Genomic DNA, 116,626 nt, shown 5'->3' with positions numbered 1-116,626 from the left:
CAAGGCAATGGCAGCAGCACTGCAAAGCCCCTCAGAAACAGCACAGGGATGCTAAAAGATTTCTGATCCCTTGGTGGCTTTGGAGAAAGGAGGGCTGGAAACCCCAGAGGGACTTGTCAGAGCAGGTTTCCTCATCTCCCTGTGTTCCACCCCGTGCCTCCAGCCCCAGCTCTGCAGCACAGCCCAGACAGTGCAGGGATCACAGTGCTGAGCTGGGCTGAGCTTCTGCTCCCCACCCCAGGCCCTGCCTGCAGCTCTCAGTGCCTGGCACACCCTCGCCTCAGGCCAGGCCCTTCCTGGGCAGCGTTTTCATGTTTTTATTGAGTCTCCCTCAACCTTTCCTGGCCCGGATCAGGTGAGCACAGGTCACCCCTCTCCTCCTTCTCCTCAGCCCTTTCCCAACCCTCTCTCCACAACGTTTTGCCACAGGAAAACTTGACTCTAGTCAAGCACGTGGAGAAGGGAGGGTGAGGATTTTGCACAGAATGACTGAGCAGAACCCAGAGTCACTGAGGCTGGAAAAGCCCTCCAAGATCTCAGAGCCCAGGCTGAGCTGGGAGCCAAGGCTGGGGATGGCTCCAGATGGTTCCAGCTCCTCTGGATGCACTGAGAGCAGCTGGAGCTGGAAGCCCAGCCCAGCCCAGCATGAATTCCCCAGGCTGGTGCTGCCCACAGGCTCCTCCATGGGGCAGGGCTGAGCATCCCTGGAGGATCCCACACTGCTGGGGATCCATCCTGAGCCTGTGCCTGGTCACAGGGACATGGACAGAAGGTGAGGATCCATCCTGAGCCTGTGCACTCACAGGGACATGGACAGAAGGCTGAGGATCCATCCTGAGCTGTGCACACTCACAAGGACATGGACAGAAGGTGGGGATCCATCCTGAGCTGTGCACACTCACAGGGACATGGACAGAAGGCTGAGGATCCATCCTGAGCTGTGCACACTCACAAGGACATGGACAGAAGGTGAGGATCCATCCTGAGCTGTGCACACTCACAGGGACATGGACAGAAGGTGGGGATCCATCCTGTGCCCAGTCCCTCCTGTGCCCCACACGGACACAGCCCAGAGGGGCTCGGGGTGTTCCTGCCCGTGTCTGCCTGTGCAGAGCCAGGGGATGTCCCCCTGCAGGGCAGCGGGGTGGACAGGATGGGACTTGTCCCAGTTTCCACCCATTTTTACCAGCCCAGAACAGTGGGTAATGCACAGAGTGGATCAATCCAGCTGCTGGTTTCTGTGGGGTGTTACAGAGGATGAGGATGAACTGCATGTCTGAGTTTGCTCGCTCAGATTCCAGTGCTCACATCTGTATTTTCTGTTGGAGGGCGTTGCAGCACGCTCAGGTTCCAGTGCTCACATCTGTATTTTCTGTTGGAGGGCATTGGAGCACGCTCAGATTCCAGTGCTCACATCTGTATTTTCTGTTGGAGGGCGTTGCAGCACGCTGAGAGCTGCTGCTGATCTCGGTTATCCAGCTAATTTCTGAGCTGCTGAGGTGAGGAGCAGAGGCACAGGTGTCTTGGAGCTCTGTCTCAGACGTGGGGCAGAGGAAAAGCCACGAATTCCATTTCTCAGGGCTTGCTGATGAGTTCAGCCTTCAGTCAAACAATGCCAATTCCCTGTTTACACAGACAGATTGTGAATTCCTTGAATGCTGGGGGCTGGGAAAGTTTCACTTCTCCCACACCAGCCCCTGAAAAGAGCAGTGGGCAAGTCAGGCACTCAATAGTGTCAGCTTGAGGGGCAATTTATTACTTGCTTTTAATTTTATTTTTTTTACAACCCAAAGGCAGCGTTGTGCATTCAAAGCTTGAGCCCTTCCAGCATCTCTTTTCTGTTCTGATTTGTATTCCACAGAGCATTTCCCTCAGGCTCTGTGGGCTGGGCTGGGAGCCCTGAGCTGACAGTTCTGTAGGAGACGAGCGCTGGCTTTGTGCACGTTGCCTAATTTTCCTCCCAGCTGTAGCTGCAATAACAATATTCCTGATAACAATTACAGCTGCTGTGTGTTTTCCTAACAAATATCGACTGAAATTCCTGGCTCTGGGAGCAGCCAGGGCTGCAGCAATGGCAGCAGCAACTGGAATAGTGAATGAACTCGGAAATGAGGGGAAACAAAAAGTTCTGGGTTTGCCAGAGCCTTAGAGCGAGCTGTGCCCTCGGGGCCAGCGGGGGTGACAGGGACATTCCGGTAATTGCTGCTGTTTCTGTGGCTGCGGGGGGCCCAGCCCAGCCCCAGGTGCTGCACGGACACGGGACACAGCGGCAGCCCTGCCCCGTCCTTGCACTGAGGGGTGTGAGAGACAGAGACACAGGACCACAGAAATCACGGCATGGTTCGGGGTTTGGGCTGGGAGGGACCTTAAAGCTCTTGTTGCACCCCCTGCCACGGGAGGGACCTGTTCTGAGCACTGGGAGGGGGCTCCAGCTGGAGGGGCCCCCATAGCGTGGATGGCCCAAATCCCAAACCCCAAACCCCAAACCCCAAATCCCAAACCCCAAATCCCAAATCCCAAACCCCAAACCCCAAACCCCAAACCCCAAATCCCATAAATCCCAAACCCCAAACCCCAAATCCCATTAATCCCAAACTCCAAATCCCATGAACTCCAAACCCCATAAATCCCATAAATCCCAGATCCCATAAATCCCAAATCCCATAAACCCCAAATCCCATAAAGCCCAAATCCCATAAATCCCAAACCCCAAATCCCAGAAATCCCAAATCCCATAAACCCCAAATCCCATAAACCCCAAACCCTAAATCCCATAAATCCCAAATCCCATAAATCCCAAATCCCATAAACCCCAAACCCCAAATCCCATAAATCCCAAACCCCAAACCCCAAATCCCAAACCCCAAACCCCAAATCCCAAATCCCAAATCCCAAATCCCAGATCCCAAATCCCAAATCCCAAACCCCAAACCCCACATCCACAGCTCAGTGCTCCTGGTGAAATCCTTTCCAGAACCGGGCACCCCCGGGACAGCGAGTCCTGCACAGCCTCAGACAAGGGAGGTCAAGGAGCCCCTGTGTCCTCCAGCACTCGTGGGGACACATCTGGAGTGTGTGAGACACATCTGGAGTGTGTGTGACACATCTGGGGTGAGTGTGACACATCTGGGGGGTGTGACACATCTGGGGTGTGTGTGACACATCTGGGGTGTGTGTGAGACACATCTGGAGTGTGTGTGACACATCTGGGGTGAGTGTGACACATCTGGGGGGGGTGTGACACATCCGGAGTGTGTGTGACACATCTGGGGGTGTGTGAGACACATCTGGGGGTGTGTGACACATCTGGGGTGAGTGTGACACATCTGGAGTGTGTGTGACACATCTGGGGGTGTGTGAGACACATCTGGGGTGTGGATGGAGGATGGATGGGAAGGGAAGTTTCAGGGAAGTTTCAGGGAAGTTTCAGGGAAGTTTCAGGGAAGTTTCAGGGAAGTTTCAGGGAAGGGAAGTTTCAGGGAAGTTTCAGGGAAGTTTCAGGGAAGTTTCAGGGAAGGGAAGGGAAGGGAAGGGAAGGGAAGGGAAGGGAAGGGAAGGGAAGGGAAGGGAAGGGAAGGGAAGGGAAGGGAAGGGAAGGGAAGGGAAGGGAAGGGAAGGGAAGGGAAGGGAAGGGAAGGGAAGGGAAGGGAAGGGAAGGGAAGGGAAGGGAAGGGAAGGGAAGGGAAGGGAAGGGAAGGGAAGTTTCAGGGAAGTTTCAGGGAAGGGAAGGGAAGTTTCAGGGAAGTTTCAGGGAAGTTTCAGGGAAGTTTCAGGGAAGTTTCAGGGAAGTTTCAGGGAAGGGAAGGGAAGTTTCAGGGAAGGGAAGTTTCAGGGAAGGGAAGTTTCAGGGAAGGGAAGGGAAGGGAAGGGAAGGGAAGGGAAGGGAAGGGAAGGGAAGGGAAGGGAAGGGAAGGGAAGGGAAGGGAAGGGAAGGGAAGGGAAGGGAAGGGAAGGGAAGGGAAGGGAAGGGAAGGGAAGGGAAGGGAAGGGAAGGGAAGGGAAGGGAAGGGAAGGGAAGGGAAGGGAAGGGAAGGGAAGGGAAGGGAAGGGAAGGGAAGGGAAGGGAAGGGAAGGGAAGGGAAGGGAAGGGAAGGGAAGTTTCAGGGAAGGGAAGGGAAGGGAAGTTTCAGGGAAGGGAAGGGAAGTTTCAGGGAAGGGAAGGGAAGGGAAGTTTCAGGGAAGGGAAGGGAAGGGAAGGGAAGGGAAGGGAAGGGAAGGGAAGGGAAGGGAAGGGAAGGGAAGGGAAGGGAAGGGAAGGGAAGGGAAGGGAAGGGAAGGGAAGGGAAGGGAAGGGAAGGGAAGGGAAGGGAAGGGAAGGGAAGGGAAGGGAAGGGAAGGGAAGGGAAGGGAAGGGAAGGGAAGGGAAGGGAAGGGAAGGGAAGGGAAGGGAAGGGAGGGAAGGGAAGGGAAGGGAAGGGAAGGGAAGGGAAGGGAAGGGAAGTTTCAGGGAAGGGAAGGGAAGGGAAGGGAAGGGAAGGGAAGGGAAGGGAAGGGAAGGGAAGTTTCAGGGAAGGGAAGGGAAGTTTCAGGGAAGGGAAGGGAAGTTTCAGGGAAGGGAAGGGAAGTTTCAGGGAAGGGAAGTTTCAGGGAAGGGAAGGGAAGGGAAGGGAAGGGAAGGGAAGGGAAGGGAAGGGAAGGGAAGGGAAGGGAAGGGAAGGGAAGGGAAGGGAAGGGAAGGGAAGGGAAGGGAAGGGAAGGGAAGGGAAGGGAAGGGAAGGGAAGGGAAGGGAAGGGAAGGGAAGGGAAGGGAAGGGAAGGGAAGGGAAGGGAAGGGAAGGGAAGGGAAGGGAAGGGAAGGGAAGGGAAGGGAAGGGAAGGGAAGGGAAGGGAAGGGAAGGGAAGGGAAGGGAAGGGAAGGGAAGGGAAGGGAAGGGAAGGGAAGGGAAGGGAAGGGAAGGGAAGGGAAGGGAAGGGAAATACTTTGAGGTCGTCTCCAGGAGATCTCAGGCACTCCAACTGCTGCAGCCCCAGGGTGTCCTTGTTGCTCTCCTGCCACCTCCAGGCTCCTGTGACTCCCAGTCCTCCTCCCCCTCTCCCAGCTGGGCTGGACCATCCCCTCTGTCCCTGCTCATGCAGATGTGGGCTGGTCCCCGTGGTCTGGTGGAGGTTTTCCTGCTGCAGGAGAGCTGGCCTGGCCATTCCAGAAGAAAAGTGGTTCCCATGTTCTTTGTGCTGTGTACAGCGTGTCCTGCTCCCCCACACAGCCACTCCCCATGGCCAAACTTTGCAAAACAGGATGTGAGTGAGGGAGGGAGGGAGGGAGTTTTTACCTGCACCCGGGAGAAATCCATCATGCCTTCTGTGCCGAGGCTCTATTAACTCTCTGAGAAATAAATGAGTGAGAAATACAATACAGCATTCCAGGGTGGTTCATTCATTTTTCTTTATTAATTTTTTTTTCTCAGCACAAGAGGAAATAAAGGAACATATGGGGAATGAGCAGGAGCCATTTTTCAGTGCCATGGCCACCTGAAAAGGGTTTAGACTCACAATGCCTCCAAAAAATTCATTCACATTTCCAAAATTACATTAGGCAGGTACAGATTGTTTTCATTTTTATGATTTTTTTTACCTTTCTAAGCTCTATTAAACCAGAACATGCCAGAAATGACAGGAAACAGAATTGCCTTGAAGTCCCAGATGAGAGCCACTTGTAACTCACCTAAATGAAACTATTTATTTCAAAATAAATTGGGGTTGAATTTAGCAGAGAAGGTTACACCCAGACTGAAGCTGTACCAGCACAGACTGCAAAAACGAGGCCTGTTTTACTCTCAGTGTTTGTTTGCACTGGGAAGAAACTGCACCAAATATTGCAGCAGTGGAGAGGCTGGGACAGAACCTTTGGGGAGATCCCATCTAAAATCAAGGACAGGAGCCCGGACACTCAGACCTGGAGAGTCCAGGAGGGGCTGAGGGAGCTGGGATGGGGCTGGAAGAATTCCTGAGGAGCTGGGAAAGGCTGGAGAATTCCTGAGGAGCTGGGAAAGGGTTTGGAGAATTCCTGGGGGAGCTGGGAAAGGGCTGGAGAATTCCTGGGGGAGCTGGGAAGGGGCTGGAGAATTCCTGAGGAGCTGGGAAAGGGTTTGGAGAATTCCTGGGGGAGCTGGGAAAGGGCTGGAGAATTCCTGGGGGAGCTGGGAAGGGGCTGGAGAATTCCTGAGGAGCTGGGAAAGGGTTTGGAGAATTCCTGGGGGAGCTGGGAAGGGGCTGGAGAATTCCTGGGGGAGCTGGGAAAGGGTTTGGAGAATTCCTGGGGGAGCTGGGAAAGGGCTGGAGAATTCCTGGGGGAGCTGGGAAAGGGTTTGGAGAATTCCTGAGGGAGCTGGGAAAGGGTTTGGAGAATTCCTGAGGGAGCTGGGAAGGGGCTGGAGAATTCCTGAGGGAGCTGGGAAGGGGCTCAGCCTGGAGAAAAGGAGGCTCAGGGTGACAGCAGCAGGAATTTCCCCATGGAAAGGGAGCTCAGGGGTTGGAACTGCCCAGGGGGGTTTGGGGTCCCCATCCCTGCAGGTGGCACCTGGAGGTGGCACTCAGGGTGACAAGGTGGGGACAGGGCACAGCTGGCACTGCAGGGGCTGGGAGGGATTTTCCAGCCCCAGATTTGGGATTGTGTGACACTGATGGAGACACTGGGGTTTGAGAACTCCTGGCAGTGCAGATCCCCAGGAAAGGCTCAGGCAGGACCTTGTGCCACCCCTGGTGCAGCAAAACCCAAAATCCCACCGTGAACAAACAGGAGCTCAGCCCAGCACCCTCCTGAGGCATCTCGGGGTCTGCAGGGGGAACTGCAAACACATCTCTGACTTCACCTCGAGTGAAACCACAGCTCCTGTGAAACCACAATTCCTGTAAAAACAGAACTCCTGTGAAGCCACAGCTCATGGTAAGGAGAACACTGAGAGGGGCTCCCACCCACCCACCCAAATCTCCCCAAGGGTGCCAGACCCTGTTCAGTGGTGCCAGTGACAGAATTTTTAGGAATTCCCAGTGTGGAACACCTTTGGCTTGGAAATGAGATTTCCTTCAGTTTGGAATCATCACTAACGTTTATAACTTCCTTATTTCTTTCCCTTGAGATGTTTTCATTTTATTGAATGCAATTATTAATTTAAATTATTTTTACAACTGCTACCAGTAACTCTGACTCTGAAGCTTTTCCACAGCACCTGCTACGAGGAGGTTGAGGGGTCTTGACAGAGCACACAGCAGGTCAGAACAAGACACAGAGGCAGATGTTATTTTCCTGAAATGCTTTTCTGCATCTGTAATATCACTCTGGACAGGTGTCCTGTAATTATTTCACTTTATTATTGTTTATTTTATTATTTACTTTATTTATTTAATTATTGATTTATCTATCTATCTATCTATCTATCTATCTATCTATCTATCCATCTATTTATTTATTTATTTTTGTTTGTTTGTTTGTTTGTTTGTTTGTTTGTTTATTGTGTGTTATTTTACTGAGAGAATGATGCTACATGCAAATTTTCTGGTAAAACTTTTGGAATGTGGTTCTGCCCCAGGTGAAAACAGTGAATTAAGGAAATCATCCCAAACCATCCAGCATGGTTAGAGGCAGGAGAGGAGCCAAGATGTGCAATGCTGGGACACCTGTGTGAGTTTGCTGAGTCACCTGTGGAGCTGCCAGGTCAGGCCTGGTGCAGATCACTGCAGTCTGGTGAGGGCAGGCGCTCTGGAAGGGGTTTGCATCGGCTCTTCCCTCTGGCACACGCAGAGCACATCCCAGACCGCAGGCTCTGAGCGCAAACCCATGAGCCAGGCCAGGCCCTGGCAGGAGCCGAGCCCGGGTCACCGGGGAGCTCTGCCAGCCGCGCGGATCAGGCTCAGGATCCTCCTCTGGATCTGCTTGGTCCTCACCCCGCAGACGACGGGGTTGGGCACGGCGGGCGCCAGGATGCAGACATTGCCCATGGCGATGTGCGCCGGCGGGGCCAGGCCCTTCCCGAGCCTGTGCAGCAGCGAGAGCCCGACCAGCGGCACGTGGAAGGCCAGCGTGGCGCAGACGTGGGTGGCGCGGGTGCCCAACGCCTGAGGCGCTCCTGCCAGGCCGCCAGGCGCAGCACGGCCGGAGCATGAGCAGGTACGAGAGGCAGATGAGCACGGCGTCCAGCCCCATGACCAGCAGGATGGCCGTCAGCCTGCACGCCACGCTGGGGGTGGTGTTGGCGCACGCCGGGTTCCTCACGTCCTGGTACAGGCAGAAGGAGTGCGACAGCACCCGCGGGCCGCAGAAGGGCAGCGGCAGCAGCAGCGGCGGCAGGGGCAGGAAGAACAGCCCCCCCCCGGCCGGGGCCAGCAGCCCCAGCTTGGCCGCGCTGGTCAGCAGGGCGGCGTGGCCAGCGGGTGGCAGATGGCCACGTAGCGGTCCGTGGCCATGGCCAGCAGCGCGGCCGAGAGCGCGTGGATCAGGAACATCGGCAGCAGCCAGGCCCCGAAGCCGATCCGGCGGCTGCCCAGCCAGCAGAAGCAGAGGGTGTGCGGCACGGTGGCCGTGGCCAGCGCCAGGCCGACGGTGGGCGGCACGCCGAGCAGCAGGCCCGTGGCCAGCGCCAGGCCGATGGCGGGCGGCACGCCGAGCAGCAGGCCCATGGCCAGCACGAGGCCGATGGTGGCCGGCATGCCGAGCAGCAGGCCCGTGGCCAGCGCCAGGCCGATGGCGGGCAGCATGCCGAGCAGCAGGCCCGTGGCCAGCACGAGGCCGATGGCGGGCGACATGCCGAGCAGCAGGCCCGTGGCCTGCACAGGCCGATGGTGGCCGGCATGCCGAGCAGCAGGCCCGCAGGCCGAGCAGGCCGATGGCGGGCGGCATGCCGAGCAGCAGGCCCGTGGCCCGCGGGCCGCGCTCCAGCCACGCCGCCAGCAGCACGGCGCCGTTGCCCAGCAGGGCCAGGCCTAGGCCGAGCACAGCGGGACGGGCAGCCAGGCCTGGGCCGCCTCCAGCCCCGCGACGCTGGCCAGCAGGAAGGACGGGCCGAGCCCAGAGCTGTTGGACGGGCCGTGGCCTGCAGTGCCGGCGCCGCTCATGTCCTGCCAGGCCAGTGCTGGCTGCATGGAGCACAAACCTCCGTCAGCCGTTCCCAGCCCGTCCCTGCCATCCCCACAGCTCCTCGCCCGGATTTTTACCCTGTGCAACAACCCACACACTGACAAAACGCTGACATCTGGGTTGCCTGAATTCTCTAAAAGGCACAACAACCTTTTCAATAAAAAACCCCCTCAGCTGAACTTGTTTGCTTTTCTATTTTAAAAATAGCAACAAAGATTTTCCGTGCTTTCTGTCATGCTTCAGTGCTGCTTGATTTTCCCATCTGTGCCGGGTGCCCTGTCAGAAATGTGAGGCTGGCAGTGCTGCTCCCACCTCTCCACAGCGGCTCTCAGGCACGGGCAGGCAGCAGCTTTCACCTTTTTTTGCACATACAAATTGGATTTTCATCCTACGAAAAACACGTAGGGAAAAAACAGAATGCCTGCAGGAAAGAAATAATCAGATTATTCACCTTATTCTGCATCCATGGATTTTCCAGGAGTGCTGTGATCCAAGGATGATGCCTGTAGGTACATAAAAGGCTTTGCTTTGGGAACTTTTCTGTTTTCAGGCCCAAGGCAGTGCCTGTGCTGGAATAAACCCACCACCCTCCTGCCCTGGGTGGACAGCACCAGCTCAAGCACTGCCTGAGCTTTCTTTAATCCTCTCATGCCCAAATCAAGGATGCAAAGTGGATTTATGGCAAGCTCTGCAGTTTATTAATGCAGTTATTTTATAAATAATGTTGGGTGTGAAACGTGGGGGTTTTATTGCACACCTGTGCTGAGGCCTGGAGCAGCATCAGGCTTTACCCTCCTGGTGTCAGAGGCTTTTTCATCTCAGTGCAGGTGGAGCAGGGCTCACACTGCAGCTTCACACCCAATTTACACACGAGCAGGGCTCACACTGCAGCTGCACACCCAATTTACACAGAGCAGGGCTCTCACTGCAGCTGTACACCCAATTTACACACGAGCAGGGCTCTCACTGCAGCTGCACACCCAATTTACACACGAGCAGGGCTCTCATTGCAGCTTCACACCCAATTTACACAGAGCAGGGCTCACACTGCAGCTGCACACCCAATTTACACACTGGCAGGGCTCACACTGCAGCTGCACACCCAATTTACACACGAGCAGGGCTCACACTGCAGCTTCACACCCAATTTACACAGAGCAGGGCTCACACTGCAGCTTCACACCCAATTTACACACGAGCAGGGCTCACACTGCAGCTGCACACCCAATTTACACACGAGCAGGGCTCTCATTGCAGCTTCACACCCAATTTACACAGAGCAGGGCTCACACTGCAGCTGTACACCCAATTTACACACGAGCAGGGCTCTCACTGCAGCTGCACACCCAATTTACACACTGGCAGGGCTCTCATTGCAGCTTCACACCCAATTTACACAGAGCAGGGCTCACACTGCAGCTGTACACCCAATTTACACACGAGCAGGGCTCTCACTGCAGCTGTACACCCAATTTACACACCAGCAGGGCTCACACTGCAGCTGTACACCCAATTTACACAGAGCAGGGCTCACACTGCAGCTGCACACCCAATTTACACAGAGCAGGGCTCACACTGCAGCTGCACACCCAATTTACACACGAGCAGGGCTCTCATTGCAGCTTCACACCCAATTTACACAGAGCAGGGCTCACACTGCAGCTGCACACCCAATTTACACACTGGCAGGGCTCACACTGCAGCTGCACACCCAATTTACACACTGGCAGGGCTCACACTGCAGCTTCACACCCAATTTACACACGGGCAGGGCTCACACTGCAGCTGTACACCCAATTTACACACGAGCAGGGCTCACACTGCAGCTGCACACCCAATTTACACACCAGCAGGTCTCACACTGCAGCTTCACACCCAATTTACACACCAGCAGGGCTCACACTGCAGCTTCACACCCAATTTACACACCAGCAGGGCTCACACTGCAGCTGTACACCCAATTTACACAGAGCAGGGCTCACACTGCAGCTGTACACCCAATTTACACACTGGCAGGGCTCACACTGCAACTTCACACCCAATTTACACACGAGCAGGGCTCACACTGCAGCTTCACACCCAATTTACACACGAGCAGGGCTCTCACTGCAGCTGCACACCCAATTTACACAGAGCAGGGCTCACACTGCAGCTGCACACCCAATTTACACACGGGCAGGGCTCACACTGCAGCTGCACACCCAATTTACACACCAGCAGGTCTCACACTGCAGCTTCACACCCAATTTACACACCAGCAGGGCTCACACTGCAGCTGTACACCCAATTTACACAGAGCAGGGCTCACACTGCAGCTTCACACCCAATTTACACACCAGCAGGGCTCACACTGCAGCTGTACACCCAATTTACACAGAGCAGGGCTCACACTGCAGCTTCACACCCAATTTACACACCAGCAGGGCTCTCACTGCAGCTGTACACCCAATTTACACAGAGCAGGGCTCACACTGCAGCTGTACACCCAATTTACACAGAGCAGGGCTCTCATTGCAGCTACACACCCAATTTACACAGAGCAGGGCTCACGCTGCAGCTGCACACCCAATTTACACACTGGCAGGGCTCACACTGCAGCTGCACACCCAATTTACACACGAGCAGGGCTCACACTGCAGCTTCACACCCAATTTACACACGGTGTGGGAGGACTGCTGCTGTCACTGTGCCCAAAATCTGTTCCAGGGATGAGGCTGGCAGCCAAGCACTTGAATTAAGACACAAAGGGAGTGAAGGAGGAGCCTCAGCAGCTCAGCTCCAGCCCTGATGGAATTACCCGAGTCTCACTGGAACATTTCTGCCCCCTGACCATTGCCCTGAGGGATGGGCTGTGAGACAGGCACTGAAACAACCCCTGGTGCTCCAGCTCCTCTCGAATTCTCTGGCACTGATAAATGCACGCAGGTTTCCATCAGTGCCTCGGGATTTGGGATTTGGGATTTGGGATTTGGGATTTGGGTGGGCAGAGCAGGTGCTGTGAGGGCCTGGCTTTCTTCAGGGATGGAAACTGGACCCGTGTCTTTGAGACACCAGTAAATGCAGATTTATTCTCCTGGGGGGATCCAAGGAGCAGTCTCAGCAGTAAATCACTGAGACTGGAAATCCAGGATCACTGAGTCCAGGATTTGACCAATCCCCACCTCCACAAAGAACCTGGAATGGTTTGGCTTGGGAAGAGCCTTAAAGTTCATTTAATCCCACCCATTCCACCCTGCCATGGGGACACCTCCCACTGTCCCAAATCCCAGTGTCCAACTAGAACTGAACATTCCAGGGATCCAGGGGCAGCTGCTTCCTCATCATTTTTTCCTCTCCATTTTTTTTTCTCTCCATTTTTTATCTCCATTTTTTTTCTCTCCATTTTTTCTCTCAATTTTTTCTCTCCATTTTTTTTCTCTCCATTTTTTCTCTCCATTTTTTTCTATCCATTTTTTCTCTCCATTTTTTTCCCTCCATTTTTTCCCCTCTATTTTTTTCTCTCCAACCATACAGACAGCAGAAAAGGCTCCCTCAAATCCTACGGCCTTTCACAACAAATAGAAGGATTTTATTGAATACAGGACATTCAATGCAGAGCAATGCCTGGGACATTAATTACACTTAACAGGCTGGGAAGACTCAAAGACACCCAGAGGAGATGCACAAGCAGCTGGTTTCTCTCTGGGGGTAGTACCAGCCCCCTGGACATACAGAATGATGTTTTTCAGAAGGGCTGAGAGAGCTCTGGGCCTCACCAGGGCCTGATGAGAAATGATCTGAGCTCAGCTTGGATGTTCATTAATGCTGGGGTGTGGGCAGGAGGGAGGAGAGCACCGAGCTGGGACACAACAGGAAAGGTCAGCTCTGGGCTGGGGGGCAGCACCCAGGGGATCTGCTCTGCTTTCCTCTGGCAGGGACCTGCAGGGATGGAGTACCAAGGGAGCAGCAGCTCTGACTGGGAAACCAGTCCCAGAGCTCTGACAGTTCCCAGTCCCAGAGATGTGGCAGTTCCCAGTCCCAGAGCTCTGACAGCTCCCATCTGGGTGAGCACAGAGGGCTCAGGAATGGACAGGGTGACACAATCAGCGAGAAGTCTGCCAAGGTGGATTTGATGATCTCTATTTGCTCATCTGTAAATTCACAGTCTTGTGAAAATAAAATATCATCCATATAGTGGTAAATTACTGTCCGTGGCATTCTCTGTCTCAGTGGTTGCAGGGCAGCGTCTACATATAATTGACATAATGTGGGCGAATTACACATCCCCCGTTGCAAAACTGTCCATTCAAATCTCTTATCTGGTTCACCTCTGTTGATGGCTGGTAATGTAAATGCAAAACGCTTTGTGTGTAAGGCGATGGTAAAAAAGCAGTTCTTAAGATCAATAATCAAAAGGGCCAATTTTCTGGTATCATGGCTGGGTTAGGAAGGCCTGGCTGTAGGGCCCCCATCGGCTCCATTTGGTGGTTTACAGCTCTCAAATCATGTAACAGTTGGTATTTTCCTGATTTTTTCTTTATCACAAAAATGGGTGTATTCCAAGGGCTTGTGGATAGCTTTAAATGTCCTTGTTGAAACTGCTCACGTACCAATTGATGAGCCTGTTCAAGACTTTCCCTTTTTAGCGGCCATTGCTTAACCATCACTGTTTCTTCGGTGGTCCAAGTGAGTGGGAGAGGGAAAGTCCAAGCAATGGCAGTCACCCTAAAGGGTGCACATTTGTCAATACCACCCCTAACTGAGCTAGTACACCACGGCCAATTAAAAGCTTACCGAGGGGGCAAAGGCACGATAGAGAATACCGTATTAAGCTGTTGTCCATCAATGTGCAGTGTTACTGCTGGTGATTTTTTTGCCAAGGTATATCCCCCAACTCCAGTCACCGTTTGCGTAGATGCGTATGATGGCCAATGAGTTGGCCAAATTTCTGGGCTGACAATGCTTGTATCTGCTCCAGTGTCAAGTAATGCCAATGTGGAAATCTCTTTCCCATTGTAGGTAATTCTGATGGGCTTCTTTGGCCGATTCCTTAAATCCAAAGTCAATAGAGTTAATCCTGTTGACCCAAAACCCTTGGTATCCCGGGGATCTATAGCTTTTGGTACTAGTCCTGCGGTCAACTGTGGCAATGGTACTAGTTGAGCTATACGCTGACCTTTTTCAATTTTTAATGGTGGATAAGGGGTGTGACCCATAATTTGTATCTCTCCCGTGAAGTCTGCATCAATCATCCCCGGCAAAACAAATAATTCCATTAAGGAAGCAGACGACCGTCCTAATAGCAAAGCTCCAAATGTTTGTCCATTAATTATTACTGGGCCCTTAATTCTTGTAGGTATCTTTTCAGGTCGATCAGTGTATAGGGTAACATCCATTGCTGCTGCCAGGTTCAAGCCGAGGGACCCTGCTGTTGCTGGTTGGAGGCAGACAGTGGAGCTGTTGCTTTTCCTCTGGTCACTTGTGTCGTAGTGCGACCGGACGCGCCCTGCTTGCGGTTTCCCGACTTGCGGCGACAGGCAGTTGTGTTGTGCGTGTCAGATTGGCAAGTCTGGCACCAGACCCCTGTTGCGCGGCACACTCGGCGCAGATGTCCCCCTTTTCCGCATCGGTAACATTTTGCGGATGGGTTATTACGGAGAGGGTTGCTGCTGGTGGCTGCGGAGGCTTGGAGAGGAGCAAGAGCGGCTAACACCTGAGATTGCGTAGCTTCTGCCTGTTTCTTTAAGCCTACCCCTAGTTCCTTTATGGCATCTACCAAAAATGCCTGCAACCCTGTAGGCATCACTGCAGCCCGTTCCAAAAGTTCTTCTATTCCCCAGTCCCCAGGTAATGTTGCTATCAATCTCTGTATGGCGGCATTACTATTCTGTATTGCACATTGCCTCAATAATGCTCCCTTCGTCCAGCTTGGAAATCCAGCTTTTTCTATTGCTGCTGCGACCCTATCGATGAATGTGCCAAATGGTTCCTCTCTACCCTGTTTTATTCCCATATATGGTGGAACTCCTCCAGGCTCTTTTACCCTATCTAGAGCATTTCTAAACACAGGCTCTTTTACCCTATCTAGCGCATTTCTAAACACCCTCATTGCTTCTCTTGCTTTATCTGCTCCCATTAGCAATTGGGCTTCTCTTCTAAGAAAATTGCCTCGTCCCATCAGCTCATCTGCAGTGACCCCGTGCAATGGATCTCCTTGCTGTCTTTGAGTGGCTACTGATTCATTGACAAGAGCTTGCCAATGTGCTTCAAAGAGCCATAATTGATGTTCTGTGAGCATAAGTCGCGAGATTCCTTGCAAATCTTTTGGGAGAAGCACTTGAGTGTCAAAAAGATAATCAAGCATTTGTTTTACGGGCTCGCTTTTAAATCCAAATTGGCTTACTGTTTCTCGTAATTGTGCCAATAGTTTGCAATCTAATGGTTGGAATTCTGCCTGCATACCTGCGGCGTTACCTTGTTGGTCATACACAGGTGTATACGTGGCTGGAAACGGCATGTAACCAGAAGTTTGTAAGGCCGCACCATCCCCTTCTATGATTTCATGATAAGCCAAGCTTTTCCAAGCCTCTTTTCTCTGCCTTGCCATTCCCTCCATCAGGTCGCTTTCGGACCCTGGGATAGGGTCAGGCCTGCCATGAGGCTGGTTAGGTGTAGCTGGGGTTAGAGGAGTATCGGATGGGGGACGTGGCTTAACTATATCACCATCCCTGTCATCAACCTCCTTCTGTTCTCCACAGGGGGGTGCAGACGGACAAACATTTTCCCTTGTATTACAACCAGTACCTGGCAACTCCGCTGGCGGAATTCTTATACTTCTAATTGTGGGAGCTAAAGGCTGCCCTTCATCCTGCCCGTAATGCAAATTCTTTTTATGTGCTTCAATTGCCTGCTCAGCTGCCCTTTTTTCCGCCACCCGTTGCAGTAACGCACTGTGTACCACTCTCCATATTTTCCCCAATTTCTTTACTTCTTTGTCATCATCTAGCACCGCATCCCATAATTTATCACTGAGTTTATGCCACTCTGACAACTCATGTACTGTACGTGGTACAACAAAACAACCCTTCGCATACCCCCATGCCAATAACCCTGGTAAGTCTTTCTTTAAATCAATTCCCTGAACACCACACTGCTGCAAAGTATGAGTAAATAATTCATATTCCACTTGCCTATCCATCTCTGTCGTCAGCGCTGTTGCAGCTCTCCAGGCTCCGGTGGCACGTATGGCCCAAAACCACCTTTATGGTCTTCGGGGGTGCCGTCTGTCTGGCAGATTTTTGCACTGTCCCGGCTGCGATCAGGACCCAACTCCTACTTTCTCCACCGTGGCACGTCCTCCCCCCTTTTCCTTGTGGATCAGGAGGGCAACATTGGGGTCACCGTTTGTCGGAGAAAGGAAGACTGCGGACACCAGGTGGTCATCAGCAAGACTCGTTTATTGAAAAAAACAGTTCTGTTCTTATACACTTCTTAGTTAGCCTCATACATATTACAAAAGCCAAGCTTATTATTGGTTATCTTCATTTTACACAAATCAGCTCTTTCAACATCCTGGTTTTTAAGCACTTCTGCATTCTTGTGGTTTATCATCCGGTTTTATCTTGCTTAAGTGCATCTGCAGCAACTTCCTTGTCTCAACGACACTCCGTCCTTAGGTTAACTCTGTGCTCTACTTAGGCCATTTGCAGTAACTCTGCTCGACTATGCCCTTTCTCTATTAGCCAAGTTTGGACAATACTCTCCACAGACAAGCAATGGCAAAGCAAAGGCAAATGCAGTGGCAATAAGGGAATGGCTAGAAAAGGATTTTCCCCACAAGCTCAGACACAAACTCACACCACCACTCCTCAACCTGTTGGAATTCTGGTTTCTCAGCACCCCAGGTTAGTACAGAGCTGCACACACAACCTGTCTTGTTCTATGTGAGAAATGTCAGCAATATTCTCCCTGCAGCTCTGCTGTGTCTCAGTCCTGCCTACAGCTGTGGGCCTGGAGCCTCCCTGCAGATCTCAGTGTGTTCCAGCCCTCACTGGAACTCGCTCTGCTGCTCTGCACTGAAACCTTTCACTCACTAAAAGCACCAGAGCTCACCCTAAAATCACTGACTGACTTCTGCTTAACTGTTCACTTGATGTGTGAGTGGGTTAATGTGCTTCAGTCCACCCAAGGCTTTAATTCCTTCCCTTGTCGGAGAAAGTAAGATAGCGGACACCAGATGGTTATCAGCAAAACTCCGATTTATTGATAAAACAGTTCTGCTTTTATACACTTCTTAATTAGCTTCATACATATTACAAAAGCCAAGCTCATTATTGGTTATCTTTATCTTGCATAAGTTAGTTTTGCAATATTCTGTTTTTAACTGCTTCTACATTTCTGTGGTTTGCTGTTATATGTCTGCGGTTTTTAGTTCTGTTTTAGTTCTGTTTTTTCTTGCTGCGATAAGCATTGTCACCACAACCCCCTTGTCACAAGGACCTTTGTCCTTGGGCTAGCCTTTGCTCTACTTAGACCATCTGCAGTAACTCTGCTTGACTATGTCCTCTCTCAGCTAACCAAGTTTGAACAATACTCTCCACAATCCCTGCACTCTGATTTCTCCCTGAAGGATTCAGACCCCCCTGACTCACTGATCCCAGCAGACCTGAGCAGCCTCTGCAGCCCCAGGAGCAGCGGGATGGACCTGCAGGACCTGACCATGCCCAGAGCCCCCGAGCAGGAGGGATGGCACTGTGGGGCTGGGGAATGCTGAAAGAACACAGCAGCACAACTCCTTTTATAAGCAGCAAGAAGAAGTGATTTATTGAAAAGCCACGACATTTATATAAGGGAGATCATGAAAAACAAAGTAGAAAAGACTCATTGGTCAAAGAAGGCAACACCTCTTCCAAAATGTGCTCTCTGCAAAATATCACGAGACACTCACACGGCTCTGTGGTCAACACCAGGGGTCTGTCTGTGTTTTCTTTCCACCTTTCCTTGTTTTGTCTCAGAGAAAGATTTCCAGCCTGGGAAAGATTCTGTGTGGAGCTGAGAAAATACAACAATCTGGGAAAAAACCAGATTAGGTTCCCCAGGAGCCTGCAGCAGTGTCCAGAGGGAGGCAGAGCTCTGCCCAGAGAAAGAGCCTGAGGAGCTCAGTGGCCTCAGCAGCTCTGGGGTCAGGCTGCACCTGGTACCTTACAGGTCTTCCCTGCCCTGAAGAATCCTGTGGGTCTGGGACTGTGCCCCATTTCTGCCCGCTGAGAGTGGCAGTGCTGGCAGGGACAGCAGGGCAGGACAGCTGCTGCCAGCCTGGGGCAGGGATGGGCATGGAAAGGGACAGCTCTGATCCCTGCCCTGGCACAGGCACAGCTCCGATCTCTGCTCTGGCACAGGCACAGCTCTGATCCCTGCCCTGGCACAGGCACAGCTCTGATCCCTGCCCCGGCACAGGCACAGCTCTGATCTCCGCCCCTGGCACAGGCACAGCTCCGATCTCTGCTCTGGCACAGGCACAGCTCTGATCTCTGCCCTGGCACAGGCACAGCTCCGATCTGTGCCCCTGGCACAGGGACAGCTCTGATCTGTGCCCTGGCACAGGCACAGCTCTGATCTCTGCCCTGGCACAGGCACAGCTCTGATCTGTGCCCCTGGCACAGGGACAGCTCCGATCTGTGCCCCTGGCACAGGCACAGCTCCGATCTCTGCTCTGGCACAGGCACAGCTCTGATCCCTGCCCTGGCACAGGCACAGCTCTGATCTCCGCCCCTGGCACAGGCACAGCTCCGATCTCTGCTCTGGCACAGGCACAGCTCTGATCTCTGCCCTGGCACAGGCACAGCTCCGATCTGTGCCCCTGGCACAGGCACAGCTCCGATCTCCGCCCCTGGCACAGGCACAGCTCCGATCTCTGCCCTGGCACAGGCACAGCTCCGATCTGTGCCCCTGGCACAGGCACAGCTCCGATCTCTGCTCTGGCACAGGCACAGCTCCGATCTCTGCCCTGGCACAGGGACAGCTCCGATCTGTGCCCCGGCACAGGCACAGCTCCGATCTCTGCCCTGGCACAGGGACAGCTCCGATCTCTGCCCCGGCACAGGCACAGCTCTGATCTCTGCCCTGGCACAGGCACAGCTCCGATCTCTGCCCTGGCACAGGGACAGCTCCGATCTCCGCCCCTGGCACAGGCACAGCTCCGATCTCTGCTCTGGCACAGGCACAGCTCCGATCTCTGCTCTGGCACAGGCACAGCTCCGATCTCTGCTCTGGCACAGGCACAGCTCCGATCTCTGCCCCGGCACAGGCACAGCTCCGATCTCCGCCCCTGGCACAGGCACAGCTCCGATCCCTGCCGTGGCACAGGCACAGCTCCGATCTCCGCCCCTGGCACAGGCACAGCTCCGATCTCTGCCCTGGCACAGGCACAGCTCCAATCTGTGCCCCGGCACAGGAACAGCTCTGATCTCTGCCCCGGCACAGGCACAGCTCCGATCTCCGCCCCTGGCACAGGCACAGCTCCGATCTCTGCCCTGGCACAGGCACAGCTCCAATCTGTGCCCCGGCACAGGAACAGCTCTGATCTCTGCCCTGGCACAGGCACAGCTCCGATCTCTGCTCTGGCACAGGCACAGCTCCGATCTCTGCCCCTGGCACAGGCACAGCTCCGATCTCTGCCCCGGCACAGGCACAGCTCCGATCTCTGCCCCTGGCACAGGCACAGCTCCGATCCGTGCCCCTGGCACAGGCACAGCTCCGATCTCTGCCCCGGCACAGGCACAGCTCCGATCTCTGCCCCGGCACAGGAACAGCTCTGATCTCTGCCCTGGCACAGGCACAGCTCCGATCTGTGCCCCGGCACAGGCACAGCTCTGATCTCTGCCCTGGCACAGGCACAGCTCCGATCTCTGCCCTGGCACAGGGATGTGGAAGTCTAGAGTATTCCTCTGACTTTCCTGGAAGGTTTATGACCCCCCTGGCGGGGTCTCCAAAGACCCTCAAATGAGACCCAGGTGTCTCAGAGGCTGGATTTAGCTCCTTGGAACAATTTACCAACATTGAGAGAAGAAATGCAAGCCACAAAAATAAATAGAGTGTAAATTAGACTGTTAGAATGTAGAATTAGCAGATTTCTAGAATGTTTGTGATAAGAGACACGTGTCCAAGATGGAGAATTTGGGGTGTGGATACCTCTTCCTCCTTCTTCTCCGTGTCATCCATGCTGGGTGACACGCTGGCACTCTTAGATTGGATGAGAACAGAGCTGCACCATGTAACAAGATTGTATTGTATTGGGGGTCATTTGTAAATACCTAAATTATACCTAATTTAGACTATAAAAGATCAGTCCTGCCTCTGCCAGGCAGATTCTGCCCTGGACGTCCGGCGAGCAGACTGCTGTTGGCTGGACGAAGCATTCCTGAGATAAGGAAGAATAAACAACCATGAAAACCTCTAAGAACAGCCTCCTGCAGTCTCTCATCGGCGGGCATTGAAAAAAGCTGGGTTCCAGACCACCTGCATGTCCTCCAGAGGTGATCTCAGGTCTAAGGAGACACCTCAGGATGTGACACAGTGACAGCTCCGATCCCTGCCCTGGCACAGGCACAGCTCCGATCTGTGCCCCTGGCACAGGCACAGCTCTGATCTCTGCCCTGGCACAGGCACAGCTCCGATCTCTGCTCTGGCACAGTCTGAAAGTTTTTTTGCAGAATCAGATTTCCTGCCTTTGTGTGATCAATCACGAACTATCTTCCCACTTCTCCTGTTTTTTTTCTCCCAAGACCAGATGGTTACATGGCCAATTGTCCCAAGAGCTGTCCCACGAAGTTTGGAAGTTTCTCTGACCAGCACTGCTTACCTTGCAGAATTACTACAACAAAACAATAACAATTATTGATCACTACAAGGAAACCAGACTATAAAAAGGGAGCTGCAAACCAAGTTGGGTGGAACATGGAGTGGGCCGTGACCCCTCACGTTTTCCCCAGCACTGCCTGCTCTGTCTATATAAAATAAACCAATCGAAAATTTGCTGAATATTTATATATATAAATATATAAATACATAAATATGCAAATATGTATTTTTATATAAATATATACATACATAAATAAATAAATATATAAATAAAGATATAAATATGTAAATATGTATAATATAATATATAATAAACTTATATAATAAATGTACATAATATTATATATTTTATATAATATTATATAATATATATAACAAATATATTATAATATATATAATAAATATATATTAAAATAAAGTAATCAAAATTTTGCTGAATATATTATATATAAATGCATATTTATATTATAAAATAAATATATAATAAATATGCTTAATATTATATATTATATTATGCATTATATATTATAATATATAATATATAATATATAATATATAATATATAATATATAATATATAATATATAATATATAATATATAATATATAATATATAATATAACATATTATATATTATATATTATATATTATATATTATATATTATATATTATATATTATATATTATATATATATTAAAATAAAGTAATCAAAATTTTGCTGAATATATTATATATTAAATATAAATATAAATATAAATATAAATATAAATATAAATATAAATATAAATATAAATATAAATATAAATATAAATAAATATAACTATAAATATAACTATAACTATAACTATAAATATAAATATAAATATAAATATAAATATAAATATAAATAAATATAAACATATTAACTTTTGCTAAATATATTATTTATGACAATAGGCACAGGCGGTAGCGGAGATGTCCCCGTGCCCGAATCACCGGAGGTTCCTTTGGGTCCTGCGTCCCTACCATGGGCGATAGGGACAGTGCCAGCAGCGCTGATTGAAGTCCCCGGGGAGCAGGTCCGGTGACAGGGGCGTTAATTGGCCCCGTTAATTAATTGGCCCCGTTAATTGGCCCCGTTAATAACTGGCCTGGTTAATTAATTGGCCCCGTTAATAATTGGCCCCGTTAATTGGCCCCGTTTATTAATTGGCCCCGTTAATTAATTGTCCCCGTTAATTGTCCCCGTTAATAATTGGCCCCGTTAATTGGCCCCGTTAATTAATTGGCCCCGTTAATTAATTGGCCCCGTTAATTAATTGGCCCCGTTAATTGGCCCCGTTAATTAATTGGCCCCGTTAATTACTTGCCCCCCGGGCAGCCGCAGCGCCCGGCGCTCGCGGGGCCGGAGCTGCAATTAGCGGCCGCTGATTAGCGCTAATTGGACTGTCCAAGGGAACTTGGTGGGAAAAGCTTCGATAAACAAAGTTCGTCGCTGGTGACTCGGACGGGTTGGAAAGGCCGGGGGTGGTGAGGCAGGGAGGGAGGGAGGGGACACGGCTGTCCCCGCCAGCGCCACACGGCCCGGGGGACCACGGGGACAGGGGACATGGCACAGGTCTGGGGGCATGGCACGGGTCTGGGGGCATGGCACGGGGCAGGGGACAGGTCTGGGGACATGGCACAGGTCTGGGGACAGGGGACATGGCACAGGTCTGAGGACATGGCACAGGTCAGGGGACAGGTCTGGGGACATGGCACAGGTCTGGGGACATGGCACAGGTCTGGGGGCATGGCACGGGGCAGGGGACATGGCACAGGTCTGAGGACATGGCACGGGGCAGGGCACAGGTCTGGGGACATGGCACGGGTCCGGGGCCAGCAGCAGTCCCGGGGCCAGCTGAGCTCCGCTCGGGCCAGCATGGAGTGACCCCTGGCACGGATGGCACTGGCTGAGCTCCGAGCTCCAGCCCAAACATTCCCCAATTCCTGCCCCGCGGGTGCTGGTGATGATGATGGTAATGGTGATGATGGCTCTGAGAGGAATGTCGGATTTGTCTTTACAAACGAGCTGTGGATCTCCTGATGGATAAAACCAGCACTGAGAGATAAAAGAAATGGGAGGGATTCCACTGACTGGTGAATGGGAAAAGAGATTTGTCTTTACAAATAAACTGCAGGTTTGCTGATGAATAAAATTGGATATTGGAAGATGAAAGAAGCAATGGGGGAAAACCATAAATTCTATAAGAATTAAACATTAACAGGGAGGGTTGTACATGAGAGGGAATCTCAGGTATCAGGTGTTTGGGCAGTCTGTGCCTCTCAAGTGCCTCAGCAATGGGGACAGAGAGAGGGAAATTGGGATAAAAAGGGAGGTGAGTCCTCCAAATATTCGAGAGACCCCAGGGGATGCTCCATGGCCCCTCCCTTTATTGGAATAAAGCAAAATGACTCCTCTGTCTCCTTTTTGGACATAAACCTCTGGTGTTTGTGGATTAATTTTCCTGACAGTGATGATGGGGACGATGATGATGATGATGATGACGGTGATGATGACGATGCTCGCAAATCCAGGCTGGCTGCGAAGGGACAAAATAAACGGACGCCGCTCCCAAGCTCTGCCCTGAGCCGAGGGCGAGCAGAGCCGGGCCGGGGACACGGCGGGGACACGGCGGGGACACGGCGGGGACAGCGGGCACGGCACGGAGCGAGAATCGCAGGAGGCCCCTCCTGGGCAGAAGGCAGCGCTGCCAGTGTCCCCGCCTCACTGTCACCGCCACTGTCACTGCCACTGTCCCCGCCTCCTGCCGCCTCCCCGCAGCGCCAGCCCGTGTCCCTGCGCCACTCCTGTCACCGCCCTGAGCTGTCACCACGTCCCCTGGGTGACGGGCAGCGCCACCAGCGCCCAACGGGGGCTCCAGGCTGGGCTTTACAGCCAGGCCTGGGCTAGGACAGCCCTGGCACTGCTCTGGGAACAGCCCTGAGCGTGGCAGTGACCTCTGAGCCAAGTCAGAATCAGGAAATCACACAAGGTTTGGGTTGGGAGGGACCCCAAATCCCACCCCAGCCACGGCAGGGACACCTCCCACTGTCCCAAATCCCAGTGTCCAACCTGGAGCTGAACATTGCAGGGATCCAGGGGCAGCCACAGCTGCTCTGGGAATCCATCCCAGCCCCTCCCAGGGAACAGTTCCTAATTCCCAATATCCCACCAAACCCTACTCTGCAGCCATTCCCTGTGTCCTGTCCCTCCCTGCCTTGTCCCCAGCCCCTCTCCAGCTCTCCTGGATCCCTCCAGGCCCTGCCAGGGGCTCTGAGCTCTCCCTGCAGCTTCTCCTGCCCAGGTGTCACCCCCAGCCTCAGCTGATCCTCTGAGCTCTCTTGGCCTTCACTCAGGTGGGGCTGGGCTGTGGCTCACCTGTGCCCAGCTGGGCCTGGCTTAGGGACACTCACTGCTGGGAACAGCCAGGACCAGTGTCCAGCAGCCTTCAGGCTCCCTTTGCCCCAGCTGGTCACAGGTGTGGCCAGAGTGAGCCCCAGCACCTTTAGAGTGTTCCTCCCTCTGGGGACGACCCCGGGGACCCCAAGACCGGAGCCCAAGCTGGATAAATGCTCCCTGCTGTGCTCTTGCAGCTGCCTGGTGTCTGAGGCTCTGAGGGATCTGTGGCTCCTCGCACAGCACAGGAGGCAGTGGAGAGGCTGAGGAGCAGCCTCAGCTTCCATGGAAACCCGAGGAGCTGACAGGAATTCAGATGTGAGCTCAGGCAGCGTCACTCGGTGGGAGCTGGGGGTGCAGAGCTGCCCAGCCTGCTCTGAGGTGCTGGGGAGCAAAAGCAGAGGCATACTGTGGGGGAAACCAGTCTGGTGGAGGTGACAGGGTGTTAAAAGCACCCCAGCCTGGCACCCAGATCAGGAGATGCTGTCAAACCAGCACGAACCAGACAAGGGGACAAGGGACCTTGGAAAATCTCACCTGAGCATCCCTGGTGGTGGCAGAGCCCTGCAGGAGGATCCAGCCAGGGCACAGCCCCTGCTTGTTCTCTCTCTCAGGGGCTGACTGCAGCACTTGGTGACAAAGTGAGCTGGAGATCAAAGCAGAGGGACAAACCCCCAGAACTGGGGGCTGTGAATGGGGCTGAGACCCTCCCTGGGCTGCCAGGGCAGGTCCAGCTGACAGGGACCCTCCCTGTGCTGCACACCCAGACAGGCCCTGCCCCAAATCCCTGTCCTGGGTTTGTGTGGCAGCACACCCTGGCTGTCTGCAGGCTGACTGTCCCCAGTGTCCCTCTGTCCTGGGCACTGTGCCTCGGTGGCACTCGCTGCCACCCCAGTGCTGCACTGGCACATCCCAGCTCCCAGATTTTGTGTCAGCTCCTTCTCCAGCCCCAGCACTAGAGAAATGGCACGGCTGGTCCCAAGGCAGGGCTCTGAAGGTGCTTCTGCACGTGCTGTGGTGCTGGCATGTCACCCAGCCCCCTCCCTCCCTCCCTCTGCAGCACCTTCACCTCCTCCACCCCTTAATCAGGGTGTTTGCTGTGGTTTATGTCAATTTTTAAGTGTTTAATTACTTCAGCTGGGTTATCTTACTCGAGCCCTCCCTCTGCAGCCAGGAATGCTCCCTAGGGGCTTTGCTCTCTTGCTGTAATTATATTAATGTCATAATTAGCTCTCAGCCTGGCTAACCCTAAGCCCTCTCTGTGTGTAATGTGTGTCTGTGCCTGTAAACCCGCTGCCAGATTTGGGCTGGATTTGTCCCAAGCTCCTGTGTGACTCACCCAGTAAATCACAGAACTGCAGAAGGTTTGGGGTGCCAGGGGATGCACTGGGGTGCCCCAGGTTCCATCCTGCTCCGTTTTCTGCAGGTGCTGGATTCCAACCTGGCAATTCCCCCCATCCCACAGCTTTGGGGGACCCAAAGAGAGGAGGGGGATTCTCCTCCACCTGCTCAGACCACTGCACTCAAACTTTGGGGGGCCTGGGGAGACCTTGGCTGTGTCCCAGGTGCTGAAGCAATGGAAAGGTCAGAAATCCAGACCTTTATTGCTTACACAGCAGCCAGGTTTGCAGGGATATCCAGGGAGCAGCCCCTGGGCAGAGCAGCCTCAGCCCATCCAAACCACCCCAAACCTCCCAGCCCTTCATTCCTGCCAGGCTCTGAGCCTGGGCTGGAATTGATGAGCAGCTCCACGCCTGCGAGGTGCTGCTGTGCGTGGGGGCCAGGTTAGCAGGGAGGCAGGAGAGAGCAGAGCTGCCAGATGAATATTAAACCCACTGAGCTGCTCAGCAGTATTTTATGCTTTTACTGACTTTGACTTCAATGCTTGTGGGAAAAAAAAAAAAAAAATCCTGGGCAATGCAGGGACTCCAGGGAATGAGTATCTTCCCCTGGCATAAAAGCCTCATTTTTTTATGGAACACAAATGAGTTCTGTGCAGGCAGGGAGGTCTGGGAGCACCTTGCTGGATCTACCAGCTGATGTTTCTAAGTGTCTGCAGAAAGCTGGGAGGACCATGAGGTGATGCATAAAAACCTGTAATTTTTAAAATGGGAGAATAGATGGGCAAGGGCCCGGGAGAGGGGCAGAGCTCCTTGTTTTGCTGCTGCATTGCAGCTGCAGAGTTAAGGATCTCAGTTCGGCTTTGCTGCCGTAAATTAGGGAGCATCAAACACACAGAGACAAAAAAAACAAGGAAAAAACTCTGAGATCCTACAGCTCCTAGTCAGGGCTCTGAGAGGATTCCTGGGCAGGGCTTCAGTGGTGGGGTGAAACCTGGGAAGAAGAGCCTGGGAAGAAGGGTGGGCTGCTCCCACCCTGCAGCAGGAGGGGGTCAGGGGACCTTGGCAATGGGGCACAGCCCAAAATCCACCGTGGGAAACGCAGCCAGCAGCAGGGGAAGCTCCAAACTGGCTGGGGAAAAGCAGAGATTCCGAAGGGAGAAGCCCCAGGGCATCCCCCCCCAGAGGAAATGAGGAGCAGTTCCTGGCAGATCTTGGGATGTCACCTGGATGCTGGCGCCAGGAATTCCCGAGGCCAGAGGCTCCTGCCCGTGCCAGGTGTCCCTGGGGGTGCAGGGACAGGTCCCACCTGCCCTCACACCCCAGCCCCACCATCCCCAGCTCCCCCAGGGCTCTCTGCTCCCGCAGCCCGGATCCCCCAGCAGAGGATCCCACGGGGGCTGTGCTGTGGGCTGGGGAGGATGGATGCTGCAGGTACAGCCAGAGAGCTTCGTGTCCCAGGCAGCTCTCAGCTCTGGGGTCATTTCCCCAGGAAGGAGCTGAAGGCACCAGACTGAAGAGATGCAGGCTGGGGAACAGCAGAAAAACAGAAAAATGTGCACTGGGGATCCTTGGGGAGGCCAGGGCAGGTTTGGGGACATTTGTGGAGGTCAGGGAAGGTTTGGGGACACTCGGGGCGGTCAGGGCAGGTTGGGGACACTCGGGCAGGTTTGGGGACACTCGGGCAGGTTGGGGACACTCGGGCAGGTTTGGGGACACTCGGGGCGGTCAGGGCAGGTTGGGGACACTCGGGCAGGTTTGGGGACACACGGGCAGGTTTGGGGACACTCGGGCAGGTTTGGGGGGTAGGTCAGGGCAGGTTGGGGACACTCGGGCAGGTTTGGGGACACTCGGGGCGGTCAGGGCAGGTTGGGGACACTCGGGCAGGTCAGAGCAGGTTGGGGACACTCGGGGCGGTCAGGGCAGGTTGGGGACACTCGGGCAGGTTTGGGGACACACGGGCAGGTTTGGGGACACTCGGGCAGGTTTGGGGACACTCGGGGCGGTCAGGACAGGTTGGGGACACTCGGGCAGGTTGGGGACACACGGGCAGGTTTGGGAACACTCGGGCAGGTTTGGGGACACTCGGGGCGGTCAGGACAGGTTGGGGACACTCGGGCAGGTTGGGGACACTCGGGCAGGTTTGGGGACACTCGGGGCGGTCAGGGCAGGTTTGGGGACACTCGGGCAGGTCTGGGGACACTCGGGGCGGTCAGGGCAGGTTTGGGGACACTCGAGCAGGTTTGGGGACACTCGGGGCGGTCAGGGCAGGTTGGGGACACTCGGGTAGGTCAGGGCAGGTTTGGGGACACTCGGGTAGGTCAGGGCAGGTCTGGGGACACTCGGGCAGGTCTGGGGACACTCGGGCAGGTTGGGGACACTCGGGGCGGTCAGGGCAGGTTGGGGACACTCGGGCAGGTTTGGGGTCGCTCGGGCAGGTTTGGGGACACTCGGGGCGGTCAGGGCAGGTTGGGGACACTCGGGCAGGTTTGGGGACACTCGGGCAGGTTTGGGGTCGCTCGGGACAGCCCCGGCACACTCCGGGGGGGGGCGGGGCGCTCCCAACGCTCCCGGCCCCGCTGCGGCCGCGGCACCAGCGCCCCCCGGCGGCACCGCGGGGAACTGCAGGGACAGAACCGGGACAGAACCGGGACCGAGAGCGGGGACAGGACCGGGACTGGGGTTTGAGCGTGGGGACAGAACCAGGACCGGGACCGGAACTGAGAGCGGGGACAGAACTGGGACTGGGGTTCTAGAGCGGGGACAGAACCGGACAGAGGACAGAAAAGGGACATGGACCGGGACCGGGGTTCGAGAGCTGGGACAGAACCAGGACCGGGGTTCCCGTGTGGGGACGGAACCGGGACCGGGGTTCCCGTGTGGGGACAGAACTGGGACCGGGGTTCGAGAGCAGGGACAGAAGCTGGACCGGGGTTCCCGTGTGGGGACGGAACCGGGACCGGGGTTGCCGTGTCCCCCCGGGCCGGTGACCGGGCACAGGGACGTTCAGGTGTCGGTCCCTGCTGTCCCCGGTAGCGGGGGCTGCGGGAGGGAGGTTTTGGCAAAGCTCAGCTTGGGGCGCTCCCCCAGCCCCAGCTCTGCTCCTGCATCTGATTCGTTCAGATCCAAGACAAATCCCTCGCGCAGCGCTGGGAACCTCGGCCGGTGCCAGTTCCTTGCTGCTCCCCACAGATCCCGTCGTGGCCGCAGCATTTTCCTTTTCTCTGGTTTTCAGAGCCGGGGTGCGTGTCCGAGCCCTGAGGCACCCAAACCAACCCCAGCTACGGGTGGGCATTTGGCAGCTCCTTGTCCTCTGTCCTCCCCCTGCACAGGTGACACAGGGCCACTCTGCCACCCGAGGGGACACAGAGATTCACCTGCAGCGCCCGAGCTGCCCCTGCCCTGCCAGGACCTTTGGATTGACAGCACGAGCCGGCAGTCACTTCCCCAGGGGTCAGCCGGTTGGTGACCAGGGGATGTGGCTGTTATCAGCTGGATTTATTGCTGTAGGCTTCCCTCGGGCTGCCTGAGGGTGCTCCGTGTGTTAGAAAGGGAATAAAGAGGAAAAGTTGATGGGATGGAAATTCAGCCTCAATTGCACTGGCTCAGATCCATGGACCTGCCATGGTGGCATTTGGAAGGGGCCTGCAAGAGGGATGGAGATTTTGGATAAGGGATGGAGAGATGGGACACAGGGAATGGCTCCCAGTGCCAGAGAGCAGGGCTGGCTGGGATCCTGGGCAGGAATTGTTCCCTGGCAGGGTGGGCAGGGCTGGCACAGCTGTGGCTGCCCCTGGATCCCTGGCAGTGCCCAAGGCCAGGCTGGACACGGGCTGGAGCAGCCTGGGACAGGGGGAGGTGTCCCTGCCATGGCAGGAGTGGGATGGATTGACTTTAAAACTTCTTTCCAAGTCAAACAGTTCCATGATTCTGTGGCCAGTCTGGCCCCAGTCCCTCTCCTGCCCAGCAGATCAGCAGCTCCAGCTGGCAGGAGAGAGTTTCTTGCTCAAAGAACTCTGAGGAGCTGCCCTGCTGGCCTGGCATGCACAGAACCCCATGTTCTCCTCCAGGCACAGCACAGAACATCATCACTCTGGTTTTCTTCACCACCTTTCAGCTCTTGCACTCAGAGGTGGGGAGAGCTGGGTTTGCTGGGAATCTGTCCCTGCTCAGCTGCAGTGACATCCAGAGCGCCACGGTCAGCAGAGACCCGGGGCTGGTGCCTGACCCAGCCCTGATGCCCAGGACGGTGCCATGCAGTAGATCAGCTGCAGGTTTTAGTGCAGCTCTCACACAGGGCTCTGCACACCAGGGGCTGCAGCCCAAATTGTGGCACAGCTCCCTGGGGAGTGTCAGATGTGACCAACGCCCACCCAAGGGGAAGTCATGACACAGAGCTTCCAGCACCAGCAGTTTGGCATCACTGTGTAAGACAGAGTGCTTGGGCTTGGGAGGGACCTTAAAATTCATCTTGTTCCAATCCCCCTGCCAGGGGTGGGAGTGTTGCCATTTGATTCAATAAATTGTATCAAGATAGTAGTGAACCTTAATAGTTGACATTAATGGACATTAGTAGTAGTCATGCTAAGGCTTGGTAGGCCGCATGTAACCTGCAGATGAACTATTATAGCAGATTTTGTAATGTAAGCAGTGTAGTTAAGAGATAATCACTTATCTTAAGGAGTGTACCCATTTATCTAGGGAATGTACCTTTTGGCAGAAACTTAAATGTCAGAGAGATTATGGTACCAGGTATTGAGAATGAAGTAAGAATTTGTTATGATGAAGAAATCATGTAAAGAAACATATAAAAACCCTGTGAATTTTCTGTGAGATGGGGCTCTGTCTTTGGATGCTAGTCCACAGGCTCCCGGGCCCTCAATAAAGCACCGCATAAACGACTTTGGTTGTTTGTGTTTTCTTCGGATCGGGCAGCAGTTTTCTGGCGACCGCGGCAGGACTCCGGAGGTGGCTGGGGCGGTTCACGTTCTGATCCACTCCACGCCGGCACCGAGTGATTCTCGGGGAGTCATCGGTTCGTGCCCGACCCCTGCGCCTGGCGGACGACTGCGAAAGGTAAGCCCGAAGGTGCTTTATTTTCTGGTTCTGGTTTGGGTGCCTGCCCATCAGACGAGGCGGCGATCCTCGCAGGGCTGGGCTAAAACGTCTGGTTGGTCTGGTAAGCCTCGGCGCCGGCTGTCAGACGCGGCAAGTTGGATTGGTCTGGTATTGGTCTGGTATTTATTTATTTTTGTTGTGTGAGTATGAGTATGTGGTATGATTGATTCTGTTAAACTGTCAATATTGATTGTGGTTATTATTGTTTTGTACGTTGCTGCATATTGGTTGTTGCGTTGTTGTACAGTTGTAAGTGAAACCGGTTCAAAATGCCATTCAAGGCACTTAAGTCTATGGTTCAGTTCACTAAGGGTATACCCGAAAATACTCCGTTAGGATGTTTATTGAAGAGGTGGAAAAGTGAAGGGTTTTTCCAGGAGATGAGTAAGGATAAGATGATTGATTATTGTAATCATTGGTGGTCAGAATATGAGCGAGAAGGGCCGTCATGGCCAGAAAATGGTACTGTGGATTATGATACCCTGAATTCATTAATGCAGTATTTGAAGGAAAATGAAAAATGGGATGAGGTACAATATTTAGACTTGTTTTATTTACTGCGCCGTAAAAAGGAGTGGCAGACTGAATGTGGAATAATGGTATTGGAAATGAAAGAATCTGAGTGCGGGGGTTGTAAAGAGAAATCTAAATGCGTTAAGTGCTTAGCCTTAACCTCTCGACCAGAAGAGGATTTGTCTTTAGTAGTGTCACCCGGTGCGCCTCCCGCTTCACCCCCTCCTGCTGCCTCACCCCCTCCTGCTGTCTCACCCCTCCCCTCTGTCTCACCCCTCCCCTGTGTCTCACCCCATTCCTCTTTGTATCCACCGTTACCGGAAAGCAGTGCAGAGGAGGAGGAGGAGGAGGATGAGGAGGTGGCAAACATAACAGTAGTACCAGGGAATGCTAAAAAGGTTGTTATGCATCCTCCAACCCCTTCCCCTGTTTCTTCCCAAAATCGGCAAAATACTCCGCTCGCGGCACGAACTAGACAGGGACGTAAGAATCATGGGGAACCCCAGCTTACTGACCCTTTAAGGGAAGCTATGGGACCCCGAGGAGAGAGAGTTCTTGTGAAAGTGCCTTTCTCCCCAGGAGATTTGGTGATTTGGAAGCAGTCAGCAGGCAGCTACCGTGAGAATCCTGAAAGAGTGGCACGGGTGGTCAAAATGATTATTAAAACCCACAATCCAGATTGGAATGACATGCAGGTTTTGTTAGATATCTTAATGGATTCCACTGAAAAGGAGATGGTGTTGCGGGCAATGAAAGAGCGTGCTCGAGAAATGATTAGACTGCACTTAGCTGGAGGAACTGTGAATGACTTGGTACCGAGTGATGATCCGGGATGGGATCCGAACAGGGGTGAAGGAAGGGAATCTATCAGGGAATATCAGGAGTTATTAGTAGAAGGAATCAGGACTGGAATGCCTAAAACACTAAATTGGTCAAAATTGTATTCAGTTAGACAAGATAAGAATGAATCACCTTCGGCGTTTTTAGAGCGACTTAAGGAAACTGCTAGACGCTTCACTGATTTGGAAATTGACAGTGAAGCAGGAAAATTGCAGCTTGCTTTAATCTTTTTAGGTCAGACACAGGAAGACATACGTAAGAAACTGCAGAAATTAGAGGGACATGATACTCGAGATTTGGATAAAATGTTGGAAGTGGCTTGGAAAGTTTATAATAATAGAGAAAAAGAAACGGCCAAGAAACAGCAGGCGAATATATTAGCTATAATGCAGCAAGCCGGTTATAGAGGAAGAGGCAGAGGTGGTTTTGGGCGCGGTCGTGGCTTTGGACGTGGTAAGGCAGGATTCCAGAATGCTGGATTTGGAAAACGGGGAATGGCCCCTCCCGGTCCCCAGCAAGGAGGGATTGCTCCCAATCAGTGCGCGTTCTGTCGTCAGATAGGGCACTGGAAAAATGAGTGTCCAGTGAAAGCTGGACTGGGAGGAGTGCCAGGAGGAGTGCCGGGAAAAGTGCCAGTGAATAGTCCAGCAGGTTACCCCGTGAATCCAGAAGGTGTCGCCCAAGCATTAGTTTTGGGAAACTATCAAAGCTGAGTAGAACAGGACTTGAAAGTTAGAGTTGATATTGATGGGAAAGAACAAGAATTTACTGTGGATACGGGGGCAACGTATTCGGTTTTAAATAAAAGATTGGGACCTATTAGCAATACTACCATACAGGTAGTAGGGGCCACAGGACAATTGGAAGAAAGACCCTTCTTACAACCACTAAATTTGAAATTTGGAGGGAAGGAATTGGACCATCAGTTCTTGTATATGCCTAATTGCCCCAGGCCATTACTGGGCAGAGATCTATTGTCGTTATTGAATGTCAAAATTATATTTGAGCATGGAAGGGTAAAATTAGAAGTTCCAGGAGAAGAAATTGCTAAATTATTTGTAATAAAGGAAATTGATCCCTCTCCTATCCCCATCGAAGTGGATCAAGCTGTAGTACCTTGGGTATGGGAGACGGGGAACCCTGGAAAATCAAAGGCTGCCCAGCCAGTGGTAGTAGAATTAAAAGAAGGGGCTCAGCCAGTCAGAATAAAACAATACCCAATTAAATTAGAAGCTAAGAAGGGTGTTGCTCCTTTGATAACTCAGTTTCTGGCACAAGGGATCCTGCAGGAATGTGAATCAGAATTTAATACTCCTATTTTTCCAGTTAAGAAACCAAATGGTAAGTATCGGTTAGTGCAGGATCTAAGGGCAATTAATAATATTGTTAAAGACATTCACCCAGTGGTTGCCAATCCGTATACTCTATTAACATCTGTGTCAGAAAAATTTAAATGGTTTTCTGTTATTGATTTGAAAGATGCTTTCTTCTGCATCCCTCTGGCATTAGAAAGTAGAAAATATTTTGCATTCGAATGGGAAAGTCCTGACACTGGAAGAAAGAGACAGCTCACCTGGTCTCGGCTGCCTGAGGGTTTCAAAAACAGTCCTACGATATTTGGAAATCAATTGGCAAAGGAATTAGAAGAGTGGAAGACTGCTGAGGTAAGAGAGTCACCTTTCTCTTATGTCATTCTCCAGTACGTGGATGATATCTTTCTAGCAACAGAAGAAGAAGGAATGTGTCTGAAATTGACTATTGCTTTGTTAAATATGCTGGGTCAGGCTGGCTACCGAGTGTCAAAAGAGAAAGCACAGTTAATAAAAGAAAGTCCAATATATTTGGGATGTGAAATCGCCCAAGGCCAGAGACGGTTGGGAGTCAATCGAGTGGAAGCTATTTGTGCTATTCCCCTTCCCAGGAACCATCAGGAATTAAGGTCTTTTGTGGGAATGGTGGGATGGTGCAGGTTGTGGATTCTGAATTTTGGGCTTCTAGCTAAACCATTATATGAAGCTTTGAAAGAACCGCAGCTGAACTGGGATCGACAAAGGAAAAAGGCCTTTGAAGACTTGAAACAGGCCTTGAGAGAAGCTCCGGCATTAGGCCTTCCAGATTTAAATAAAGACTTTCAGTTATATGTGAATGAGAGACAGAAAATAGCACTGGGAGTGCTAGCCCAGAGACTTGGTTCATGGAAACGCCCGGTAGGGTATTTTTCGAAGCAACTAGATGCAGCAAGTGCTGGTTGGCCGTCATGCTTGCGGGCAGTTACGGCCACAGTGATCCTCATCCAGGAGGCCAGGAAATTAACTTTGGGGAGGAAAATAGAGGTATTTGTGCCTCACATGGTACTGGCAGTTTTGGAACAAAAGGGGGGCCACTGGCTTTCGTCCAGCAGGATGCTACAATACCAAGCAATTCTGAGAGAACAGGACGATGTGGATCTGAAAATGACTAATCACGTTAACCCAGCAGAATTTCTCCGCAGTGAGCAGGAAGAAGGAGAACTGGCACATGACTGCATGGAGGTGATTGAACAGGTGTATGCCAGCCGAATTGATTTGAAAGATGTCCCAATGGAAAACCCGGATTGGGAACTGTTTACTGACGGGTCCAGCTTTGTGGAAAATGGTACCAGGTATGCGGGATATGCAGTGGTAACAGTTACAACCGTAGTAGAGGCAAAGGCCCTGGAACTTCAGCTCAGCGAGCTGAAGTCATTGGACTCACTAGAGCCCTAATGCTAAGCTCAGGAAGGAAAGTAAATATATGGACTGATTCTAAATATGCCTTTGGGGTTGTGCACATTCATGGTGCCTTGTGGAAAGAACGAGGGTTGCTGAACTCTCAAGGAACTACTATCAAATATAGAACTGAAATTCTAGCCTTGCTAGATGCAGTACACCAACCTGAAAAGGTCGCAGTAATGCATGTGAGAGGTCATCAGAAGGAAGAAGGAAAAATATATCGAGGAAACAGACTGGCTGATATCACAGCACGAGAAGTGGCCAGAGAGGTATGGACCCAAATGGCTTTGATACCCACTAAGGTGAGTCCTGTAACTCCACATTTGATCCAGGAACCGAAGTATTCTCCAGATGATGAAAAACTAGCATCACTGCTGCAAGCGCAAAAGAACGCAACTGGATGGTATGTAACAGCCATGGGACAAGCTGTAGTTCCCGTCCGAATTATGAAAGCTGTCTTAGAAACTGAACATAATAAATGCCATTGGGGAGCAGAAGCATTGGTAAAATTTCTAAAAAGAGAAGTAATTTCTAACTAGATGTTAACATTGGCGAAACGGGTGAATGCCATGTGTCCAACTTGTTTGAAGAATAACCCAATAGTTAGGAAACAGATCCAGCTAGGGAAATTACAAGTGGGACCAGAACCAGGAGATTACTGGCAAGTAGATTTTTCAGAATTACCGAAAGCACAGAACTTTAAGTATCTTTTGGTGTATGTATGCACTTTTTCAGGCTGGCCTGAAGCCTTTCCTTGTTGAACAAATCAAGCGAAGGAAGTAGTCAAAACACTGTTGAAGGAAATCATTCCTAGATTTGGGGTGCCGTTGGGATTGTTATCAGATAGAGGCCCACACTTTATAGCAGGAATAGTACAAGAGGTGGCTAGGATGCTAGATATATCTTGGGACTTACACACCCCGTGTAATTGGAATTGTACTAAAGTTATTACATGTGATACCCCTGAAAGTCAGATCAGTCTAGCTCCTCTTAGAGTATTACTTAAGTGGGGATGTGAATGTAGGAAATTTAATCATACAATTATGGGAAAAGTAGCTGCACTGAGCAGAAGCAATGGATTTAAAAGAGTTGTAAGTTGTAGAGATACTACAATTAGAAGTCCAGGAAATCTAGTTTGGGTAATGGGACATGGACAATGGACCACACATATTCCTATAGATGGGCCTGTAACACAAATCACTCTAGGAGTCCCCACCCTTTGCCCTCTGTGGAAGCAATCAAAATTAAAATCCAACCGGAAGAAAAAAGAGGTAGATACATTCACTGAGTTAGAAAATGAATGGCACGAGCCTGATGGTGGAGTTAAATTTGGGTGGGCTTTGGAATCACTATTTGCACCTGTAGCCGCCTACAGGAACAGAGAAATGCTGTACAAATTGCTAGGGCAGACTGAGAGATTAGCAGCAGCCACTAAGAGAGGATTCAAAGATATGAATTTGCAATTGCAAGCCACATCCCGAATGACTTTGCAGAATAGGATGGCATTAGATATGCTCCTGTTAAAAGAGCATGGTGTGTGTCAGTATCTAAAAACGAAAATTGACCATTGCTGCATCCATATTCCAAACATGACCATTGAAGTGGAAAAAGATATCTCTCAATTAGAAACAATTGAATCCAAAACAAAAGACATTGAAAAGGAAGCACAACATAATTGGATCGGATAAATTTTTGAATCTTTAGGACTTCAGGTTTCTGGATGTAATACAGTACATTCTGTTGTTTGCAGTTCTATTACTAATTATTTGGCTAGTGTATAAGTGTGTTTTAGGAGTCATCGAAAAAGAAACAAAACGCACCAGAAGAGTGATGAAAGCCTTGACAAGAACTAACAAGATGCACCTGCCTCCTCCGAAGTATGAAGTTGCTATCGGGCAAGAAAATCCAGCATTTGAAAGACCCGATGATAACTGAGAGTTGAGCATCCTTGCAGAAGACTGAAGAATGCTCAAAAGGGGGGAATTGTTGCCATTTGATTCAATAAACTGTATTAAGATAGTAGTGAACCTTAATAGTTGACATTAATGGACATTAGTAGTAGTCATGCTAAGGCTTGGTAGGCCGCATTTAACCTGCAGATGAACTATTATAGCAGATTTTGTAATGTAAGCAGTGTAGTTAAGAGATAATCACTTATCTTAAGGAGTGTACCCATTTATCTAGGGAATGTACCTTTTGGCAGAAACTTAAATGTCAGAGAGATTATTGTACCAAGTATTGAGAATGAAGTAAGAATTTGTTATGATGAAGAAATCATATAAAGAAACATATAAAACCCCTGTGAATTTTCTGTGAGATGGGGCTCTGTCTTTGGACGCTAGTCCACAGGCTCCCGGGCCCTCAATAAAGCACCGCATAAACTACTTCGGTTGTTTGTGTCTTCTTCGGATCGGGCAACAGGAGCACCTTCCCACATCCCTGTAGGGATGGCGAGCAGGGGCAGAACTGAAGGGATACAAGCATTGAACAGTTTGGTTTGGATAATGTATTAATTAGAAATTAGTTCCAGGGCTCTGGGGAGGGGGACAGAACTGAAGGGGTACAGGTAAGAAACGATTGGGTTTGGATAATGTATTCATTAGAGATGAGTTCCAGGGCTCCGGGGGGGCTCAGAACTGAAAGGATCCAGGCAGGGAAGGCTGGGTTTGGATAATGTATTGATTAGAAATGAGTTGAGGCTCGGGGGCAGCAGCCCCTAGTCGATGTAGCGCACTGTCACCAGCGGGCTGGCGAAGCGCACGTGGCGGCTGCGGCGCCGCGGCACCAGCCGTGTCCAGCAGCCCGCCAGCAGCTCCCTCAGCGAGGAGCAGAGCTGCAGCAGCCCGCAGCCCGTCCTGCCGGCCTCGGGCTCCCCGGCCTCGGGCAGCTGCTGCGGGGGCCTGGGCAGGGACAGGGAGCCCCTGGGCAGGGACAGGGAGCCGCTGGCCTGGGCGGCGGCTGCGCTCCTGCCCGGGCCCAGGGAGCCGGCGCTGCTCCTGGGGGCCGCGGGGCCGGAGCTCTGCACCTCTCCGGGGGGCAGGAACCAGGCCATGGCCCTGCAGCGGCTGCCTTGCTCCAGCTCCAGGAAGATGCTGCTGCCTGCAGCCCCGGCCTTGCCGAGGGGCCTGGGGCCCGCTCTCCGGGCCTTGGCTCTGTCCCTCCTGCCCGCCTTCGGCCGCTGCCAGCCCTGCGGCCCCTCCTTGCCCCCCAGCAGCCCCACGGGCACCTCAGGCTGGGCTGCCCTGCAGCCCCTCTGCATCCACCGGGGCAGCTGTGCCTGCAGCTCCTTGCACTGCTCCTCCAAGAGCACCTGGGAGGTTGGGGTGAGCCTTGGCCAAAGGTCTTGGGGCACCCCATGATACCATCCCTGGAGCTCCAGGTTACCAGCACAGGCCGGTGGAGAGGTTCCCCAGAGACCTGCAGGGTTCCAGTGAGGGGAATCCAACCCTGGTGGGATGGCAGAGGCAGAGGCCGAGGCTGCTGTCTGCCAAGACACTGCCAGATTGTTGTGCCCAGCACTATCTGCTCCTCTGGGGCCCCTTTTATAGCCTGGCAGAGTCCCCTGTGTGACATCATGGGGCAGCCAGACCCCTCTTTGTGACAGTGTGGGGCAGTCAGAAATCCCTTTGTGACACCAGGAGCCCAGGGGAGAGTCCTCCCTGCCTCGGGTGCAGGGCTGTGAGAAAGAAACTTCTGAGATAACGGAAACAAATTAGAAAAAAAAAAGAAAAGCAAAATAGAGACTAGAAAAGAGAAGTGTTGTGATGGAGGAGCTGTCCTGGGCACAGTGACCACCAAAGGAGTTTTGGATTCCCAGGGAAGCAGGAGGGAGGCAGCAGGAATGCAGAGGGATGGCCTTTGGAAGAAGGGGCAGCAAAGCCCGAGGTGACAGGGATGTGCTGGGGTCCTGCAGGGGGAAAACGAGAAGGGCCAAAGCCCCACTAGAACTTCAAGTGGCTACTGCTGCGAAGGACAGTAAAATTTTACAACTAATACCTTCGGTTTGGTTTGGGTATATTTCTGTTCGCTTGTTTTTCACTGCTGAGAGGAAACACTGAGACAAAGGATGAGGCAGCCTGAGGGATCAGGCCTGCAGGGTTTGGTTTGGCAGAGCCAGACCCTGCCAGGCGAGCTGCAGCTCAGCCAGCACAGGGTGCCCGCTGCAGCCCAGGGCTGGGCTGTCTGTGGCTGGGCTCTGGTAGTCCTGGCGCTGGCCTGGCAGTGGCCGGGCTGGCAGTGCCCGCTGCAGCCCAGGCCGGGCTGGCAGAGGCTGGGCTAGCTGTAACCAGGCTGGCAGTGCCCGCTGCAGCCCAGGCCGGGCTGGCAGGGGCCGGGCTAGCCGTGGCCGGGCTGGCAGTGCCCGCTGCAGCCCAGGCCGGGCCGGCCGGGCCCCGGCGCTCAGCGGCGGCGGGAGCAGCACGGGGGCAGGCGGCGGCTGCACCAGGCCGCCAGGCACCCCCCGAGCCGCGCTCGCAGCTTGCCCAGGGCCCGGCCCGGCTCCCGGCCCCGCGGGCCCGGCGCGGGCAGCGGCTGCGGGCCGGGGGGCGGCGGCTGCGGGCCGGGGGGCAGCGCCGGGCCCCACCACGGGTCCGAGCCCGGCATGCTGAGCGCCAGCGCCAGCGAGCCGCCGCTGCTGCTGCTGCTGCTGCTGCCGCCCGCCGGGCCCGCGGCCTCGCCCACCAGCACGGCGCCGGGGATGAACCAGGCCATGGCCGCGCCGCCGCCGCCGCGCTCCGCCTCCGCCTCCGGGGAGCCGCCGCCGCCCCGGCCCGAGGCCTCGGCTCCGGCCCCCGCGCCCGGCCCGGGCCGCTGCTGCCCGCGGCCCTGCGGCCCCTCCCGGCCCCCCCTGAGCCCCGGCTCCGCCGGCGCCTCGGGCCGGGCCGCGCTGCCGCCCCTCGGCATCCTCGGGCGCTGGGCCGGCCGGGCCCGCAGCTCCTGGCGCTGCTCCTCGAACAGCAGCTGCGAGTCCCGGCAGCTGCGGATGAACCGGGGGAAACGCCTGCTGGAGCTCATGGAGCTGCGTGGGGAGCTGCCATGGGGCAGCCCCATGTCTGCTGATGTCTGTGCCCTGTCCACGTTGCTCTGCCCCTCCAGCCGGCCTTTCGCTGTGCTTGGATGCTTCGAGTTGTGATGGATCCTCTGCAAGAACCACAGATGGGTGAGACAAGAGCAGCTCCCCAGAATGCTCCACATTGTCGTGCCACACACGCCACACCGACTCACCCCAAACCCGCAAGGCCCAGCCCAGCCCACACAGCACATCAGAGGCCACCTACCCACAGACACTTGTCCCGCAGCATGACAGTGACCAGGATGAGCTGCAGCACCGCCATGGTGATTGCCACCAGCTCACCCATGGTGAAGATGTTGAGCAGCCCCATGGCACCGTCCCTGTGGCGGTGAAGAGGCTCTGGTGATGCCAGTCCGCGGTGTCACCGTGTCCCATGGTCCCTTCTATACCGCAACAGGGGGGCAGAGGCCCCTTGTGACAGTGTGGGGCAGCGAGAGCCCTCTGTGTGACATCACAGCCGGGCAGAGGGCACAAAGGGACAAAGGGGCCGTGCCCTCGTGCCAGGCGGCCCGGACGGGGCGGCCCGGGAGGGCACAGCGGGGCGCTGGGCGGCTGCAGCCCCCCATGGCAGCGCCCCGGGCAGCCCCATGAGCTCCAGCGGGCGTTTCCCCCGGTTCATCCGCAGCTGCCGGGACTCGCAGCTGCTGTTCGAGGAGCAGCGCCAGGAGCTGCGGGCCCGGCCGGCCCAGCGCCCGAGGATGCCGAGGGGCGGCAGCGCGGCCCGGCCCGAGGCGCCGGCGGAGCCGGGGCTCAGGGGGGGCCGGGAGGGGCCGCAGGGCCGCGGGCAGCAGCGGCCCGGGCCGGGCGCGGGGGCCGGAGCCGAGGCCTCGGGCCGGGGCGGCGGCGGCTCCCCGGAGGCGGAGGCGGAGCGCGGCGGCGGCGGCGCGGCCATGGCCTGGTTCATCCCCGGCGCCGTGCTGGTGGGCGAGGCCGCGGGCCCGGCGGGCGGCAGCAGCAGCAGCAGCAGCAGCGGCGGCTCGCTGGCGCTGGCGCTCAGCATGCCGGGCTCGGACCCGTGGTGGGGCCCGGCGCTGCCCCCCGGCCCGCAGCCGCCGCCCCCCGGCCCGCAGCCGCTGCCCGCGCCGGGCCCGCGGGGCCGGGAGCCGGGCCGGGCCCTGGGCAAGCTGCGAGCGCGGCTCGGGGGGTGCCTGGCGGCCTGGTGCAGCCGCCGCCTGCCCCCGTGCTGCTCCCGCCGCCGCTGAGCGCCGGGGCCCGGCCGGCCCGGCCTGGGCTGCAGCGGGCACTGCCAGCCCGGCCACGGCTAGCCCGGCCCCTGCCAGCCCGGCCTGGGCTGCAGCGGGCACTGCCAGCCTGGTTACAGCTAGCCCAGCCTCTGCCAGCCCGGCCTGGGCTGCAGCGGGCACTGCCAGCCCGGCCACAGCCCAGCCTCTGCCGGCCTGGCCACAGCCCGGCCACAGCCCAGCCCAGCATCTGCCAGCCCAGCCACAGCCCGGCCACTGCCAGCCCAGCACCAGGACCACCAGAGCCCAGACACTGCCAGCCCGGCCATAGCCCGGCCACAGCTCAGCCACAGCCCAGCCATAGCCCAGCCACTGCCAGCCCAGCACCAGGACCACCAGAGCCCAGACACTGCCAGCCCGGCCACAGCCCAGCCTGGCCACTGCCAGCCCAGCATCTGCCAGCCCAGCCTCTGCCAGCCCAGCCACAGCCCGGCCACTGCCAGCCCAGCACCAGGACCACCAGAGCCCAGACACTGCCAGCCCAGCCCTGTCCTGCACCAGGCACCCTGTGCTGGGAGAGCAGCGGCTCAGCCAGCAGGGCCTGGCTCTGCCAAACCCACGCTCTGCAGGCTTCATCCGTAAAAACCAATACAAAAAACCCAACTCCAATCCTTGAGGTATTATTTGTAAAAGTGAGTTTTACTGTGTTTCACAGCCCTAACCTCCGATCCTTCTCCCTAGCCCCGCTATTAGGGCTGGAGGCTGCACTGAACTCAGTGGTTTTATGCAGAAAGACAATCTGACCCGATTGTTCTGGAACTAAAAGCTGTAATACTAGAAAATAACCAACAGTAGGTCAAACAGTTTGTACTGAACAAACCAGGAGAGATTGTACAGGGAGGCCTGTTCCATCCATGATGGTGAACGGACAAAAGCAGATGCTGAGCATAACAGGGGTATTTGTAAAGTTGGAGGAGGGGAGGAATTAGGGCAGAGTTTAGGGAGGAGGTCCAATAGGGAAGGGCAACTAGGAATATTAAAATTATTGCAGCAAAAATAACCAGTGCTAACAAGAGAAGCAGAGAAATTTCTGGCAATGATGAACATACTAGAACTGGAGGATTCTGGGGGTGGTTTTTTACTCACCTCTACTGAAGGGTTTTCCCACAGCTTTAAGCCATGGTCATCTGACCTTGTATTGGACCTGACTCCAACACACAGGAGTACCCACATGAAGTTCTAGTGGGGCTTTGGCCCTTCTCATTTTCCCCCTGCAGGACCTCAGGACATCCCTGTCACCTCGGGCTTTGCTTCTTCCAAAGGCCATCCCTCTGCATTTCTGCTGCCTCCCTCCTGCTCCCCTGGGAATCCAAAACTCCTCCTTCGGTGGTCACTGTGCCCAGGACAGCTCCCCAATCGCAGCACCCACCAGTCCTGGAGAGTTTATCATCTCCCTTCCCTTCCTGTCCCCCCACCCCTCCCGGGACCACCTCCCCGGGCCAGCACCTTGTCACGGCAGCAGGGGCAGGACACACGGGTCATTGCCAGTTCCACGGTTTATTTCCAGTTTGATGGATTTCTCGGGTGCAGGATGCCCCAGGGAGTGGGAGTGCCCACTGTGGTACAGTCGGGCAGGGGCTGGGACCCCTCAGCCCTGCAGCCGGGGGTCCCACTGGAGGTCTGGCACCTCTTCCCAGGGATGGTGCAGCTCCTGCCCTGCAGCTCTGGGGGGGACCAGGGACATTTGGGGGGACCAGGGACATTTGTGTCACCCTCAGCCGCCCTGGGGGCTCGCAGCTCTGGCTCCATCAGGCAGCGTTGCCCAGGACCAGCACGCTCATGAGGAAGACCATGAGGAAGAAGACCCACATGAAGAAGCGATCCATCACCTTGGCCACTTTCTTCCACTCGCCGGTGCGGCGCTGGTTGGCGCGGTGGCGGCGGAAGCAGCCGGCGATGTACCCGACGTTGCTGAGCAGGGCGCGGTGGTGGCACAGGCAGTGCCCCCAGGGGCAGCCCGGCCCCTCCGCGCCCCCCCGCCCCTCGGCCGGGCTCTCCCCCGCTCCCTCCGCGTCCCCCGCCGCCGCCCGCCGGGGGCTCTTGCAGCTCTCGCCCACCTCGTGGACGCAGCAGAGCCGCGCCATGTGGTGCAGGATGAGCCGCCGAGCCCAGGGGGGCACCGGCCGCGCCCCCGGCCCGCAGTGGTGCACGTTCATGATGAAGATGGTGAGCGCGGTGGAGGCCGTGATCATGGTCATGGTGGCGATGTAGTATTTCCCTGCGGGGGCAGCGGGGCTGGCCGGGGGCACAGGGGGTTCTGAACCCCACGGGGGTCCTGCCCCCCACCCGTGCCACAGCCCAGCCCCAGCCCAGCCCCGGCACAGCCCCGGCTCAGCCCCGGCACAGCCCCAGCCCTGCCCCGGCCCGCCCGGGGCGCGCTGCGCTCACCGATGAGCGGGACGCTCTCGGCCGGCGGCATGATCTCGGCCACCAGCAGCTGGAACACGGTGAGGGCCAGCAGCACCGTCACCCCCAGAGACACCTTCTCCCCCGAGTCAGCCGGCAGGTAGAAGCCCAGCGGGGCCAGGAAGGAGACCATGATGCAGGGCAGGAGCAGGTTGAAGATGTAGAAGGAGGCGCGGCGGCGCAGCAGCAGGGTGTAGGTGACGTCGGGGTAGGGCTCGGAGCAGCAGCCGTAGGTGATGACGTTCCTGGTGGCCGGCATGCCCAGCACCTCCCACTCCACGTTCTCCACGAAGTCCGTCAGGGTCCCGCTGTCCAGCTGGTTGCGCAGGTCGAGCTGGTTGCCGTTGTAGGTCCAGGAGCCGAAGGTGAGGCGGCACTGCTGCCCGTCGAAGGGGAAGTAGGACACGTCCACCTTGCAGGAGCTCTTGGTGATGGCGGGCGAGTCCCACCTGATGTGCCCGTCCGAGCGCAGCACCACGTTGGTCTCCATGGAGCCGCCGAAGCGCTCATCGGCGCTGGGCACGGAGGGGTGGCCGTGGGGCCGCTGGCAGCCCCTGGCTGTCCCCTCGGTGGCGAGGGGTCAGTCCCAGGCACGGCCGGATGCTGCCGGCACCCCCCGCCCCCATCTCCCCGCATCTCCCCCTCCGGGACCCTCCTGCTCCCACCCCAAGGCTGGCAGCGCCCCGAGCAGCCCCAGCCCCGGCCGGGCCCCCCAGCACAACGCACTTGTTGTAGAGGATGATGTCCGGCCGCCACACGTAGCTGCTGGGGATGCGGATGCTGTCGATGCCGCCGTACTCGTCCTTGTCCCAGGCCAGGTGCGCGTCCAGCCACGTCTGGCGGACCCACAGGTAGGAGGTGAGCACCTGGTTCCTCTCGTCCTGCCGAGGGGAGAGGGTGGGCGTGGGGGAATGGACCGCGGTGCCGCCCCCGCGCCCCTCGCCCGCAGCCCTGCGGCCTCTCCGAGCGCCCCGCGGAGCCGAGCTGGGTTCGGGGGGCTCGTGCTGGTTCTGGGGAGAGCCGGGCTGTCTGCAAAGCGCCCTGAGCCCACTCGAGGGCAGCCGGGCTGGTTTGGGGGTGGGCCCGGGCTGGGATCAAGGGCAGAGCGGCAGCGCGGGGTCGAGCAGGACCCGCTGCAGAGGAGGCAGAGCGCGGTGCCGGTGCCGGTGCCGGTGCCGGTGCCGGTGCCGGTGCCGGTGCCGGTGCCAGTGCCGTGTCCGATGCCCGATGCCCGATGCCCGGTGCTGTGCCCGGTGCTGTGCCCGGTGCCCGGTGCTGTGCTCGGTGCCCGGTGCTGTGCCCGGTGCTGTGCCCGATGCCCGATGCTGTGCCCGGTGCCCGGTGCCCGGTGCCGATGCCCGGTGCCGGTGCCGTGCCCAGCGCTCACCATGTCGATGATCTGGGACAAGGTGACCTGGAGGGTGACGTTGAGGGCCCGGTCCGTGTCCTCCACGGGGCGCAGGGCGCTGGAGTAGTTGGCGAAGAGGTCGTGGAACAGTTTGTAGGCGAACCTGCCCTGCGCCCCCCGGCAGCCTGCGGAGAGCCGCAGCGGGGCTCGGAGGGGCCGCGGTGCAGCCGGAGCCCCCTGGGGGATCCCCGGGATCGGTAACGGGGACCCTCGGCAGGCTGGAGGGACAGGGGAGCACGGCGGGACCCCTCCCCGGGATTCCCTGTGTCCCTCCTCCCCGCCAGCCCGAGCCCCCATCCCCGGGATCCCCTGTCTCGGGGGGATGTGGAGGGGGGTCCGCGCCCCCCGAGCGCCGCTGCTCACCCGGGGCCGGGAGGAGCCCGGCGAGGCAGAGGGCGAGGCACAGGCGAGCTCCGGGCTCCATCCCGCCGCAGGTGCGGGACACGGGGGGGGCGGTGACGTCAGGGCGGGGACAGGCGGGGGGGCACGGCCAGGGGACACGGTGGGTGACCCCCGCGGGGCCGGGGGGGGCTCCGGGGGCAGCCGAGCCCCTTTTGGGATGGGTTTGGGAGGCACTGGGGGCTGCCCAGCCCCTGCCCCGGGACGGGGACACGGGGACACCGGGACACGGGGCCGGGGCAGGAGCCGAGGGCGGCTGGTGCAGCCCGGGAGTGGAGTGACAAGGAACAGCAAGGGACATCCCGCTCGAAAGAGCAAGGGAAGGGAAGGGGCAGGTAATTCCCGTTCGGTGAGGAGAAACTCCCGGGAGGTTGAGTGCGGGAGACTCCTGGAGAGGGGCACGAGCCAGGAGATGAAGCAGCGAGGGGCAGCGCTGCACGGGGGAGCCGGAGCATCCCCAGCTCCAGCCCCGGCTCCATCCCCAGCTCCATCCCCAGCCCCGGGGCAGCCGCCGGCTCCTCTCCCCCGGCGCCTCCTGGCACCTTTCCCACGCCGAGCCCCGGCGGCAGATGCCGAGCGGTTTTGAGGCCGGAGGTTTTGTTTCCAGGCGGTGAATTATTCATCCCAGCCCGTCCCGCCCGGGCCGGAGCCGCAGGGGCCGCTCAGGCCCAATTACTGTAATGGAAGGAGGTGAAGCCACAGTGACCCGGCCCCTGCACACAGCCAGTGTCACCTGAACGTGCCACCAGCCAGGGACAGGGACATCTTCCACTGCCCAGGCTGCTCCAGCCCCAGTGTCCAGCCTGGCCTTGGGCACTGCCAGGGATCCAGGGGCAGCCACAGCTGCTCTGGGCACCCTGTGCCAGCCCTGCCCACCCTGCCAGGGAACAATTCCTGCCCAAATCCCATCCAGCCCTGCCCTCTGGGATCCCTGGCATCCCTGCCCTTGTCCCCAGGCCCTCTCCAGCTTTTACAGGAGCCTCTTTCAGTACCAAAAGGCCACAATCTGGTTTATCTGGGTTCCTCAGACTGTCCTAGTGTCTGAGTCACTTTTCCTCCCAAGATTCTGAAGGAGCCTACCCTGATCACCGGCAAAGGCAAGGCAGGGCTGTATCAGACACTCCCAGGCTTCTCCCCACCCAACCAGCCCAACCACGCCAGGGTGACACAGCAAAGGACACACCCACCCACCAACCCAAACCCTGCCTGAAAAACCAAAGGAACCCAAGGGAGTACTATAAACATTTTATTTATTGTTTTCAAAAAGACAGGAAAATAATCTAGAGCATTTATTTATATTTTTTCGATAAAAACCTTTCGATACTCCTCATGCATGAAGTCCTGCTGCGCGCGGGGCGGGGCCGTTGGGGCGGGAGCCGCAGGGGGAGCGGAGCCGCGGCTCCGGCGGGTCCTGGCTCAGTCCTGGCCCAGTCCTGGCTCAGTGCTGGGCAAGTCCTGGCTCAGTCCTGGGTCAGTGCTGGCTCAGTCCTGGGCGAGTCCTGGCTCAGTCCTGGGCGAGTGCTGGCTCGGTCCTGGCTCAGTCCTGGGTCAGTGCTGGCCCAGTCCTGGCCCAGTGGTCAGTCCTGGCTCAGTGCTGGCCCAGTCCCGGCTCAGTCCTGGCCCAGTGGTCAGTGCTGGCTCAGTGCTGGCCCAGTCCCGGCTCAGTCCTGGCCCAGTGGTCAGTGCTGGCTCAGTGCTGGCCCAGTCCCGGCTCAGTGCTGGCCCAGTCCCGGCTCAGTGCTGGCCCAGTCCTGGCTCAGTGCTGGCCCAGTCCTGGCTTAGTCCTGGCTCAGTGCTGGCCCAGCCCCGGCTCAGTGCTGGCCCAGCCCCGGCTCAGTCCTGGCTCAGTGCTGGCCCAGTCCCGGCTCAGTCCCGGCTCAGTGCTGGCCCAGCCCCGGCTCAGTCCTGGCTCAGTGCTGGCCCAGTCCCGGCTCAGCCCCGGCCCAGCCCCGGCTCAGTGCGCGGCCAGCGCCAGCTCGCGCAGGTAGGCCTGGGTGAGGCCGCGCAGCTCCTCCAGCGCGTAGTCCTCGGGCATGGGCAGGCGGCCGATGTGCGGGGCCAGCAGGCGCAGGGGCACGCGCGCCTCGGCCGCCTCGGGGCCCGCCTCGGGGCCCTGCTGCAGGCTCAGTACCGCCCGCAGCACGTTGGCCACGCGCTTGGCCATGTCTGCAACAGAGGGACAGAGCTCGGTGAGCGCCCAGAGCCGCCCTGCCAGGGCACTGCGGGGTGGGAGCAATGGCGGGAGGAGCTGGGCTGGGCACGGCAGTGCAGCCCCACCAGGAGAGGAAACAGCCTGAGGTTGGATACTGGGGAAAATGTCTTCCTCCAAAGGGTTGAGGAGGCTCAGGGGGACCTTGTGGCTCTGCACAACTCCCTGACAGGAGGGGCAGGGAGAGGGGGTCGAGCTCTGCTCCAGGAACAGAGACAGGAGGAGAGGGAACGGCCTCAGGCTGGGCCAGGGCAGGCTCAGGGTGGGTATTGAGAAAATCCCTTCCCAGACAGGGCTGTGCAGCCCTGGCACAGCTGCCCAGGACAGGTGGAGTCCCATCCCTGGAGGGAGTTCACAGCTGTGTGGCTGTGACACTTGGGGACACAGGTCAGTGGTGACCTTGGCAGTGCTGGGGAATGGTCGGGCTCAATCTGCAAGGTCTTTTCCAGCCTATGTGGTTCTGTGGTTTGGGATGCAGCTGCAGGCCAGCTGTGAGCCAGGCTGGAGCTGCAGGACAGGGGTGAGGCCGTACCTGACTGAGCCAGGCGGTCCTTGGCGTTGTGGCACCGCAGCTGCTCTATCCTGTTGCACAGGGACGTCACTTTGGTGTGTAACCGCTCCAGCTCGTAGGTGGAAACATCCAGCTGGAAGCACACAGGGGTCAGCACAGCCACAGCCAAACCCACCCAGCAGGTGACACCAAAACCTGCCCGAATTAACAGCAGAGCAGGGAAGGGGGAAGGCTGGACAGGCATTTGGGGGAATGCACACACAGACTGCTGAGTCTGTCCGGTCCCTTTCCCTTGTCACTGTCACACACCCACAGAGCTCATTGCAGGGCACTGCCCACCCCCTGCTGTGACAGCAGGCAGCAAAGCCCCGTTCTAGAGATGCCCTGTGCTCTGTTTGAAGCCCCCTCAGCAGTCAGAGCTGCCATGCAGACTCTGAGCTCCCCAAGCACAGCTGCCACACCTGCTGAATCCTGTCCAGCATCTCATTCACACGGATGTAGTCGAGGTAGACCAGCCCTGCCAGCTCCCAGTCCTGGATCAGCGCGCTGCGCTCGGGGGGCGCCAGCTCTTCCAGGAATCCCTTCAGGTACTTGTAGTTCTCGTTGATAATGGCATCTGGAGAGAACAGGAGTTAGGGACAGAGCCAGGGACACCCACAGATCAGGGACAGCAAGGCCACTGCCGCCCTTGCTCCCCTGTGCTCCAGGAAGGTGGGGCTGTACACTGCCCTGCTCCCCTGCTTGTTCAGGAAAACACTATGCCAGGTATCCAGGTATCCAGGGACAGCTGGTTTGGAATTGCCAGGCCCTCTGTGCTACCTCTGCTGCTCCAAACCCAACCTGATCCCTCCACTGGCCACCCCATGGCTTGGAATCATGGACTCACTGCTGGTTTGGGTTGGGAGGGACCTTAAATTAAATCCAGTCCCATCCCCTGCCATTTGTCCCCAGTCCCTCTGCAGCTCTCCTGGAGCCCGTTTAGGCCCTGCCAGGGGCTCTGAGCTCCCCCCAGAGCCTTCTCCTGTCCAGGTGAGCACCCCCAGCTCTCCCATCCTGGCTCCAGAGCAGAGGGGCTCCAGCCCTGGGATCCCACCCCTACTCCTGCCACGCCTTCAAAGGACAGGACGCAAGGGGAGCAGCAGGACCCACCTGAGGCCAAGTGCCTGACAACCAGCTTGTGGCACTGGTTCCAGTGGCCAGCCTTGAAGAGGAAAAGGGCCTCTCTGTGCTTGTCCCCCTCCATCCTGGCCCGCACGGCCTTGGCCTCGTGGATCCAGCGCGGGGGCACGCAGAGGCGCTGGGTCAGGAAGTTCTCCTTGGCCCAGGAGTCGGGGCTGTCAGCCAGGGCACAGTGCCGGCCCAGCAGCGCCCGCACGGCCTGCTCCCGGGTACTGGGGAGAGAGGGGGGGTATGGAGTACTGCTCATGGGTACTGGGGAGAGAGAGAGAGGGGCATGGAGTACTGCTCGTGGGTACTGGGGAGAGAGAGAGAGGGGGTATGGAGTACTGCTCGTGGGTACTGGGGAGAGAGGGGGTATGGAGTACTGCTCCCGGGTACTGGGGAGAGGGGGGTATGGAATAATGCTCATGGGTACTGGGGAGAGAGGGGGTATGGAGTACTGCTCATGGGTACTGGGGAGAGAGAGGGGGTATGGAATAATGCTCATGGGTACTGCGGAGAGAGAGAGGGGGGGGGGTATGGAGTACTGCTCCCGGGTACTGGGGAGAGAGGGGTATGGAGTACTGCTCATGGGTACTGGGGAGAGAGGGGGTATGGAGTACTGCTCATGGGTACTGGGGAGAGAGAGAGAGGGGGGGTATGGAGTACTGCTCATGGGTACTGGGGGGAGAGAGAGTGGGGGGTATGGAATAATGCTCATGGGTACTGGGGGGAGAGAGAGAGGGGGGGGGTATGGAGTACTGCTCATGGGTACTGGGGAGAGAGAGAGAGAGGGGGGGTATGGAGTACTGCTCATGGGTACTGGGGAGAGAGAGAGTGGGGGGTATGGAATAATGCTCATGGGTACTGGGGGGAGAGAGAGAGGGGGGGGGTATGGAGTACTGCTCATGGGTACTGGGGAGAGAGGGGGTATGGAGTACTGCTCATGGGTACTGGGGAGAGAGAGAGGGGGGGCGTATGGAGTACTGCTCATGGGTACTGGGGAGAGAGAGAGAGAGGGGGTATGGAGTACTGCTCATGGGTACTGGGGAGAGAGAGGTATGGAATACTGCTCATGGAGAGAGGGGTACGGAATACTGCTCATGGGTACTGGGGGGAGAGAGGGGCATGGAGTACTGCTCGTGGGTACTGGGGGGAGAGAGGGGGGGGGTATGGAATACTGCTCATGGGTACTGGGGAGAGAGAGAGAGGGGGTATGGAATAATGCTCATGGGTACTGGGGAGAGAGGGGCATGGAATACTGCTCATGGAGAGAGGGGTACGGAATACTGCTCATGGGTACTGGGGGGAGAGAGGGGCATGGAGTACTGCTCGTGGGTACTGGGGGGAGAGGGGCATGGAGTACTGCTCATGGAGAGAGAGGGGCATGGAATACTGCTTATAAATACTGGGGAGAGAGAGGGAGAGAGGGGCATGGCATCCTGCTCCCGGGTACTGGGGGGAGAGAGAGAGGGCAGTCCCCCAGGTCACTCACTGTGTGTCCATGCCCATCCATGCCCAGGACAGTCACACACTGTGTGCCCATGCCCAGGACAGTCCCCCAGGTGACTCAGTGCCCAGGACAGTCCCCCAGGTCACTCAGTGCCCATCCATGCCCAGGACAGTTCCCCAGGTGACTCACTGTGCATCAGGCTCGTGCAGCATGACGAACACAGCCCACTCCCAGAGCCCCTCACTCTCCAGCTGGGCAGCATAGCTGGAGTTGAGCACCCCCCAGCTCTGCTGGGACAGGTGGCAGTAGTTCAGGGCCCGCAGCACCTCCCACAGGTGCCAGCTGAGGCGGAAATCCAGCGGGTCAGAGGTCACACTCCTGGGGTCCAGCAGCTGGTCCAGCTCATAGGACCTGCAGAGGAAAACTCTGGTAACCCGAAGAGCTCACTGTGCCCACAAAATCCAATCCAATCCCTTCACCCACCTCCAGTGTGTGATTTACATTTGTGTGGGGGTTTGGTTTTCTTTTTTAGGAAGAAAAATAACAGTATTTACTGCTGAAATTCTTATGAGTCTGCACCCAGACTATCACCCCTTTTCCTTTCTATGTGCTTCCTGCAGATTTGTCACTGCCTTCAGAGAAAGCAGCTACAGAGGAGCCTTCCTGCCCCCTTCAGACACAGAAAGCACTAAAAACCCCACAAATGTGCCCCAAAGCTGAAGGTTCCCCATCTCAACCATGCCCAGGTGTGATACCACCCTCTGTCAGGTGTGGGGCTGATTTCAGGTTGCTGTAAGTGGTTCGGGCTGATTTCATACCCCTGGTTGAACTCAGGAAGTCACTGACTGATCATGATTTTTCTAAATACTTACTGAACTCTTTGCCCACTTACCTGTCACTATAGAGCTTTAACAAGTGGAAGCAGACATCTCTCAGGGGCCTTCCTCCATTGTCATCTTCTTCAATGGCACACCCAGAATCTTCCAGGTAGGGAGGCAGAGGACAGCAGGCGTATTTTTCACACTCTGAGGTGTTCTAGGGAGAGAGTTGTAACTGTAAGTTTGAAGATAATATTCTGAGCAAAACTGAGCTCCACAGCTCAGCAGGCTCAGGAGAATCTTTCTTCTCCAAAGAAGGTGCAAACAACTGCACCAGAACTATGGACCAGCACAAAAAACCTGCACCCAAAATGCCTGGGCAGGCTCATGTCTCACACTGAGCTCTTACAAACCAGTGGCTGGAGGCAGAGCCAGCTCTCACACACACCCTGTGTTCCCCAGGGATTTAAAGCTGGGAACCAGGCAGGCCTTGGTGGGATGAAGGGGGCATCCCCAAGAGCTTCTCTCTGGACTGAGCAGGTCTGGCAGCCACCAGCAGCTCTGCACACTCTGAGTCAGAACAATTAACTGAGAGCTTGCACTACAGCTGGGTATTCCACAGTGCTCAACACTCAATACTGAAGCACTATTTATCTTTGCTCAGTGACAACCTCCCAGACTTGCTGCTGTGCTCAGGCTGCCTTGAGGAGGGAGGGCTGAGCTGGCTTTAGTTACATCATTAAACATGTTTTTCAGCAGAACCCTTTGTCCTGCTGCACACAGAGCTGAGAGCTCTACAGCAACACAGAGGGCTCTGCATAATGCATGGGGCCCCAGGGGTGTGGGACGGGCTGGGGGGCACACATGGGGTGTGGGGCAGGGGCTGGGGGGCTGGGGGGCACACATGGGGTGTGGGACAGGGGCTGGGGGGCACACATGGGGTGTGGGGCAGGGGCTGGGGGGCTGGGGGGCACACATGGGGTGTGGGGCAGGGGCTGGGGGGCACACATGGGGTGTGGGACAGGGGCTGGGGGGCACACATGGGATGTGGGGCAGGGGCTGGGGGGCACACATGGGATGTGGGGCAGAGGCTGGGGGGCACACATGGGGTGTGGGGCAGTGTCTGGGGGCACACATGGGGTGTGGGGCAGGGGCTGGGGGGCACACATGGGGTGTAGGGCAGGGGCTGGGGGGCACACATGGGATGTGGGGCAGGGGCTGGGGGACACACATGGGGTGTGGGGCAGGGGCTGGGGTCACACATGGGGTGTGGGGCAGTGTCTGGGGGACACACATGGGGTGTGGGGCAGGGGCTGGGGGACACACATGGGGTGTGGGGCAGGGGCTGGGGTCACACATGGGGTGTGGGGCAGTGTCTGGGGGACACACATGGGGTGTGGGGCAGGGGCTGGGGTCACACATGGGGTGTGGGGCAGTGTCTGGGGGCACACAGGGTGTGAGGCAGGGGCTGGGGGTCACACATGGGGTGTGGGGCAGTGTCTGGGGTCACACATAGGGTGTGGGGCAGTGTCTGGGGGCACACGGGGTGTGGGGCAGTGTCTGGGGGCACACATGGGGTGTGGGGCAGGGGCTGGGGGGCACACAGCGTGTGGGGCAGGGGCTGGGGGGCACACATGGGGTGTGGGGCAGGGGCTGGGGTCACACATGGGGTGTGGGGCAGTGTCTGGGGGCACACACAGAGTGTGGGGCACAGTGGGCTGCTGGACAGGGCAGCTGAGGATGAATGGCCCCAGCTGTTAAACCCACTGCCTGGCTCAAAAGGGCTTTCTGCTGTTGGCCACTATCCCTTTTCCTAATTTTTTCCAGCTGGACAAAAGCTGGAAACACTCCATAAATGGGTTTTCTGCAGAGAATTCATGATTCTATAGAATCACACAATGGTTTGGGCTGGAGAAGATGCAGTCCCACCTCCTACCACAGGGACACCTCCCACTGCCCCAGGTGCTCCAGGCCCACGTCCAGCCTGGGCAGTGCCAGGGAGCAATCCCTGCCCAGCTGCCAGCCTGGCAGTGGGAGCCACTCCCTGTGTGCTGTCCCAGTGCACACCCAGGAGCCCTGAGCAGCAGAGGGCTCTCTGAGCAGCAGGCAGTGCTCACCTGGAAGGCTGCCTCGTACATGGCCAGGGCCCTGGGGATGGAGGCCGTGGGGGGCAGCAGGTACCACAGGTGCACGGCCACGCAGCGCTTCCAGTCCAGCAGCGAGCACACGTTGACACTGATCCTCTCTGAGAGCTGCCACACCTGAGCCACACACACCTGCTCAGCACAGCTGCAGCCTGCTGCTGCCACTGCAGCCCCCTCCCCTCCCCGCCCTGGCATGGTGGATTTGTCTTTGCAAACAAACTGTGGGGCTGCTGGGAGATAAAACCAGCACTGACAGGTAAAAGAAATAATGGGAAGGATTCCACTGATTGATGAATGGAAAAAAGATATCTGCCTTTAGGTTTGCTGATAAATGAAATTGGATATTGAAAGATAAAAAAAGAAATGGAGAAAAACTGTGAATTCTGTAAGAATTAAAAATTAACAGGGAGGGTTGTACATGAGAGGGGAATCCCAGGTATCAGGTGTTTGGGCAGTCTGTGCCTCTCAAGTGCCTCAGCAATGCGGAAAGAGAGAGGGAAATTGGGATAAAAAGGGAGGTGAGTCCTCCAAAAACTGGAGATGGAATAAAGCTGAAAGGACTCTTGTATCTCCTTTTTGGACAGAAACCGCTGGTGTCTGTGGGTTAACCCTCCTGCCAGCCCGCCGGCCCCTCCCCTCCCGCTCACCGGCTTGCCGGCCAGCAGCGCGAAGAGCCGCAGCCGCTCCTCCTGCATGAAGCGGTCGCTGTGCAGGCGGTGCCAGTCCACGAGCTGCAGCGTCAGCAGCTCCCGCACGGGCTGGCTGCCCGCCAGCTGCGACAGCAGCAGCGCCAGGCGGTGGTCACCTGCGGGACAGCGGGACAGTGACACCCGACACCCGGCCCGCGCCACCCAGGCGGGGACACCGCCCACCGCAGCAGCTGCGCCAAGCCCCGTCCATTCCAGCAACGCTGAGGCCACCACTCCAGTATTTCCTACCAAATAAACCACCCTGTGCATGATACAGCTGTCCCTGGGACAATGAAACCTTCCATGCGAGGTGCCCCCCTCCCTGCCAAAACCCCTGTTATCATTTAGGATTTCTATGGGTCTTTAACTTTACTAGATGATTGGTCTTTTCTCACCTAGAATCTTAAAGTAACTGGATAGTTCTCAACTTATAATTTTACTGATTAGAATTTCAGTCCCCTTAAAATCGATAAAAATCCTTTGCTGTGCTATGTATCTGGATTTTGCTGGTAGAACTCTTTGAAGAAATAAAGCTCCCTTCAGAACCTCTACAGCAATTCCTAGGATCTCATTCCTGGCTAGCTGAGAAGCTGAATTCTGCCCTGGGGGCCCCTGGAGCTACCTGAACCCCACAGCAGCCCAAAGCCAGAACCACCCTAGCCCAGGCAGCTACACCACTCCATAAACACCTGGTGCAACACTCAGGGGTAAAACCTGCCATAAAGCTCTGAAAATACACATTTTTAACCCAAATATAAAGTGTGTGAATAGAAGCTCAATTTAAAAGCTCATTCACTAAGAATTCAAAGGAGTGATTATGAAAATTCCCAGTTCCAAACACACTCCAGCAGCACTTCCTAACTGGGGGTAGCTGACAGAGCCAGAGGGAAGGGGACAAGGGAATCCTGCAGCAGCCCCTGCCCAATCTTCAAGGCCAGGTTGGACATGGGACTTGGAACAACCTGGGATTGTGAAAGCAGTCCCTGCCCATGGCAGGGGGTGCGGCTGGATGGGCTTTAAAGTCCCTTCCAACACAGCCCATTCCATTATTTTGTCATCACTGACAAGGGAACATTCCACACTCAGAGCAGCCAGTGACTATGAGCTCTTGAAGTTTAAACTCTCTTTGTGCATGTCCTTTCTCCTCTCCACAAAATGTGATTTAGGAACCTTACAGAATCCCAGAATATCCTGGGTGGGAAGGGACCCCCAGGGATCACCCAGTCCCAGCCTGGGCATCCCTGGCAGCGCTGCCCAAATGCTCCTGCAGCTCCAGGTGAGTGCACCTGTGTGACCCAGCCCCAGGGATTCTGCTGCTGTGGAAATGATCCCTCAGCCAGAGCTGCTGCTGCCTCCAGAGCGGCTTTGGTGCGGAGGCAGCAATGTGCGAACCAGGGGCTGAGGTGTTTTCCGTGCCAGGGCTGAGGGAGCTCGTTGGGATGGAGAAGCTGGAACTGCAGGATGTCCCGGCTCACCTGCGCGCTGCGCCAGCCGGCACGCCTCGCCGATCCTCCTGCCGGTCAGGCAGCTGAACACGGCCTCCACGTGGCTGCCGTGCCGCGCCAGCGTGGAACTGCAGAGCGTCCCGCAGGGATCAGCCCGTCCCAGCCCGTCCCAGCCCGTCCCCAGCTCACCTGCCCGCTGTGCCAGCCGGCACGCCTCGCCGATCCTCCTGCCGGTCAGGCAGCTGAACACGGCCTCCCCGTGGCTGCCGTGCCGCGCCAGCGTGGAACTGCAGAGCGTCCCGCAGGGATCAGCCCGTCCCAGCCCGTCCCAGCCCGTCCCAGCCCGTCCCCAGCTCACCTGCCCGCTGTGCCAGCCGGCACGCCTCGCCGATCCTCCTGCCGGTCAGGCAGCTGAACACGGCCTCCACGTGGCTGCCGTGCCGCGCCAGCGTGGAACTGCAGAGCGTCCCGCAGGGATCAGCCCGTCCCAGCCCGTCCCAGCCCGTCCCAGCCCGTCCCCAGCTCACCTGCCCGCTGCGCCAGCCGGCACGCCTCGCCGATCCTCCTGCCGGTCAGGCAGCTGAACACGGCCTCCACGTGGCTGCCGTGCCGCGCCAGCGCCACCTCCCGCTCGATGCGCGCGGCCGCCGTGTCCGACAGCCAGCGCGAGAAGGCGCGGCGCCGCTCCAGCGCCAGCGCGTACTCGCCGCGCTCCTCGGGGCCGGGCCCCGGCTCCTGCAGCCGGCCCCACACGGCCTCGCACAGCGTCCAGGCCAGGCACCAGTGCTTCACCACGGCTGGGGGGACAGTCACCAGGGGAAGCACAGAGCTCAGAGGGGCTCATGGGAGGGGAGCTCTGCAGGGATCATGATCCCCAGCCTGGAGGGTTCATGATCCCCAGGCTGGAGAGTTCAATGTCCTCATCCTGGAGGCTTCACTGTCCCCACCCTGGAGAGGTCAATGCCCTCACCCTGGTGGGTTCCTTATCCCCACCCTGGAAGGTTCAATGTCCCCACCCTGGACGGCTCACTGCCCCCACCCTGGAAGATTCCCCATCCTCACCCTTGAGAGTTCAATGTCCCCACCCTGGAGGGTTCCCTGTCCCCACCCTGGAGGGTTCAATGTCCCCACTGTGCTTGCCAGGGGCTGCCCAGGGAGGTTTGCAGTGCCCATCCCTGCAGGTGGCACCTGGAGGTGGCACTCAGAGCTCTGGGCTGGGGACAAGGTGGGCACAGCTGGGACCCCATGGGCTGGGAGGGCTTTTCCAGCCTAAACCATTCTGTGAAAATCGTTCCACACTCACTCTCTGCCAGAGTGGGATCCTCAGATGCTTTCCTGGCCCAGTCAGCATAGTCATGGATAGCAGAGACCCCAGGGTTGGGGGCCAGGAGAGGACAGGGCTCATCCATATGGACAGTGCTGTGCTTCAGCTTGATCTCCAGAGGGGTGAGATACAGCTCCTTGTCTCTGTCCAGCTTCCATTGCTCCAAACTCAACTTTTCCACGTGAACTTTGAAGGGGGATTCTGTGAGTCTGGAGGAAAAGAGGAGACAGACCAGGTAGCAAACATTCTGCATGTTCTCCATACAAGTGGAGCAGCTCATCCTGCAGCTTGTCCTAATTGACACAACAGTAAAACATGACCCAAGGCATGGAGATCCTGTCTGCAATTTAGGACCAGGTTCTGGGACTCTGAACAACCTGGAGTAGTGGAAGGTGTCCCTGGCCACAGCAGTGGGTTGGAACTTGGTCTTTAAGTCTCCAAACCCAAACCTTCTGTCTGTGATTTGGCAAATAAACAGTGACTCACTGAACTCTCCAGAGGCAGCCAGCATACCTTCCACCCAGCTCATTCCTCAGCAGCTCCCACGTGCTGGGGAACACCCAGCCAAGCCTTCTGAGCACCTGAATGGTGGGACTGGGCTATATTCCAGTCAGTTCAGGTATGCAGACCCTGAAGGCCCATGTGCTGCTGCATGCACTGACAGTATGAAGGTGTCTGGGAACTGAGAAGCTAAACAAGAAGCTCCTCAGGTAGGGCAGATGTTCTCAGGGAGAACCAAGAGACTGGAAGCTTTCTGGACAACAATGAACTTTCTCTTTAACCCTGTGCTGGGTGACAGTGCTACTTGTTTGGTTAAAAAACCCAAAAATCCTCCTCTATTCCAGGATTTGACAGAGATATTTTTGTGAAGATCTCCATGGCTAACACCACTGCTGCACACCAGAAGGACCAGTGAGCTGCAGCCAGGGCTCTGGCAGCCCCGAGGAGGGGGAGTGTCACACCACGCCACAGCACTACTCACGATTTGGGAGCAGCAGGAGTCGGCAGGAATCCGTATTCCACGGGCTCCAGCTGAGCATCTTCCACCTCCCTGGGGGCGCTGAGCTGGTCCCCGGAGTTCACCAGGGTCCAGTTGGGGCCCCAGCCCACGCGGAAGGCGCGGCCCATGAAGAGCCCCATGTCCATCAGCAGCTTGCCCTTGCCGTAGGTGATGGATCTCTGCAGGGGCACCAGCCCGCGCTGCCGGCGCGCGCCCACCGGCCTCACCTGCGCCTCGGGCGCCGACCACAGGGCGCCCCGGGGGGGGCTGCCCAGGGCCCGGGGGGCTGCCACAGCTGCACCGGGGGCCGCCACAGCTGCACCGGGGGCTGCCACAGCTGCACCGGGGGCTGCCACAGCTGCACCGGGGGCCGCCACGAGCACACTGGCAAACTTGGGCTGCAGCAGCCCGGCAGCTGCGGGGAGAAGCACAAGAGCGTGTCAGTGGAAGGGTATCTGCATTCTCAGGGCTTTGCAAGGATCTCAGGAATCCCAGAACAGCCAGTGGGGAATGTTTGGGTGGTGTGATGGGAACAGGGAGCTAAGGGCTGGGTCCCATTTCCCCATGGGGAGAGGCACAGCCCACCCCAAAGTGGCCACTGGCTCCCAAACTGAGTGTTTCAGTAGAAGGGCAGCTGCGTCTCAGGGGATGTTCCTGGCCTTTGAACGATTTCAGGATTCCCAGAACAGCCAGTGGTGAATATCTGGATGGTGTGATGGGAACAGGGAGCTAAGGGCTGGGTCTCACTGCCCCTCCAGCACTGCCCAAAGGACACAGTGGCTGCTCCCAGACACTGCTCCCATGGGGAGAGGAACAGCCCACCCCAAAGTGGCCACTGGATCCCAAACTGAGTGTTTCAGTGAAAGGGCATCTGCATCCCAGGGGACGTTTCTGGCTTTGTAAGGATCTCAGGAATCCCAGAACAGCCAGTGGTAAAAGTCTGGGTGGTGTGATGGGAACAGGGAGCTGAGGGCTGGGTCCCACTGCCACAAAGAACACAGGGGCTGCTCCCATGGGGAGAGGCACAGCCCACTGTGGATGATACAACTGTCCCTGAAAAGGGCCCCTGGGATCTCATACCCTGACACAATGAAACTTTTCATGAGAAATGTCACACCCCTTCTGAAACCCGTTACCATTTAGGATTTCTATGGGTCTTTAACTTTACTAGATGATTGGTCTTTTCTCACCTAGAATCTTAAAGTAACTGGATAGTTCTCAACTTACAATTTTACTGATTAGAATTTCAGTCCCCCTAAAACCTATAAAAACCCTTTGCTGTGCTATGTATCTGGATTTTGCTGGTAGAACCATTTGAAGAAATAAAGCTCCCTTCAGAACCTCTACAGCAGCTCCAGGATCTCATTCCTGGCTAGCTGAGAAGCTGAATTCTGCCCTGGGGGCCCCTGGAGCTACCTGACCCCATAGCAGCCCAAAGCCAGAACCACCCTAGCCCAGGCAGCTACAGCCCACCCCAAAGTGGCCATTCCCAAAGGAGTCCCTGGTTTAAAGCTGGCATCAGGACATCAGTAACTGCTGAAGTGGGCTGCCACACACATCAGCAGGGCTCACACTGCCCCACACACACCCCAGGTCTGTCCCTGGCAATCACATGGGCTTTGAGTTGATTAACAGATCTGAATGAACGGGTTTCCTCAATCAGGGAGCACCTCCCTGCTTGTTCCCAGGGGTATTCCTCAATATCCCAAAGGAAAGCAGCACTTAGTGGGTGCACTGGGTGGAGGGGGCAAGGTTTGGGCAGTGGGGGAATCTGGTAGGGGCTGCTTTGAGCAGGGCACAGCTGGTTCCCACAGCAGATCCACCTCCAAACAAAGCTGCAAAGCTGGTGCCTCTGAGATCTTAAAGAGGAAAAAAAAACCACACAAGTAGAAAAAAAGAACCCAAAAAGCAAAAAAAAAAAAGTGAAAAGAGCAGTGCAAGCACCAGAGGAGGAGGTGAGGAGGTGCTCCAAGCACTGGAGCACTCACAGCCCTCACGACAGGGAATGAACAGAGGAGAAAGGAGTGGCAGGAAGGAACTGCTGCAGAGCCCAGGATTTTGCCTGCTCATGTTAAAATTCACCCTTCTTCACACCATCTGTGGTTCCTCACCATACCTGAATGTCTTTTCTGTCCCTGTGATTTTGCAATGGGAAGCCTTGGGGAGCAGATCTCTTGGGAAGTGTCCATCTTGACAGGATGCTTCCCAGGATAATCCAGGATCAAATCCAGGTCGTCATCATCATCAGCAAGCAAGGAAGCTTTCATGATCTGGGCATGTGGGAAGCCAAGCCAGAACATCAGCAACCCCTCCCACAGCAGCAGCTCTCTCAGCTCATCAAAATAGCTCTTCCCACCCAAAAGAACTCCTACATGCAGCACATGACCAAACACAGCCATGCTGCACACACTGCAGGAACAGGGGAGGCACAGCTCAGGCTCCTCCCCTGATGGATGAGGTTTTACAACTCCTTGTTCAGTCGGTGCACAGGATTTGCTGGGGATGGGGGTGACATCCCATAGTAATCCTGGTATCCTATATCTTAGCTCTGTCTGCTGTTTGTTAGCTTAAGGAATAACTTCTGGTCTATTTGTTATTGCAGGTATCTGATTTGTTATCTGATACCAAATAGCTCAAAAGTGTTCAAGGTTCTGTCCTTTCATAAAAATTACAAAGGGCTGGAGGGACAGGACACAGGGAATGGCTCCCAGTGCCAGAGGGCAGGGCTGGGTGGGATCTTGGGCAGGAATTGTTCCCTGGCAGGGTGGGCAGGGCTGGCACAGCTGTGGCTGCCCCTGGATCCCTGGCAGTGCCCAAGGCCAGGCTGGACACTGGGGCTGGAGCAGCCTGGGCAGTGGGAGGGGTCCCTGCCATGGCAGGGTGGCACTGGGGGGGATTTATGGCTTTTCCCAACCCAGATCTTCTGTGAAATAAAAGCATCAACACCAAGCCCCAAATCAAGACCAGTTACCCCAAAACGCTTTTCTCTGCCAAGGCAGCTGCTCTGGTATCAGTTCAGTGCCCACAGCTCTGGAAACTGAGCTCTGGCTTTCAGGTGTTTCCTGCCAGCACTGAGTTCTCCACGTGTGAGGCTTTCCCAGAACAGAGCAGTGCTGTGAGCTCAATCCTCTCCACGGGACACACTGCCCATGACAAGCTGGTGTGCAAACAGCCTTTGGAGGCAAATGCAGCCCTGAGCAGTGCTCCATCCCTCCCCAAGCCCCCAGGCAGGAGCAGGGGGACACTGACCTGCAGCACGTAGGGGTTGATGCCCTGGCGGGATGCGATGTGTGTGGACGCTGGCACTGCCTCCTGCTCCTCGGCCAGGCTGTCCTCTGCCAGGGGCTCCTGGGCTGCCTCCTGGGTGATGTCTGCCATGTCACTGTCCAGCTCCACCACCCTGCCCAGCTGCTCCAGCTCCAGGGGCTGTGGATACAGAGGCCAGGTCACCCCGAGAGCCCAGCCTGGCAGGACAGCCCCAGCTCCAAACAGCCCCCGTGGGTGCTGTGAGCACTCCTGGCTCTGCCAGGTCCCACACCGAGGGCAGGGATGGGCACACAGAACCTGCAGGCCGTGCCAGGCCAGGCAAGGAGCAGTCCCAGAGCAGCAGTGACCTCCTGGAGTTTTCCCAGCTCTGCCATTCAGTTTAGGAAACTGTTCTTCAGCTTTGCAGTCTCAGGTGCTCAGCGAAGGGAGAGCTCTGGGTGTCCTGCCTCCCTCCCCTGCCCCCAAACCCACCCCTGTGGTACCAACCCCAGTCACAGTCTACATTCCACAAAGATCTGCATTTTACATGGTCACTGGCAGGGTGGGCAGGGCTGGCACAGCTGTGGCTGCCCCTGGATCCCTGGCAGTGCCCAAGGCCAGGCTGGACACTGGGGCTGGAGCAGCCTGGGCAGTGGGAGGGGTCCCTGCCATGGCAGGGGTGGGATTAAATGGGATTTAAGGTCTCTCCCAACCCAAACCCTTCCATGATTCCATGGCTAACTGCTCACAGGGGCTGTACTTTTGCCTGAGCTCCCTTGTTCTGGTTTGGTTCCAGTTTCACCATCCCATGACTCAGCTCTGTGAAAGCCTCATGCTCCCAAGCTTCCAAAAAAAACTCAGCACAGCCCACTGAAGTGATGCAAAATCAGCAGTGAGCAAACCTAGAATGTCCTGGGAATCCTGCTCAGGAATTAAGGAGCACACTGCCAAGGCTGTGCTTAGCTCTATAGAACCAGCCAGGATGGGGTGAAGGCTCTCAGCTGAGATAAAATCACCTGGGGTCTGTAAGGATGGAACTGAGTGGCTGACACAGAATCTGAGCCTGGCCCCACATGTGGAACAGATTTACAAGTCAAAATATGGTTACACACAAGTTTCACTGCTCCCTTCATTGGGCTTTAATGCAGCAGGCTCCCTTGCACATTAATAAATTCATTAACATTCAACTTAGTGAGGGAAGACAAAACAAAAACCAAGTCTAGATACTAAATGCTTCTTACAGCCCAAATAACAATATTAGCAGATGTGTTCTACACCAAGGCTGGAAAGTTTTAAGCAATGCTATGATGTTTCTTAGGGTTTTGAGAAACAAACTGATGTTTTTCTAATTTCAGAAATTAAAACCTAAGTTAATGTCATGCAAGTCAGAAAGGTTAATGAACGTGGAGGGGTTTTTTGCTAAGTACACTGGTTTGTGCAAGAATGTTTGAAAATATGAGTTATCCCAGTACTCCTGAGTGTTTAAAACCCCAGCTCTGGTGCCCCCAGCATGAACATGAAGCTGGCAGGGGAGCTGAAGTGTTGGGCAGCCACACGTGCAGCTCAAAATGCAAATAATTAAGGAACTACTCCAGCAGAGGGATGAATGAGTGGGTGTTAATTAGCCAGGAGAGCTGGAGCAGCAGCTGGCCACTGCTCTGGGACTCTCCATGCAGAATGCAGCAGAGCTGGCAGCCCCAGCCTGCCCCAGCAGCAGGATGCTCTGCCCAGGGAGCAGATGGTGCTTCTGGAACTGCTGCAGAGGGACCAGGGCCCCTCTCACCTGCCTGGAGAGCTCTGCCCTGCTGCCACACAAATGGGCAGCAGAGACTCACACTGGGCACCAGGGAGAAGCCCTGTGTTACAAACACAGAACTGCTGGGGCTGGAAAAGCCTCTGAGCCCACCAAGTCCAACCATCCCCAGTGACTACATCCCAAGTGCCACATCCACAGGGCTGTGACTTCACCTCTGCCTTGGGCAACCTGTGCAACCCTTTGCAGGAAGAAATTTTCCCAATATCCAACCTAAACCTCCCCTGGCATAACTTGAAGCCATTTCGTGCTCCATTCTCCTATCAGGGAGCTCTGCAGAGTGACAAGATCCTCCCTGAGCCCCTTCCCAGCTCCCTCAGCCCTTCCTGGGGCTGCAGCCCCTTCCCCAGCTCTGTTCCCTGCCCTGGACACACTCCAGCCCCTCCAGGGCTCTGCTGCAGGAGCCAGGACTGGACACAGCCCTCGAGGGTCTCACAGTGCCAGCAAGGGGACAATCCCTGCCCTGGGTCTGTGGCTACACCATGGGCTCCTGGTACTCCCAGTGAACTGGATCAAACACTGCCTCTGGATTAAATATTCCTGTGTAAGATGGGCCCAGCACTGAGGATGTTTTGCAAAGGTTTAAAGCAGTCACATCCAACACAAATATGTTTACAAAGCCAGCATATAGCCAGCCTTACAAAAAGTATTGTTTTAATAAAAATAGAGCACATTCTTAAAACAAAAAGCAGACAGTCTTGCACACTAGTGGTGGTAAAGGCAACTGAGTGCACAGCATCACTGTCCAGGCAGGCAGCACACGGCGTGGATTACGTGCATTTAATAGTCACAAAAACAAGGGCTCTTCCAGAGGAGGTGCAAAGCTGCCAAACTCAGACTAGAATTCAAACAAGAAACAAGGGTTGAAATCCTCCCCGCCCCATCCTTAGTCTGCAATGTCAAGTGTCTCAAAGGAAAACAACAGGCAGCCACTCAGGCAGAGTTCAGAGGAGTTGCTGTCAGGCTCCACTCTCCAGACTGCAGTAACTCCAACCACCCCCTTCCCAGGCACCAGCTACTGTCCAAATTCATGCCATCAACCCCCTCAGTCACTGTTCTCCTGCTACCTGAGCTGGGGGTGCTGGTTTGCCGTTCAGAGCCATCTGCTGGGGTGGCAGGTGCCCTGGGGGTGGCACAGGTGTGGTCTTTAACTTCTTGGTGTCCACTTTTGAAGGATGATCTTCCTCTTCCTCATCTGAATCTTGCAAGCCATACTTGGAAAAGTGTGCTACCTGTGTTAAGGAGAAGGACAAACATGTCACAGCTTGGAAGTGAAATTTCTGGAAGGCCTGAACACTGGGCAGGTGTGACTGTGCCCTGTCCAGGAATCCCAACACAACTCTTGGGACACCTGCAACAAATTCTGCCGCTCTACAGACCAACACCACCTGCTCTAGGCAGGTCTGGGGCCACAGGGGTCACCACAGAACTGCACACTGGTTTGGACTGGGAGGGATCTTAAAGCTCTTTAATTCCATGGCCAGGGGCACCTTCCATCAGTCCAGGCTGCTCCAAGCCCCACCCAACCCGACCTGCAACACTCCAGGAATGAGGAGCTGCTTTGGGGAGGACAGTTCTCACCAGAGGCAGCTGGCTGAAGCTGGCAAACCACACAATCACAGAAGCACCAGCTTGGCAGAGACCTCCAGGATCACCGAGTCCAACCCACACCCTAACACCTCAACTAGACCATGGCACCAGGTGCCACATCCAGTCTTCTTTTAAACACATCCAGGGATGGTGACTCCAGCACCTCCCCAGGCAAAGCACTCTTTATTATTCTTCCTGTAAAAACCTTCTTCCTAATAGCCAACCTGTAGCTCCCTTGGTACAGCCTAAGACTGTGTCCTCTGGTCAGTGCTGCCTGGATAAGAGCAACCCCACCTGACACCTTTCAGCAAGCTGTGGAGTGATAAGGTCACCCCTGAGTCTCCTTTTCCCCAGGCTGAACAACCCCAGCTCCCTCAGCCCTTCCTCACAGGGTTTGTGTTCCAAGCCCCTCACCAGCCTTGTTCTCCTCTGGACATACTCAAGCATCTCGATGTCCTTCCTAAACTGAGGGGACAGAACTGGACACAGCACTAGAGGTGTTGCCTCAGTGCTGAGTAGATGGGAAGAATGACTTCCCTGCTCCTGCTGACCATTCCTGACTCAGGCCAGGAGCCACTGGCTTCTTGGCCACCAGGGCACACAGCTGGCTCACACTCAGTCAACCAGTACCCCCAGATCCCTTTGTGCTGGGCACGGGAAATGCCCTGAATGACAAACCCTGAGGAGCTGCAGCTCCAGGCAGAGTGTGCTGCCCTGCAGCCCCGGGCACTGGGTGTGCTGCCCTGCAGCCCCCAGGGCACTGGGTGTGCTGCCCTGCAGCCCCAAGGGCACTGGGTGTGCTGCCCTGCAGCCCCATGCAATGTGTGCTGCCCTGCAGGTCACTGCCCTGCAGCCCCAGGCACAGTGCTGCCCTGCAGCCCCATGCAGTGGGTGTGCTGCCCTGCAGCCCCATGCAATGTGTGCTGCCCTGCAGGTTACTGCCCTGCAGCCCCAGGCACAGTGCTGCCCTGCAGCCTCATGCAGTGTGTGCTGCCCTGCAGGTCACTGCCCTGCAGCCCCAGGCACAGTGCTGCCCTGCAGCCCCATGCAGTGTGTGCTGCCCTGCAGCCCCATGCAATGTGTGCTGCCCTGCAGGTTACTGCCCTGCAGCCCCATGCAGTGTGTGTGCTGCCCTGCAGCCCCAGGCACAGTGCTGCCCTGCAGCCCCATGCAGTGTGTGCTGCCCTGCAGGTCACTGCCCTGTAGCCCCAGGCACAGTGCTGCCCTGCAGGTCGCTGCCCTGCAGCCCCATGCAGTGTGTGCTGCCCTGCAGGTTACTGCCCTGCAGCCCCAAGCACAGTGCTGCCCTGCAGCCCCATGCAATGTGTGCTGCCCTGCAGGTCGCTGCACTGCAGCCCCATGCAGTGTGTGCTGCCCTGCAGCCCCATGCAGTGTGTGTGCTGCCCTGCAGGTCACTGCCCTGCAGCCCCAGGCACAGTGCTGCCCTGCAGCCCCAGGCACAGTGCTGCCCTGCAGCCCCATGCAGTGTGTGTGCTGCCCTGCAGCCCCAGGCACAGTGCTGCCCTGCAGCCCCATGCAGTGTGTGCTGCCCTGCAGGTCACTGCCCTGCAGCCCCAGGCACAGTGCTGCCCTGCAGCCCCATGCGGTGTGTGCTGCCCTGCAGGTCACTGCCCTGCAGCCCCAGGCACAGTGCTGCCTTGCAGCCCCATGCAGTGTGTGCTGCCCTGCAGGTCGCTGCCCTGCAGCCCCATGCAGTGTGTGCTGCCCTGCAGGTCACTGCCCTGCAGCCCCATGCAGTGTGTGCTGCCCTGCAGCCCCATGCAGTGTGTGCTGCCCTGCAGGTCGCTGCCCTGCAGCCCCAGGCACAGTGCTGCCCTGCAGCCCCATGCAGTGTGTGCTGCCCTGCAGGTCGCTGCCCTGCAGCCCCATGCAGTGTGTGCTGCCCTGCAGCCCCAGGCAGTAGCAGGTCACTGCCCTGCAGCCCCAGGCAGTGTGTGCTGCCCTGCAGGTCGCTGCCCTGCAGCCCCAGGCACAGTGCTGCCCTGCAGCCCCATGCAGTGTGTGCTGCCCTGCAGGTCGCTGCCCTGCAGCCCCATGCAGTGTGTGCTGCCCTGCAGGTCGCTGCCCTGCAGGCTGCTGCTCACCTTGAAGACCCAGGAGCCGGTCTCGGGCCGGTACTCCTTGAAGCGCGCCCCCTGCCGGCGGGACACGGCCTCCAGCCGCCCCTCGTAGTTCATCTCCGCCAGCCGCTCGGGGCTCTTGATCAGGCACCGCGACGTCTTGTCCGTGGGCCACACCCCGTCCAGGGTCACCTCGGCACGCCTGCAGGGGACAGGATGGAGCACGTGGGCATGGGGGGACATGGGCAGGGAGCATGGCACAGCCCTGGGCAGGGCAGGGAGCAGAGCACAGCCCTGGGCAGGGCAAGGAGCACGGCACAGCACAGCCCTGGGCAGGGCAAGGAGCACAGCACAGCACAGCCCTGGGCAGGGCAGGGAGCAGAGCACAGCCCTGGGCAGGGCAGGGAGCAGAGCACAGCACAGCCCTGGGCAGGGAAACTCAGAGCAGCTTTTAAACCCAATCTGTGGTGCAGAAACTTGCAAGTAACTCATTAACACTAAACTTAAGGCACTGTTTGGATTTGTCTCTTGGGTGCAGCCTGCAAACACAGCAGCCTGTCAGGATGTTAAAAAGCATCCTGATCTAGCACTTACCTGTTTAACCCTTCCCCAATGGGAGGTTTTCTCTCGTCGTCAGGGTACACAATAACTTCTTTTCTCCGGATATGTACGATCTCATCCAGGTTTAAGTTGGTTAGATTTACTTCTCCTTCGAAGTAAATTGATCCATAACCTGCAGAACAACCCAAAAGGACACAATTAAACTGTCTGTGAGAAGTCCTGCCAGCGAGCCCATGATCCTGCTGTGCTCCTCCTGTCCCCACCCAGCTCTCTCTCCTGAGCAAAGTGACACCTCCTTCCCCCTGAGAAAACTCCAGAGGACATTATCATCTTTGACACTGGTATTGAGAGGCTGGGAGAGTTGGGGTGCTCACCTGGACAGGAGAAGCTGCAGGGAGAGCTCAGAGCCCCTGGCAGGGCCTGGAGGGGCTCCAGGAGAGCTGGAGAGGGACTGGGGACAAGGCAGGGAGGGACAGGACATAGGGAATGGCTCCCAGTGACAGAGGGCAGGGCTGGATCAGGTATTGGGCTGGAATTGTTCCCTGGCAAGTTGGGCAGGCCCTGTGGCTGTCCCTGGACCCCTGGAAATGTCCAAGGCCAGGCTGGACAGGGTCTGGGGCACCCTGGGATGGTGGAAGGTGTCCTGCCCATGGAATAAGATGAGCTTTAATGCCCCTCCCAACCCAAACCAGTCTGTGATACTGGGATTTATTTTACACTAAAACCCTACAGAAGTTTGATGCAAAGTGCTCCCAAAGCAGTTTGGGTCAGTCAGTGAGGCCCTGCAGCTCTGAGAGCCCAGGGGAGGGGCAGCCCAGCAGGGGCAGGGCTCACCCCGGCGGCCGATGGTGAAGTCTGTCACGATACATTCTTTCCTGTCGTTGGTCAGCCGGGCCAGCTCCTCCAGGGACGGGATGGTGTAGTAGCCAGCTCGAGTCAGAACAATCCCTGCAACACAGCATTCCCTGAGAACAGGCACAAAGCATCAACATCCCCACGTCACCCATCCCTCTGCAGCCTGAACAGCTGGAAGCCTCAGAGGGGTGAGAATCAGGGCAGCCAAAGGCAGCAGCCAACAGCACCCAGCACAGAGCACCCTGCACAGGGCACCCCTGCACAGGGCACCCTGCACAGGGCACCCTGCACAGGGCACCCTGCACAGGGCACCCAGCACAGAGCACCCAGCACAGGGCACCCAGCACAGGGCACCCAGCACAGGGCACCCAGCACAGAGCACCCTGCACAGAGCACCCTGCACAGGGCACCCTGCACAGAGCACCCTGCACAGAGCACCCTGCACAGCCTGCCAGGCCAGGCCAGGCCCTGCCAGGGAGAAGCTGCACAGGGAAAACAGAAACTGCAAATGCATCAACACCTGAAAGAAACTCTGTCCCAGCTTTAGCAGCCTGGGGGCTCAGGCACTGCTGACCCAGCCTTCTACATGGAACAGGCTCCAATTCTCCTTCAACTATTTGTCTATTGATCATCCCGTTTCCCAAAAGCATTTTGCATCTACAAAATGTCTAGAGACATTTATTTGCACACCTCACCTGCCAGTTTCACTACATGCCACATAAGTATTACCTGGAGGGATTAACCAAACTTTTCCCTTTACCTTCTCAAATTCAAAAAACTCCGACACACGTGATATAAAATTGGGGGAGAACATTTAAATGATCATTTAAAATAATAGTGATAAAATTATAATAAAATATATTATACATAATAATTATCTTATATAATTATATAACTATTTATTATTTTATTAATTATTATTTAGACTCATTATATATTATATGTAATGTAAATAATTATAATAAATTATGTATAATATAAAATTATATATACTATATATTAATATATATTTATAATACAAATATAGCATATATCTTTTTATATTATATATAAGATATACATAATGTCATTTAAATATATACTTTTAAGTAATATAAATATATAACGCATATTTTATATATTTATATATTAACAAATATATTCTGATAATTATAATGTAACACAATATAATAACGATAAAATTATAATTATAATAAACTATACATAATATAAATATACTATATATAATAGATATTAATATATAGTATAAGTATATTATATATAATGCCTGTATATAATTCCATTCCTGTATATAATCCCTGTATAATCTCTGTAGTTTATAATATAAATATTAAAAATTTAACTAACATTTTAATAAAAAAATTATATCTTGTATATAAGTATGTTTATAATAATAAATATAATAAATTATAACACAATATAAAATAATAGTGATAAAATAGTGATAGATACAATTTCTGCACTAGGTAAGAAGAGGAAGGATTTGTATTGGGGTGGAAGGAGGTACAACAGCCAGAGCTGAGGCTGTGGAAGGAGGAGGTACAACAGGCAGAGCTGAGGTGTGAGAGCAGGAGGTGCAACAGGCAGAACTGAGGTGTGGGAACAGGCAGAGCTGAGGTGTGAGAACAGGAGGTACAACAGGCAGAGCTGAGGTGTGGGAGCAGGAGGTACAACAGGCAGAGCTGAGGTGTGGGAGCAGGAGGTACAACAGGCAGAGCTGAGGTGTGAGAACAGGAGGTACACCAGCCCCATCTGAGGTGTGAGAGCAGGAGGTACACCAGGCAGAGCTGAGGTGTGAGAACAGGAGGTACAACAGCCAGAGCTGAGGTGTGAGAACAGGAGGTACAACAGCCAGAGCTGAGGTGTGAGAACAGGCAGAGCTGAGGTGTGGGAGCAGGAGGTACACCAGCCAGAGCTGAGGTGTGGGAGCAGGAGGTACAACAGCCCTATTCTGAGGTGTGGGAGCACTAACTCTGCCCCAGGCTGACCTGCAGGGTGCAGCTGCTGCCCGGGCTCAGCCTCCCTGTCCCAGTCCTCGTGCAGGGAGTCCTCCTGGCAGGAGGCGTCCTCGCTGCTGCCCTCCAGCCCGTTGCGCATGTTGAGCACCGCGATGGTGTCGTCCCCGCGCGGCCCCTCGGGGCTCTGCGGCACCGGCCGCGCGATGGGGTTGGTGTAGAACCGCGTCACCTCCTGCGGCTCCTCCTCCTCCTCCCGCTCCCCCTCCTGCCGGTGGTTCTCCTCGGGAGGCACCGACAGGAAGAACCTGCACAGAAAGGACAATGGCAGTTGTGAGTTCTGAGGGACTGACACCGACGTTCCTGTCCGTGGCCCTTGTGGGTCCCTCCCTGCTCAGGACACTCCTGGGATCCTGTGACCAAAATTCTGCTCTGCAGTGGCAGTGGTAACTCCCCTTCCCTCTGCCACTGAGGCTCCCACTGCAGCAAGGACAGTGCTGACTCTGGGACAGTCCCCACCATGCTGGGACTAAGGCACGTGCCCTGTGCAGGGCTGAGTGGAACAGAGCTCAGGCTGGAGAGAAGCCTCAAAAGGGGCTGTAACAACAACCAACACAGCAACCCACAGCTCCAAACCCTGCCCACAGGGCCAGGGTGACCTCGCTCCCACAGCAGCTCTTATTTCACTAGGGCTACTAAAATCAATTTTAGTAGGGCTATTAAAATCAATTTTAGTAGGGCTTTCCATAAAATCAAAGTGGTGACCTGGGCAGGTTTCTTCCAGACTGATTAAAAGAAAACCTACACAAAAATCAGAGTTAAACTGAAATAAGGCCACAGGTTTTCTAGAGGAGGTTGGAATTCTGGCTTTTGGAGGGGAAGATGTAGTCTTAGAGTTCCTCACTGTAATCTGTACAAATTACATATATAAGAAATAGAAATAATGAGACTTGAGGATCAGTGGAGCTCCCTTGCAATTCCCACATCACTGAGGACACATCAGGAGAGTGTCTTCTCCCCTCAGAGACAGGTTTAGCACTTCCCCCAAGGAATGTCCTGGTTTCCTGCTACAGGAAGGGAGAGAGACTCATCCAGAATGTAAGTGCCTGCTCTCTGACCCGGATTTTGGGTGGGGTGACCTGGCAGTGCCCACAAGGAAGAACACATGGTTAGTCCAGGAGGAAATGCATCTCCCTGCAGGTCAACTGCTTTCAATGAACAGTGCCACGCCTGAGAAGAGGTGCTGTAATTTAGAGAGCCGTAATTTAGGGACAGGCAGAACCAGTGTGCACTTGTGAGGACACAGCCCAGCTGTCACTCACCTGTCCCCATTCTCCGGGTACTCCGACGGTGACGCCAGGTCCTCGTTCTCTCGGCTCACGGGGGAGAACAGGGTGCTGCTGCTCAGGTTCTTCAGAACCAGCTTCTTGATGCTCTTCCTAGAAACACAGCACAGCAAGGAAGGGAAATTTGGATCCATCCACTGCATACATGTGTATTTTGTACTTAATTCAGATGCTCCAGGAAGCAGCTCTAAGCCCTGTTCCCACACCCAGGACATATCAAGTGTCCTGTAGGAGATCCTAGAATTTGTTGGGGAACTCCATTCAAGGCTCTGGTTTATATAGAAGTGTAAAAAGAACAAGCTAGTGAAAGGCTCAAAGCCCAAGTTCAGCAAACCACAGTGTTCTCTGTTTCCCAAATCAGCTTTTCTAGAAGCACAGAAGGTCTGGCCCACAGGTGCAGGTTCATTTTACTGCAGGGTCACTTTTGTCTTTTGCTCTTTGTTTTTACTCAACTCCAAATCTTTCCAAATCCCTTTTCTACATGACAGCCACTGATGCACCTAAAAACTGAACCCAAAGCTTCACTCAAACAGACCCATGATTAATTTCCCACAGAAACATCTGTGGATCTGAAACAGAACCAGGGCTGAGGTAAAACCACCAGAAATCTGTCTCCATACCAAGGGCATGAGCAAACCTGATGACACTCCCAGCTCAGCAGCAGGAAGTATTACCCTGCACAAGCTTTCCTTGTAAGAATTCCTAAATGACTTTATAGGAGCTTTGCTCCCATCATGGGCTGACCTCATTCTGCAGCTTATTTGGCCTTAAGAGTTTAAGCTGAACCTTTTTACCTCCCCTACAGAAAACAGGTCTAGTGAAGTCTTACACACAACTTGTTACTGTTCTTCCAATCAGAACCGGGGCATAAAATCATGAAACTCAGGGTAACGCACAGGAGTTTACAGAAGATTATCACACAGAGACCAGAGAGAGGCTCACTTTGGCATGAAGGCTCCATTGGACAGGGAGGGCTCATCATCATCCAGCCCATCGAAGAGCTGGGACTTGGCCGAGCCGGCCGACTGCAGCGCCTTGGGCCGCACGCGGGTGGCCGGCCGGGGGGTCAGCTTGTAGTGGGTGGGGGTGGTCAAGGCCTTCTGGGCTGCTGGGTTGGTTGGCTTCAGCCTCTGCAACAGAAAGATGGACAGCTGGACATCTCAGGCATGGGGACAGAGCTTTAGGGTGCTCCAGCCCAGGGCACTGAAAGGCAAAAGGGGTGGCAATAAAGGGGAGGCAAGAAATGCACCCTAGTGAGAGGGCTCCATGCCCCAGAGGAACTCCAGGCACAGCCCCACAGGGCTCCAGGCACAGCCCTGGCCATAAGCCCCCCAGGGCTCCAGGCACAGCCCCCCAGGGCTCCAGGCACAGCCCTGGCCATCAGCCCAGACCCATGTGCCCCCCAGGGCTCCAGCTGCCAGGCAGGACTCACCTCCAGCCCCTGGAATCTGCCCCATCCACTCAAAGCATCCCCCCCCAACACCTCAAAAGCCTGCAAAGTGCTTGATTTATCATTTTTTGAACAAAGCAACAGGGAAAGGTTAATCAGAGACTCTCAGAGAAGTCCTAAACAAAGCACTGCAATTATTCCAAGCATTAACAAGGATCCATCTTTATTCCCAGCAGCAGTGAGCACAGAAATCAATAGTCAAGGCTGTGATGCAGGCAAAAGCAGGAAATCATGGAGTGGTTTGTGTTGGAAAGTGCCCTAAAGATTCTGCACTTCCAGCCCCCCTGCCATGGGCAGGGAACTTTCCACTGGAATAAAATCAAGCACTTTGTTTCTGGAGGGGAAAGAGCCCCTGCACCACTGAGAGAGCACAGAGGGCTGAAAACTGCACACAGACCAAAGTCATTTCAACTGTCATCCAAAAAATGAGTTCAGTGCTGATGTGCACTTACCTCTTCCTTCTTCTTGGGGTCTGACATGGGGTTTCTGAAGAGTGGGGAGTCCCCAAAGGGTGAGTAGGTCAGGCTGTTGAGGTGCTGCTGGAGGACAGCCTGCTGGGCTGCAGAGGCATTGGGGTCTGTCAGAGCTGCAAAAGGAGCAGCAGTTCAGGCTTAGAGCTCTGGGGACAGAGCCAGGGCAGGCAGAAACACAGCAGCTCCCAGAGCATCTCCTTCCTCCGTCAGAGTGTGCAGACATGTTCCCTGAGTTCTCATGGGTGAAAAGCTGAGGGCACAGAGAGCTACAGAGTGGGGGAACAGCCTGGCCTGCCAGAATACTCAACTAATCCAGCTGGCTTCTGAAAGGGTGTGAGGCAGAATATTGACATTCCTGCTACCACAACCATCCAGGTCTAGAGTCCCCTCTACAATGGATTTTAAACCTTGTCTCTCTGTCCTGAAGTAATTAATTTTAATTCCTATTAAAATGCCCTGAGACTTCACCCCATGAAACATTCAAGCCACCAAAAGCAGCTTAATTCTAATTCCAAAAAAGCAGGGTGGATGTGGGCATTCCCAAAGAACAACAGAACCACTCAGAACAGCTTACTGTCAGGGTCTGCAGGAAGTCAGGAGAGCTGGAGACAACTGGGTCTTGTTTTTGTCCCAATGGCACAGCATTCCTGTTCATAAAGGCCCTCTAGACCTCTCCTATCTGCAAGTACTGAAAAAACTGCACTTCCCTGAATTTTTTTTGTGCACATCTGTTCTTGCTGCCCCAAATTCAGTGATGGGAAACGTTATTAATCTTCAAGACAATGCTACAAAATAGGAGCAACTATTGGGCATGTAAAGCAACTTGGAATTCTTTTAAAAATATACATCTAACTATCAAGAAAAGGGTCATGAATGTGGTGTGTACTGTGACAGAGAATACAAGTGGTCCCAAGGAAATGTAAAAAAAATCATGAACATGGTGTGCACTGTGACAGGACACAAGTGGCCCAAGGAGATGTAAAGGTCATTAATGTGGTGTGCACCTGACAGAACACAAGTGGCCCAAGGAGCCCCCCTGCTGTCCCAAAGCTCGTGGCAGGGTGTGCTCAGGCTCAGGCACCCAGGCCCTGGACACTCACCTACAGCAGGCTGAGGGGCCCCAAAGCCCAGGGTGGCAGTGGAGGTGTTGAACCCCGGCGCTCCGAACGCTCCCGTCCCCAGCGTGCCCCCCAGCTTGGGCTGGGTGTTCCCAAACAGGGACGTCTGTCCTGCCCCCAGAGCTGTGACAGAGAGGGACTGTCATTACTGCAGCCCTGGGACAAGTGTACAGCACAACACAGACTGTTCCTTACTGCCCTGCAGGGAACCCTCTGTGCCCGTGGTGCTGCAGCCACTCAAGCCCCTGAGCACAGAGGGCCTCACCAGTCCCACCAGTACTACCAGCGCTGCCCAGTTTCAATCAGGCCTCCTGGCACTTGTGCTGGGTTGATGTGGCCAGCAATGTGAATTCTGTCCCCATCTGTTAACCCAGCTGGGGCAGTGCTCCTGATCTCCTGGCACACATTATCTGCTCATGGGCCATCTTTAAACCAGCTGGGCAATCATCTTTATCTTCCCACAGCCCATCCTCCCTCCAGGAGATATCTCCTGTTCATGGCAGTGAGTCCCAGGGCATGACTGATAAAATTCCATCATCCCATGGGAGATGCTCCAGCCAGGGGAGGAGCCAAGCCTTTCCTACCCAGATAAAAACTGACATTTGGGACACCAAGGAACCTTCTTCCCACTGGATTCCAGAGGAAAACCAGACCTTTGCACATCATCCCTGGAGCTTCAGAGGAAACTGCACCTTCTCCAGGAGCACTGCTCCAGCTGAACCACATCTGCCCCTGCAGGAGGATGCAGCCACCATTGAATGGGACTGTGCCAACACCCTGACTGACTGACGGGTGTCAGCTTGGATTCTGACTCTGGCAGGGCTGGGATTGTTCTGTGTAATACTGCATTGCTATTTTAATTTTCCTAGGAAAGAACTGTTATTCCTAATTCCCATCTCTTTGCCTGAGAGCTCCTTAATTTCACAATTATAATAATAATTTGGAGGGAGGGGGTTTCCATTCTCCATTTCAAAGAGAAGCTCCTGCGTTTACTGGCAGACACCTGTCCCTCACACCAGGACAGCACTGTGCTAAGAAACTCCCCTTGGAGCTGCCCTGAGCCATCCTGGCTTGAAGGTAAAATGCCCAGCCTTTCCTAACTCAGTTACAGACAAGACCCAGTGCCCCAGCAGTGCAGCCTGAGGGCTGAAGCTGCTCAGAAACGAGCTGGGAAACTCTTACCTGTTCCAAACCCTGTTCCAAGTCCAGTGCCCAGAGTCCCAGTTGCAGGCTTGTTTCCAAACAAACTATTTCCAGCAGTGTTGGCACCAAAACCTTCAACAACAGAACGAGCAGCTCATTAGGGATGAAATTAAAATAATGTATTTAAATAAGTAAGCATCACAGGGTGGAAGAGCCCTGCCAAAGTCAAAGTCAAATTTCTCACTGTTTCCAGCAGCAAAGGTTAAACTGACAATCAGCAAGACGGGATTTCACTGGTAATAAACATATTTTGGTTGTAAGTACATTAAAGCAGGACAGAAAAATGCTGGTGTGCCTTTTCAAGCTTTACAGTTTGTTACAAACTTCAAAGTTTCCCTGAAAGGCAGAGCTGATACAATGCTGCTGTACCTGGCAACAGAGTAAAATGTGCTGGGGGTTTTTGAGTGCCTGGAGGGAACAAACCTCATTTCATCCTGTTTATACCACACTCACTTCTCTGACCCTCACCACAGAGCAGGGGGAACTCAGATCTGCACAGGTCTAGGGCACAGCTGTGGCTGCAACAAGGCCACCCCAGATGTACCAGAGCTCAGTTCTACTGCAGATGCTGACCCCATGCCATGCCTGCCTAGTACACAAAGCCAGGATTACAGTGAAAAGCTGCAGGTCTGCACCAATCCCTTGGAATCCAGCTGTGTCCAGGGGGTTTGGGAGGTCCCCAGAGAGGGAGACTCCAGCCCCTCCCTGGGCAGCTGCTCCAGGGCTCTGCCCCTCCATGGAAGGAAGTTCTTCCTCAGCTTGGGCTGGAATTGTTGTGTTTTAGCTCCTGGCCACTGCTCCTGGCACTGGCACCACTGAGCAGTATGGCACCACCCTGACACCCTTGGAGAGATTTGTAGGGACTGGTGGGATGTTTTTATGGATTTATGGGATATTTGTAGGGACTGGTGGATCCCCTCTCAGCCTTTCCTTCTCCAGACTGACCAGGCCCAGCTCCCATAGTCTCTCCTCACCAGGGATGGTCCAGACCACAAACCATCTCTGTGGCCTTCCCTGGACCCTCTCCAGTACCTCCTGGTCCTCCTTGAACTGTAGAGCCCAGAACTGAACAGGACACTCAGATGAGGCTCCCTGGAGCTGAGCATTCCCAAAGCTCCCCTGGATCCCAGGGGCTCTCCTGGCCATCCCAGGCTGAAAATTCCCTTCAGGACTCACCAAAAGAGTGACAATTGACAATCCAGTGTCAGGGAGCCCCACCAAGAGCACAGGCACAACCCAGCACCCAGCACACTTCCCTGCAGCAGGGCCATCACTCACATGACAATTCCAACACCACAACACTCAGCACATGTGGTACACACAGCACAGGTTTAAGGACTGAAAGCCCACGTTTATCCCCCACTGGAGGGGTTTGCAGGCAGGGCTGGGAGGGGTCTGCAGGGGTCACTAAGGGCAGGCTGTTACCGAACAGGCCCCCGCCCGTGGTGGTACCGAACGAGGGAGCGCTGGTCGTGGTGGCTCCAAATCCAGCAGGCTTGTTCCCAAACAGGGTCTGCAGGGAAAAGAGCAGCCATTTAGGAACCTGGGACTGACACCACAGCAATTGTATGGGTGCTGGGCAAGGACACAGAACTAAAGCCAAGCACTCTGAGCCCCCCAGCCCACACCCCATTATTAGGGGTTATCCCAAGCCACCTGCAAAATCCCAAAAGCAGCTGTTAAGGGTCAGATTCAAGGGCCTTAAGGGACTCTTCCAATCCCAGTGATGCTGTGATTTTTGCTCCACCTGAACCAAAGTGACTGAATATTAAAAACCAAGGTTGGTTTTGGACCATCACATGTGTTTCCAGCCCCAGGCTGAGGCACCCCCAGGCACTGAGAACCTCAGTATCTCCTGCTGCTTTCACCAGTCCACACATCACTTGTTAAAAACTTACTCTACTACCCCTGTTTATGCTCTAGTTTACAGCAAACCACTTGACTTCAGACATCTCAATTCCTCAGCTAACACAGCTCCTGTGGAGCTCAGCACCCCAGAACAGGATTTCTCCTTATGCCAAAGGCACACACATACCGAACCACCAACACCAAATCCTGTGTTGGCTTGTCCAAAAAGGCCAGTTCCCGTTCCAAATCCAGTCCCAGCATTTGTATTGGCAGCTGTCCCAAAAAGGCCTCCAGGCTGTGAGGGCTGGGTGACCCCAAAGAGACCCTACAAAAAGGAACCAGGTTAAGGTAATGCTCCCAGGCTTTTCCAAGTCAAACACTGACAACAGCAGGTCCAACACACAAAATCAGGCAACAAAACAGTGCTACATTTGCCCTCGTGCTGGGAAAAAAGGAGGGGTGAAGAGCATTCCAGAAGCTTCATTCCTCCTCCAAGAAATTAGCTACTAAGGAAACTAAAAAAAAACACAACCCAAAAATTTATGCTCCAAGACTTAAAGGATATTGGAATTTCCTCATTCCTTTGAGCAAGGGAAATGGAAAAGAAACATTTCACATGGTTTTCTGGGAGAAGTCACAACTAATTCACAGAGAACACAGGATATCTGGGGCCAAAGCCTCTAGTTATACAGCAAGTTACAGCTATACAGAATCTATCACAAAAGCCCACAAATGCTCCTCCTTTGTCACCAATAAGCCCAGGATTGGAATTCCCATAGAAGGTTAACCATGGAATGACATTATCTGTGTGAAAATGACAGGAAGCACTGGAGTTGCTAGAGAGCAGCTGCTTGAGGAGGTGAGTGGGCACAAGATTTGTGAAGAGTTGACTGCTCTCCCATTGTCATGAATAAAGCTGACTGGCAGGAGGTTCCTCACTCAGGTACATGATCTGTGAAAGCTGATACTCTCCCATTGATAGGAACAAAGCAGGTTCCTCACTCAGGTACATGATCTGTGAGAGGTGATGCTCTCCCATTGTCAGGAACAAAGCAGGTTCCTCACTCAGGTACATGATTTGTCAAGAGCTGAGTGCTCTCCCATTGTCAGGAACAAAGCAGGTTCCTCACTCAGGTACATGATTTGTCAAGAGCTGAGTGCTCTCCCATTGTCAGGAACAAAGCAGGTTCCTCACTCAGGTACATGATTTGTCAAGAGCTGAGTGCTCTCCCATAGTCAGGAACAAAGCTGACCGGCAGCAGGCTCCTCACTCAGGTACATGATTTGTCAAGAGCTGATGCTCTCCCATTGTCAGGAACAAAGCTGGCTGGCAGCAGGCTCCCCACTCCAGCACCCGCTCCCACCCCCTGCAATGTGAGGAGCAGCCCCCCAGGCCCCTCTCACCATGGTGCTGGTGTTGGGCTGGCCCAGGGTGCTGGTGCCCCCGAAGGAGAAGCCGGTGTTCTGCGTGGTGGTGGCCTGGCCGAAGGGCTTGTTGAACAGGCTGGTGGTCTGTGGCTGCTGCCCGAAGAGCCCCCCGCTGGTGCCCGTGCCAAAGCCGGTGGTACCTGGGACAGAGGGGAGTTAGAGACCTGCCCCTGCACACCCCACACTGCACTCACACAGGGAAACAGGTCACAGGATGTCCTGGGCTGAAGGGACCCGCAGGGATCACCCAGTCCCAGACCCCCAACAATCCCAGCCTGGCCATCCCTGGCAGCTCCTGGAGCTGTGCCCATTCCCTGGGGAGCCTGGGCAGTGCCAGCACCCTCTGGGGGAACAACCTTGCCCTAAAATCCAAGCTGAGCCTGCCCTGGCCCAGCTCCAGCTGCTCCCTGGGTCCCATCTCTGCTCATCCAACAACCACTGCTATTCCTATAGCCTGCAGGATTTGGATCTGTTTAAAGTCAAATGCCACAAACACAAATATCCATTATTAGGAAAAAATCCTTCCCTGGGAGGGTGGGCAGGCCCTGGCACAGGTGGCTGCCCCTGGATCCCTGGCAGTGCCCAAGGTCAGGCTGGACACTGGGGCTGGAGCAGCCTGGGACAGTGGGAGGTGTCCCTGCCCATGGTGAGGTGAAATAGGGTGAGCTTCAAGGTGTCTTCTAACCCAAACCATTCTGGGATTCTATAATCAATTTACATTTCAGTTTGCACCAAAACCTAATAAAAATCCAGGTGATGTTTGGATTTTTCCAAGGAAAAGTAAGCAAACAGATTCCTACAGTAAGGAGCTCCACCAGTGAATGCTGGCAATAGCACCAGCACAACTCTGAGCTCACAGCAGCATTTCAGCACTTTGCATCACAGAATTTTAAAAGGTTTAACAGAACATTTGCACATGCACTCACAGGAATGCCAGGGCCAGGCAGTACTTACTGGTTCCAAAAGCAGTTTTATTCTGTCCATAGGAAAAGCCTGTATTGGTAGTGGAAGAGCCAAAAAGTCCTGTGGCTGTGCTGGACGTGGCAGTGGAAGAGCCAAACAAGCCAGCAGTTGCTCCTGCTCCCACAGGATTCGTGGGCCCTTTCCTGTTTGCCTGGTAGTCTTCCAAACGGAGTTCCTGGAGGGAAATGCAGCTCTTGTTACCCAGGGCAGGGCAGGCAGGTTACTTACCACACTCACACAGCACCCTTCACACAGGTGAAGGCTCAAGAAAGGCTGAAACACACACGTTTTTAAAAATAAGGACCTGAACTTAGATCCATGTTTGGGCTTCAATGTGACTTCCCAGAGGTTTTCAGCTCTTTGTACAAACTGTCTGTTTTGAGGGGTCAAACAAAGCAGCCCAAATGGGAAGGCCTCAGGTTGAATCCTTGGGAAAAGTAATTTATAATAAACAACTGAGCTCTGCTGGGATCCTGCTGTTATCTCAGCACAGCAGGGCTGTTCCCAACAGGATCTCATGTCCTTCTGACAAGATGGAATTTCAGCTCTTCCAGACCTGCATTAAGCATTTAAACCCAACTGCAATTAATTGTTTTACTTGCCAACAGCTGGTGTGTGCGATGCACGTACTGAAGGTTCATTAACACTTCCCCATTAATGAGCACAGACAGTGATGTGGCCCAGAGGCCCAAGGAGAGGCTGGGCTGGGTCCCCTGCACTGACCTCGAGGGACTTGCTCTCGTACTCCTTCATGGCAGTGATGCACTGGTGCTTGGTGTTGATGTTGGTGCTCACGCCCGACTTCACCATGGTGTCCGTGCCGGTGGGGGGCTGAGGGGAGGGAGCAAGGGCCAGGTTACAATCCACCCAGCCTTGGGGGAACACAGCCAAACTCCCTGCACACCCTGGGAAATCCCACAGCTAGCACAGACCTGAGGCTCTGTGTGACTGCCCTGCTCAGGTGAGACCCCACAGCAGAGCCCCCAGCATGGGACAGCAAGGGCAGGAGCTGGAGCTGGAGAGAGCCCAGAGCAGGCAGGGAGCTGCTGGACAGCTCTGAGCCAGGCTGGGAGAGCTGGGGGTGCTCACCTGGAGAGGAAAAGCTGCAGGGAGAGCTCAGAGCCCCTGGCAGGGCCTGAAGGGATCCAGGAGAGCTGGAGAGGGGCTGGGGACAAGGCAGGGAGGGACAGGACACAGGGAATGGCTGCAGAGTAGGGTTTGATGGGATACTGGGAATTAGGAATTGTTCCCTGAGAGGGGCTGGGATGGATTCCCAGAGCAGCTGTGGCTGCCCCTGGATCCCTGGAATGTTCAGTTCCAGTTGGACATTGGGCCTGGGACAGTGGGAGGTGTCCCTGCCATGGCTGGGGTGGCACTGCATTGTCCCTCCCAACCCAAACATTGTGTGATTTCATGGCTTTATGATCCCATCATTATTCGTACAGCTGAGGCCTCACCCAGGTGTGTTCAATGATGATCAGCAGTGGAATTTGCCCCAGGAACACTCAAAACAACTCCCAGCAATTCAGCTTTTGGTTTCACTTTAGAAGCAGTTTACCTCAGCTTCTGACACAATTCCTGGAGCTCTGCATGAATTTCACTACCCTCTTTTTTTTAACAGTGCTATGAAAATACAAATCAGCAGCACTGCAGGAGCCCAGCAGCACCACAGCTCTACCCCCAAAGCCTCAGTCTTACATCAGCTCAGTCCAGAAATGAAGAGTGATGAGATCTGCACGAACAAGTTTTTGGGGAGAAGAGTCCCTCTTCCAGCAGGCCCCAGTTAGGCCAGTTCCTCAAGGCCCCTCTGCTGGGCCAGCCTCCAGGTCCAACTGCCACAGAACTTGGTAGCAGTTACTGAATCCTGTCTTAAAGGGGACTCGTCCAGGGCAGGCAGGACAGCCCTCCTCTCCTCCCAGCTGCCATTCCCTCAGCCAGGCTGCCTCAGGAGAGCTGTGCTGATCCTGACCCATCCCAAACGTCCCCAGCCCTCACTGCCATGCCATTTGCCATGGTTCACCCCGAGTTCCACAGCACTGGGAAGGCTCAGCTTCAGGAGACCCTTTACTCCTTCAGTGTCAGCACAGCTCTAAACCCAGCAAGCCTGAAATCCTACAGTGCTTGAGAAGGGATGCTCTCAAATCATGTCAGAACACTTGCACCTGAACTCATTTTAACACCACAGTGGCCAAGGCATCACACAAACAACTGCAAAACTGAACACTTCCCCCAGTGAACAGGCTGGATTAGGAAGAAAAAGCAGAACTTACATTAAATTTAATAGTTGTGCCAGTTGGAGCAGCAGTGAAGCTGGTTGGGCCAAAGAGAGAGCCAGATGTGCTCCCAAAGGGGTTGGAAGTGGTGTTGGTGGTTCCAAAGAGCCCCCCACTGCTAGTGCTTGTACCAAAGTCTGAATAAAGCATAAAAAAATAATATCAGTATTCAAACAAACCAAAAGTATAAAACTAAAACTTTAACACTTTATTCAGATTAGAAACTGGTTTGAAAAATGGAAAAAATAGCTGGGAAAAATAATTTGACAGCCAAGCTGGAAGCTGGTGGTGCTGCTAATGCAGTTCTCTGCTGTAGAAGTTTCCCTAACTCAGCACCCCAGAAACACCAGACAAGCCACAGCAGCCAGTTTCCTTCTACTCCTGACTAGTAGGAAGAAACCATTATAATAATTTTATTATAAAGAGAATCAGCAAGGCTCCTTTTCTTTTTTCAGAAAGCGCTGCAAGCAGTTGCTTTTGCCTTGTGAGATTACAGAAGAGTTTAACAGCATTCCCTGTCTTCTCTGCCACAGACAAACCAAACTGAACTGCTCTGCCACAGGATAAAAACCTAAAATCAAACAGCACCAAAAGAGACTTTAGGATAAAAACTTCCAGCCAGCCACTTTTGGCAATTTACTTTAAAATTTAGGGCTGACATCACAGCTACAGACTGAGCAGCAGTGGGCACCTCCCTGGCTGCTGTGGGCACAGGGATGTCACTGTATCCTCCTGGAGAACCCCTCAGCCTCACCCTGCCCCTGTGGCAGCCCCCAGGTACACCCAGCTCCCACTGCTGTCCCACCAACTGCAGAGAGGCCAGTTTCACTCACTTCCAAAGCCAGCTGGCTTGTTCTGTGCAAAGGCATTGTTCTGGGATGAGAAGAGGCTCCCACCAGTGCTGGTGGTTCCAAAGAGGCTGTTGGATGTGCCAGTGGATGTTCCAAACCCAAAGCCAGTGCTGGTGGAGGAGGTGGCCGGTTGGTTGAAGGTGGTTGAGCCAAACAATCCTCCTGCAGACAGAAACAGGCTGTTAATCCTGCTTGGGGGCTTTGACAGGTTCTTGTTCTGGGCTTGGGAGGGTGTTTGGCTGGTTTTTGTTGAGGATTGCTTGGTTGGGGGCTTTTCCCTCCCTCCCTCCCTCCCTCCCTCCCTCCGAGCAGCACCTGGCTTGGTCTGCGTGCTCCCGAAGAGGCTGCCCGTGCTGCTGGTGGAGCCGAAGGCCGACGTCCCGAAGGCTCCTCCGCTGCTCGCGCCAAAGCCAGCATCTGCAAAAAACACAGCCTGTCAGAGCTGCAACAGGCACAGAACAGCCAGCATCTGCAACACACACAGCCTGTCAGAGCTGCAACAGGCACAGAACAGCCAGCATCTGCAACACACACACACACAGCCTGTCAGAGCTGCAACAGGCACAGAACAGCCAGCATCTGCAACACACACACACACACACACACAGCCTGTCAGAGCTGCAACAGGCACAGAACAGCCAGCATCTGCAACACACACACGGCACAGAACAGCCAGCATCTGCAAAAAACACAGCCTGTCAGAGCTGCAACAGGCACAGAACAGCCAGCATCTGCAACACACACCCACACACAGCCTGTCAGAGCTGCAACAGGCACAGGAACAGCCAGCATCTGCAACACACACACACAGAGCCTGTCAGAGCTGCAACAGGCACAGAACAGCCAGCATCTGCAACACACACACACACAGCCTGTCAGAGCTGCAACAGGCACAGGAACAGCCAGCATCTGCAACACACACAGCCTGTCAGAGCTGCAACAGGCACAGAACAGCCAGCATCTGCAACACACACACACACACACAGCCTGTCAGAGCTGCAACAGGCACAGAACAGCCAGCATCTGCAACACACACACACACACACACAGCCTGTCAGAGCTGCAACAGGCACAGAACAGCCAGCATCTGCAACACACACACACACACAGCCTGTCAGAGCTGCAACAGGCACAGAACAGCCAGCATCTGCAACACACACACACACACACACAGCCTGTCAGAGCTGCAACAGGCACAGAACAGCCAGCATCTGCAACACACACACACACACACACACAGCCTGTCAGAGCTGCAACAGGTACAGGAACAGCCAGCATCTGCAACACACACACACACACACAGCCTGTCAGAGCCTGCAACAGGCACAGAACAGCCAGCATCTGCAAAAAAACACAGCCTGTCAGAGCTGCAACAGGCACAGAACAGCCAGCATCTGCAACACACACACACACACAGAGCCTGTCAGAGCTGCAACAGGCACAGAACAGCCAGCATCTGCAACACACACACACACAGCCTGTCAGAGCTGCAACAGGCACAGAACAGCCAGCATCTGCAACACACACACACACACACACACAGAGCCTGTCAGAGCTGCAACAGGCACAGAACAGCCAGCATCTGCAACACACACACACACACAGCCTGTCAGAGCTGCAACAGGTACAGGAACAGCCAGCATCTATAACACACACACACACACACAGCCTGTCAGAGCTGCAACAGGCACAGAACAGCCAGCATCTGCAACACACACACACACAGCCTGTCAGAGCTGCAACAGACACAGGAACAGCCAGCATCTGCAACACACACACACACAGCCTGTCAGAGCTGCAACAGACACAGGAACAGCCAGCATCTGCAACACACACAAACACACAGCCTGTCAGAGGTGCAACAGGCACAGAACAGCCAGCATCTGCAACACACACACACACACAGCCTGTCAGAGCCTGCAACAGGTACAGGAACAGCCAGCATCTGCAACACACACACACACACACACAGAGCCTGTCAGAGCTGCAACAGGCACAGAACAGCCAGCATCTGCAACACACACACACACACACAGCCTGTCAGAGCTGCAACAGGCACAGAACAGCCAGCATCTGCAACACACACACACACAGGCTGTCAGAGCTGCAACAGGCACAGAACAGCCAGCATCTGCAACACACACACACACACAGCCTGTCAGAGCTGCAACAGGCACAGAACAGCCAGCATCTGCAACACACACACACACACACAGCCTGTCAGAGCTGCAACAGGCACAGAACAGCCAGCATCTGCAACACACACACACACACACACAGCCTGTCAGAGCTGCAACAGGCACAGAACAGCCAGCATCTGCAACACACACAGCCTGTCAGAGCTGCAACAGGCACAGAACAGCCAGCATCTGCAACACACACACACACAGGCTGTCAGAGCTGCAACAGGCACAGAACAGCCAGCATCTGCAACACACACACACACACACACAGCCTGTCAGAGCTGCAACAGGCACAGAACAGCCAGCATCTGCAACACACACACACACACAGCCTGTCAGAGCTGCAACAGGCACAGAACAGCCAGCATCTGCAACACACACACAGCCTGTCAGAGCTGCAACAGGCACAGAACAGCCAGCATCTGCAACACACACACACACACACAGCCTGTCAGAGCTGCAACAGGCACAGAACAGCCAGCATCTGCAACACACACACACACACAGCCTGTCAGAGCTGCAACAGGTACAGGAACAGCCAGCATCTGTAACACACACACACACACACACACACACAGCCTGTCAGAGCTGCAACAGGCACAGAACAGCCAGCATCTGCAACACACACACACACACACACAGAGCCTGTCAGAGCTGCAACAGGCACAGAACAGCCAGCATCTGCAACACACACACACACACACAGCCTGTCAGAGCTGCAACAGGCACAGAACAGCCAGCATCTGCACACACACACAGCCTGTCAGAGCTGCAACAGGCACAGAACAGCCAGCATCTGCAACACACACACACACAGGCTGTCAGAGCTGCAACAGGCACAGAACAGCCAGCATCTGCAACACACACACACACACACAGCCTGTCAGAGCTGCAACAGGCACAGAACAGCCAGCATCTGCAACACACACACACACACAGGCTGTCAGAGCTGCAACAGGCACAGAACAGCCAGCATCTGCAACACACACACACACACACAGGCTGTCAGAGCTGCAACAGGCACAGAACAGCCAGCATCTGCAACACACACACACAGCCTGTCAGAGCTGCAACAGGCACAGGAACAGCCAGCATCTGCAACACACACACACAGCCTGTCAGAGCTGCAACAGGCACAGAACAGCCAGCATCTGCAACACACACACACACACAGCCTGTCAGAGCCTGCAACAGGCACAGAACAGCCAGCATCTGCAACACACACACACACACAGCTTGTCAGAGCTGCAACAGGCACAGAACAGCCAGCATCTGCAACACACACACACACACACACAGCCTGTCAGAGCTGCAACAGGCACAGAACAGCCAGCATCTGCAACACACACACACACACACACAGCCTGTCAGAGCTGCAACAGGCACAGAACAGCCAGCATCTGCAACACACACACACACACAGCCTGTCAGAGCTGCAACAGGCACAGAACAGCCAGCATCTGCAACACACACACACACAGCCTGTCAGAGCTGCAACAGGCACAGAACAGCCAGCATCTGCAACACACACACGGCACAGGAACAGCCAGCATCTGCAACACACACACACACACAGCCTGTCAGAGCTGCAACAGGCACAGAACAGCCAGCATCTGCAACACACACACACACACACACAGAGCCTGTCAGAGCTGCAACAGGCACAGAACAGCCAGCATCTGCAACACACACACACACACAGCCTGTCAGAGCTGCAACAGGCACAGAACAGCCAGCATCTGCAACACACACACACACACACAGCCTGTCAGAGCTGCAACAGGCACAGAACAGCCAGCATCTGCAACACACACACACACACAGCCTGTCAGAGCTGCAACAGGCACAGAACAGCCAGCATCTGCAACACACACACACACACATATAGCCTGTCAGAGCCTGCAACAGGCACAGAACAGCCAGCATCTGCAACACACACACACACACACAGCCTGTCAGAGCTGCAACAGGCACAGGGACAGCCAGCATCTGCAACACACACACACACACACAGCCTGTCAGAGCTGCCACAGGCACAGAACAGCCAGCATCTGCAACACACACACACACACAGCCTGTCAGAGCTGCAACAGGCACAGGGACAGCCAGCATCTGCAACACACACACACACACACACAGCCTGTCAGAGCTGCAACAGGCACAGAACAGCCAGCATCTGCAACACACACACACACACAGCCTGTCAGAGCTGCAACAGGCACAGGAACAGCCAGCATCTGCAACACACACACACACACAGCTTGTCAGAGCTGCAACAGGCACAGAACAGCCAGCATCTGCAACACAAACACACACACAGCCTGTCAGAGCTGCAACAGGCACAGAACAGCCAGCATCTGCAACACACACACACACACAGGCTGTCAGAGCTGCAACAGGCACAGAACAGCCAGCATCTGCAACACACACACACACACACACAGCCTGTCAGAGCTGCAACAGGCACAGAACAGCCAGCATCTGCAACACACACACACAGCCTGTCAGAGCTGCAACAGGCACAGAACAGCCAGCATCTGCAACACACACACACACACAGCCTGTCAGAGCTGCAACAGGCACAGAACAGCCAGCATCTGCAACACACACACACACACACAGCCTGTCAGAGCTGCAACAGGCACAGAACAGCCAGCATCTGCAACACACACACACACACACACACACAGAGCCTGTCAGAGCTGCAACAGGCACAGAACAGCCAGCATCTGCAACACACACACACACACACAGCCTGTCAGAGCTGCAACAGGCACAGAACAGCCAGCATCTGCAACACACACACACACAGCCTGTCAGAGCTGCAACAGGCACAGAACAGCCAGCATCTGCAACACACACACACACACAGCCTGTCAGAGCTGCAACAGGCACAGAACAGCCAGCATCTGCAACACACACACACACACATATAGCCTGTCAGACCTGCAACAGGCACAGAACAGCCAGCATCTGCAACACACACACACACACAGCCTGTCAGAGCTGCAACAGGCACAGGGACAGCCAGCATCTGCAACACACACACACACACAGCCTGTCAGAGCTGCCACAGGCACAGAACAGCCAGCATCTGCAACACACACACACACACAGCCTGTCAGAGCTGCAACAGGCACAGGGACAGCCAGCATCTGCAACACACACACACAGAGCCTGTCAGAGCTGCAACAGGCACAGAACAGCCAGCATCTGCAACACACACACACACACACACACAGGCTGTCAGAGCTGCAACAGGCACAGGAACAGCCAGCATCTGCAACACACACACACACACAGGCTGTCAGAGCTGCAACAGGCACAGGAACAGCCAGCATCTGCAACACACACACACACACAGCCTGTCAGAGCTGCAACAGGCACAGGAACAGCCAGCATCTGCAACACACACAGCCTGTCAGAACTGCAACAGGCACAGGAACAGCCAGCATCTGCAACACACACACAGCCTGTCAGAGCTGCAACAGGCACAAGAACAGCCAGCTCCACACACACACACAGCCTGTCAGAGCCTGCAACAGGCACAGGAACAGCCAGCTCCACACACACAGTCTGTCAGAGCCTCCAAGAGCCACACTGGGACAGCCAGCTGGGAACAGCTGAGCTGCACACTCCCCCACACCCAGCTCCTTGTGTAACACAGCCTGTCAGAGCCTCCAACAGGCACAGGAACAGCCAGCTGGGAACAGCTGAGCTGCACACACCCCACAACACCCAGCTCCTTGTGCAACACAGCCTGTCAGAGCATCCAACAGGCAGCTGGGACAGGCAGCTGGGAACAGCTGAGCTGCACACACCCCACAACACCCAGCTCCTTGTGCAACACAGCCTGTCAGAGCATCCAACAGGCAGCTGGGACAGCCAGCTGGGAACAGCTGAGCTGCACACACCCCACACACAGCCTGTGACAGCCTCCAACAGGCACACTGGGACAGCTGGGAACAGCTGAGCTGCACACACCCAAAACACACAGCTCCTCCTGCAAGCCCTCCCAACAAACCTTTGTTCCAGCCCCCAAATCCCAGTGACACCACCTGCCCCAAGCACTGCACATTCACTCTTCCTGCAGAATCCTGGTTGTGTGCCCAAACTGAAAGCTTGGTTGGGGTGCAGCCTCGGGCTCCTGAACCTCATCCAAGCCAGCTGGAGCACCCAGCAGCTCCCTAATTCCATCCCATGAGGTATCACCACCTCCATGGACTCTCTGAGCTGCACTCCAGGAAAAGACACCTCATTAAAAACCACCTCAGGTACTTTACTTACTTTGCCCAAAAGTTGAAGTTGTCCCAAAGCCGGTGCTGCCTCCGAACGGAGTTCCAAAGGATTTGTTAAACATTTTCAGGATGTATCAGGTTTTCCTCCTAGACCTGGAAAGCAGAATTCAGGTTTTATTGAACCATTTTCCATCTCCCTCACTGCCAAGGGCAGCAACCCCACAGAATCCTCCAGCACCAGCCCCATGGCACTGTGCAAATCCAAACCCTGCCAGAACCCTGAGGGGTCAGGGGCACCAACATTCCAGTGACAGCACAGCTCAGGAGGTGGCCCTGAACACCACTGGCCCTAAAATTAAGGTGTCACCCCTCATTACGGCTGGAGTTCCTGCCCATCTCAGCCTGTGGTGATCCCACTGCAATCCCAGGGGTTTCCAGGACAGATTTCCTGTTCCAGCTCTCTGCCAACTGCTTCAAACACGACAGGGGATGCACTGCACAGGGACTGCAGGAATCCCCCCTCCCTCTGCTCCCCACTCCTGCACTTCCCAGCAGCTGCTGCTCCAGGGGAGTTTTGCTGGGCCCAATTCCCTTTCCAGCCCCATGGTTTATTTACAGCACATTCACTCCCTGCTGCCTCTCCTCAGCCTCCTCCCCCAGCACAGACAGGTACAAACTCTGCTCCAACTCTCTGAGTTTGTCAACAAATCCAGCATAATCCCCACAGCTCCTCGGGCACTCTGTCAGGGATCTAGGGACTGTTTTCCTGCAGCTCCATCACTGAAAGTTCCAGATTAACCAAAAATGTGCCAGATTAACAAAAAAAGCCAGTATTACCCCCAAAAACAATGGATGTAATGACCCAAGAAAAGCCATTTTAGCCAGAAGAAAATGACAATACTAATGAGAAATAATGCTGTATTAACAAAATAAAAATGCTAGTGTTACCCACCCCCTGGATATTCAGCAGGAAATGCAGGAATTCCCCCACATTCCCAGGTACTCCCTGGCAGCAGTAGCCACACACAGCACTGCAGAGCTAAGAAGATCAGCAATTCAAGAATGGCCCACACCAGGAATATTCCCAAAGGCAATTCCAGGGCGAGCCAAAGCTGCCCCTTCCCTGTGCCCAGGTGTGGCAGCTCCCCCATCCCAGCCAAGGCAGGCACAGAGAGACTGGGCACTGCCAGCACAGCCTCCTGCAGGGACATCTCCACATCCAGCTGCCCATCCTTCAAACTGAAGTATGTTTGTTCCTCTAACACCAACAGCACTTTCTGAGAATGGCCAAATCCAGACTGGGAGCAGCCACAGCCTTCCACCATCCCTGAACAGCTGGAGACTAAATCAGCCCAGAACAACCAGCCCATATCCCACACTTCCCTGACAGAAAAATTAAAAAGATGATTTGTATCACCTCCAACTACACCAACAGACATACACCACGATTTTGGAGTGTTAGGGGTCTCCACACTTCCACATGCCAATCCTTACAGGCTTCATTTCTCCCAGGAAGAGAAATTTCAGTGAAATGATGCTGGTAAAAGCCAGGAAAAGCTGCTCTGACAAACTCCCAGAGCTCCCCAAGCTGAGGGTAACACTGCACCCTGAGCCCTCCTCACCTTCTCCCATGGGATCCCAGGGGCTGGAAAATCCCTCCCAGCCCAGGCAGTGCCAGCTGTGCCCCTTGCCCACCTTGTCCCCAGCCCAGAGCTCTGAGTGCCACCTGCAGGGATGGGCACTGCAACCCTCCCTGGGAAGTTCCAATACCTGAGCTCCCTTTCCATGGGGAAATTTCTGCTGCTGTCACCCTGAGCCTCCTGTCAGGGAGTCAGGAGTGTGGAAAGGTCCAACCTGTACATTCTTTTCTCCAGGCTGACCCCCTCAGCTCCCTCTCCACCAGGACCTGCTCCCAAACACATCCCTCCCTATGGAATATCTTCAGCCATCTCCCCTTGCCCCAGTGCAAGTCTCCCTTTCAGGCCAGATAAAAATCACTTTCCAGCTGTCCAATGTTGTGACTCTCAGCCTTATCTGCAAAGTCACAGCTTCTTCATTATCTGTGGTTCCTGTTTTCTAAGTCACTGCTCTCTCGTTGTCCTGAGATCACTAAACACCAAACTCTACCTAAGAAAAAACCTAATAAATCACTTTCTAAGAAAAAAACAGTTATGGAAAGGTTTCCCTCTCCTACACCATGCATTTTATTCTCCTTCACACCCATCCCTCCTTCCCTGCACCTCGAGGGCTGTGTCCAATTCTGGGCTCCTCAGAGGAAGACTTTGAGATGCTGGAGCATGTCCAGGGCAGGGAAAGGGGCTGAGGGAGCTGGAAAGGGGCTCAGCCTGGAGAAAAGGAGGCTCAGGGGGGCCTTGTGGCTCTGCACAACTCCCTGACAGGAGAGGCAGGGAGGGGGGGTCGGGCTCTGCTCCAGGAACAGGAGGAGAAGGAACAGCCTCAGGCTGGGCAGGGCAGGCTCAGGGTGACAGCAGCAGGAATTTCCCCATGGAAAGGGAGCTCAGGGATTGGAACTGCCCAGGGAGGGTTGCAGTGCCCATCCCTGCAGGTGACACTCAGAGCTCTGGGCTGGGGACAAGGTGGGCAAGGGGCACAGCTAGGAGGGTTTCTCCAGCCTTACTGATTCTGGGGTTCTATGAACTCAAGAGTTAGACCGTCACTAGTAAAACTCGAGGGTTTTACACGACATCCCTCTCCCACTCGCTGCACCCCCAGCTGAGTTGGGGCTCCTCGCGCTAAAGCGCTCTAATTGAAGCTTTACAGCAACAGCACAAAACCCCCTTAAACCCCCCCCCCAAGGAAACCCATGCCACTAAAGAAACTTTAAGTCACATGTGACCAACCTAACTTTAAACTACACCTAGTTAACACGACAGTAAATAACTCCCGGCCCAGGGACAGCCGGGCCGTTACCCGCATCCAGAGCCGCGTATCCCCCGCGGAAAACACCCGGAATCTCCAACCGGAGGCGCAACGGGACAACCCAAGAGGCCTAAAAACCCCCAAAAGCGGCCAGCTACTCGGGAGATAGCCGCGGCACGGCTGCCCAGAAATCCCACCCGCCCGCCGCCTTCCCGCCTCCCTCCGGCCCTCCCTCCGTCCCACGGCCTCCCCTCCAGGAGCAGCCGGTCTCCCGGCACAAAAGGCCTGGCGGCGGCGGCGCCCCAGCCACGCCGGGCAGGGCAGGGCAAGGCAGGGCGGGCAGGCGCGGTGCTCACCGCGGGCGGAGGGCAGGGCTGCCCCAGCGGGCCCCGCTGCTCACGGCGGGTGTCGGGAAGCGCCGCTCGCAGCGGCCGGGCCGGGTCGGGCCCGCGGTGCCGCCGCCGCCTCACGGGGCCGCAGCTGCGTCACAGCCCGCGCGCGCACTCCCGGCCTGCCCCGCGCGCCGCTCGGACCCGCCCCTCCCGCCGCGCTCCCGCCTCCCATTGGCCGCGCCCCCACGCACCCGCCCTGGACTCAGCGCTGATTGGGCGAAGCGGCGCCGCTCGCCGAGCGCCCATTGGCCGGACGGGCAGAACAGGGGGCGGGGCTCGGCGCCGCGGAAGGGTCCAGAACGGCCCGTGTCGCAGCACCGCCCCACATCCGGGGCGTTTGAGGGGGCGGGGCTTCTGCCTCGAGGACCAATCGTGTGTGGCGGCGCGCGGGAGCCGGGCCCAGCCTCTTAAAGGGGCCGCAGCGGGGTTGGGGCGGGGGAAGAAGAGGAAGAGGTGGAAGAAAGGGAGGAAGGGGAGGAGGCGGAAAAGGCGGAGGAGGCGTGGTGGGACTGCCGGGCCGGGACATGGAGCAGCGCGAGGGGGGCTGAGCGGTGAGAGGGGTGCTGGGGGTCCGGCACTGTGGGACACGCAGGGTTTGGGGAGGGGGTCCCGGGGAGGGTCTCTGGGGGATGTGGAGTGCCCGGAGAAGTCACTCACAGCGAGAGCCTGGGGGTCCTGGGGAGGGGGCACCTGCGGGTGCCCGGGGAGGGGTCTCAGGGGGTCTCTAGGGCCGTGTGGGGTATCTGGGGCAGGTCTCGGGATGGTGCAGCCCCTCTCCTGCAGGACAGCTCGGGGCCGTTCAACATGGGATACGAAATATTTGGCTTTTATTTGCTCTCTTTGGGCAAGAGCCCCGGGGGAGGGAGGGCAGAGGCTGCAGGGCTCCTTCTGTGGGGGGTCAGGGTTTGGGGGCTCCATCCCCTGGCCCGGGCCGTGGGGAGCCCTTGGGGGACTTCTCGGGGTCCCGGGGAGAGGAGCCTGAGCTAGCCGGGGACCCTCCTCCACACCGAGTCCTAGCCTTTTGGGGTTTCTTTCTCTTTGCTTTTATCCCTAAATAATTCCATCTGAGCTCTGTGGCCCCTCGGTGATTGTCTGTCCCTTCACTGGGGCTTGGTCCCCCATTGCAGGGGCTGTGGTGGGTGTGAGTGGCCGTGCTGCCCTGGGACACTGTCCAGACGGCTCAGGGATTGTCCGTAAATCCGATTTGTCCCGCAGCCAGGTGATGGTGAGGTGGGATCCATCCCAGGCTGATCCCTTGGGGCTGAGGGGAGCCCTGGGCTGGGGGACACCTGTTCTGGGTGTCTGCCAGGCTCCAGAGGTGCCCGTCCCGACAGAACCAGCCCCAGCTTCGTTGTGGTGTGGGGTTTGAGCTGCCCTGATCCTGCAGCCGGGGGAGCATGAAGTGTCCTGAGCTGAAGGGACCCACAGGGATCTTTGATCCGGACCCCCAACAATCCCAGCCTGGGCATCCCTGGCAGCTCCTGGAACTGTGGCAGCCTCGGGGCCGTGCCCATTCCCTGGGGAGCCTGGGCACTGCCAGCACCCTCGGGGGAAGCAGCTTTTCCTAAAATCCAGCCTCAGCCTGCTCTGGCCCTGCTCCAGGCCGTGCTGCCCGTGCAGGGCCGGCTGCGGCTGGGCGAGCACGGGCTGAGGGAGCCCCGGCTGAGGGAGCACGGGCTATGGGAGCCGGGCTGTGGGGGCTGAGGGAGCACGGGCTATGGGAGCTGAGGGAGTCCGGGCTGAGGGGGCCCGGCTGTGAGAGCTGTTGGAGCCAGGCTTTGAGGCCAGGCTGTGCCAGAGGAGCAGGGCTGTGGGGCCGGGCTGTGCCGTGGGAGCCGGGCTGTAGGGCGGGCTGTGAGAGCTGTTGGAGCTGGGCTGTGCCGGAGGGCCCGAGCTGTGGGGCCGGGCTGTGAGAGCTGTTGGAGCAGGGCTGTGGGAGCTGTGGGGCTGCGCTATAAGAACAGGGCTGTGGGGCCGGGCTGTGAGAGCTGTTGGAACAGGGCTGTGGGGCCGGGCTGTGAGAGCTGTTGGAGCAGGGCTGTGGGAGCTGTGGGGCTGCGCTATAAGAACAGGGCTGTGGGGCCGGGCTGTGGGAACTGTTGGAGCAGGGCTGTGGGAGCTGTGGGGCTGCGCTATAAGAACAGGGCTATGGGGCCGGGCTGTGAGAGCTGTTGGAGCAGAGCTGTGGGGCCGGGCTGTGAGAGCTGTTGGAGCAGAGCTGTGGGGCCGGGCTGTGAGAGCTGTTGGAGCTGGGCTGTGGGGCAGGGCTGTGAGAGCTGTTGGAGCAGGGCTGTGGGGCCGGGCTGTGAGAGCTGTTGGAGCAGGGCTGTGGGGCCGGGCTGTGAGAGCTGTTGGAGCAGGGCTGTGGGGCCGGGCTGTGGGAACTGTTGGAGCAGGGCTGTGGGGCCGGGCTGTGAGAGCTGTTGGAGCAGGGCTGTGGGAGCTGTGGGGCTGCGCTATAAGAACAGGGCTGTGGGGCCGGGCTGTGAGAGCTGTTGGAGCAGGGCTGTGGGGCCGGGCTGTGGGAACTGTTGGAGCAGGGCTGTGAGAGCTGTGGGGCTGCGCTATAAGAACAGGGCTGTGGGGCCGGGCTGTGAGAGCTGTTGGAACAGGGCTGTGGGGCCGGGCTGTGAGAGCTGTTGGAGCAGGGCTGTGGGGCCGGGCTGTGAGAGCTGTTGGAGCAGGGCTGTGGGAGCCGGGCTCTGAGAGCTGTTGGAGCAGAGCTGTGGGGCCGGGCTGTGAGAGCTGTTGGAGCAGGGCTGTGGGAGCCGGGCTGTGAGAGCTGTTGGAGCAGGGCTGTGGGGCCGGGCTGTGAGAGCTGTTGGAGCAGGGCTGTGGGGCCGGGCTGTGAGAGCTGTTGGAGCAGAGCTGTGGGGCCGGGCTGTGAGAGCTGTTGGAGCAGGGCTGTGGGAGCTGTGGGGCTGCGCTATAAGAACAGGGCTGTGGGGCCGGGCTGTGGGAACTGTTGGAGCTGGGCTGTTTGAGCTATGAGAGCAGAGCTGTGGGAGCCAGGCTGCGGGGCCGGGCTGTGAGAGCTGTGGGGCCGGGCTATGGGAACAGGGCTGTGGGGCCAGGCTGTGGGAGCTGTTGGAGCCAGGCTGTGAGGCCAGGCTGCGGGGCTGGGCTGTGCCGCAGGAGCCGCGGCTCCCGGCGGGACCGACAGACAGCCCGGCTGTGTCAGCGCTGCTGCGGGCACAGGGAATGCTCTGGATGGATCCCACAGCACAGGGTTCACGTGCCCTTCCTGCCAGATCCCTCTGGAGGGCTGCGGGGAATGGGCCTGCTCTGCCCCTGCTCCCTGCTCTGTGTGAGTCTCGAGCTTCCTCTGTCCCCACAAAGGGATTTGCTTTGTCTGCCTGTCCGTGCTACCCATCCTGTGTCTGTGGGGTCACACAGGTGTGAGGGGCTGTGTGTCTGTGGGTCACACAGGTGTGGGGGCCTGAGCTGTGTGTCTGTGGGTCACACAGGTGTGAGGGGCTGGGCTGTGTGTCCATCCCTGCCCAGGGCTGTGTGGGGCTGGACAGAATCCCAGAATCTCTTTCCAAAAGCCCCCCAGGGCTGTGGAGCCCAGCCTGTGACTGATCCCCACCCTGTCAGCCTTCGCAGGACAGAGCCCCCAGTCAGACGTTTCTTTGTTTTCCTGCAGGTTGCCAAGATGCTGCAGGTCCCGCTGCCGCTGGATCGGGACGGGATCCTGTTCCGGCTGCGGTTCACCACGCTGGCCCTCGGCACTGTCTTCTGCCCCCTCTTTGGCTTCCTCTTCTGCGTCATCTGGTCTCTGCTCTTCAACTTCCGTGAGACAACTGCGACCCACTGTGGGGTGAGAGACTCCCGTGGGAAAATCCTGTGTTCCTGGGGATGACAGAGCTCCCGTGTCCTTGTGGGCTCCTCTCCTTCCTCCTGGGCTCTCCTCTCTCCTCTCCTGGTCTCCTCTCCCTCCTTTGGGGCTCCCTTCTCCTCTTGGGCTCCTATCCTCCTTCTGGATTCCTCTCTCCTCCTCTGTCTCCTTCTGGGCTCCTCTCTGGGGCTTTGCCACCAGAGGTGTTACAGAATCCAGAACAAGCTGCATTGTCTCATTGTCCTTGTGATGCCTCAGGACTGGCAGCAGCAGGTTTGGCTTTGTGCTGGGTCTGAGGGCAGTACAGACTGGTCAGGCTGTTGTCTGGACTGGGTGTGCTGGGGGTTTTGCAGTAAGGAATTAAGGTGGGGAAGCTGCAGGGAAATACGTTGTCCTGGGGCGGGCTGCTCCAGAGCTGCTGCCCCCAGGTCTGCTGGAGTTCAGAGGAGCCACAGGTGTCTGGGGAGGGAAGATGAGACTGGGCTCCTCCCCAGGGCTCTCAGGCTGCTGGATGAGCAGCTGGATATGAGCTGGGAATGGAGGGCAGGGGTCATCCCACACCAGCAGGAGAACTTCAGCAGGGCCAGGAAAGGGGAGATGGCTTCTCACTGCCAGAGGGCAGGGCTGGGTGGGATCTTGGGCAGGAATTGTTCTCTGGCAGGGTAGGCAGGGCTGGCACAGGGTGCCCAGAGCAGCTGTGGCTGCCCCTGGATCCCTGGCAGTGCCCAAGTCCAGGCTGGACATTGGGGCAGGAGCAGCCTGGGACAGTGGGAGGTGTCCCTGAGCCTTAAGGACCTTCCAACACAACCATTGTGGGACTCTATGGACAATCAGGTGTGAAGGCAAGAAACCTGGGCAGGTACTTGGGCAGGGCCCCCAGCAGGGCTGTGGGATCCATGACCCCGTGGGAGGGACCAGGGGTGCTGCCACAATGGCTTTGGGAATAGGAATAGACTCAATTACAATTGACAGAGCTGTAGAGTCTGCAGAGCACAGCTGTGAGGCGGTGCTGTGCCCGTGCCTGCCCCAGCAGCCCTGTCCCCGCAGGTGCCCAACTACCTGCCGTCCATCAGCGCGGCCATCGGGGGCGAGACGCCGCAGCGCTACGTGTGGCGCCTGTGCATCGGCCTGCACTCGGCCCCGCGCCTGCTGGTGGCCGTGGCCTACTGGAACCACTACCAGAGCTGCCACTGCCCCCACCCCCGCTACCTGCGCCTCTGCCACCTCACCCTGCTGCTCAACCTGCTCGAGAACTTCGCCCTCCTCATCCTCACCTACGTCTCCTCCACCGAGAACTATGGTAGGTGGCACCCCGGGCTGCCCTGCTGAGCCCTTCCTTGGGCTGCTGCTGGGCCATGAGGCAGACTGCAGAGGAAAAGTGGTTAAAAACCCCCAGGGATTCTGCTGAGGTCAGGAGTTATAGAGGAATGATGAGTGCATGATGTGCAAAATAGCTGTGCTCTTCCCACAGCTCTTGGTTGCTGATACTTGGTTGAATCTGAGGGTTCAGGCTGGGGATGGAGCCTGGATCAGATTTTGGCACTTGGTTCCAACTGTGTGCCAAGGACACACTCCAGGGGTGAGGGCAGGTGAGCTCATCCTGCCTCCCCTCCATCCCCATAGCTGGGCTGGGCTCTGAGCTGGCTCTCCTCCATACCTTCACACACCCTCCCCAGGAATTTCTGAGAAAATTTCATAGATTCACACAATGCCCGACTGGTTTGGATCAGGAAGGGACCTCACAGCCCACCCAGTGCCACCCTGCCATGGCAGGGACACCTCCCACTGCCCCAGGCTGCTCCAGCCCCAGTGTCCAGCCTGGCCTTGGGCACTGCCAGGGATCCAGGGGCAGCCACAGCTGTGCCAGCCCTGCCCACCCTGCCAGGGAACAATTCCTGCCCAAGATCCCATCCAGCCCTGCCCTCTGGCACTGGGAGCCATTCCCTGTGTCCTGTCCCTCCCTGCCTTGTCCCCAGTTCCTCTCCAGCTCTCCTGGAGCCCCTTCAGGCCCTGCCAGGGGCTCTGAGCTCTCCCTTCAGCTTCTTCTGTCCAGGTGAGCACCCCCAGCTCTCCCAGCCTGGCTCCAGAGCAGAGGGGCTCCAGCCCTCTGATAGGAGTAGGAATTCCCTCTAGAAACAGAATCAGAATTTCTCAGGTTAAAACCTGGCCATGACAGACTGGGAAATTCTCTTTCCCCATATGGTCTCACCTCAGAAGAGCATAAGTGCCACTGCTGATCTCCAGCTGCTGTTTCATCCTAGGATCTGGAGGAGGCACCAGGGATTAACTGCAGAGCACTGAAATGAAATTCAGGAGCCAGCAAGGTGCTTCTGTTGCAGTGGGAACAAACCCCATGCTGGGATCCATCAGCAGGATAGTGATGTGTTGGCTTTCCCTGCACAGCAGGATGGTGATGATGGATTTGTGTCCAGCTGTGGGCTTGAGAGGGACTTTGAACAAAGAATGGAGTGCACAGGGAATGGCTCCCATTGCCAGAGGGCAGGGCTGGATGGGATCTTGGGCAGGAATTGTTCCCTGGCAGGGTGGGCAGGGCTGGCACAGCTGTGGCTGCCCCTGGATCCCTGGCAGTGCCCAAGACTGGGTTGGACATTGGGGCTGGAGCAGCCTGGGACAGTGGGAGGTGTCCCTGCCATGGCAGGGCTGGGATGAAAAGGTTTCTAAGGTCCCTCCCAACCCAAACCATTCTGGAGTTCAGGGCTGTGGTGCTGTGAATGGAGTCCCAGGATCTCTCCCAGCCTTTGGGGTGAGGATGGTCCATAGTGGAGCTCAGTGACTGGGATGGCAGGACAGGAACCTGCTGCTGATGGAGCTCTGTGGTCTGGGACCTGTCCCTGCCCAGCTCACCCTCCATGTCTCCTGCCAGCGTTCCCTGTCCCCGTGGCAGTGTGTCCCTGCCTGTCCTGGCAGTGTCCCCTCCTGGCAGTGTCCCCTCCTGGCAGGGTCTGCAGCCTCACCTGCCCCAGGGGCTTCTCCAGCTCAGGCAGGCCCAGCCCCTGCCCTTGGAAATCCAGGTGCTGCTTTGAGGTTTGGCTCCCTGGGCTGGTCTGTGCAGAGGCCTGGAGGGGAGCCCCAGGTGTGACTGGCAGAGCTGCCCCAGGAGCTGAGGCTGACCCACTTTTGGGATCCTCACCCCAGACTAATCCCTGACTGGGGGGAAAGTCTCAGCCCTGAGCTGCTGAGCTCAGGTTAATCCTCCCTGCCTGCAGGACCCCTGTCCTGACCTCTGCCACCTGTGGTACCTCACTCTGGCATGATTCCCTTCCCCTGGCAGGGAGAGGGCAAACAGAGACAGACATTCCTGGTGTAAAGGTGGTTGGGAATTCAGCCCAAGGTTCAGTTTCTGGACAAGGGACTGGGAAATTCTTTTCAGAGCAGCTTTTTTGATAATCTCTCATCTGAAGGTGCAGGGGTTGTGTGGGGTTTGGGGCCTTGGGAGCAGCTCTGGCTTAGCCCTGCTCCACCTGCTTTCCCAGCCTGATCCTGTACCTGGGCTAGTCCAGGCATGCATGAGGCAGCCTCAGTGCTGCACATGAGGCTGCTGATGGGCAGGAAGGTAATGCAGGGGGCCAGAAGATGGACTTCCCTGGATTTTGGACTGGCACACTCTGCACCCCCACTCCCTGTGCCTCAGTTTCCCCATCTATAGAACAACAGTGGTGATGCTGAGATACTGCCAAGGCTCCCTGAGTTTAGACCCCTGTGAAGGGATGGTCCCAGAGCACAGAAACACCCTCCTGGCACTTTGGGATAAATCTTCCAGGCACTTTCATCCCCTTCCAGGGGGCCTGAGCAGCAGGAGCAGGTTATGGAGCTGTGCTGTGCCTGTCTCCTGCCAAGACCCCACTGAAGTCCCAACATCACCAGGGTGCTGGGGCTCCCAGCAGAGCACAAAGCCCTCCCAAATCCTGCCCCACCTTCCCCCAGTGCTCCTGGCTTGGGTTGAACAGGAAACCTGTTGTTTGTTGGTGCAGCAATCCACGAAAATGCCTTCATCGTGTTCATCACGTCAGCCTTGGGCCACATGCTGCTCACCTGCATCCTCTGGAGAATGACTAAGAAACACACAGTAAGTCCCGAGGTACAGACACTTTCCTTTCTTCTCTCTGTTCTGGGAGCTGGCAGGGGGCTCTGGGGCTGGGACAGGACTGGGACAGGGCTCTGGGGCCATGCTGGGAGCTGGCAGGGGGCTCTGGGCTGGCACTGAAGGGTTTTGGCTGTCCTTGCTTGTGAAATAACCCTGAGCAGGTGCTAGAGGACCAACATCAGCAGGTGAAACACAAGAAGTCACCAAAATCCATTATTTACCAAAACAAAGTGGGAAGGAAATGTTTTATTTCCTATTTTCTGGTTTTATCATTGAATCACAAAATGATTTTGGTTGGAAGGGACCTTTAATCCCATTTAATCCCACCCCTGCCACGGCAGGGACACCTCCCACTGCCCCAGGCTGCTCCTGCCCCAGTGTCCAGCCTGGCCTTGGGCACTGCCAGGGATCCAGGGGCAGCCACAGCTGCTCTGGGCTCCCTGTGCCAGGGCCTGCCCACCCTGCCAGGGAAGGATTTTCTCACCATATCTGATTAAGTTTTCATCGAGAGATCATATTGAAAACCCCTGTAGGCATCCCTCTGGGTTGGGATTGCTCATCCCTTCTCCATACCTGTTTCTAAACTGAGGTTGGCTTCCCTGTGCTGGGAGTTGCTGGTCCTGCAGGCTGGGAGCAGCAGGCTGCAGGAATTGTTCTCCCTTGGCTCCAGAATGACTCTGTGGAGGAGGCTGGCTCTGGCTCTTTTTCTGGGGAGGGGTCAGGGGGTGCAGGGACTGCCTGGAGGGGGAGCAGGTCCAGTGGGGGATCCAGCCAGGGGCTCCTGGCCCCATTGCCTGCATGCAGCTTCTGTGCTGTGCTGGTGTGTGGTGTGAGTCCTGGACCACAGGCAGGACATCCAGGATTGTCCTGGGCTGTGGGCACTGACAGCCATGGCCAGGGCAGGACATCCAGGATTGAGGCTGTGTGGGACCTGCTGCTGTGCCTATGTGGCTCCTGCACACATGGCTTCACCTGTGGATCTGGGTTCCCTGGATCTGTCTGTCCTTTCCTCTCAGGATACTCCTCCCCAGCTGATCCCAGTGCAGCCCTCGTGGTGCCAGTATGGAATGGGGAGGGGTCCCAGGGCTGTGTCACCCCAGGAAGGTGGCACTTTGCAGAGCCCTTGGGAGGGCTGTGCCATATCCCAGGGCTGGGGCTGCACAGGCTCTCTGGGACTGTGACAGGCTGCAGGGTGGGTGCTGTGCCATGTCCTGGGGCTGGGGCTGCACAGGCTCTCCCAGGCACTGTGAGCAGGCTGCAGGGTGGGTGCTGTGCCATGTCCCAGGGCTGGGGCTGCACAGGCTCTCCCAGGCACTGTGAGCAGGCTGCAGGGTGGGTGCTGTGCCATGTCCTGGGGCTGGGGCTGCACAGGCTCTCTGGGACTGTGAGCAGGCTGCAGGGTGGGTGCTGTGCCATGTCCTGGGGCTGGGGCTGCACAGGCTCTCCCAGGCACTGTGAGCAGGCTGCAGGGTGGGTGCTGTGCCATGTCCTGGGGCTGGGGCTGCACAGGCTCTCCCAGGCACTGTGAGCAGGCTGCAGGGTGGGTGCTGTGCCATGTCCCAGCAGATGAGTGCTGGGGGCTCAGCTCTGCAGCCCCAGAGCAGCTCCAGCTCCATTGCTGCTGTTTATCCTCCCTTTCTGCCAATTCACCCCGCCTGTCCCTGCTGCCTGACTCCAGAGACCTGCAGAAGAAGCTTCCAGCAGTTGTTTGGCTGCAGGACTCCTCAGGAGAGGGACTTGTGGAGATGCTGAGGCTCTCCTCGCTCACTGGGAAGTGCTCTGTTCTCTCTGCTGATATGGGAATAGCAGGAGCTCACAGTCATTCCTTGGCAGCTGTCCCACAGCTTCCTTTATTTCTCTCCTATTGTTTGGGCTTGTCTTTTTTCTGGGTGAGACCTCCAAGGCCCCAGATCTCCTCCCCTGCCACGTCACCCACTCGGGCTGGTTCATCTCCCCTGCAATGGGCAGGGGTGAGGCATCCCAAATCCTGGGCTCAGCTTTGGGCCCCTTTGTGGGGCTGGAGTTTGTCCAGGGGGGAATGGAGCTGGGAAAGGGGCTGAAGGGGCTCAGGCTGGAAAAGAGGAAGCTCAGGGGGGGCCTTGTGGCTCTGCACAACTCCCTGACAGGAGGGGCAGGGAGGGGGGTTCGGTCTCTGCTCCAGGAACAGGGACAGGAGGAGAGGGAACAGCCTCAGGCTGGGCCAGGGCAGGCTCAGGGTGGGTATTGAGAAAATCCCTTCCCAGACAGGGCTGTGCAGCCCTGGCACAGCTGCCCAGGGAGGGGTGGGGTCCCCAGCTGTGTGGATGTGACACTTGGGGACAGGAGTCAGTGGTGGCCTTGGCACTGCTGGGGAGCAGCTGGACTCAGTGGTCTCAGAGGGATTTTCCAGCCTCATTTGTTTCTGTGACTCCACCCGAGGAGCAGAGGAATCTGCACATCCCTGAAGGGAAGGGCAGGGAACATGGTGACACCTTGGCTGGGCATGGCACAGCTGGCACAGTGCCACCACCCGCTTCCTCCTCCCCTCCTGCAGCAGCCCTGCTGGTGGAGGGGAGCTGCCCTCGGGGTTCCCCCAAAGCTGGAACGCTGGGCGTGTCCCCAAGGAGACAGGGGCCCTCCAGGGCCAGCCCTGACCTGGGGCCACCGGGACTGTGGTGTCCCCGTGCCAGCCCCGGTGTCCCCGTGCCAGCCCCGGTGTCCCCGCTGGATGGAGCTGTCGCCCAGGGCACGAGGGTGACGGGTGAGGAGGAGGAGGAAGAGGAAGGCGCTGCGGGGTGACGCAGCTCCCAGACTGGGGTGAAGGGCACAGTGCTTGTCACACCACCAGGTGTCACCTTTGGCTAAGGGACTCCTGTCACTGCAGCTGCCGTGTCCCGTGATGTGTGTTGGGTTCTGCTGTGAATCATTCCCGTTCCCTCCTGGCCCAGCGGGATCTCCCGGGGCTTGTCCCAGTCTCTGCCTGGATTCCTCGGGCTCCAAGCCCTCTGCCCACAGCTGGTGGCCCCTGGCAGGCTTGGCACAGCTCCTGTGACACCTGCAGCTGGTTTGGCCCGGCAGGGTGGGACCTGCCCCATCCTTGCTGCGTCACTTGGGCAGCACCAGTGAGCTGCCCAGCCACACTTGTGGGGCTGTTTTAGGCCAGGGCACAGCTGGTCTGTGCATCACAGCACCTCGGGCACAGACTGGCTTGGTTTGTGTCCCTAGTGGGGCCTTTGTGCACTTTGCTGTCCCCAGTCCTGCAGATGGCAATGGCAGGGGGGACAGACAGGGATGGCTCCTGTCCCACAGCGTTCTGTCCTTCCCTTCTCCTCAGCAGAGCATCCCACAGGCTTCAGGTTCTCCAGGGCCAAAGCTGGGACCATCTCCAGGACAAGCTCCGTGTGGGGAGCTGGAAGCTGGATCTGTCTGGAGGAGGGAATGGGGGGCTGTGCCTTCCCAGCCCTTTCAGCACTGCTGGAGGGGGCAAAGCTCCCCAGGTCTGGCAGCATAGGAGGGACAGGAATTGGTCTTGCAAAAGCTTCTCGTCCGGCAAAGCTCCTGTTGCAACTGCTGTTCTCAGAGGGCAGGAAGGTGCAGAGGAACTGGTTTGTAATGGGGAAGTACTGGCGGTTTCCAGTTACGAGGTGGCAAATGCTGAGAGAAAGGAAAACAGAGCTCTGCAGGAGGGGAGAAAAGAGAAAGCAGGAGAGAGAAAAGGAGGGGAAGGGGCAAAGCAGAGGAAGAGATTCTGTGGAAAAGGGAAATGGAGCCCGGCAGCCTTCAGCTGTAGCTGGTCACTGCACCCTGTGCTTGGTGCTTGGCTGTGGCATGGCAGTGCCCACCTGGGCTGGCAGCTCTGCTGTTCTTGGCTGGCTGCTCGCCCTTAAAACCCTCCTTCCTCCAGCCCTGAGGCACAGAGCTGGGCAGTGGGGCAGAGCAGTTTCACTTCTTGTTTGCAAACACATTTCCCTTCCAGCTCAGGGCTGGTGGCCCCAGCAGACACCAGTGTGTGCATGTGATGGCCACTGGGCTGGCTGGCTCAGGCCCATCAGAGGAGGCCAAGGAGCTGCTCCAGGGCTGGAGATGCTCTGGAGCCAGGCTGGGAGAGCTGGAGAGGGACTGGGGACAAGGCAGGGAGGGACAGGACACAGGGAATGGCTCCCAGTGCCAGAGGGCAGGCTGGATGGGATATTGGGCAGGAATTGTTTCCTGGCAGAGTGGGCAGGCCCTGGCACAGGGTACCCAGAGCAGCTGTGGCTGCCCCTGGATCCCTGGCAGGGTCCCTAAGCCGTGTCCCTGTCACACAGAGCCGTGTCCCTGTGAGCCAGCAGGGTGCTGGGCCGTGTCCCTGTGAGCCAGCAGGGTCCCTAGCCGTGTCCCTGTCCCACAGCCGTGTGAGCAGCGGCACCACCAGCGCCCGGGTGAGCACAGTGGTTTCAGCCGGCCCCTCGCAGCCCCTGGGAGCGCCGGCGCTGCCCCCGAGCCGCCTCTATAAATAGCCGCGATCTCTGTGGGGCCCTGGGGCTCCCCGCACAGACCCGGAAACCCTCGGGGCAGCTGGGCTGGGGTGTGACACACAGCCCTGCAGGTGCCACATCCCCCGGAAAGGGATGCATGAGGGCAGCACCAGCGCTTGGGGAGGTCCCTGCAGATGAGTTGTTGCCGTTTAAGATCACTGTCATTCGTCCCTGTCCCCATCAGGAACTGGGGCTGGGCACAGTCCTTCCTCTCTGGAGCAAGGAGGCTCCTGTGTCTCCTTGCTGGTGGCTCACAGCAGCCACCCCTCAGCCCTCAGAGCTGCATTTGCAGGGCTTGGGGCTCGCCCAGGCTGGGGGAATGAGAGCCCCAGTGCCTTCTGTGGGCTGAGAGCAGCGTCCCAGAGTGTGCCCCCAGGCTGGCTGCTGCTCTCTCCTCCCTGCTTCTCCAGCCTCCTGCTCCTGACTCACCTTCATGTGCCAGAAACGTGCCTCAGCTCCTGCCACAGCTGGCACAAAATAGAACTGCCCTGTGGTTTCTTGGGTCAGACCCATACACAGCCACGGGGGGCTGGGGGGCTGTGTGACACTGGGGGGCTGCAGGTGGCCTGGTCTGTCTTTTCCAGGAGGAAGTTGGTAGCCACAGCTGTGCCAGCCCAGCAGCCCCAGCCCTGTCACAGGGGAGCCTGGCACCAGCTCAGCTTGGAGCACCTCATCCTTGGGATTTTCTTATTCCCCTTTTTCCTCACTGGCAGCCAGAGTTTGGTGGCTTCTTGCCAGATGAGCTGCCAGCTCTTCTCCAGGCCTCTGACCTGGGGGGGTTCCTGGTCCTGTCCAGACTCAGCAATCCCAATTCTCCCAGTCTTTCCTCACTGCAGAGGTGCTCCATCCCTCTCATCTTGGTGCTCTCCTCTGGCCACCATCTGCCTCCCTGGACTGTCCCCAGGTGGGGGTCCCCACAAAGCCGTGACCATGGGAAGCAGGGACAGTGCCTGGCACTGCCTGAGCCCTGAGCAGGGCCATGGGTCCAGCCCACACCAGTCAGGGGCTGGGCAGCTCCTCTCCATCCAGCAGCTCCTGGAGCTTCCACCATGCTGCCCAAAGTGTGGGCTGGCTGTGTCCCTTCCCCTGCAGCAGGGCAGGATGGCACATACCACTGGGGTCCCCATGCACTCCAGTCCCCTGCAGGAGCAAGGGCAGGCTTCCGAGCCAGCTCTGCTCAGCATCCTGGCATGTCACCATGTGCCACCTCCCAGGGACCCTGCCCTGTGATCCCCTGTGTCACCATGTGCCACCTCCCAGGGACCCTGCCCTGTGATCCCCTGTGTCACCACCTGCCACCTCCCCTGCCCTACCCTGTGATCCCCTGGCACTGGGCTGAGCCAGTCGTGCCCTGCCATTAGGGATTAACACCTAATTATCCCTGTGTTAATCCTGTGCCCAGACTGGGACAGGGGGAGCTCAGCGGGCACCCAGATGTTCAGGGTCACTGTGATGAGCCCAGGTGGCTCCTCTGGGGCCATCTCAGGGTCCTGCAGCAGGGCCTTGGAACTGCCGCTGGCCCTGGCAGGTTCCTGGTGGCCCTGGCAGGTTCCTGGTGGCCATGGTGAATCCCTGGAAGCCCTGGCAGGTCCCTGGTGGCCCCAGTGGGTCCCTGGTGCCCCTGGCAGGTTCCTGGTGGCCCCAGTGGGTCCCTAGAAGCCCTGGCAGGTTCCTGGTGGCCCCAGTGGTCCCTGGATCCCCTGGCAGGTTCCTGGTGGCCCCAGTGGGTCCCTGGCAGCCCCAGCAGGCCCCTGGAGGCCCGGCAGGCTGTGTGGCTGTGCTGGGCCGTGCTGGGGCTGTGCCGGGACCATACCGGGGCTGTGCGGGGCTGTGCCGGGCTGTGCTGTGCCGGGACCATACCGGGGCTGTGCGGGGCTGTACCGGGCTGTGCTGTGCCGGGACCATACCAGGGCTGTGCCGGAGGCTGTGCTGGGGCTGTGCCGGGGCTGTGCTGTGCCGCGACCATACCGGAGCTGTACCGGGGCTGTGCTGGGGCTGTACCGGGGCTGTGCTGTGCCGGGGCCATGCTGGGGCTGTACCGGGGCTGTGCTGTGCCGGGGCTGTGCTGGGGCTGTACCGGGGCTGTGCTGTGCCGGGACCATACCGGGGCTGTGCTGGGCTGTGCCGGGGCTGTGCTGGGGCTGTACCGGGGCTGTACCGGAGCTGTGCTGGGGCTGTGCTGTGCCGGGACCATACCGGGGCCGTGCTGGGGCTCTACCGGGGCTGTGCTGGGGCTGTAACGGGGCTGTGCTGTGCCGGGACCATACCGGGGCTGTGCCGGAGCTGTGCTGGGGCTGTGCTGTGCCGGGACCATACCGGGGCCGTGCTGGGGCTGTACCGGGGCTGTGCTGTGCCGGGACCATACCGGGGCTGTGCTGGGACCATACCGGGGCCGTGCCGGGGCCCAGCGCAGCCCTTGGCCGTGGGAGCGCAGTGACACCGCGCTGTCACCAGGGCTGTTCCCAGCCTCCCTTCCGCTGTGAAACTCGGCACCCGGCCGGGGCTCTGCCCCTCCCGGTGCCACCGCTGCTCCCCACGCCCCTGCAGGGCTGAGCTGCTGCTGGCCAGGCAGTCCTAGCGCCAGGGGCCAGCCCAGGCTGGAGCTGCTGTCACCCAAGTGTCCCCACGTGGTGCAGTGCCCGTGAATCCCTCCTTCCTCTCTGGGTTTTCCTCCCTGGCCGAGCCCCTGGCACGGTTCCGGGGGGGGTAATGGAAAGTGTGATGGGGCAATTTGAATTTTCCTTGTTATCAGCACTCCCTCAGAATGGAATCTTTGTCTCACGTGAAGCGTGGGGCTAGGTGGAAATTCCCCTCCCACCTGTAACAGCCTGGGCTGTCTGTGGCATTCCCAGCTCCTGCTGTGGGGCTGAGCCCCCCTTGCGGCCCCTCTGCATCCTCCTGGGGCTCCAGATGTGGTTTGGGGTTCCTCTGCCCGCTGGGCTGTATGATCCTTATCCATGACCCTCAGCGTGATGGCAGAGATAGAGGAACTGGAGCTGGTACCAGGTGTAGCTATCAGGGGTCACTGCACCCACAGCCCCCAGCTTTGGGGCGCCTATCCTAGGGGACAGACCTGGCCCCTGGGTTGTGCCCCTGAGCTCTGGGGCACAGGAGCAGTGAGCTGGGGCTGTGCTGGCAGCTGGCACGTCCCCATGCTGTGTTCCTGCCCCATCAGAGGCGGTGCTGGGGGCAGGATGGGGCCCCTCAGTGCCAGGGCGAGCTCCCAGCGCAGCACCCGCCCCGCCTGCCGCCCCTTCTTGTGGTTTCCTCCTCCCTGCTGCTGTTGTGAGCGAGGCAGTGCAGCAGCCTGTGAATTCCCCGAGCCCTGGGGCCACCTGCAGCCACATGGCCAGGGTGTCTGCCTGGGTAGGGCCTTGGCCTGTCCTCCAGGAGTCCCCTGAGCACCCCAGTGTCAACATTTGCTGGGACCCTGTGGGGCTCCCTCACTCCCTGTACCTCCATGTGGCTGTGAGCCCCGTGTGCCCCCAGGCACAGCCCTGCCAAAGCCACCCCTGGGGCTGGCCTGGGGGGCTCTGCACAAGGAGCCAGGGTGCAGAGACCCCCGGGGCTGTGTGGGGCAAGGACAGAGCTGGATGGGGATGGGTTCCATGGGATGGGATGGGATGGGATGGGAATGGGGAATGGGGAATGGGGAGGGGATCCATGGGATGGAATGGGAATGGGGAATGGGGAATGGGGAATGGGGATGGGATCCATGGGATGGGAAGGGAATGGGGAATGGGGAATGGGGAATGGGGAATGGGGAATGGGTATGGGATCCATGAGATGGGGATGGGATGGGGATGGGATCCATGGGATGGGATGGGAATGGGGAATGGGGAATGGAAAATGGGGAATGGGGAATGGGGATGGGTTCGATGGGATGGGATGGGATCCATGAGATGGGATGGGAATGGGGAATGGGATGGGGATGGGATCCATGGGATGAGATGGGAATAGGAATGGGATGGAGATGGAGATGGGGATGGGATCCATGGGATGGGATGGCATCACCCAGCCCTCGGCCTCTTCCAGGAGCGCAAGTCGTACAAGTGGAAGCAGCTGCTCTTCTTCTTCACTTTCATCACATTTGCATTTGCTGTGTGTGTTTACTTCCACCACAACTGGTACTGCGGCCCTGGAGGTGAGGGGGCTGCCTGGGGAGTGTGGGGAAGGGCTGGGTGCTCACAGAATCACTGAGTCACTGATTGTTAAGGTTGGAAGAGATCCCCAGCTGTGCCCAATGCTCACTTTGTCACCCAGCCCAGAGCACTGAGTGCCACGTCCAGGCCTTCCTCCAGGGATGGGCACTGCAAACCACCCTAGGCAGCTCTTTCCAATGCTCAACCACCCCTTCTGTGAAAAACTTGCTTCTCATGTCCAAAAACTCTTCCTGACGTCTGACATCCTCCTGATATGATGCCTTGCCTTCCAAATCCCAGCCCAGGGAAGCTCCAGGAGCCCAGCCATGCTTTTTCCTGGTGGGGGTCAAGCCCCCAGCCCCTGCTCTGCTGCCCCAAGCAGGTGGCCCAGAGCCCCCCCCCAGCTGCCAGGGCAGATGCAGCTCCCCCTCACCTGCTGTGTTTCCTCCCCCAGTGTACACTATCTTCGCCTTCCTGGAGTACCTGGTTGTCCTCTCCAACATGGCCTTCCACATGACTGCCTTCTGGGACTTTGGCAACAAGGAGCTGGTGGTGAGCTCGCTGCTGGAGGACAAGCACTTCTAGCCAGCCCACCCTGGGCTCCTCTTCCCTGTGCTGCCGGGGTGTTTGCTGTGGAGCTGCTGCCAGGATCATCCCAGGTCCCAGGAGTGTCTGTCCCTAGCTGCACCTGCAGCTTCTTCCAGGGGAGCAGTGGGCTCTTCCCAGGGACCCCTGTCCTGCCTCCCTGCCTGCTCCAGAGGGGCAGGACAGAGGAGGAGCAGGGACCTGGGGCTGTTGCTTTGGAGGATGCTCCAGGATGCAGCTCTCAGTGTCAAGGCATGGGGGTCCAGCCCTGCCCTGTCCTTTCTTGGCCTGGGGGTCTCATGGCTCCTCCTCCAGGATGGGGGTCTTGGGCCAGTCCTCAAAAAGGGCTGGTGGCCTTTTGGGCTGGCTTCAGGCACTGGAGCAGGGCCCATCTGTTCCTGAGTCCCCTGGAGGGAGCAGGAAGGTGCTGGGCTGTGCAGGGACTGCCCAGAGCAGGGTGGAGCACAAAGGGCAGAGCAGGTGCTGAGAGCATTCACTCTCACTCCTGCCTTTCCCAGAAGCCCCCCCAGCAGCACAGGCTGCTCCAGGGGTGCTGTGCTCATTCCAACCCAGTTTGGGGAGGAAGGGTGAGTGTGCTGGAGGTCTTTGTCCCATGTTCCCCTGTGCCATGGGGCTGGGAGCTGCTGGGGTTGAGCAGTGCCCCCCGTATGCAGCTTTGGCTGCCAGGGCACAGGGGGCATGGCTGGATGGCAGCTGGGGGCTGGCAGTGTCCCCAAGCTCTTCCTGCAGTGCTGCTGGAAGGGGCACCTGGAGCTGTCTTGGTTCTGGGGAGGTCTGCACTTGCCAGGGCTCATCCCACCCCACGCTTGGCCAGGAAGGAGCAGCCCTCCCTGCCCTTTGCCTGAGCACAGCCACCACCAAGATCCCCTGGGCTGTCCCAGTGCTCATCCAGGGCTGGGCAGAGCCTCCTGCAGCAGGAGCTGTGGGGCCCTGGCAGAGCTGGGGCTGAGCTGGCTGGAGCAGCTCCTGCTGCACGTGTCCATCGTCAGTGTCCCCATCGGGCTCCATCCGTGTCCCTGCATGCGTGTGAGGCTTTGAGGTGGAAATAAAGCACTAAGTATTTTTGTGAGCTCTTGCCAAACTCCACAGCATTTCCACCTGGCCCAGCCTGGCACGGCCCTGGCACAGGCAGCAGGTCCAGACCTGCACCATGGGCAGGGGGGGCTGGAATGGGGTGCAGGACATGGACCATGGGCACCGGGGCTGGAGTGTGGGATGTGGATCCTGGGTGTTGGAGCTGGGCTGCAAGATGTGAGCCCTGGGTTCTGGGTGTGGATCCCTAGAACTGGGCTGCAAGATGTGAGCCCTGGGTTCTGGGTGTGGATCCCTGGAGCTGGGCTGCAAGATGTGAGCCCTGGGTTCTGGGTGTGGATCCCTGGAGCTGGGCTGCAAGATGTGAGCCCTGGGTTCTGGGTGTGGATCCCTAGAACTGGGCTGCAAGATGTGAGCCCTGGGTTCTGGGTGTGGATCCCTGGAGCTGGGCTGCAGGATGTGAGCCCTGGGTTCTGGGTGTGGATCCCTAGAACTGGGCTGCAAGATGTGAGCCCTGGGTTCTGGGTGTGGATCCCTGGAGCTGGGCTGCAGGATGTGAGCCCTGGGTTCTGGGTGTGGATCCCTGGAGCTGGGCTGCAGGATGTGAGCCCTGGGTTCTGGGTGTGGATCCCTGGAGCTGGGCTGCAAGATGTGAGCCCTGGGTTCTGGGTGTGGATCCCTGGAGCTGGGCTGCAGGATGTGAGCCCTGGGTTCTGGGTGTGGATCCCTGGAGCTGGGCTGCAAGATGTGAGCCCTGGGTTCTGGGTGTGGATCCCTGGAGCTGGGGCTCAGGTTGCAGATCCCTGCAGGATGTTCATCACTGGGGTGTGGAATGGCAATCCTGGGTGCTGGGGTGCAGGATATGCATTGCTGGGGTGCAGGATGTGCAGTACTGGGGTGTGGGCTCTGGATCCTGGCTGCTGGGGTGCAGGATGTGCAGTGCTGGGGTGTGGGCTCTGGACCCTGGCTGTGGGGGCTGTGATGTGGGACATGGCCCCGGGTGCGGATGAAGGCTGGGAAGGTTCAGCGAGGCTGGGAAACAGCCAGGAGCCAGGCGGGAGGCGTGGGACCGAGCAGGAGCCGGGCGGGAGGCGTGGGACGGAGCAGGAGCCGGGCGGGAGGCGTGGGACCGAGCAGGAGCCGGGCGGGAGGCGTGGGACGGAGCAGGAGCCGGGCGGGAGGCGTGGGACCGAGCAGGAGCCGGGCGGGAGGCGTGGGACGGAGCAGGAGCCGGGCGGGAGCCGTGGGACGGAGCAGGAGCCGGGCGGGAGGCGTGGGACCGAGCAGGAGCCGGGCGGGAGCCGTGGGACGGAGCAGGAGCCGGGATGGAGCCGTGGGACGGAGCAGGAGCCGGGCGGGAGATGTGGGACCGAGCAGAAGCCGGGCGGGAGCCGTGGGACGGAGCAGGAGCCGGGCGGGAGGCGTGGGACGGAGCAGGAGCCGGGCGGGAGGCGTGGGACGGAGCAGGAGTCGGGATGGAGGCGTGGGACGGAGCAGGAGCCGGGCGGGAGCCGTGGGACGGAGCAGGAGCCGGGCGGGAGCTGTGGGACGGAGCCCACCCCGCAGCTGGCGGCCCCGCTCCCCGCCCAGCCCCGGGGGCCGCTGACTTGGCTGCGGATCCCGCAGATCTTACAGATGCTGCGGGCCGGGGGCCGGCACAGCCCCGGGACAGAGCCTGGGGCCAGGAGGGCTGGGGCTGGGCAGGGGCAGGGGAGCTGCCGAGGCTCGGTTCCCCCTGCCCCGGGCCGTGGTGGGGCCCTGCCCTCTCTGCGGCCGCCCCGGGAGCAGCAGGGAGGGGAAGAGCCATGAGCTCATCCCGCTGTGCTGGGCCAGGGCAGGGCTGAGTCCTGCTCGTGGCATCACAGCGTCCCCTCCTCGTCCCAGCACCCACTTCTGCACTGAACACCACCAGGATGGCACTTGCCAGCCCCACAGAAGGACCAGGATAGGGCTCTGGGGATCCCCACTGCAGGACCAGGACGGGGCTCTGGGGGTCCCCACTGCAGGACCAGGACGGGGCTCTGGGGGTCCCCACTGCAGGACCAGGACGGGGCTCTGGGGATGCCCACTCAGGACCAGGACAGGGCTCTGGGGGTCCCCTCTCAGGACCAGGACAGGGCTCTGGGGGTCCCCACTGCAGGACCAGGACTGGGCTCTGGGGTTGCTCCCACAGGCAGACCAGGACGGGGCTGTTGGATGCCCGTGGGAGCAGGATTCGGTGCAGCCGGACCCTGGAGCCCATGGCTGTGCAGCGGCCCTGGGGCCGTGTCCCCTGGCCCTGGGCTCGCAGGGTGGGGCTCTGGAGGGGCCGGGCTTTGCCGGCTTTGCCCCGGAGGCTCCCCGAGGCGGGGCCGGCCGTGGCCGGAGCCCCCGGCCCCGCTGCCCACGCCCGGCCGGCTCTGGCTGGAGGCGGCAGCGGGGAACAAAGGCGGCTTGTGGCGGGCGCCGGGTCTCTGCCCTTCCTGCAGGAAGGGCCCGGGGCCGCACAAGGGGCCCGTGTCCGGATCTGGCCACTCACCAGCACGTGCCGGGGGGGCGCTGAGGGGGTGGCGAGAGCGGCTGGGGATGTCACCGTCCCTTGCTGCTGCCATCGCCAGCCACGGGACACGGGGACGCCCAGGACAGCCCTGGCATGGGAGCACAGGGCTGTGCCCTCCACCAGCTGCTCCAGAGGCAGTACTGGGGCTGGGGTGGCTGGGGCTGCCCGTGTGGGGGCTGACTCGTGTGCCAATTCCTGCAATGTCCCCATTCCCGCACAGCACAATAGCCCCGTGGCTGCCTCCTGCACTGTCCCCGTTCCTGTCCCTTACTATGTCCCCAAGGCCCCGGATGGGAGCTCAGCTGGGCAGAGAGGATGGGGACAGGAATGGCCATGGCAAGGACATCCCAAGCATCCCTGGCAGCACCATGAGCACCCTCAGCGTGGCCCTGGCCCAGTGAGGGTCCCAGCCCAGCTCAGGCTGGTGACCCCCACATCCCTCCAGGGAGTGTCCCCATGCCCAGGAAAGGTGGGAAAGCACAGGACACAAGGGGCCTGGGCAGGTTTTTATTTAAGAAGAAGCAACTCTGGGGGCAGCTGGTTATGAGCTCCAGCACCAGCCAGGGCAGGAACTCTCTCCTCTGGCCACAGTGGCTCTGCTCTCAGCAGGGCTGGAGGTGCCTGGTGTGGGGCTCACCCCAAACACCCCCAGGAGCCCCTGGTGCTGCCACCGGGATCCCAGGGCAGGATGGGGCAGTGCCAGCGAGATGCTCGGGCTGGGCGAGTGCCAGGGCTGGCACAGAGGGGCTGGGGACCCGCTGTGCCCCAGCTGGTGTGGAGGGTCCCCGTGGAGGACTGGGGGTGGCAGGGCCCTGTGGGGTGCTCAGGGCTGGAGTGGGGCTGGCCCACCCCGAGCAGCCCCTTCTCAGGAAGCGTTGCTGTGCCAGGACCGGAGCGGCGTCCCCAAAAGCGAACGCTGACAGCCGGGGCGGGGCAGCCCAGTGCCCCCGGGGCAGCGGCCAGTTAGTGCAAACAAGGTCTGTATTATTAAAGCTGGAGGCTTCGGGCGGGCGGCCCGGCCCCACCGAGGCTCGGGGAGCACTGGGGCGGGTGGGGCAGGAGGTGTGGGGCACCGGGGCAGGGGCAGGATCGTCTCTCGGCAGCCCCGTCACAAGAGCACACAGGGCTTCTTGGGCTTGGCCGGGGCGGGGTTGAGCACGGCCCTGACGGCCTCGGTGAACACATCCTTGATGCCCTCCTGGTTGAGCGCCGAGCACTCCAGGTACTTGACAGCACGGATCTGCTTGGACAGGCTGATGCCCTGCTGGGTGGTGATGGGCGCCTGGTTCTGCTCCTTGAGCCGCTTCATGGTCTCGGGGTTGTTCCTCAGATCCTTCTTGGTGCCCACGAGCAGGATGGGCACGCTGGGGCAGTGGTGGCACACCTCGGGGTACCACTTGTGCTTGACGTTCTCGTAGGAGGGCGGGCTGGCGATGGAGAAGCAGATGATGAAGACGTTGGTCTGGGGGTAGGAAAGCGTCCGCAGGCGGTCGTACTCCTCCTGGCCGGCCGTGTCCCACAGGTTCAAGTTTATAGTCCTGCCGTCCACCGTGTTCTGGGCGCTGTAGTTGTCGAAGACGGTGGGGATGTACTCCTTGGGGAAGGCGTTGGTGGTGTAGCAGATGAGCAGGCAGGTCTTGCCCACCGCCCCGTCTCCCACCACCACGCACTTGATGCTCTGCATCCCGGCGGTCCTGCTGTCCCTTCAGCAGCCTGGGGGAGGAGAAGAGGCTCAGGGAGGGGACACTCCAGGGCTGGGTCACCGTGGTGTCCCCGCTCTGACACCCCGAGGCCAGAGGCTGCACAGGGGTCACAGCCCCTTGGTTCATCCAGTGCCTGGATGAGCCTCCCAGGCAGGCACACTCCCCTGACAGAGACCCCCCCAAATGGGGAGCTGCCTGCTCTGACCCAGGGACACACCTGTGCCACATGGCCAGTGTGCATGGGGACCACGTGGTCCCCAGGGTGCTGCATCCATGGCACCCCGTGCCATGCTGTGCCATGCTGTGCCATTCTGTGCCCTGCTGTGCCATTCTGTGCCATGCCATGCTGTGCTGTGCCTCCAGCCCAGAATGGCACGGGAATGAGCAGGGGCACACCTGGGCTGTGGCCACGGTGTCACCATGGGTCCCAGCCCCGCTCCTGCCCACCGCAGGCAGGATCCTGGCGGGCAGAGCCGGGCTGGCGCCGTGGCTGCAGCGCAGCCGCTGCCGTGGCCCTGGAGGCAGCGTCCGCTCCAGCTGTGTTTATCCCCAACCCCGGTGCGTTTTCCTTCCTCAGGTTCCCTCTGCAATTCCCATTAAGGGCTGCATCCTGCTCCCATCCCCTTCCTGCTGCCGGCCGAGCCCGGCCCTGCTGAGGCGGGGGCACCCACGGTGCTGGTGTGCGGAGGTGCCCACCCTGGGCAGCCCCTCTCCCACCGGGATCCGGCCACGAGCAGCTGGTGCCCACCCGTGGGATCGCAGCGGGAGGATGGAGCCCCCTCCTGTGCCAGGGACGGGCAGGGAGCAGAGGAGCCGGGCAGAGAAGCCGCAGTGTCCCGGAGTCCCGGGTTGGGGTCCCCGTTCCCCAGAGGCCCCCGAGCCTGCAGGGCTGGGAAGGGGGAGGGCAGAGCCCCGCCAGAGCCGCAGGCAGTCCCTGCCCCCTCGGATGGGGAAGTCGCGCTTCCCCTTCCCGCCCTGACACGCGGCTTCCTGCGGCCCGGGCTGTGCCCTGACCCCCGCCCTGCCTGCCTGTGCCCGGGCCCCCGGGACGGGCTCGGGGCTGCCGGAGCGCCCGCAGCGCTGGGCCTCCTGCCCCACTGCAAACTGCCCACAGGCGGGGCAGCCCCGGCTCCCTGCGGGCGAACGGGGAGCGGCAAGGGCCCCCATCCCATCCCCATCCCATCCCATCCCATCCCATCCCCATCCCATCCCATCCCATCCCATCCCATCCCATCCCATCCCATCCCATCCCATCCC

The 116,626-nt window shown here is 57.0% G+C and overlaps 5 protein-coding genes across 7 annotated transcripts; 1 reads left to right on the top strand and 4 right to left on the bottom strand.

The window, feature by feature from the left end:
• Positions 1-7,718: 7,718 nt before the first annotated feature.
• LOC130254273 (olfactory receptor 51E2-like) lies at positions 7,719-10,003 on the bottom strand. Its single transcript, XM_056493652.1, is given in 5 exon segments — positions 7,719-8,051; positions 8,054-8,092; positions 8,095-8,361; positions 8,364-8,623; positions 8,918-10,003. Coding segments are annotated over 5 exon segments (963 nt in total). The 5' UTR covers positions 9,076-10,003; the 3' UTR covers positions 7,719-7,812.
• A 32,684-nt stretch (positions 10,004-42,687) lies between these two features.
• On the bottom strand, positions 42,688-45,450 carry CHRNA10 (cholinergic receptor nicotinic alpha 10 subunit). Its single transcript, XM_056491111.1, has 5 exons — positions 45,375-45,450; positions 44,991-45,136; positions 44,330-44,484; positions 43,586-44,118; positions 42,688-43,415 (listed from the first exon to the last, which is right to left on the bottom strand). The coding sequence occupies exons 1-5, from the start codon at positions 45,433-45,435 to the stop codon at positions 42,946-42,948; spliced, it is 1,365 nt and encodes a 454-aa protein (XP_056347086.1). The 5' UTR covers positions 45,436-45,450; the 3' UTR covers positions 42,688-42,945.
• Positions 45,451-46,643: 1,193 nt separating this feature from the next.
• On the bottom strand, positions 46,644-93,031 carry NUP98 (nucleoporin 98 and 96 precursor). Of its 2 annotated transcripts, XM_056486234.1 has the most exons (33): positions 92,873-93,031; positions 89,686-89,789; positions 83,531-83,632; positions 83,198-83,377; positions 82,362-82,501; positions 80,815-80,922; positions 80,083-80,266; positions 79,105-79,268; positions 77,888-78,025; positions 77,278-77,365; positions 75,832-75,924; positions 74,632-74,772; positions 73,511-73,644; positions 72,551-72,738; positions 71,585-71,701; positions 70,296-70,570; positions 68,287-68,400; positions 67,486-67,624; positions 66,916-67,093; positions 64,288-64,452; positions 61,411-61,587; positions 60,278-60,431; positions 58,144-58,576; positions 57,141-57,370; positions 56,365-56,634; positions 54,351-54,508; positions 53,677-53,820; positions 51,634-51,776; positions 50,931-51,152; positions 49,280-49,521; positions 48,592-48,746; positions 48,152-48,263; positions 46,644-47,576 (listed from the first exon to the last, which is right to left on the bottom strand). In XM_056486234.1, exons 2-33 carry the CDS (start codon positions 89,756-89,758, stop codon positions 47,365-47,367), a joined length of 5,373 nt encoding a protein of 1,790 aa, XP_056342209.1. In that variant the 5' UTR covers positions 89,759-89,789; positions 92,873-93,031; the 3' UTR covers positions 46,644-47,364. The 2 variants fall into 2 exon arrangements, with proteins under 2 accessions (XP_056342209.1, XP_056342219.1); XM_056486244.1 differs by lacking the exons at positions 46,644-47,576; positions 48,152-48,263; positions 48,592-48,746; ... (8 more) ...; positions 60,278-60,431; positions 61,411-61,587 and adding an exon at positions 63,828-64,058 and having other exon boundaries at positions 92,873-93,029.
• Positions 93,032-93,241: 210 nt separating this feature from the next.
• Positions 93,242-111,164, top strand: PGAP2 (post-GPI attachment to proteins 2). Of its 2 annotated transcripts, none has more exons than XM_056495848.1 (6): positions 93,242-93,459; positions 96,555-96,728; positions 97,794-98,046; positions 100,739-100,845; positions 109,383-109,491; positions 109,944-111,164. In XM_056495848.1, the coding sequence occupies exons 2-6, from the start codon at positions 96,564-96,566 to the stop codon at positions 110,072-110,074; spliced, it is 765 nt and encodes a 254-aa protein (XP_056351823.1). In that variant the 5' UTR covers positions 93,242-93,459; positions 96,555-96,563; the 3' UTR covers positions 110,075-111,164. The 2 variants fall into 2 exon arrangements, with proteins under 2 accessions (XP_056351823.1, XP_056351833.1); XM_056495858.1 differs by having other exon boundaries at positions 93,338-93,459; positions 100,739-100,833.
• Positions 111,165-114,159: 2,995 nt separating this feature from the next.
• Positions 114,160-115,407, bottom strand: RHOG (ras homolog family member G). Its single transcript, XM_056487154.1, has one exon. It carries the CDS (start codon positions 115,348-115,350, stop codon positions 114,775-114,777), a length of 576 nt encoding a protein of 191 aa, XP_056343129.1. The 5' UTR covers positions 115,351-115,407; the 3' UTR covers positions 114,160-114,774.
• Between the last annotated feature and the right edge of the window lie 1,219 nt (positions 115,408-116,626).

The sequence above is a fragment of the Oenanthe melanoleuca genome, chromosome 1, assembly GCF_029582105.1.
Source record: "Oenanthe melanoleuca isolate GR-GAL-2019-014 chromosome 1, OMel1.0, whole genome shotgun sequence".
In the NCBI taxonomy this organism is placed as follows: Eukaryota; Metazoa; Chordata; class Aves; order Passeriformes; family Muscicapidae; genus Oenanthe; species Oenanthe melanoleuca.
Note: the sequence above shows the minus strand (reverse complement) of the source record. Positions and strands in the feature narration are given on the sequence as shown.

What these genes read in the sequence shown, in the direction of transcription:
- CHRNA10 (XM_056491111.1), bottom strand. Translation starts at nt 45,435, where the DNA reads ATGGAGCCCGGAGCTCGCCTGTGCCTCGCCCTCTGCCTCGCCGGGCTC. An exon ending in CGGGCTCCTCCCGGCCCCGG is followed by an intron (nt 45,137 to 45,374) that starts GTGAGCAGCGGC and finishes GGCTCTCCGCAG; the next exon opens with GCTGCCGGGGGGCGCAGGGC. An exon ending in TGTCCCAGATCATCGACATG is followed by an intron (nt 44,485 to 44,990) that starts GTGAGCGCTGGG and finishes TCCCCTCGGCAG; the next exon opens with GACGAGAGGAACCAGGTGCT.
- NUP98 (XM_056486234.1), bottom strand. Translation starts at nt 89,758, where the DNA reads ATGTTTAACAAATCCTTTGGAACTCCGTTCGGAGGCAGCACCGGCTTT. An exon ending in CACGGGCGGGGGCCTGTTCG is followed by an intron (nt 75,925 to 77,277) that starts GTAACAGCCTGC and finishes CTGTTGTTGAAG; the next exon opens with GTTTTGGTGCCAACACTGCT. An exon ending in ACCCCAAGAAGAAGGAAGAG is followed by an intron (nt 72,739 to 73,510) that starts GTAAGTGCACAT and finishes TTTCTGTTGCAG; the next exon opens with AGGCTGAAGCCAACCAACCC.
- PGAP2 (XM_056495848.1), top strand. Translation starts at nt 96,564, where the DNA reads ATGCTGCAGGTCCCGCTGCCGCTGGATCGGGACGGGATCCTGTTCCGG. An exon ending in CAACTGCGACCCACTGTGGG is followed by an intron (nt 96,729 to 97,793) that starts GTGAGAGACTCC and finishes CTGTCCCCGCAG; the next exon opens with GTGCCCAACTACCTGCCGTC. An exon ending in AACACACAGTAAGTCCCGAG is followed by an intron (nt 100,846 to 109,382) that starts GTACAGACACTT and finishes GGCCTCTTCCAG; the next exon opens with GAGCGCAAGTCGTACAAGTG.
- RHOG (XM_056487154.1), bottom strand. Translation starts at nt 115,350, where the DNA reads ATGCAGAGCATCAAGTGCGTGGTGGTGGGAGACGGGGCGGTGGGCAAG.